Source organism: Scleropages formosus, chromosome 3 (genome assembly GCF_900964775.1).
Source record: "Scleropages formosus chromosome 3, fSclFor1.1, whole genome shotgun sequence".
Classification (NCBI taxonomy): Eukaryota; Metazoa; Chordata; class Actinopteri; order Osteoglossiformes; family Osteoglossidae; genus Scleropages; species Scleropages formosus.
The window spans coordinates 22,664,462-22,805,088 of record NC_041808.1 but is presented as its reverse complement, the minus strand read 5'-3'; the positions used below and the strand labels follow the sequence as shown (position 1 = coordinate 22,805,088).

Here is a 140,627-nt window from a genome sequence, read left to right as displayed (position 1 = left end):
GAGCTGAGTCGTAAGGCGAAGCTCTCAATTTACCGGTCGATCTACGTTCCTACCCTCACCTATGGTCATGAACTCTGGATCATGACCGAAAGAATGAGATCGCGGATACAAGCGGCAGAAATGAGTTTCCTCCGCAGAGTGGCTGGGCGCACCCTTAGGGATAGGGTGAGGAGCTCAGTCACCCGGGAGGAGCTCGGAGTAGAGCCGCTGCTCCTCCGCATCGAGAGGAGCCAGTTGAGGTGGCTCGGGCATCTGTTCCGGATGCCTCCTGGACGCCTCCCTGGGGAGGTGTTCCGGGCTTGTCCCACTGGGAGGAGGCCTCGGGGCAGACCCAGGACACGTTGGAGAGACTATGTCTCCCGGCTGGCCTGGGAACGCCTTGGGGTTCCCCCAGAGGAACTGGAGGAGGTGTGTGGGGAGAGGGAAGTCTGGAGGACTCTGCTCGGACTGCTGCCCCCGCGACCCGGCCCCGGATAAAGCGGAGGAAGATGATATTCTTATTTTCTATTGCTGCAGTAAAATTTCATATTCATATTGTGTGTACAGAAGTGTGTTATAGGTTATTTCTTACTTGGTTGAAACTTACGATCATTTGATCTGAAACTAAAGCATCCCCTTAGACAACAATTTCTGCAGCCAAATTTGGACAAGATCTTGGTTCAGGGTAATAGGAAATCACAGTTACAGAACATTGATGATCCCAGGGTATCTCCTAATCTCTCTCCAAACTAGGAAAGTGATGAATTTCACGAAATGTTTAGATAAAGATGGAATATTTTGGTACTTCTGAATGAAAGGTAGAGATGTTAACAATGGATGGATGGAATTACCATTGAGTTGAGGCTGACTCACAGTGACCACAGGCGTGGTTTTCAAGGCAAGGAACAAGTAGAAGTGGTTTGTGGATGCTTTCTTCTGTGCTTGTCATGAGGGTGCTAACACAAGGAGATCCTCCTTCAGCTGTCCTTGCAAACATAGGGAGAACACCCTGAGCTGGCCTTGAACCCAAGACTTAAATAAACAGATGAGTGAAGGCTGATTGTCCCTCATCCATATGGTGTCGTCTAGGTCACATACACAACTACACATGCCACAGCCATACTAAAAGCTTTAATAACTTGAATACCCTTAGAGTAGCATAAATTGAGTCTTGATCTCATGATTAAATGAAGATCACCTAGAATCAAACTCTTTTCTGTAATGCTGCATGGCACCTCTAACAGGCTAGTGTCTACATGTTTTGCAGAGTAACGCAGACAATGATCTTGGAAACTTTTTTCTTTATGTCATAAACATGTGAGAGTCAAATTATTAAAATTTCCAGTGTTCTGCATTTCACACCCTGTGCATGTGTGGTAGATTCTGGACCGCAATTACCCTTCACTGGACAAATGATGGAAATTAAAAGCCAACCTAGAAACATCCATCCATCCATCCATCTTCCTCCGCTTTTATCCGGGGCCGGGTCGCGGGGGCAGCAGTCCGAGCAGAGTCCTCCAGACTTCCCTCTCCCCGCACACCTCCTCCAGTTCCTCTGGGGGAACCCCAAGGCGTTCCCAGGCCAGCCGGGAGACATAGTCTCTCCAACGTGTCCTGAGTCTGCCCCGAGGCCTCCTCCCAGTGGGACAAGCCCGGAACACCTCCCCAGGGAGGCGTCCAGGAGGCATCCGGAACAGATGCCCGAGCCACCTCAACTGGCTCCTCTCGATGCGGAGGAGCAGCGGCTCTACTCCGAGCTCCTCCCGGGTGACTGAGCTCCTCACCCTATCCCTAAGGGTGCGCCCAGCCACTCTGCGGAGGAAACTCATTTCTGCCCGTTGTATCCGCGATCTCATTCTTTCGGTCATGATCCAGAGTTCATGACCATAGGTGAGGGTAGGAACGTAGATCGACCGGTAAATTGAGAGCTTCGCCTTACGACTCAGCTCCCTCTTCACCACAACAGACCGGTACAATGACCGCATTACTGCGGACGCCGCACCGATCCGTCTGTCAATCTGCCGCTCCATTTTTCCCTCACTTGTGAACAAGACCCCGAGATACTTAAACTCCTCCACTTGAGGGAGCAACTCTCCCCTAACCCAGAGGGGGCAATCCACCTTTTTCCGACTGAGAACCATGGCCTTGGATTTGGAGGTGCTGATTCTCATCCCCGCCACTTCGCACTCGGCTGCAAACCTCCCCAGTGCACGCTGCAAGTCTTGACTTGATGAAACCAACAGGACCACATCATCCGCAAAAAGCAGAGACGAGATCTCGCGGCCACCAAAACAGACACCCTCCGTTCCCTGACTGCGCCTAGAAATTCTGTCCATGAAGATAATGAACAGAATCGATGACAAAGGGCAGCCCTGGCGGAGTCCAACATGCACCGGGAACAGGTCTGACTTACTGCCGGCAATGCGAACCAAGCTCCTGCTCCGGTCATACAGAGAACGAACAGCCCGTAGCAACGAGCCCCGAACCCCATAATCCCGAAGTACCAAGTACCCCCCGTAGGATGCCACGAGGGACACGGTCGAATGCCTTCTCCAGGTCCACAAAACACATATGGACTGGTTGGGCAAACTCCCACGAACCCTCCAGCACCCTAGTGAGGGTATAGAGCTGATCCAGTGTTCCACGGCCAGGACGAAAACCGCATTGCTCCTCCTGAATCCGAGGTTCGACTATCGGTCGGATTCTCCTCTCCAGTACCCCGGCATAGACTTTCCCAGGGAGGCTAAGGAGTGTGATCCCCCTGTAGTTGGAACACAACCTCCGGTCCCCCTTCTTAAAAAGAGGGACCACCACCCCGGTCTGCCAGTCCAGAGGCACCGTTCCCGAACTCCACGCGATGCTGCAGAGGCGTGTCAGCCAAGACAGCCCCACAACATCCAGAGACTTGAGAAACTCGGGGCGGATCTCATCCACCCCCGGAGCCTTGCCACCGAGGAGTTTTTTGACTACCTCAGCAACTTCAGCCAGGGTAATGGACGAGTCCCCCTCCAAGTCCCCAGCCTCAGCTTCCTCTACGGAAGGCGTGTCGGAGGGATTGAGGAGATCCTCAAAGTACTCCTTCCACCGCCCGAGGACATCCTCAGCTGAGGTCAGCAGCACACCACTTCCACTGTAAACAGTGTTCGTGGAACACCGCTTCCCCCCTCTGAGTCGCCGGACGGTTTGCCAGAATCTCTTTGAGGCCGACCGAAAGTCTTCCTCCATGGCCTCACCGAACTTCCTCCCAAGCCCGAGTTTTTGCCGCAGCGACTGCCAGAGCCGCGCTCCGTTTGGCCAGTCGGTACCTGTCAGCTGCTTCAGGAGTCCCATGAGCCAGCCAGGCCCGATAGAACTCCTTCTTCAGCTTGACAGCATCCCTTACTTCCGGTGTCCACCACCGTGTTCGGGGATTGCCGCCGCGACAGGCACCGGAGACCTTATGGCCGCAGCTCCGAACCGCCGCCCCGACAATGGAGGCGCGGAACATAGTCCATTCAGACTCGATGTCCCCCACCTCCTACGGGACCTGGTTGAAGCTCTGTCGGAGGTGGGAGTTGAAGACCTCTCTGACAGGGGCCTCCGCCAAACGTTCCCAACAGACCCTCACTATACGTTTGGGCCTGCCAGATCTGTCCAGCTTTTTCCCCCGCCATCGAATCCAACTCACCACCAGGTGGTGATCAGTTGACAGCTCAGCCCCTCTCTTCACCCGAGTGTCCAAGACATATGGCCGAAGGTCAGAAGAAACGACTACAAAGTCGATCATCGACCTCCGACCTAGGGTGTCCTGGTGCCAAGTGCACTGAAGGACACCCTTTTGAATGAACATGGTGTTCGTTATGGATAAACCGCGACTAGCACAGAAATCCAATAACAACTCACCGCTCGGGTTCAGATCAGGGAGGCCGTTCCTCCCAATCACGCCCCTCCAGGTATCACTGTTGCTGCCCACGTGGGCGTTAAAGTCCCCCAGTAGAACGACAGAGTCCCCAGTGGGAGCGCTTTCCAGCACGCCCCCCAGGGACTCCAAAAAGGCCGGGTACTCTACACTGCCGCTAGGCGCATAAGCACAAACGACAGTGAGAGACCGTTCCCTGACCCGAAGGCATAGGGAGACGACCCTCTCATTCACCGGGGTAGACTCCAACACATGGCGGCTGAACTGGGGGGCTATTAATAAGCCCACACCTGCCCGCCGCCTCTCACCTTGGGCAACGCCAGAATAGTGGAGAGTCCACCCTTGATCGAGAAGAGTGGTTCCAGAACCCAAGCTGTGAGTGGAAGTGAGCCCGACTATATCTAGACGGTATCTTTCAACTTCCCGCACCAGCTCAGGCTCCTTCCCCGCCACTGAGGTGACATTCCAAGTCCCAAAAACCAGAGTTGGCGCCCGAGGTTTGGGTCGGCCGGGCACTCGGCCCCGACCACCGCCCAAATCACAATGCACCGGCCCCTTACGGTTTCTCCGGCAGGTGGTGAGCCCACCGAAGAAACCTAGAAACAATACTTGTAAATATTACAAAAAAAATATAGGTGTTTCCTGCCATGCGTAAAATATGCTTTATTTTATTTTTCTATTATATTTTAAGTGATATTGTCATGACTCCAGAGGGGCCGAGGTGGCGCAGCCGGTTTGGCTGGGGTCTGCTCTGTGTTGTGGCTTTGGAGTTTGAGTCATGCTTGGGGTGCCTTGTGACAGACTGGCATCCTGTCCTGGGTGTGTCCCCTCCTCCTCCAGCCTTGTGCCCTGTGTTGCCAGGTTAGGGTCTGGTTCCCCGTGACCCCGTGACAGGTCTAACGGTTGTAACCATTGTCATGACTCCATGTACACACTACTTTCTGAAGTCAGCACTCTAGAATCTCCAAGGATCGTCAGTCTTCAGAGAATGCTACCTATGCCTGAGAGCTGGAATCCTGTAATGTCCAAGTTCCAGTAATTGTGCTTCCTGTAGTCAATGTTCTGATCATCATTATTACATTATTCTCACTGTGTATTCACAAAAAAGCATCATTCACTGTTGTGAACAAACTGCACTTTGGTCCTTCACTCAGTACTTCCCCTACTCCATTGTTTAAACGTATATAACATTTTGTATCTGTAATCTGATGCCCTCAGAATGGGTGATTTCTTGGAATAAATTAATTCTGTTAAGATGTAACAGCAGAATTAATTTCTTGCATGCAAAATGAGTGCAGCACCTGCATAGCAGTGAAGACCAGTGTGGTTTAGTTTGCTCACATTTGATTCATGCATTGTGGAAACAGCACTGGTAGTGAAGCATGGGTGTTTTTCTCAAGGGGAAAACCCATTCGCTCAAGCATTTGCGTAGCTCTTCCACATTATGGTTAGGTACCCGTGGTCAGAAACATGACATCATACAGGCTGAACTTGACCATTGGTGGCCTTCCACTTTGTGTCACTAGGTGTTTTTTCCAAAGGTCTTCAGAAATTCAATTTCACTGTGGTATGAAACCTCTATAGATCTGTTTCCTTTCATTCATTCATTCATTCATTCATTCATTCATTCATTCATTCATTTTAACTAACCACTTGTCCTGATCAGGGTCACAGTTGTCCAGAGCGTACTGCAGAATCACTGGGCACGAGGTTGAAGTGGGGTACACCCTGGACTGGACATGAGTCCATTGCAGGACAGCAATACACACATGATCCAGGAAATATAGAATCACAAATTCACTTGAACTGCATTTCCTTGGAATATGTGAGGAAACAGAACACCTGTAAAAATCCCACAAAATCACAGGGAGAACATGCAAACTCTACACAGACTGAGCTGGATTCAAAGAACCCAAGGGCTGTGAGACAACAACATTACCAGCTGCTCCACCATGCCACTCTTGGTAAGTGTGTAACTAGCTAAATACAGGTGGTCCCCAATTTATGATGGATTACGTTCCCCGAAACCCATCATAAGTTGAAAATATCATAAGTTGAAAATGCATTTAATACACCTAATACACACCTCTGCTTCACAGAATGGGAGATGCGGATCGCTGCCGCTGCCCAGCATTGCAACAGAGTATTGCTCCGCGCATCACTTGCCTGGGAAAAATCAAAACTAATTTGAAGTACAGTTTCAAGCAAATGGGGGTGTGGTGGTGCAGCGGTTTTGGCTGGGGCCTGCTCTCCGGTGGGTCTGGGGTTCAAGTCCCACAGGGGATGCCTTGTGATGGCCTGGTGTCCTGTCTGGGGTGTATCCCCTCCCCCTCCAGCCTTACATCCTGTGATGCTGGGTTAGGCTCTGACTTGTTGCAACCCCATATGGGACAAGTGGTTTCAGACAATGTGTGTGTGTGCTTCTACTGAATGTCTATTGCCAGTGCATCATTGTAAAGTTGGAAAAAAAAATCACAAGTCAAACCATCATATATCAGGAACCCCTGCTATTACACATCAAGACTTGTTGTATTCAGACAGACTAGTTACCTGTTAGGGTGGTGCAGTGGGTTGGACCAGGTCCTGCTCTCCGGTGGGTCTGGGGTTCGAGTCCCGCTTGGGGTGCCTTGAGGCGGACTGGCGTCCTGTCCTGGGTGTGTCCCCTCCCCCTCTGGCCTTACGCCCTGTGTTGCCGGGTAGGCTCCGGCTCCCCGCGACCCCGTATGGGACAAGCGGTTCAGAAAATGTGTATGTGTGTGTGTAGTTACCTGTTAAAGAGGGTTGACCAATTTTAGGGAGCAATTATTTTATCACACCTATCATAGCATGTTTAGTTACTTTTCCCACCATAGAAATGGCATAGAAATTATAGCAGTGACATTTTTCCTCTCTCAGGGTCTATTCACATACTTCTCGAACTGACAAAAAGATGTGATGAAGGTTAATACCAAAAACCTGCAAAAACAGAAAACTGGAAAAGGGGCAAACATGTTTTTATATTACCGTATGTTCTTATTGCTTTTTATTGACTATTTTGAGTGTTTATTAACATTTACTGTTGTCAAAAAAATGTATGATGTGCCACTAATTTACCTTATCGATACATACAAGAGTTACTGTCTAATGAAATATTTGAAAAAATGAGAACCATGACAAACATAAAGATCATTACTGTTTTATTACAGAATATGTTTATATTAATATTGAAATAATGATTATTCACTATCTGAAAAATCTTTAAAGTTTCATTATTTACAGAACAGTTTTTACACAATAGCTTAAAACACACACCAAAACAAGTGTCATAGTGTACAGGACAACAGCTCATTAAATGAAATACATTCAGGAAGCAGTAATTAAACATTTGATTAATAAATTAAGTAGGAGACAGGGGTGTGCCACAGTGTTTATGGGTAAGTAATTAATGAGAAAGAGGTGTCTCTCATTCAAACTGAGAAGGAACAAATGTCAAGATATTAGATTATTTTGTCCATTCCATATGCTGTGGACTCTGTCAGTTCCCTGGAGAGAGATGTTTTATTGTGGTCTTTGCCGGGTTGGGTTTTGATGTTGTTGGATTCGACTTTCTTTCCAGATGACTGATGGCTCTCTGTGCCCAAGAGTCAGAAGGGTCAGCGCAGATAGTTTTTCCTCGAATGGTGACGAACCTGTTTGGAAAAAAATTTTCCATGTTATTGCAAATTTCTCCATCATGCTGGTTATTCATTTAATATTTTGAGTGGCAACTTTAGCCCTACAGGTAGAGCTTTGTTCATTTTTACACAGACGTTGCTCATACTTCACTTTAATAACTATGCATAATTTAGATGCCTAATAAAATAAATTTTATAATTAAAGTTCTTGTACAGACGACCTCAGAACTAGATGTTTTGAAGGTTAAAAATTGCAATTAAAAAAGCAATACTTACTGCACTGCCTTTACTGAACACACAGAATGCTGTTCATGATACTTCAGAAGTAGGTTCAGTTGTACTTTGGTATTTGTAGTTTTCAGACAACAGGAAGCAACTGGTGAACTGGCTGGTGCACCAGAAAAAAGAAAAATTACATATTAATAAAGGAGTCAATATTGTGAACAAAAGAATTACAGTTTAGACTATACATGTGTTTTATATTTAAGACAAAAACAAATATTTCTAGTAATACACAACCACCGTACGCTTATCATCACCTGTAGAGCTTTCTAAGAATGAGTTTACGCAGTTTCTGAGGATTTACACTTGAAAGCATTTATTTTGGTTGTGCCAATACATAAACTGCTCTTTCAGCGATGAATGCATAAATGTTGGAGGCTCACTCACCTTGGCCAGATGCAACACACAGCAACACAATGGACAGGCTCAGGAGCACCAAGCTGAGGGTCTTCATTTTGTCAGCAACCTCCTGGTGTCTGATCTGACTTTCACAATGACAGCCCTACTTTTAAATGTTCCTCTTGCTCCCAGCACAAGGGGAAATTAAGTTGCAGAGTTTCCAAGCCGCAACCCAGACAGACCACCATACCCCCTCCCCTTGTTCTTCTACCAGTCATCGTTGATGACACTTTCACTTTCTTTGGTTTGTGAAGAAAAGATGTGAAGATCTAGAAAGATCTTGAGGTTGTAAAAATAGTATCAGCATGAAAAGAGCACGTAGAGCACATGCAGCATCATCTGCATACTGCACTGAGTAGGAGTTCAGAGAGATAATTATTTATAATGTATATATTCATCAATTTTGAGCATTATACCTGTGAGCCTCAAGAAATAGAGTGGCTCACTTCTCTTACAACAGGCTTTTTGTAAAATCTGAATCAAATGTGCTAAAACTAACTCTAGCTGTAGCATCATGTTCTTACATTTAATTTTTGTAATCAGAAATTGTAACAGAAGAATGTGTGAGTTACTATAGTCCTGCTATAAGAAGATGAAGGACATAGTAAAAAATGTACAGTACATCAATGTATTTCTGATGAAAGATAATTCAGTTTATGTTCCCCCTCCTCAGAGTGCCTGATTTGTCTGAGCGTAGGTTTCAACCCAGTTCGGCCAGTGTGGACTTTGCATGTTTTTCCAATTTATGCACTGGTTTCCTCAAGCGCTCCACTTTTTACTTACTGATAAAATTCATTTATAGAAATGTATCATCCATCCATTTTCCAAAACTGCTTATACATTTCAGGGTCAACATGAAAATAGCTCTATTCACAGTCTTTATGGTAGAATAGACCCCTGACAGGACACAAGGCCATTGCAAGGCAATCACACACACTTTCACACACAGAGACACACACTAGGTAATTTAAATACACAGATTCCCATAAGTATCTTTGAACTGTATGAGCAAACTTGAACACCTGGAGGAAATCCATGCAAACTCCACAAACAGACAGTTGGGCGGTACGATGGCACAGGGAGTAGCGCTGCTCTCTCGCAGTGCCTGGGTGGTACAAGAGGACATGGGTTTGAGGACTGCTCAGCATGTGTGGAGTTTACATGTTATCCCCGTCTCTGTGTAGGTTTGCTTGGGTTCTCTGGTTTCACCAAAAGACATGCTGTTCAAGTAGATTGGTGAGTCTAGTCACTCATAGTGTGTGAGTGACAGAGAGAGTGTGTTCCATGGATGTTTGGATGAGTGACCCATTGTAAGTAGTGTATTTCATAGTGTAAGTCACCTTGTTGTAACAGAGTAGAGTCTGCACATAAGATGTAGGACCCAATTACAGCGTCATTTGTTGAACACTGGAGGGCCGAAGCAGGTCTTGTACAACTGTCGATGGGGTATCGGCAAATGTCATAGCAAGAAGGATCCTGAGACATGATCAGAAGAACGAAGCAAATGGTCGTGACTGTGGGACACGAGGAGTCGGGGTAGGGAAGCGAAGAGGAGAGAGGCAAGGAACAGGACACGTATGGTCGCAAGGAAGATTTGAGAGCGCAGGGAAGATGGTTTTCTCTTACGAGATTCCACAACCCAGGAGTGGTGGTGAGGTACCCATTATACCCCGTTATGCTGATTACTAACACGTGTTCGCATCTGGGGTACGACACTTGGTTGAATCAGATGTAGGCTGATAACACTACACAGTGTTGACTGGAAGTCGCTTTGGAGAAAAGCGTCTTCTAAGTGAAGCAACATAAACAGAGAGCTGGATTTCAGCCAGGCTGTGAATCTCAAGCTTGGGAGCTCTGAGATACCAGGGTTACCTGCTGCACTGCTGTGCCTCCCATATCTACTAATCCATAAAAATATAAAAGAACTGTTGAAAATATTATTTCATTCACCTGGAGAATCAAGAATTCTTAAAATTCAACATGTGTGCAACTTGGGTTTTTAAAGTGGCATAATACTGGTGTCCTTCCAAGAATGACTAATGGGAAAATAAGAAAGCAGTGTAATCACTGCACAGGTACTGAACATTCCAGAATAAGACCCCATGACACACTCCTCTCTTAGTAAGAACAGAGGAGAGAGGCTGTGGTCAGAAAGAGGAAACACGAGGGCTGCTCATCAATGGAATATACGCTTTCTTTCCTAGAAGCGCAGACCCCCAAGCTCTAGCCAGAAATTGCTCCTCCCCTTCCTTTCATGAGCCCCCTGCACAGCGCATAGCTTCAATTTGAGAAAAAGCTCATTTTAAAAGCACTTGTGATTGTCTTATTTTTATTTTCTTGCTTGGAAGCAAAGTACTATCATTCAACTTTGCCTGAGGCCTGACTGTCTAACATTACACAGATGCTCTGTGTAATGTTAGACAGTCAGGCCTCAGGCAAAGTTGAACAAATAAGCTGTTTGCCATCCATGGTACAAAAGTTGAAATTTATAACAATGTGTATATACTGGCGGTGTCAGAGAAATGGTACGGGGAGTACAGTTTGTAGCTCTTTGGAGAGAAGGTGAGCAATCCTGCTGCCATGATGTACTGCACCTGACTGAAAGGCAGTGTTACCATTAGGATAAAGTCATTCACATTTGCCTACAGACAGCCTGCAGGAAAGAGGACAGAGAGCAAACATGATCAGCAAACACCATAATCAAAGAGGTGCCTGGTTGTCGGTCAGAACGGGTTTGAATCCTAGCACAGGTAGAGCATAAGGCAGCTTTTATAGTAAATAAAGGAGTAAAACAGAACTGCACATAGATGGAGAATCCATGTGTGTGGATGAGGTGCAGTATTTCATTCTTCTGGAAGGAATTAAAATAAGCAGCATGTTTCAGTATTGCTGTCCCCACTTCATACAGACATGCTGGTGGTGAATGTTGGTGGTGGGGGTCTCAGAGTGTGATGTGGAAAGTTTGACAGCATTTTTAACCGTTTTTTTCTTCTCAGGCTTAGGTTGTTTGACAGATATAGCAAAATTCTGCAGGTTTTGTCTCAGACAATAGTTGCCAGCATCTTCTTTAAGTGCTGTTGTGTGCTGGGGGAAAACATCTCTGCTGGCAACACCCACAGATTCAACAACCTGGAGAAGAAAGCAGGTTCTGCCAGTCGTCCAACCGCCCTCTTACTGGAGGCAACGACAAAGGCGTTTTCTGCTTTTGTTCAAGTATGACAGCATCTTGTGAATGCTGATTTGTTTTTTTGATATTTAATTTGTTCTTTATTCCGTTATTATTTTTGTCAGTATAACTGCACTCTTGTTATGTATCATGTCTGTTGTTATGTGTCAAACTGCTATGTGTAAATTTCTCTGCAGGGATCAATAAAGCATTATCCTATCCTATACTATCCTGTCCCATCCCGTCACGTTCCGTCGAATCCCATCCAATCCCATCCCATCCCATCCTATCCTATCCTATCCTATCCTATGCTATCCTATCCTATCGACATTCTAAGTTATTTCAAGAGGAAAAGGAATATGTTTTTTTTTCCTAGACCCATATCAGATACACAATATGTTATTCAATATGTAATTAAATGTCAGACACGTCCCTTCTCTATAACTTAGCATTTACAGATGTCACATTTAGACATTTACAAAGGAAATGGAGTATCAGTGTCAGAGTCATTATCTTTATCATTTACCTTTAATCAAATGGAAAATCACACCTCTGAAATAACAAAATCTAAAACAAAATCAAAAAACAAAATTCCCCTGCATTGATTCACGGCAGATATGATTTTTCTGAGTTTTTTCAGCATTTCCAACTTCATTTCTCCTGCCTTTTAAATGTTAGCGAAAAGGAGCAATGTATGACTAGCATATATTACGGTGCTGCTCGAAAGTGTGTGAACCCTCATGTCCCTTAGCTTTACCAGAAAATCATTATTAAATGAGGAGCAATGTTTCTTATCTGACATAATAGTTGTGAAATTACCAGTTCCATGTCTTGGTTTAGAGGAAATCATGTGTGTAGTAGAAAAACAGAAGTGGAGCAGGTCCAAAAATAAGTGAACTCCAGGTTGTACTGGCTAAACAAAGTAGGTACATAGAATCAGGTGTGTAAATCGTAATCATTTATTCATTTTGTCAGCCTATTTTAAGATTTAACAACTTTATTTTAATATTTTTTACATGAGTGATGACCATCCTTGTAGGGTTCACATACATTCAAGCAGCACTTACATCTTGTCTGTATGTTTAAATCATAAACGTGTTAGCTCAGTGTGAGCAGAGCGTCACTTAGTGTTACCTTTAGGTATGGCAGCTCCTCCCTCAGCATGAGCAAACATTTTTCGGGCGTACTGTCATTTCAAGCTGCCCTTCCTGTGTGTACATGTGAAACTGCCCTGCCAGCTTAACTCTGGGGAAATCCGTTCATAAAAAGGGTGACAAGGAACTTGGGTGCTACAGCATCATGTCTCACCTCCTGCTGTACTGCTCTTGAACAAAATACTTACCTTTAATAGATACGGTAAAACTTACCCAGTGTAAGTGGCTTTGAAGGAAAGTATTACATAAATAAATAAATGGAAATGTTGTCATGATCTCAGAAGCCGGTGCCTTTTATTTTGATGTAGAGAATTTAAGGGTTAATATGTTACACATGGGGGTGCGGGGGTGTGGTGACGCAGTGGGTTGGACCGGGTCCTGCTCTCTAGTGGGTCTGGGGTTCGAGTCCCGCTTGGGGTGCCTTGCGACGGACTGGCGTCCCGTCCTGGGTGTGTCCCCTCCCCCTCCGGCCTTACGCCCTGAGTTGCTGGGTAGGCTCCGGTTCCCCGTGACCCCATATAGGACAAGCGGTTCAGAAAGTGTATGTGTGTGTGTGTGTGTGTGTGTGTGTGTGTGTGTGTGTGTGTGTGTGTGTGTGTGTGTGTGTGTGTGTTACACATCCATCACGTTCTGCTGGTGTGACAGGTTAGCTTATCTGGCTTTCAGTCTCTGGTGAGATACACTGAAAGTTGGAGTGTATTTGTCTGTGTCCAAAAGAACATTACCTTTTATTTCAGTTTCTTTAATCTTGAAGAAAGAAAGAAAAAATAAAGATAGATAGATAGATAGATAGATAGATAGATAGATAGATAGATAGATAGATAGATAGACTGCACCAATCCATCTAACAGTTCTTACTTACGCACAGAAGCGGCATTCATAAACCACTTCCATGAAGGAAATCATGCATGTGGTCAATACGTCAGCGTCGTCAGCAAAAAGTGAAAAGGGGAAGTGGGAAGAGAGTGTAACAAATAAGTTTTTAATAATTGACTTTTAACCGCATGATTTCCACGTCCTGTATCAGCTGACATTGACTGATATTTAATAAAACACATCTGAGCTGACCAAATATTGCTGATCTAATACAATGCCTCAACAGAGACCTGAGGAAGCAATATTTGGGACTTCTGAAAAACAGATGGATTGTATGGAGCGAAGAATATTTATTTGGTGGACTCTTATCTCTAAACTAAATTGCAATGCAAAGCTATTTACAAAGATTTACCCTCTTAGACAAGTGGGTAATTCTTACTGTTTCAGTTTGAGGTTAGAACCTTGGACAAAGGTGCTACAGCAGGAGATTGGATTCAGTCCTGGGTCCCGTAAGTATAAGGCGGCAGCTCCTGCCTTTAAAACACCTCTAACGGCTCTTGTTGGGGTAACATGCATTGGAGTTTGCAGATTTTGGTAGGAAGTTAAACTCAGTTAACTGTAATTATACTAAACCTATATGCCTAAACCCGGCGCAGCTATATAGACTCTACCCACCCCCGTCACACCCACGGGCTCACGCATGATGCCCACACCTGCCAGCGATCAGAGAGGATGGGTATAAAGGAACTGTGCTGGCACCCCCGCTCGCAGAACCTCATCCAGAGCAAGCGCCTCTCCAGTATGTCTACGTACAAGCGATCTTCTTCATCCCTCTCCCTCGTTCCTGCCTCCTTGATACTGACCCTCTCTATTCCTCTTCAAGCACGACCTCGTCTCGTCCTTCACAATCACGTCCGTGAATCGCCTGACCTAGGCCTGTCCCCGACAACGGTTGTTGCCTTCCACCTTTGGTTGTGTATCAAATAAACACACCCGCATTTGGGTTCATCTTCAACAAGACCTCCCCTTTGCCTCTTTCCAGATGACAACCCTTCTTCCAGTTCTTTTTTTTTTTTCCACAGGTGTCTCAATAAGCAAGAACATTACATCACATTGCAGACATTACAACACACACACATTCTCAGAACCGCCTGTCCCATACGGGGTCGCAGGGGAACCGGAGCCTACCTGGTAACACAGGGCATAGGGACAGAGGGGGAGGGGACACACCCAGGACAGGATGCCAGTCCATCACAAGGCACCCCAAGCAGGACTCGAACCCCAGACCCACTAGAGAGCAGGACTGCGGTCCAACCCACTGCGCCACCGCACCCCCGACATTACAAGAAAAATGCAAAATACACAAAACATTTGCTCAAATAGGCAGTCATAGTCTAATGCTTCTAATTACTGAATTGTCCCTTGTCCTCAGCATTGAGGAATTTTCTATTTGCTAGAAAAACTGAACACACACACACACACACACACACACACACACACACACACACTTTCAGAACCGCTTGTCCCATACGGGGTCACGGGGAACCGGAGCCTACCCGGGAACACAGGGGCGTAAGGCCAGAGGAGGAGGGAACACACCCAGGACGGGACGCCAGTCCGTCGCAAGGCACCCCAAGCGGGACTTGAACCCCAGACCCACCGGACAACAGGACTGTGGTCCAACCCACTGCGCCACCGCACCCCTGACATTACAAGAAAAATGCAAAATACACAAAACATTTGCTCAAATAGGCAGTCATAGTCTAATGCTTCTAATTACTAAATTGTCCCTTGTCCTCAGCATTGAGGAATTTTCTATTTGCTAGAAAAACTGAACAATTAACTCTATATGTTTCAGATCCATGAATGTTTGTCACTGCTCTGAGTGCTCTCTTCTAGATCCTGACCATGCGAAGCATTCCAGACAACTTCCTGTATTATACGTATTTCAGAAAAGTATGAACTCTTTCTTCTCCTACCAGGGCTTGTCTGAAAGGAGACAGGGATTTAAACTGATGACCATCAGAGAGAAATCTAGAAAATATTGAAGTATGCATTTATTACAGCAGGGGGGCGCAGTAGCGCAGCAGGCTTGGCCGGGTCCTGCTCTCTGGTGGGTCTGGGTTCAAGTCCCGCTTGAGTTGTCTTGTGACGGACTGGTGTCCCGTCCTGGGTGTGTCCCATCCCCCTCCAGCCTTACGCCCTGTGTTGCTGGGTTAGACTCTGGTTCGCTGCGATCTTGCTTGGGACAAGCGGTTTCAGCAGATGTCTGTCTGTCTGTCTCTATTACAGCATTGCAATTAAACCAGATCAAGCACCACACATGCCAGGTTCCTCATTGTGACTTATTTTTGAAATTGCTTGGGGATGTCCTCACTACCACTTCTCATTTCTTAAGTTTCCAGCACCACTTTCTTGACTTAACAAAAGGCCCTTCATTAACAGAAGTATTTTTAGACAACTCAGTCTGATATAAAGTGTGTGGTTTTCCAATTTCTTGTGATAAAATAAATATACCTCTGATACTACCTTGTCCATACAGCTTCAGAGTTGCCATTCAAATAGTGACCACCTGACTAGGCAGCAGTGGAGAATGGTCATGGAGTACATGTCTTCCTATCCCACATCCTCTCAAGCTGGTCAAAAGGGCATCAGCTGATTGTTTCACTGCATGATTCCCTCAGAAAAACACACAGCTCACAGTTATGTGAAAAGCAAGAACATTCCATTTCAGTTTTGTTATATTTCAGGGAACAAATAATCATCTGGACCTCAACACACACACACACACACACTCACACACACATCTTCGGAACCGCTTGTCCCATACGGGGTCGCGGGGAACCGTAGCCTAACCCAGCAACTCAGGGCGTAAGGCTGGAGGGGGAGGGGACACACCCAGGACGGGACGCCAGTCCGTTGCAGGGCACCCCAAGCAGGAGTTGAACCCCAGACCCACTGGAAAGTAGGACCTGGTCCAACTCACTGCGCCCCCCTTGGACCTCAACGAATTCTGTAATTAGACAAATCTGGCCACAAATTTCATTGTGTCTTTATTTGTTAAGGAAAAATTAAGCCAAAATGCAGGAACTGTGGGGGAAATTAAGTACACCCTTTTACACAAGGTTCATCCCCTTTCTATGACCCACCAAGCTTATCCACACCACCCCTCTGCTTTCAGTAGGGAGTTATTTCAGCATTTCATGGAAATTTGGGTTCCTTCCTCTTTCAACATCCTTTGTGTCGCAACTGTAAAGGGTTTGGGATCCGGCAGGAGGAAATAATCTGCTGTGACAGCAGACCAGCACATGATTGAAAAACCACCTGATCCATCACCTAAATTATTATGTGATGTCTGGAAAATGTCAACCAATGTTTAAAATATATAGCTATTACATTTGTTTTGCATAAAATGTATAGGCCTACATACATTTCAATCATTTCAATTAAATTAATCTTAATGAAGCTGTTGATTGAATTTATTTCACAGTTCAAGATAGAGAATTAAAAATGTTCAGCATAATTTTTCATTTGCATTACACACGATTTGTAAAATCATTACCTATAATGCTGAACAGATGAGAAGCTCTTAGAGTGTTCTTTGTTTTATGATCCTTTTACTGATCATTTGTAATACTTTTGAGACACGTTTGCAAACAGAATACATTATTGAACTTTGATTCATACTCCTCTGAAGTACGAGAAACACATATAGTATACTTCTAAGTATTACTCAGAAAATGTGGTTTGAATGATAACAGGTCCTCAAATCACAAAGTGAACTGAATGTGGTTCATTTCATCAGTTCCTCACTGAAGAACAGTTTAAGTTGAGTTAAAGTTGTAACTAATAAACAGTGTTCATGACATCATATCACGAACCAGGTAGAAATCCATTGATGTGGAACCGTTCGCAATTCAGTTTTCACAGCCGTGAGATCATTTATAAGATCACGGTGACAACACTTAGAGAAGCCCATGGTGCCAAAGCAGCAAAAACAGCTGTAATGAGATGTAATGAGTGAAATGACATATTTGGTAACAGAGGCAGCAAGGTGGCACAGTTAGGAGCCCTCGTTCTTTACAGCTCTTGGGATTTGGGTTTGGGGTTAGGGTTAGGGTTCAAATGTGCCTCAGTCTAAGCAGAGTTCTTGTAAAGTTTGGGTAGCTTTCCTGAAAGGGCTTCAGCATCCTCATGCAACCTAAAGATGCATTTTAGGTGTATTGCCAAACCTAAATTGCCCTTAATATGTGAATGAGTGTGCGAGCGGTCTCCACAGCCTGTGTCCTGTGTTATCCCCTGGGCTTCCTGCAATAGGCTCTGGAACACTTTATCCATGTACAGGATTAGTGATCATGGCAATGAGTTGAAAGTACTATCTTTGCAAAAATTTCGTTAAGGACACACCATTCTGACATTAATGAAACTGTGCTGTGTGCATTAGAGACAACTTCTTCTTTTTTTGGGAAATTGAAATGATCTAACATCCTGATGTTTCACTGCTCAGTTTTAAAAAGAAAACGCTGAATTGAGAAAAACTGTGATCATGAATGACTTCTTGTTCCGTTTTACACAGTATATAAAGACCTCTGGACTGTTTAATGATTTGATATTCCCTTCTGCAATCTCTCAACAACACTAACTGATCTGCGAAGATGACTCTCACTGGAAGACTGACAAGCTGCTTGCTGATGCTGGCCATCATATCCATAGCAGTCTTTGTAACAGGTACGTTTTTATAATGGTAATTTTTATTTTTCTGCTTTTTCAAATCTAAATATTTGTGAATATCTGTCAGTTATGCTGGCTCCTCATGTTATGAGTGAAGTTTCTAGTTTATTTAATTTTAATTGTATTTTCTTCACCTGGGATGGACTGATGTCCCATTCTTTGTGACACTGCCTAGTGATGTGCCCTGTGCTTCCAGAATAGGGTCTGGACCACTGCAACCCTGCTGTATTGTCTTCATCAATATATGTTCTAAAATGTGCTTGCTGTGGAGCAAACTTGACTGTGTTTGCACAAGAAGATGGTAGATGTCAATAAAATACACCAAAATAAAACAGAGTAATTCTATTCATAGTGTCTACAACTCATGTCTGGTGTTCCAGTCAGCACTGAACAGGAGTAATGACAAATAATGTGTTTTATTTTGAGTCATTTTAGACATTTCATGTTAAAACATTGGTTTTAATTATATTGTAGCTCCAAGTGAATTTCTTCTTGCTATTACTTATCAGTGTTAAGGTGCAAGTCAACGATATTGCTATCAAAATGTCTAACGAAGAATTTAAGGCTAAACCTGCAACTTCTTCAGAATCTAGAGAAATCTGAGAAATATTGTGTTTTTTACACAGAAACATTTTTTTTTTCCTTTTAGGTGCTGAAAAAGTTCACAGCTGTTGCACTCAGGTGTCTACAAAGAGAATAACTGTGCCCATACTTGGATATAAGATCCAAAAGTGGAACCCGCCATGCGTCAAAGCAGTGATGTAAGTCACCTTGCATGTAAAAAATATTGGTCGCCATCAATGGTGTTTCTGAAGGTACCTGTTAAGCACAGCAGGACTGTGTTTTCTATATCACTGTCAGGCAGATAATCCAGAGTTGTGTAGACGTCAGGCAGCTTAAAGATGTTTCAAGTTTTATTAAATTTAAGCTTTTCCACATCTTCTTGATCAGGAAAATAGCACTGTTCAGAAGGTGTAAAAAGAGAAGATGGGCAGGAAAACACCTCAATGATTTTGTTCTGTTTTAACAGTTTTGAGACAGAAGATGGACCCAAGTGCAGTCACTGGAAGGAGGACTGGGTGTTTGAGAAAGTTATGCAGTTGGAGTAAGTGGCAGACAATTCTGCGGACAAACATGGTTTAAGAAATTTGACAAAAAGGGTTTTGAATTAATGACAAACTGCTTTTCCTCTTCCCAGGAAAGCCAGAAGAAGCCAAGCCACCACATCCTCTCCCACTGGAAGAGCAATGACACCAAAACCCTCTGTGCCTCTTTAAGCAGTTTTTGAGCCAGAAAGCAATGCTTGTGCCTGTCTAAGGCCTGAGATTTCTATAATTTAGCTGTCAGTGACTTTGAGATTTTATTTATCTAGATTTATTTAAATGTAAAACTTTTCTAAATATTATCAAAATGTCTTTATTTATTAGGTAGGTACTGCTGGTAGTAAAATGGTTATGACTGCCTCCTGTGGATATAAAAGTAGCAAGTTTTAATCCCACCTACTGCTGTACTGCCCTTGAGCTGGACTCTTACTCTAAATTGCTCCAGTAGAAACTACCTAGTTGTGTAAATGGGTAAATTATTGTAAGTTATTTTGGAGAAAAGCATCGGCTATTTGAAAAATTTATTTAAATTATTGCTGGTCTGTAATATACATTGATCATCTTCCAGTATATTTATCTTACCTCAATTAGCAAAAGAAAGACTTCTGATCATATTGCTGGAATGGATACACTGCCATGAGTTAAATAAAAAGAACAAATACTGAACGTTGCATTGGCAATTTTTTTTAACTTTGAACCATGTGTAAAACCTGAAATTCTGTGTGAACAGGCCAGTGTCATCAGTGGATAAGAGACAAAAGTGGTAACACACACACTTTCAGAACCACTTGTCCCATACAGGGTTGTGGGGAACCAGAGCCAACCCAGTAACACAGGGCATAAGGCCAGCGAGGAGGGGACACATCCAGGACAGGACACCAGTCTGTCACAAGGCACCCCAAGCAGGACTTAAACCCCAGACCTACCAGAGAACAGGACTGTGGTCCAACCCACTGCACCACCGCATCCCCCCCCCACACACACACACACACACACACACACACTTTCTGAACCGCTCATCCCATACAGGGTCGCAGGGAACCAGAGCCTACCCGGCAACACAGGGCACAAGGCCAGAGGGGGAGGGGACACACCCAGGACAGGACGCCAGTCCGTCACAAGGCACCCCAAGCAGGACTCAAACCCCAGACCCACCAGAGAGCAGGACTGTGGTCCAACCCACTGCGCCACTGCGCCACCGCACCCTCCACTCAAAAGTGGTAACAGTATTTTAAATCAGACTGTGGTCACAACAAGAAATGCTTTGCACATTCACTGTGTAGTAGCACACAAAAATATTGCTTTGACACCAGCTAAAACATTTATACAATTTCCATGAATGTACACAGAGATAGAAATAACACAAAATACAGAGAAAGAAAATGATGATGAGCACATGGTTTTAAGGAACACCAAGACTTGTAAAACATGATGCAAGCTTAAAATTTAGGCTCTTCAGCTCCAGTATAGAGTTTTTGTGGGGAATATTCGGTCTCAGAAGCAAGACAGGGAAGGTAGTGTTGTGCATCAACAGCATAGGATGGACGGACGAACGAACAGAAACACACACACACACAAACACACACACCCAGACACAGGCTGAAACCACTTGTCCCAGGTGGGTTGCGGCGAGCAGGATCCTAACCCGGCAACCCAGGGCACAAGGCTGGAGGGGGAGGGGACACACCCAGGACGGAAAGCCAGTCCATCACAAGGCACCCCAAGCAGGACTCAAAACCCAGAATCACCAGAGAGCAGGACCTGGCCAGCAGCATAGGTGTGGAAATTAATACTTTTTAGACAATATTATTTAACAATAGCATAAATAATGAGAAAAGTGGCAAACCCAGCACCAAACCATATGAGAGCACAGGAGATAGTGAGGACAGCGAGAAGTTGTAGTGACCATATATGTGCTGGAGTCTCTGCTGTGTACTGGTACTTCTCCAGTCTATGCATGAGGATGATCATTGCCATGAAAGGCTGGTGGCTCTTTGCAGCATAGTTTTGGTACTGTGCAGTTTACGAAAACCAGGCTGAAGTGTTTCGTAGGATTGTTGGCAACAGTTCTCGCAAACCCTGGGTGCAGTATCCCAGTGAGCACCAGAGGGCCCCAGCTGAGATGAAAACTACATATTTCCCAAGCTGACATGAAACTACATATAAGCCTTAAAACATACAAACCAGTGTCTATGGTTCTGTTAGCATTTGTTTTGTTCACAAATTCCAGTAAACCAATTCAAACTGTAAAATATGTAAACTGTTACAGGCACATCTGTTTTAGAAACACTGTTTCTTTTTTTGCTTTTTTATTATGTGCTGATTTTCTAAGTTTACGTGATGTTTTTTCAGAGAACTTTCTTTTCCAAACCCTGGAATGACCACAGTCATCTTCCTTCAGTAGATTTCTTCGGTTTCTCTACAGAACTGCACTGTTTTCTGTTCAGGTAATTCAAATTGTACGCAATAAGGGCTGCATTTATTGAATTTATATTTATTTATTTAACTGATGCTTTTCTCCAAAACAAATTACAATATTAAGGTACTTACAATGATTTACCCATTTATACAGGTGGAGAAGTGTATAATGAGTACTTTGCTCAAGGGTACTACAGCCCAGAAACCGAACCTGCAACCTTTGGGTCTAAGGGCAACAGCACTAACCACTTCACAACCAACTGTCCCCTTGAGTATCATGACTTCTCTGTGATGAGATGTAGTTTCAGTCATGTGTACCCCTGTCAAAGCAGACTTTCTGTTCCATGTACACACACTCTGATGCGCTCATGTCCACTGACCCCACATCTGTTAAAGAGCACCAGAGAGCTCCATTTCCTGAATGCCAGCAGGCACACCTGTCTGTAGTCTGGTCCTCAAGCACCTCTGGTCAAACTGGAATGCTGGGAACAGTCAGCACAAAGTCTGAAACCATTACTTGGAAAGTATTTATCTATGTACATTGACTTAACTACCAGTTTCAGTGTGTTTTCCACATTCATAATTAGTGTTTGTCACTTCTCTTGCGCACCTACAACATCGACAGCAAATGAAGCAGGCTTCGTCTTAACCACCAATTGCAGCATTCAATGAAATGCAGATGCAAATGTTCATTGCATTTTTTTCATTTCACTGCAAAAATTTGAAGTAGTTTGTAGAGACAAAGTAAGCGGCAGCAGAAGAGCATTATGTGAAAATGATAATGGAAAAAAGGGGAGATATAAGTTTTGACAAGTAATGTAAACTTTTCAAATGAGAGGTTTAACTCATTTTGTGACAACATTCTGTAAAAAGCACAAGGTACACATTGTAAAAGTTGGGGTTTGGAACCCCTCCCAACCAAACCTGTAATTTATGTAAATAACTGATAGCCAGAAATGGCTCTTACCCTTATTACTGATGCAGCTACTGTACTCCAAAGCAGCATAAGGAGATATCTGTGTGGTCCTCGTCTGCAACAGCCTTAAAAAACCTTAGCCATCTCATAGAACTGATATTTGTTGTGGCTTGAGTTCTTTAAAGCATCTACATTGTTCTTCTTGCTTTCATTTACTATCAGATGTACTGATTTTATTCATTAAATATTAAGTAAGTGAGGTGTGTCTGGATTCAATCGCTGATCGCATGAAGGACAACATGACAAAGATGGATACATTCTAGCAGATGTCCTACTGCATCTTTTCGTTACCGCTACAGACGGGCCACCAGAGACAGAAGAGCTGAGTGTTGCTTCTTTTCTCTGATACATTCCAGTGGCTTATCGGCTACTTGAATCTTGCTTCTCTTTTTTGACAAAAAGCTGTTTAAAAAAACAGTCATTATATTCTTCCTTGCTCTCAGTTTGGCATTAATTTTAAATAGCAAAATTGGATTTAAAATGTGTACCCTTTAAATAATGAGGAAAACTTTATAGGAAACATGTAAGGGTATTGATACACAGATAGGGGCACTCGGACTCGGTAGCATACAGAGTAGGGCTGTAGCCTTGTGCTCAAAGGATCCAGGATCAAATCCTAGTTTCTACTACACCACTCTTGAGGACGATTCTTACCCCCACTTACACACACACACAATGACTACAACGGCTTGTCCCAAGAGGGGTCGCGGCAACCTGGCACCTTACCCAACAACACAGGGTGCAAGGCTGAATGGGGGAGTGGACACACCCAGGACAGGACACCAGTCTGTCGCAAGGCACCTAAGCAGCACTCGAATCCCAGACCTGCCACACAGCAGGGTCCCCTTTACCCCCAGACAAAAAAGTAAAAAAAAAATCCAACTATAGAAATTGGTGAATCATTGTAAATTTTGATCTTTCATACCTTTGTGACGAGAAAAACTTTAAATACAGTTCATTTATGATGGATTAGATAATGAAAATGGTCATTATTCTTCCCACAAGTGTTAAATTGCCCTTCAAACCTGTAAATACACTAAATCACTTATTTTAAATATGTTTCCAAAAAAGGCATTCAACCTTTAACATTCAAAAGTATTGAGATTAATAATTATGCAGATTAAACGGAGTGGAAATTTTTACAGTTCCAGTTTCACGAGAGTTTGAACATAAGAAGGTAAAATCCAGGTCATCCAATCTTGTAATCTGTAGAGGTAATCTATATGGTTAACAAAACTGAAGTGCAAGCAAGATTGTGAAAGATAAGGTATGCATATGTGTGTTATTGTAAAAACATGTAGTGTATTCTCAATACGCAACGCACAACTATTAGGAGCAACTGTGACAGACACTTCATTTTACTACTAACAGCTGAAGTAGATTTGTCTGTGTGTACAAAATGTTTGTTATAACAGTTTTCACAAACAGCTAGCACAAAACTATAAATACAAAGAGAGAGAAAACACAGAATTGTCTGGCGAGTCTGTTTTACTGAACTGCTGATGAAACCATTGTGTTCTGAGCTAGGACTGTCTTCAAATTCAACTTATTTTGCGTACTGTTCCAATAATGTCTGATTTCCTTAACAATGAATAATTCAGAAACCATTCATTGTCAACAACCGCTTGTCCCGAGCGGGGTCGCGGCAAGCCGGAGCCTTGCCTGGCAACGCAGGGGCCAAGGGGACACACCCAGGACAGGACACCAGTCCATCACAGGGCACCCCAAGCAGGACTCAAACCAAAGACTCGCCACACTGCAGGCACTGACTGAACCTGCCACACCACCACACCACAGCACACCACCACACCCCCCATTTAGAAACCAGATATGTACAAAAAGTACCATAAGTAATATGTGTGAGCAAAGGGCACAAGGCATTAAAGGAAAGGAAACAAAACCTTTAATGCTGACACAGGAGAAAGAAGCCATTCTTTAGTCAAGTGGCTGTCCGCAAAAGAGTGAAGTGAGATGATAAGCTGAATTCCCCCTTTGTGGGCAGCGTCTGGTCTTCGGTAGATCAGGCAGCATTAATTCCAATGGACCGAAGGTCTCAGTACAGTGAAGTTCTCACCAGGAAGTCACAATGCAGAAAAACTACCCTATATATAGGGTGTATATTTATGTACTCTGTATATATTTTTAGTATATCTTATAGTGTATATAGTATTTATATATTTATAGTACATATATATATACATATATACTGTAGAAGAAAAAGAAGAAGAATTTCTATATATACTCTATATACATACATATATACATATATAGTATATGTATCTATATACAGTATGTATGTTAATATCAATATAATATTTTAGGAATTATAAGAAAACCAATATCTTATCATTCTGCCTTGTACATTTTAATTAATTCAGGTTTTAAAAAGTAGGTTGTAAGAAATCCATCATCTTGCATATATAATTTATCTTGGGGATGTTTGGTCCAAATCTCACCTGCTGTTGTGGTACCCTTAAGCAAGGTACTTACCCTAAACTGCTCCAGTAATAATTACCCAGCTGTATAAATGACTAAATAGCTGATAGTAGCTTAACAGTATAAGTCGCTTCGGAGAAAAGTGTCGGCTAAATATCAATAAAATGTATCCTCAATTTTACTAGGAGCCAGGGTAGGAACCTACAAACTAGTTTAATTTATACCAAACACTGGCAAAAGGGCTGACAAAACAAGACGAATCATGGTGTCTTCCAGCATGTCTGAAGATGCTCTGAATTTTGCCTGTACATCATGCTGTCCATCAACTTGTTGGTCCAGGGTGCTGGGATACAGAGTTTCATCCTACCTACACACCCATCAAGCCATCAAGCTCATCCAACTTCTAACTTTATTCAGTGCTCCAGATCACTCTGGTAAGAAGAACTCTAAATAAAAATATTGAATTGAATCTAGATCCCTGTCCCATCTCTAAAGGCAATTAAAATACTGTCATGTTTGTTTTTTGTCCCTCCCCCCATCTTTGTACATTATGTACCTGTTTTGTATGTTCATAAGTTCTGTTATTTTGTTCACTTACTATATCCATATACTTGTGTAATAAATGAAAAAATGCAAATTCAAAATTGTGAAGAGATTTTATAAATGAATCCACACCAAAGGTACCACTTCAGGTATTTTATTTTCATGGTTAAGGCAATTAGACTTAAAAATGCAGTTGAATAACAGATGCAAGTGAACATATCATGAAACACACAATGCAAAAAAATACACTGGAAACCTCAAAATGTCATTCCAAGTTTTACGTATGTATGAATAAAATATATACTGAAATTTAAGCCAGTAAAGTTCACTGGCTTCTCATGTTACTAATGCTTAAGAATTTTCAGTTACACAGATTTTCCATTTTACTTAGAAAAGCATTCATGAAATTCTGGTTTTGAAAAGTTTCTGATAGCAGGCAACGTGGCAGTTAGAGTTTGAAGGACACAGGTTTAAATCTCACCCCTTACTGTGGTACCCCTGACGAAGTCACACACTCACTCAGTAACTATCAGTAACCACTTATCCGAATGAGAGTTGCAACGCTCCAGAGCCTGTCGCTGAAGCACAGGGCACAAGGTTAGCCTTGAGCAAGGTGCTCACTTACTCACTTTCAATAATCACGTATCCTTGTCAGGGTGATAGTGGTCCAGAGCCTATCCTGGAATCACTGAGTGCTAGACTAGGAGGGGTGATGAATTCGAACCTATAATCCAACAACTCAGCCGCTGTGCTGCCGGCTTTGAGAAAAACTGCGTACCTTAAATTACTCAGTCACTTGAACAAATGGTTGTAAGTAGCCTGATACTGCGTCAGTTTCAAAAGAAAAGTGTCAGCAAAGTAAATTAAAAAAACATTACTTTTAGAAGTGTTCTTGAGTATTTTTTAAATTAATTCATAACAGTTTTGATTTTTTTCGGAGAAAATAACCTGCAAATTAATTGGTAAGTCTGTGTTACGCAGCTTTTACTGATTGTGATTTAGTGGTAAAAGTGACTTTGGAGTTAGAAACAAATCAAATTTTGGATTCCAGCCCCAAATATTCCAAAACTTCCAATCCCAATTTTTTTTATAAAATTGAGTAGCCAAGTGTAAGTGATACAAGGAAGAGTAAAAATTAAGACAATTGCATATTAATTCCATTTAAGTTAAAAATATAGTATTTATTATGGCATTGTGTATATTTTTAACTATGAAACAAGCATAAATTTTGCAGTTAAATGTTTTATATATGCTCTACATAGGAATGCAGTGATACTGTATTTTTCACAAAGACTAAGTGCTAAGCCGAGAAGAAGCTTGGAGTTTTGTTTGCCACAATTAGTTGGTGATCATTTTCAGAGGCTGACATTGTCTTCCTTCTGAGATTTCAAGAGTCCCATTGGAAGCCATTGCATTCAGTTTGTCACTGGAAAAAGGGAGACTCATTTCAGTTTCAAGTATGTTAGTTTTGTCTTGGTTACTTTGATTTGCTTTTTCAAATCAAGGTTTCAGTGTAAAACGTTTTGACGCAAAATGCTGACTATCTGATAAAATCACTGCCCCATGATGCTGCCAGTATCAGTCAATACTGGTAATTTATTCAGGACAAAGATTGAGTGTCATTTATTCATACTTACCGTCATCCAGATTTCTGTAAGCCTGACCAGTGTAATCTACACTAGAAATAGGTGTCATTTTTTTAAATTAATCATTTAATACCTTTGCATGGAATTCTGCATAAAAGAACAGACATCATAAAATGTGTGGCTCTTGTTTCACATTTTGTACCACTTTCTCAGATGACTTCGATATGTCATTCAGCAGTACAACAGGTTTTACATGTAGAGCTCTAATTAACTACCGACGATCTGAATTTTTCTGTATAAACTAAATAAATCAATTTTGTGATATTAACGTTTTAGCATCAACTAGAGAGAATGTGGTGGAGGTCAATGTTTATCATTTCAACACATACAAAAGGCTGTAAAAAATTTACAAAATCATTCATGCTGTAGTACCAGCAGTAGTAAAGAAGGAACATTCAATGCTTGGCAAAAAATGCCACCCTGTTGGAAGAAGCAGCATACTGTACCTGGATGAAACACACGATAGGCTGGGAATACTGTACCTGAGGCATATGAGCGTCGCCTTCACCCATTCATCTTCAGGACTGGCACACAGCTTTTTGTTCTTCACTGTGAAGAATCTGTAATACACAGGAGAACAGAGGTGATGACAAGTGCAGTGCAATGTCTTGAGCAGGACTGGTGTAGTGTTGCTGTGAATTAGCTTTAGAATTTGTACTTTTATGCTTACAGAGTACTTATAAGTCTAGATGTAATCTAACAGGCTGATCTTCCTCTGTTTTAGGACAACGCTGAGTGCATTGTTCATATCATTGTGTGTGTGTGTGTGTGTGTGTGTGTGTGTGTGTGTGTGTGTGCACGTGTGTGTGTGTGTGTGTGTGTGTGTGTGCACGTGTGCATGCGTGTCAGCACAATTTTATGTTCACTTTGGACACCACAACTGATGCTGTTCCAGACATTCGGTCTCATGCTTACATGATGGCATCAATGCGGCACACCTCCAGTGAGCTCTGCTCAATGTAACCCTTGATAAGATGAAATGGCAAAGGCTTGCGTGTGTATTTCACACAGCAGGCATGGGTCAGTGGTCCATCTGTAAATGAAAAGAATATATAACTTGACAGTTGCAACTGCTTTATAATGGTCAATGCAGGCCAAAAACTTACTGTCTGACTGTTGTTCAGCAAATGTCAGAGTGGCATTGTCAAAGGTACAAAAAACATCTTGTCATTAGCACAGACTAAATCCATTGGTATCATTGTCATGCATAAGTACAGTCAACAAAAATTGAAGGCCCTACAATTGACTACTGTTATGCGAACTGGTTGACATGTTCATTGGGATGGAGGAAGAAGCAGACATTAAACGCAATTAATTTTGAACCACTTGCAGGGAGAGTAACATTCTCCACACTGGGAAATGTAATGAAGCAACATTAAATTTTACAATAATCATATGTGAATGCTAGAAAACACTGTTCACAGAATGATTGTCACTTGTAGGATCGTCATTCATTGAATTAAGATTTAATGTGCTGAATATGGGGAGGCGCGGGGGCACAGCGGGTTTGGCCTGTGCCTGCTCTCTGGCGGGTCTGGGGTTTGAGTCCTGCTTGGGGTGCCTTGCGGTGGACTGGCGTCCTATCAAGGGTGTTTCCCCCCCCCCGCAGCCTTGCACCCTGTGTTGCCAGGTTAGGCTCCGGCTCGCCGCGACCCTGCTTAGGATAAGCAGTTTCAGTCAATGTGTATGTGTGTGTGTGTGGGTGTGTGGGTGTGTGGGTGTGTGCAGGTGTGTGGTGAATATGGGGCATTCATGTCACGGAAAAAAATGTACTCAACAAAATCCTAGTACACCTCCATTTCTCATATAAGCATGTTAATTTGTTCCATGAAATCATACCATTATGTAATTTCCCCTTGTTAAATTATCATCATTTCTTAGGGAAAAAACAGAGTTTGAATCATTATTTAGTTTCCAGACAAAAAAATTAATTAAAATACCAATATAAAACATATATTTATGTGTGACAATGCGGGTCCGTGTCCATTGTGTTCATTTGTTTTTTGATTCGAAATTGAAAAACAAAATCACTCCGAATTACAATCCCTTCATTCATTTTTGTTTAAAAAATTAAAAACAAATTATGAACTAACTATAATTGAAAACCCTCTTTTGCTCAAATGCATAGTTTCTTGCCATCTTTTTTTTTTTTTAGTTATTTCGATTTCTCGTTTTCTTGAACAACCCTGATGTAAAAATAATCGAAACCGAGTATAATCCATCAGTGGTTTCATCAAACATGCTCTCTTCGCTCTGAGTTATTGATCATAAGTTAATATGGATCACTAGGTGCTTTTCAAAAGCAGCAAGAGAGTGACAGTAAGAGAGGACATGTCCACTGAGAAAATCAGCAGGATTTTTCAGGTGCGACTTCTTATCAAGCACAAGTGTTAAAAGCAGTTCTACGTTCTAGTTCTAGGTGAGGCTATTTGTTAGATTGGAAATATTGTGCACTTTAGGGCATTCATCATATTTAGTATTGTGACAATGACAAAATTATTTCTAGTTTGTCTTTAATGTTGATTTTTTTTATTAATTCCATATCAGTAGCCACTTATCTGTTGATTATTTTAAGCAAAATCGCTTACCAACAAAAGTGGGAAAGTGTTTTGTCTTTTTATCTTTTTTCTTTCTTCTTCCATATTTCATTGTGTTTTGCCAAATCTGTTGTTTTAACGTACAGTAATTCTGGTAAGTTTGGGTTTTAAACAGTTCAGTTCTTATTATGAAGAAGAACTTCACCCCTGAATGTTTTCTTCTATTGAATTAAAAACACATTGTTACTAAAAGGCTCAACCTGTTGTTTATACCATTTTGCAGAGAGCCTGAAAACAACTGCGCTGTCCATGCACTGATGTTTTCTCTAAAACTGCTGACTGAAATTACGTGATATAGGTATATTTTGTGAAAAATTTTTATTTTATGCTCTTTTTATGACGTTTTCCCTCACTGGATTGCTTCGTACCAGTGCTCAAGGAACCCTAAAAGCCGTACAGCAACTGCATTGCACTGGTACTGAACTGTTCCTTTTGAACTCATTATGGAAAAGAAATGACCACATAAAGAGCAAAGAAGACATCGTACTGAATAGTAAGCCTGTTGCATTTGACAGCATTCTTCACAAGCAAATGACATGAAGGCTGAGTGTACAGTGGTTCTGAAACAGGTAGACAGTGCTGCTGCTTAGGATCTGAAGGTTGCTGGTTTGAATCCCAGCTACTGCTGTAATGGTGTTGATCAATGTACTTACCTAGAAAAAACTCCAGCTGAAAAGAAGAAAAAACTGCCAAGCTACAGTATATATAAAGGGATAAATGAGTATAAAAAGTCTAACATTAGAAGCTGCTCTGGGCAAAAGTGGCAGCTAAATTAACAAATGTGAATATCTGAAATCTGATACAAACAGTGTCCAGGTTGCCCATTTGTACTGTTGTCTGGTACTGTGTGTGTAATTTAAACGGTATTGTATTCTAAAGTAGGGGGTGCTGTGGTGCAGTGGGTTGGACCAGGTCCTGCTCTCCAGTGGGTCTGGGGTTCAAGCCTCGCTTGGGGTGCCTTGCGATAGACTGGCGTCCTGTCCTGGGTGTGTCCCCTCCCCCTCCGGCCTTATGCCCTGAGTTGCTGGGTTAGGCTCCGGTTCCCCGCAATCCTGTTTGGGACATGCGGTTCAGAAAATGTGTGTGTGTGTGTGTGTGTGTGTGTGTGTGTGTGTGTGTGTGTGTGTGTGTGTGTGTGTGTGTGTGTGTGTGTGTGTGTGTGTATTCTAAAGTTGAAAGCAAGAAGTTCTGTCATCTCACAGGGCCTGAGCAATGCAAAAGGACGTGGGATCAGTCCCTCTCAGTGTGGAGTTTCATTGTTCACCTCGTGCTTGCATGGCTTTCCTCCGAGAGTCCAAAAACGTGTTGCAAGTGAATTGGTGACTCTAAATTGCATATCATAGTAGAGAGAGTGTGTACCACTAGTGTATAGGTGAGTGACTCATGGTAGATGGTGTACCTAGTACTTTGTACCTTTGTTGAAACAGTGTAGGCTAAACACTAGAAACTACATAGTGTTTCTGAGAAGTCCCTTTGGAGAAAAGTGTCTGCTAAATGTAATTCTGAAAAATGTATCGCTGGCTTTCATTGTGAAATATGTCCAATGATTGTAAGCTTGATGATGGACTTCACTGAGCATTTGACTTATGGATAACAGTGAGTATAAATTGATGAAATTTCTCCTAGAATGTCTAAGCTTCAGATATCAAAATAGTTTCATTCTGGAAAGTAATATCACACATCACATCCTTAGTAAAACACAAAACCCTACCTCTTCCCCTTTACTTCTTCTTGGAATTAAATACAGAAGACAGACCATAACTGATACACCTTGTCTATAGTTTAAACACTTCTGTAAAATTTATGCTGTCTGTAAAATTTGCCAGAAGAGTATAAAAACTCACATGTGGAAACTGTGCTGGAGAGCATACTCAGAATGCAGCAGAAAAGCAGAACAGCGATGGCTGAGTTTTTCTGGGTCATCATGATTGTGGAGGAATCACAACACTCTGAATGAGAAACATTTGTTGAACATACCTATATACCTTCAAGTCAGTCTGTGTGGGGAGGGTTTTTCAAAAGTCCCCTCGGTTGCAAATATCAGTAAAGATATCATCATGCTTGCAAGCTGCACAGTCGAAAAGGGGGGCAGAAACCAATAGAAGCAAGTGAAGAAAGTCCACGGCTGCCTAATGTCTTCCGGGGACATCATGAGCGTCGTGGAAACTATTATAATTTTGAGTACCATCACACTGCCTCGGGCAAAACTGAACTGAGATTATAATTGTACTGTAAATCTTTAACTGCATTGTATTTAATTGATTAGAGTAAATTGACATCTCCAGTACAGGTCAGAAGTTTATATGTAAATGTAAATGTAAGTTTATGCACAATTGCTGAAAGCTGCAATTTCAGCAGGACACTACTCTGTGTCTCCCCTGCTCCTGTGCAGCAATTTCAAAAGATACAGGATACTTGTCATTTCCTTTGCATACAAGTACTCTACGGACCAGGCTGCCCAGATGTACTCAAACTTTTGACTGGCACCATATGTCGTTTACTATCGTGACATCAGTATGGCAGTCCGTGATCACGTCTACACCTATAAAATGAAGCTAGTTATGATTTGCTGCAATTTTAAGGATATAATACATACCTACATAGAACATTATGCGTAGTTGTTACGATAAAGACAAGCCATGTTATCTGAGATTGACTTTTTACCGTATTTTCCTTTTATTGCAGATTCTCCATTGTAACTGATGGATGAATAACTTCATGAAAATCTATGACAGTCTTAGTTTTAAGTGTGACAATGCGCTGCCTGGTTTCCCAGAGTGCATATAATTACACAGTAAAATTATTACGTATATAAAATCTGTGTAAAATTGTAATTGTAACAAATAATGTGGTTTGCAAGCTTACTGTTGATAATGACAATACCTGTCTAAAAACTGAAATTACACATTCTGAGTTGCAGAATTAAATTTATACTACGGTTTTTATTCAACAAGTTTGTGCTAGTTTATGGTAAGGGAGGGACAAGTAAACTCTGTCATAATTGAAGAACAAAAAACCAAACTGTGCATAGCATGACCTATTTAGCTGTGAGAAACTTGATTCCTTTAGAGATTAGACCATCCACTGCACGTTGCAACATTTACGAACATTTTGTTGTTACACCTACCTCAAACATTGGAAGAAGGAAACAAATTATTTCCACGTTAAAAAAAAAACATTATTTTTCATTCGCTTCAAGAAGGGTAAAATTTTAGTCAAACCAGATAGTTCTTCCACTTTAAATTAATTGTTATCCTGGATGTATTCTATTCTATTCTATTCTCAGAGCTTCCAGCCAGGGTTCATACTCGTCAAAGCAAAGACTGAGAAAGCAATACATTTGAACCAAACGCAATGAAAATATCAAACTCAAGGCTGATCTAAGACATGAGCAGGAGTGGCAGCTATCTTGTATGTGGGTTCTGAGATACAGGGTTAGAAATAAACCACAAACAAATTGATAAGATTTTCTTAAAAAGAAACTTAGATTACAAGCGATGATTAAATGTTTGTCAGGTGTTGGCATCTCAATTTTCTTTCCCTTCTTCACTCTCCCAGCATGTGTCACACCATTTTGAGATTCAAATTCATTGTAAACTCAGCAGGATTACATTAATCTATATGTATAGAGATGTTTCTCTGTTTTTTAAAAGTGTTAAAGAGTTGTTACAATATACAATAGCACTCAATTTTCTTATCACGTGTGCAAAATTCCCTATAAATAATATTCCAACCCTTATTGCACAAAACAGCATATATTCTTTCAAGAGCTGTAATAGGTATAAAAGACAATTAGTTTTTTAATCCATATGCAATGGCATCACCGAAAAAAAATCAGACTGCGATGAATTATTTGTTTCACACACAAGTCATGAAATCTGAGAAAAACTGATTTCGATGACGTCTCAGAAATTAAGTGTTTTTTTGTGTGTGTTTTGGCCACTGGGCACTTCATTCACTTACTGAGAAGCACAATAAAATAATCATCATCAGTAAGAGTTCCTCACATATTTATAGGAAGCCAACACCACCTGTTGGATGAAATATTACAGAGCACACAGATCCCACCAGGTGATACCTGTAGATTGTGAGATTGAGCACAGTTTCTACAAGCATTATAATTTTTTACCATTGTAAAGCATTCAGGTGGTAAGTAACAACATTTTAGGTTAGATACCAGTCCTTCAGGGGGATGTGGTGGCGCAGTGGGTTGGACCACAGTCCTGCTCTCCGGTGGGTCTGGGGTTCGAGTCCCGCTTGGGGTGCCTTGCGACGGACTGGCGTCCCGTCCTGGGTGTGTCCCCTCCCCCTCCAGCCTTACGCCCTGGGTTACCGGCTTAGGCTCCGGTTCCCCGTGACCCCGTATGGGACAAGCGGTTCTGAAAATGTGTGTGTGTGTGTGTACCAGTCCTTCACATTGCAATCACACACACACGCACGCATGAACATGCACAAGGGGCAATTTAAAGTGCCAGATTCACCTGAAACATAAGTCTTTGGACTGTGGGAGGAAACCTACAAAAACACAAAGAGAATGTGCAAACATCACACAGACTGAGCCAGATTCCAACCCACAGAAGAGAAGCTGTTGGGCTTTATCTTCTAGAGCCCCAGTGCCCATACTGAGGGGTTGCTGGGTTAAAATTAAACCATCTTCTTTGTGTTGGTGGCTTTCTACAGAACTACTTTATGTAACACGGAAGAAAATTTGTGTAATTCTCCCTCAGCTTGATATACCAAGTTTTGGCATTTTTTTTTGAATTTCACGTTTTTGCTTGTGATTAAGTCTAGGCAATCTGTTGGTGTTTTTTGAACACAGGTGGTATTGTCGCTTTGTTGGATCAGTGGTTCACTAATAAAGAGTCTACGGAATGCTTTGTACAAGAAACTGAACTGTGTTACTGCTTTAACTTAACAATGGGTATAAACAGCAGTGGGATTTAGCATGTGTAAGGTTTTGGTCACATTTCAGCTCCTGAAGCAGATCATCAGACTGATCCCTAGCCTTATGGCCTTGTCCACATCCTAGTTAGTACCTACTCAGAAAAGAGCATATTGCCAGTGAAGGCCTTCTTATAGCAAAGAAGAAGATCCCAATGAGATCTCCCCTTGTCTTGTATGCGTGTCGCTCCTTCAGACTCATCACCAACCAACACATGAGGCTCTTAGATTTGCCAGGCAGGTAAAATCACCGGACAACTAAGCTACTCTGCTCCACAAATCAGTATGTAAGAGATGTCAGTCTTCAGTGTTAATAATGAACAGCATGGCGTTGCAGTGGGCAGTGCTGGGCTGTGTAAATGGATGTGGGTTAATTCTCACTCAGTTTATGTGGTGTTTCCATGTTCTTCCCATGTTTATGTGGGTTTCCTCCCACATCCCAAAGCCATGTGTTTCTGCTAAACTGGCAACTAAATTGCCTGTAATGTGTACATGCATAGGGGGGTGCGGTGGCGCAGTGGGTTGGGCCACAGTCCTGCTATCCGGTGGGTCTGGGGTTCGAGTCCCGCTTGGGGTGCCTTGCGACGGACTGGCGTCCCGTCCTGGGTGTGTCCCCTCCCCCTCCGGCCTTATGCCCTGTGTTGCCGGGTAGGCTCCGGTTCCCCGCGACCCCGTATGGGACAAGCGGTTCTGAAAATGTGTGTGTGTGTGTGTGTGTGTATGTGCATGTGTGGGTGTTGAATGAAACAGTGCCTTTATTTTAGCTGCAGACATTGGTTTTTTGCTTTTAAATTCACATTTATATGTAGATGCTTTTCTCTGAAGTGACATGCAGCTCAGAGTGAATAGAAGTGCATTTCAGAACAGATAAAGGGTTTTAGATGCAGACATGTACTGTAACTTTCAAAGCAGTCAGTTGGTTCAATAGCAGCAGCTGTCTGTAGAATTGATAGGAAATACAATTGTGATGGCGAAAAATGATGTGCAGGTTATTGGAGAATATCAGAGATCTGAAGAAAATTCAAAATTTTTTTAAATATTCAGTGCTTCTAATATGCATCCAGGTATATCAAATAAAGTATTCAAAACTTCATCACACATTAACAAATCTTCCTTTCTTAAAGGATAGGTATAATCATTTTGACATTGCCAGAATTTCCTGAAGTATTTTCTTCAAGTTCAGTTTCAGGTTTTGGGTGGCATTGTTTTGCATGTGAGGAATGATTAAAGAAACCACAGTCTGGCCCTTGCCCACCATCATGCCGTCATGGTGAAGCCGGCTCTGCAAAGTTCAAAATGGGTCACTGCAAGACTGGAAGAGACAACAACCAGACTGGACCTAGAATGTCATCACAATAAGGTACAATCTGGTACCATGACAGAAGGAAAATCAATATCACATCAATAGCGAGAGACTGTTGTACTTATCACACATATCCACATGGGTGCTCCATCTCCACAGTAAAAGGTCTAGGACGGATGGGCCCTCAGACCCTTATTTTTCTCACTTTGTCTGTGATTGGGAGTTTTTCGTTTTCCTCTCCACTGCTGCCCACTGACTTACTGTGATTATTTCCCGTAACCTTGTTTTACATTAAAACCTTGCTCAGTGTTCTGCATCACTCTGCTGAGAACAATGGTCTGTAAAAATACACACACACACACACATTTTCAGAACCGCTTGTCCCACATGGGGTCACGGAGCCTACCCGGTAACACAGGGCGTAAGGCCAGAGGGGGAGGGGACACACCCAGGACGGGACGCCAGTCCGTCGCAAGGCACCCCAAGCGGGACTCGAACCCCAGACCCACGGGAGAGCAGGACTGCGGTCCAACCCACTGCACCACCGCACCCCGCTCTGTAAAAATAAATCGAATAAAATTGAACCGAATCCAGCTGAATATAAGAAAATAATAAAAAAGGAAGACGAGTGTTTGAAAAAAATAGTAAGACAGATGATTCCTGAATGCATTTACGTTCAAATGGTATATTATTTCTTTATTACTGTGTCCTTTTTCCTTCAGACTTTTGTTATGGGGTTTAGGATGAAAGGCCATTGTCCTCATTTACCCCTTGGTTAGCATTGTCCTGAGGCCACTCACCTGCTCCTGTGTGTTGTGCCAATTGTGCCAGGGGAAAACAGTGAGGTTACTCAAGTTTGGGTCACCGCCACGCTACCATCCGTGCAGGAGGGGGCAGCTTGAGGCTATTCATCATGGAGGCGGGCTACACTGCAACCTTTCTCCTATTGGACGTACACCTACATTTTTTGGCACTGACTGGTACTTTGAGATTTTTTTCTGAGACTGAAAGAAGTAGAGACAGGAGTAATTTAAGTTTTTTCCAGGAGTAACGCTCTGAATCAGAAACAAAGACCAGTTGTTAATTTCGGACTCATATATATACACATGCACAGTTTCATAAGTATATATCTGCACATACAACTCTCCTGTGCTGAGGTCACAATTGTACTGAGTTATACAACATTCCCGTATCCCTCTCTGTTCTAAGTCCCTCGTCACAGGGACTTTTAATCTGCATTTGCACAAAGTCCGAGCTGATTACACCATGAAATGGCCTATTGTATCTAATGGGAGCAGGGTTATGGCGTCACCAAACCTGAAAGTACACACACACAATCTTGCACATCTGTAAGAGGCTTATTTGAACAGAGGTTTCATTGACAGTTTTGTTGTGGCTTCTCTGTGTTCTCCCAGCAATCCCTTTTTTTCTAAAATTCCTGACGGACATCAACAGAAGCTTCTGGGCCAACCCTCGCAGCGCAGCAGCCAGCTCAGCAGCCAGCTCAGGATGCCCTGCGACCTGATTCCTGCTACCAGAAATGGCAAATCTATGTCCTGATTATACATGCGTCCTCTTGCATAAATAGGCTGGCAATCCCTTGTCTAGGATACTTGGTCATGGTTCAGTGACAAGCTCCTGATGCTGCTTGTAGGTGTAGCAATGGAGGACAAAGTTATCTTTTATTACTGCAGGATCAGGACCTGACCAGGAAACATTCTTATGTCATGCCCAAATGATCTCCACTGACTCTTTTGAACCTGGAGGATCAGCAACTCTACTTTGAAGCTCTCCCAAATGGCTGAACCCAGCAATCCTGTGGAAAAACCTAATTTCAGATGCTTTTATCTGTCATCTCAGTCCACAGCCCATGACTATAGGAGAGGACAAGGAGGCCACAATGAAATCTGCTTTGCTCCTGAATGTGAGGTTCAGCTATCTTTCTTCTAGTACCTTGACACAGGCTTTGCCAGAAAAGCTGAGGAGTATGAAACTTCTGTGGCTGTAACATACCCTCCAGTCCACTTCCTAAAATTAAAAGGACCACCACCTCAGTTTGCCAATTTAGCGGTACCTTACCCACCTTCCCATGCAAAAGTGAAAAAGGCACGTGAGCCACCTAACCCCAATACTGCCTTTTCACGTTTCCAGCAGACTCGCCAATGAGATTGATACTGTTTTGCAAACCCCCTCTGATGGACCTACAATTACTACAGAGCAGGTAAAAATCAAATTTAAGAATAACAAGCCAGCTGTATAAAAAAAGTATGCATTTTTATAAGCTGTTGTTGCAGTTTTTGCTGTATAAGAACCTGATTTATCAGTAATAACAATGTGCCCAGATTTTTCTTTTCCTGTATTTGTGATGTTGCTTTCATTTGTTGACCTAATAATTGGTTCTAAACATACAGTTCAGCCTTCTGAAAATCACCATGGTAAAATAAAGAATGGTTCTAATTGCTTCCTTAATTGGGGATGCTCACATTCAACAGCCTATTTACCTGGATTCTAATGAAAGAGCTTTTCCAAACATTTAAGCCTCGAGTCAGCAGAAAGACTTTCTGTAGCTACCGATGTGAAAATAAAACATGGAATTCACCACACTTAGGACAAGAGAGTTCCAATTTATAATTTAATTATAATTGAACAAACCTTTGATTAAAGGGGGAAACCTGATATTTTGACTTCAAGCAAAATTCCATCTACTGGATTTAACAAATCAAGGATTCCGAATTTGGTCACACTTTCTACTTGAAGAACAGAACAGAATTTTGCTGAATATTTCTCCTGGAGGGGGGTGCGGTGGCACGGTGGGTTGGACCAGGTCCTGCTCTCCAGTGGGTCTGGGGTTCGAGTCCCACTTGGGGTGCCTTGCGACGGACTGGCGTCCCGTCCTGGGTGTGTCCCCTCCCCCTCCGGCTTTACGCCCTGTGTTGCCGGGTAGGCTCCGGTTCCCCGCGACCCCGTATGGGACAAGCGATTCTGAAAATGTGTGTGTGTGTGTGTGTGTGTGTGTGTATATTTCTCCTGGACTGTGGATTCAAGCATTGGTTCAAAATCAGTTCTGTCTGGGTGGAGTCTAAATGTTCGCCCCGTGTTTTCAACGGTTTCCTCCAGATGCTTCTGTTTCTGCCCACAGGTCGAAAAGTGATGAGTAGAGTCTTAAACAGATAGGTTGATCTAAAATGATCTTTAAATTTCCTGCAGTGGCATACTGGACACCAGTCAGTGTGCATCTGCCTTGCCATAGACTAGTGTCCAGTCCAGGGTGGTCCCTGCTTTTTCCAGGGTGGGTTCTGGACCACTATGACACTGAATCAGACATGTAGTGACTGATGGTAATGGATGGATAAATACACTGTATGTGAACTTAGTCCACACCTCACCTTTACTTCACATGTGCAGAACTTGACCAGAATTTGAGATCTGTCCAATGTTACCTCATGTTATGAATAGTCAAGTAAAAAATTTTAAAAGATAAGCACGTTTTCAATTTTATTTATTTATTTATATTTGCATTTTCTGCATTCATCCATTTCTATTTATTTGCAGAGCAAATGTGACTCGGGTCACATTTGTAGTGGTTCTCGTAGACGTCTAGTTTCTAGTAGACATCAGTAGAACACATCCAGACAGAATAGGAGTGTGAGCCCACCTAATTTAACTTACTTGTTTTATAGCGGGGGAGCACGGTGGCACAGCGGGTTTGGCCGGGTCCCGCTCTCTGGCAGGTCTGAGGTCGAGTCCCGCTTGGTGTGCCTTGTGACGGACTGGCGTCCTGTCCTGGGTGTGTCCCCTCCCCCTCCAGTTCTGTGCCCTGTGTTGCCGGGTTAGGCTCTGGTTCGCCACGACCCCGGTTGGGACAAGCAGCTTCAGACAGTGTGTGTGTGTGTGTGTGTGTGTGTGTGTGTGTGTGTGTGTGTGTGTGTTTTGGAATGTTTATATGCTTTGCGTGTTCTCCTCTTCATGTGGGCTTCCTTCAGATGCTCCAGGACCAGAAGTATGTCCCAAAAAGTACTTGTTTTACCACTTTTACTAAAATTAAATTAATAGTACAGGCATTCTTTACAAGACTGGGATATAATTACTGTGTGTGAAAATGTGAAAGACTGAAAAATGATAAACATACTACTAATCCTTTAATAACATGCATGTTGATCAACGCTGGTGTTTTTTCATTATTTATGTCAATAAGAAGTGTGAAGTACAGGGTCTTGGATCTTTCCCCCTCTGACAGGATGCCAGGCAGTTATAGACATGCACCTACAATCTCCACCACCTTGTGGCCATAATAAGGTACAGAATTGTATTTGTCATGAAATCCAGTGGATGGAGCCACTGTTTGCATGTTTTCCACTTCGCTAGTTTATTACTCCATGAGCTGAGTGTAGAATGAGGACTGTTACTGGGGTCTGCAAGAAAGGATGGTCAAAATCACTTTGTTAAAAAGTTCTGTTTCTAGTTGACCACATAGTTTTAATGGCACCATCTAAGGAGCTGTGTTTACAAACAGGCACGCATGAATTCCCACGATTTACAGGTGTGCATATATTGTAGTTTTGGTCCAATCAGATCCCCGTGAGCCCAGTGCCAGGGTTCGAGTTCCCAGTCACACATTGCAATGGAGAGGGGTGGGAGCTTCCCTGTTTAACAGCAACACAAATCACAACTAATCGGATTAAAGTGATTTCGGTTAAAATTGGGTTTATTGTCCAGGCTTCTGCATTGTTTCAAAGGCGACCAAGGACACAGGATCTTGTGTAGCTCAACTTTGGTTCACCAGGACGCAGCAATGCCTGTGGATCTGAACGGGTACTGGAAAATGGTGTCCAATGAGAACTTTGAAGATTATCTAAAAGCTCTGGGTGAGTAGATAACAGGTGTAAACAGGTGTACAAAACCTACTTAGACAAACACAACGTGAAAAATCTGCGTGCTCACCTAAAAATAAGCTGTTCACAAAAATAATTTTTATATCAATTTGCAAACCCTTTTCCTGGCGAATAGGATTTGTCACCATATATGTGACTGCATCATTGTCCTTTGTATTGTTTTTATATTTGTTCAGTACTCAGAGGAAACGATTACAGGAGTGACCTATACCCACAGGAATCCTGGCTTCTGTTTTTAGAAGAAAGTTTCATTAGGTTGTACTTTGTGCCGAATTCCAGTTCTAATATCATTTGCCATTTTACCTCATTTGAGTGACCCGAGTCTTACTGGATAGCAAATGCTTTTTTTTTTACGTGGGGCCTGCAGACGTCAATTTGGCCATCAGGAAAATCGCCAATTTACTGAAACCGGACAAAGACATCAGTCAGAATGGAAACCACATCACCATCAAGACGCTCAGCACGTTCAAAAACTACAACATGGACTTCGAGGTTGGAAAGGAGTTTGAAGAAGACTTGAGTGGAGTGGACGATCGCCGGTGCAGGGTAAGGCGATCTAAGTCATGACCCCTTCTCAAATGTGGCCTTGCAACGCTAAGAATCAAGCATGTGACACCCTAGTTTATGTCATTAGATTACATTAGGATTTTTCCAAGCTTTGGGTATCATAGCGATAGTAGTTTCTGTGCCATCAAAAATTAACATAAAATATGAAAATGCTTTTCATGGATGGCATTTCTGAGTTTGCCTTTGCAGATTGATCCGAACTGATATTATTTCCTTGTTTTCCAGCCAGATAGAAACAACAGCGCATTCTCTCTCTCTCACACACACACACACACACACACACACACAGGTTGAAGCCGCTTGTCCTGAGCGGGGTTGTGGCGAGCCAGAGCATAACCTGGCAACACAGGGCGTAAGGCTAGAGGGGACACACCCAGGACGGGATGCCAGTCCGTCACAAGGCACCCCAAGCAGGACTCGAACCCCAGACCCACCACAGAGCAGGACTCATCCAAGCCCGTTGTGCCACCGCGCCCCCCGACAGCACCTTCATAAAAGACAAAATATGCAGTTCATGCCTTAATTTGGCAGCTATACCACACATAGAATTTTCCTATACATTCTTGCCTGTTTTCGGAACCTTAGACCACAAGCTAGACTCAGGCAGCTCAGTATACTGTGTATTAACATGTCTCTCCTGTATGTGTGTGTCTAATGCCTGGTCTCTCCTCCCTGTCCTGTTCATGTCTGTAATGGCAGGTGTTTCCTGCTTGTGCATTGAGTTTAATAGAGGACCACATCTATCTGTGTCTATGCAGATCTCTTTGGTCTGCAGTGTGTGTGTGTGTGTGTGTGTGTGTGTGTGTGTGTGTGTGTGTGTGTGTGTGTGTAATGACTGGTTTGTCTTCCCTGCATTATAGACCACAGTCGCATGGGAAGGTGATAAGCTAGTTTGTGTGCAGAAGGGAGAGAAGGACGGCCGAGGTTGGACCCACTGGAGGGAAGGAGATTTATTACACCTGGTGAGTCTTTGCAGTACAAATCCACAAGCTCTTCTCCTTGTACTGTAAGATGTGTTTAATTTTTGACAGATATTTCTGGTTCTGTGCAGGAATTAAGAGTCTGTGGAGTGGTCTGCAAACAAGTTTTCAAGAAACAAAACTAAACTGGCCCCAGTACTTGAGAACAGCATCCTTCATTTGTGACTAGACACGTCATACAGATCCAGCCCAAGCATGTGTCAAAGCCGTCTCTTTTTACTGTAGTTCTAGCCCTACACTTCACTTATTTCCAGCGTATTCACTTACCAGAATAAACGTTCACTTCCGTCTTTCATCTAGATATTTTTCCAGAAATAATACCTTTCAGTCATTTAGGAACTTTGTTTTAATGTCAGTTTTAGACATTTATCATGCTAATTCAAGATCAAGGATATGGTTCATCAGTGAGGTTTACCAAAAATGAGCTAAACATAACCAAGGTATGCCACCAATGGTGGGTGGAAGGTAGGTCCTTGGTAAAAATCTTACAGACACTAATGTATTCTTGTCCGCATTCATAATTCATTGGCTATTCAAAGCTAAATCAACAAATGAAGAATTTAGAAACAAAAGGCAAAATTTAAGTGCTGCACTGTGTCTGTGCAGGCTGTTTCTCACTGGATTATCTGGTCTTCTTCCATCTGGTTGTTTCTGTTACTCTTATTTGCATCATTAATGTTTTCTGGCTTCATAGCTTTTACTGCAATCATGTTTTAAATTCTTATGCAGCATTTTCTGTTTCTTATAAGTATTTCCCCATTGTACTGAGCATTCTGAAACACTGAACAAAAAGCTTGGATAACTAACATGGTACAACTTCTTAATTTCCTTCCTTTCATTGTCTATTTGATATACCTAGTCTTCTTTAACAATGAAAAAATGCTCAAAAGCAGGAATGCATTAACAGTGAAAAATGATCACAGTTCCTTAGGCAATGTCTTCCTACAGCAGTTCTGACTTGAAGCACTTTACTACACATTGTCACAACAGTATTGTCATATTTAATATATAGTTATGTTGTTTATATATAATACTGTGCACAAAAATGTTTTCCATGGAGAAGTACAGAGACTGCCATTTACAAATATTAAAAATTATATTTGAAACGTAAAATTCTTTTTATTTTCATAATTGCATAAATGTTAAACTGGACTTGCATGTCTTTTCTAAAGGGTATATTCCTAGGAATCTACCCGTTTTAAAAATATGAACCTAATTAATATAACCAGGATTTTGAATGAGCAGTGTTAGTTATTTATAAAAAATGGTCAACACAGATCATTGTTTCTGTGAACATCAAGGCTGTGAAGGAAAAATTTCTTTTAAGATTGACATCAACAACACATGAAAAACACAAAGATTTGCAAGAAACACCATGAAAGTACATTCTTCCCTCAGTAAGCAGTTTTGACGGATCACATAAGCATGTGTAAGGTTTTTTTAAGAGCCCGGCACGTTCAGTTTGCTTATTATCTATACAACCAATAAGCATTAAAATAGAGGCATAAATCGATGTATTCATTCTGCGGGTTCTTTAAGTCTCATATATCATATAGCTATAATAAACTAAAAAAATGCCATGTAAGGCTTTAAACATTTTTACACTCACTCAGCCACATTAAAATTAACGCTAATTTTTAAAACGAATGGAAACCAAAATGGGACAACGCAGTGGTACCATGGTAAATGGCATTATCATGATGCTGCTGAGTTACGAGACGAATCTTTTTTATCACTCTTGTCTTAGCAACTCTGAAACGATTCTGTTAGTGGAGGATGTGTGTGTGTGTTAAGATATGTGTTAAATATATAATAATATACTTCCCGGCACGAACAAACTACAGCAAATAATACCGGCTGCTCACGTTTACAATGATTCACTGGTGAGACTGGTTGAAAAAAGAGCTTTTCACCCAGTTAACTAGTTTACTAGCTAAACTAGTAAATATTTTACGTTACGTTTACATTTATTTAACAGACGCTTTTCTCCAAAGTCACTTCCACTGGATAACTGGATACACTGTTACCGCAGTGACTTTGCTAGACACATGATGATGATTACTTAAATGGATCACTCATCCATACAGTGAAACACACTCTCTCTGTCACTCACACTATGGGAACCCGAACAGCATGTCTTTGGGCTGTGGAGGAAACCAGAGCAGACATAAGGAGAACATGCAAACTCCACACAGACTGACGTGACGACGGGGACCGAACCCACGTCCTTTCGCACCACCCAGAAGGCGTGAGACACTGACAGCAACATAGCTAGATACACAACAGAAGAGTAGCACAAACGCTTTTCTCCGAAGCAACATAACAGTGTGTTACGGTAAGAGAACAGAAACGCGGGTAATTTTCACTGACTCTATTTAATATGTGTTCTACCCACTGATGACGTTTTCGCAAACGTACAAATGAAATTTGGTCTTCCAGTCAACACAGGTACTGAGTCGTATAGAGCGACATCTAGAGGTCATTCTGTTAATTTCACATATGGTATACAGTACTGTGACGTACCGCTTCAGAAGTGGGTGGCCGCCAAGTTGCCTATTCATATAATTAATTTATTAATCAATAAGTAAATAAATTATCTTATAACTTTGAAAATATAATTTACTCTAACTACTGTGCAGATTGCAGCACGCACTTTTGTATTTTTTAAAAAGTATCAGTCAGGCCTTGCGTTGGTATACTGTGTTCCGAAGGGGTCCTTCGCCGACACTCGGCACGGAACGAGGACGGAGTGAATCGCTCAAAATGCCGACTGTCAGCGTGAGAAAAGACCTGCTGTTCCAGGCTTTGGGCAGGGAGTACAGTAAGAATGCCTTTTCCCGCACCTTAGTTTAAGGGTACTGTATTAATTTGCTGTAGAAGTTTGACAAGACTGAGGATTAGATAGTGTGTCATGTCAAAATGAATGGGCTCCGGCGGATTGCATCATTTCCCACCATGCGCTCAGAATCCTGTCAGCTGCACGGTTCTTAGCTCTGTAATTCCTCTAGCGCTGAATTTTAGCACAGTGGCTTTTTAAAGACCCCTTCATTGTGTTATTCGTCCAAGAGCGTTCTAATGTGCGGCAGGCAGTGAGTGGGACCGTGTGTATTATAAGCACACTACACGCCTGGTTCACTCCCTGTTCTCTTTTTCCTACAGCTGACGATGAGTTTGACGAGCTTTGCTTCGAGTTTGGACTGGAGCTCGATGAGATCGTAAGTCCTTGCTTTTCAGTTCTAGTACTCATTGCTTCATTTATTCATTTGGAGAGGTCCTTGAGTGAGGCGCTGTGATCTGTAGAGGCTTTTTAAAGGACGAAGGGCGCAGATGTAAGGAACGCTCACTTTTTACCTAGACGTCCGAGAAGGAGATCATCAGCCGTGAGCAGGGAGAGGTCAAGTCCGAGGGAGCATCTGACATCATCCTCTACAAGATTGACGTGCCAGCCAACCGCTACGACTTGCTGTGCCTCGAGGGCCTGGTCAGAGGGCTTCAGGTCTTCAAGGAGAGGTGATGCATCTCCTTATACCGCACTCCCTTGTGTGGCAACGATTTCTGTGTCACGGCCCTTCTGTTGCGGCACGGCACCTCCACTGTGACACATCTAGTCCTGCTGATAGGGCCTGTCCCCTGTGACGTTACCCATCCTTCGTGATGAATAGCATTTGATGCCTTGAATGAACCACTTTACACCTTAAGACGTGAATTATGTGCTTATGCTACACAAGAAAATTTTACCATACATACCAGGAAGAAGCAGCGTGCCAGAAAAATGATTTTATGTCAATAATTTTAAGATTATCTGTAAGTTTAACCTGTCGTTGTTTGTGTGTATGCCCAAACAGAGCATTGACCCCACGGTACAGGCGTGTGTGTCCTAGTGGCAACCCACACAGGCTGATCATCACAGAGGAGGTAGATGGAGAACTGCAGCAGATCTGTATTCATCCATGTGTAGCGACATATTATGCGCATAAATTCATCATTTTCCCTACTCCGCAGACGGTTGCAGTTCGACCCCATGCAGTTGCTGCTGTGCTGCGCAACATCGCCTTCACCCAAGAGAGATATGACAGCTTCATTGAGCTGCAGGAGAAGCTGCACCAAAACGTGTGTAGGTTAGTGATACGCACATACATTCTTCCACAGTTGTATTGACATACAGGCAAAACAAACCCAGATCCAGATTCATTAACTATGAATCTTACTAATACTACAGTGCCGATAGGATGAAAGAGTAGAACGAGGTGGACAGGTGCCCAATGTGAGTTAACCCTGGTATTGAATTGCAGGAAGAGAGCCCTTGTGGCTATCGGCACCCATGACCTGGACACCATCTCTGGGGTGTTTACCTACACAGCAAAGCCTCCCGGGGATATTCTGTTCAAACCCCTGAACCAGACCAAGGAGTACACTGCCATCAAGCTCATGAGCCTCTATAAGGTGAGCAGTTGTACTCTTGCGCGTAAATGAGGGACCATGGAAGACTATATAGTCTCTTCCAGTTTCATGTCTGTGTGCCTGTGAGTGGTTTATTTCTCTGTGACACCTTTGTGGCATTTACATTTTGTTTGACTGTCGTCTCTGTACATCCACATCTGTTATGGAAGATAATGTTTTCATGGACTTGTTGTGGATGGAGTCCACTGTGAGAATTAGGCTATACTATATCTGACTTTTGTTTTCTGTTATTGATAATCTGGTTTATTCTTCACCTTTCAGAGTGATAGTCACTTACGGCACTATCTTCACATCATAGAGGACAAGCCAGTGTTCCCTGTTATTTATGACAGCAATGGCATTGTTCTCTCCATGCCCCCCATCATTAACGGTACGTGAGGTTACGGTGGGCAATACAGGTTTTTGTTTCTTTTTTCTGCAAAATTGCAGGTATTTGTCAGTATAAGAACAGGTATTAAAAATGATTATTCTTTAATGAAATGACTCAATTGTTTGGCTAATTTAGCTTGTTCAGAAGCAGATTGTCTGCCTTTTAAAAAAAGCTGTATTTGCAGAAGCTGTTTAGAATTTAACAAACTATTGTATTTCCATTTTTAAATTGCCATTTTAGCAAGTGATTGATTCCTGCATTTTCTGATTATAGGGGACCATTCTAAAATTACTCTGAACACGAAGAATGTTTTCATAGAGTGCACAGGCACAGACCTCACAAAGGTATGATAAACAAATTGAGCATAGTGAATTAGTGCAAGTTCGTTTTATGTATTATGCATAGCAGCAGAATAGCGCAACACTAATGCTGATGCCTTCAGATTCAGACATAAGCTGAAATCTGGCTCATGGTGTATTGAGTTTGGGTTATGACCACGGAGAGATCATGCAAAGACGTGTTCTATACAAATGCACAAATTTATCTGTGGTGATTTAGCAGTAGGCTAAGCTAAATCACTTCCATACCCTACTTTACCATGAGAACCACGAGTAGTTGTTATGAATCAAATTCAGCCCAGTGGCACTTACCCTACCCTGTCGTGTTTTATGATTTCTTCCTTGCAGGCAAAGACAGTGTTGGACATCATTGTGACTATGTTCAGTGAATACTGCAAAGAGCCATTCACGTAAGTTGAAGCCTTGAGTCGCACCAAATAAAAACATTGCAGATCTGATTCTGAATACCAACCTGCTTGTTTGTCTCGCAGTGTGGAGGAGGTGGAGGTGGTCTATCCAGATGGAAAAACATTGATCTATCCGGTATGTGCTTAAGTTTTTCTGACAAATATTGAGCTGGTTTCTTATTTTTGTTTGCTATACCTGCAGTTTAGAACAAGTGCTTATGCTGGTTTGTATTTTCAGGAGTTGGCCTACAGGACAGAAACAATTACAGCAGATTTCATCAACAAAGCAGTTGGCATTAAGTGAGTGTAATGTACTGTAGTACATAAAGGGGTTGCCACACTATCATCTGCTGTCATCTGACTTTGCTAAAAATTATTTTCTGTCTCTTATTTACACTAATTTCCACAAAGTCACAGGTAGCTGTTTTCTGATGTCATCTACTTTTTCCTATCCGGGTGAATGTTAATGTTAACTAACGGCTGGACATGGAATCACGAGGGACATTAGATGCACAACACAAATTTTTGATAATAGGCAAGCTATAAAATTGTTAGATTTTATTCTTTCTATTTAATTTTATCTTTTGAAAATGCTTGTCTGGCTCATGGAGACGGTCACTAGGGCAGCACGTGGCTTAGCAGATTGCTTAGCTACAAGGTAGTGACAGGTTTCCTTTGAATTCCCATTACAGTACCCTTGAGTAAATTGCATACCCTAAATTTCTCCAGTAAAAATTACCCAACTGTATAAAAGTAAGCAGTGGACTATACAAACGGTTTTAATTTTTAGTCACCTTGGACAAATATGTCCAATAAATGATGGGCAGTAATTTAGACTGACTTGTTTTGGTGTGTACCACACAAAGATTCGTGCGCTTGTGGAGAATAAACTGAAGGGTGACTCATCTTTAATAATCTTTAATAAGTTTCCACTGCTTATCAGCTTGGGTTGTTTTTTCCCTTACCTGCAAAAGTATCTGCAGGGAGTTTGCACCGCAACCCAACCATCGTATTCCATTCTGTGAAGTTCTCAGCTGACTCTTAATCATTTTACTCTTGCCTTAGATTGATTCTTGTACTTAAAACAGTTGAAAGTTGCTTGTCTTTTTTTTTTTTTTCTCCTTTTAACTTAAATTATTTCACAAACAATAGAGTTGGGCTTCCATCAATGATTGTCTGTGCTTCATGTTTATATGTGACCTTGCTCAAGATAGGATGTTAAGGGCTTAATTTTTTTTTTTTTTTTTTTTTTTTTTTAAAAGGACCACACTTAGGTGGAAGCAACTGCTTTCAGTATAATGGGTATCCTTCATTTACTGAGATGTATATTTTGGTATTTGCCTGATGTAAATATAATCCTTTAATCTGTCCTTGGAGCTGCTGAAAGCTTTTATACAGAACATTCCTTACATGTACTTCAATGCTGGATGTCAAACTCATTGGGATTGTGTTTACCCTTTTGTTTCTTTTGACTTTTCTGTGGACATAGTCACATTTTCACAAGCCTAGTGTACTAATCGAGATGCGGCTTTTGCAGCGTGGCTCAAACTTCTTTGCCGTTGTTCCGCAGTGAGTCTGCAGAGAGCGTTGCCCAGATGTTGACACGCATGTGTCTCCGGTCTGAGGTGATGGGTGACCACATTCAGGTGGAGATCCCTCCGACGCGGTCCGATGTCATCCATGCCTGCGACATAATGGAGGATGCTGCTATTGCCTATGGCTTCAACAACATCATCCACACAACGCCACACACTTACACTGTATCCAACCAGGTCAGAATAAAGGTTACACTGGACCATTGAAGTTAACATCACAACTTCAATTTCTTTTGCATGTTGCATAAAATAGGAGATGTATGTTATGTATGGCAGAGAGAACTAGTAGTTCAGGAAATTGATTTCCTATTTAATAGCATCTAACCAGTAGTCACATAGATGTGATAAGTTGGAGGTTGCTGGCTTCAGTTTTTTGTTTCTTTATCAGTTTGGCTGACTGCCTCTTTGCCTCTGTCATTGTTTCCACTAAACCCTGTGACAAATGTGGTTTGTCTACCTATCCTAGCTCCCATTGAACAAGCTGACAGAGCTGCTCAGGCATGACCTTGCAGCCAGTGGATTCACGGAGGCCCTAACATTTGCTCTGGTAAAGACCATGTAAAACGTGCACAGACACTCAAAATCCTGATTGTGTGGCAACACTGTTACCGTTTCTAATTGCTGACTGACATATTTGTGTAATGAATAAATTGAGACAGGTAGCTGGTATTTAAGGTCAGGCACATTTATTTGCCCTAAGTGATCCTCTGCTATACTCCTCTACTACCCAATGCACAGGAGGAACTTGACATTACACACACATCATCTAAAACCGCTTGTCCCATATGAGGTCGCAGGGAGCCGGGGCCTAACCCAGCAACACAGGGCATAAGGCTGGAGGGGGAGGGGACACACCCAGGACAGGACACCAGTCCGTCACAAGGCACCCCAAGAGGGACTCGAACCCCAGACCCACCGGGGAGCAGGACCCAGTCCAACCCACTACGCCACCCCCCCCCCCAACTTGACATTATTTTACATATATAAAGCATAGCAACACATTAAATAGGAGTTTGCCAACTTTATATGTTCAGTCATTTTAAAGTGGACTTCAATTTTGCTTTAACTTAACAGATAAAAGTTCCACAACAAATTAACATCCCGTCCACAATGTACAATATTCTGCCTCATTGCACGGGGTGCTTTCAGTATAGAAGAACACTGAGACCCTGCATGAAAATAGAGAGAAAAAGTCTAATTTTTTTTTTTTTTTTTTAAATTTATTCACTTTACTTTTTTTTTTTTTTTTAAAAAAAACAGTACCTAACCTGTGAGTAAATGAAGGGACATCTGTTTTAAGCTTTTATTCATTTTGGTGTAGTGGTTGGACTTGGACAATTCAAGTACAGAATTCTGGTTCCAGTTGTATTCATAAGCTGAGGTAGAAGTGCATATACAAGATGCCTTATTTGTCTTTATTAAACACTTATTTGTATACACATACATGTACAACACCAATGTAACAATTATATATTTTTTTTTATTTCCCCAGTAAGTAGTGACATGACAAACCTTCTTGTTTCTCTGCAGTGCTCCCAGGAAGATATTGCTGACAAGCTGGGAAAAAATATTACTGACATTGAAGCAGTACACATTGCCAACCCCAAAACTGCTGAGTTTCAGGTAGCTTGTCTGTTTCTTCTTGGCTTATTTATATTTAAAATTTAGTTTCTTGTAAATGTTTTCTTTATTAAAATAAGCAAATTAAAATGAATCTGTTTACAAAGATGAAACACAAATGCACAAATTGTATTTTCTATGAGATGTACTGTATGTCGCTTTGGAGAAAAGCATCTGCTAAATGAATAAATGTAAATGAAACCAGTCCCCTAGCTATGAAAAGTAGTATTTGTTCACCAGCTGCAGTGTCCCCTTTCTCCTACTAGGTAGCACGAACAACTCTCCTGCCTGGCCTGCTGAAGACTGTGGGTGCAAACAAGAAAATGCCTCTCCCTCTAAAGCTGTTTGAAATTTCTGATGTTGTACTGAAGGATGAGTCAAAAGGTATGGTGTGCATATGTGATTGTTTTGGTAACTTTGTGTCCCCACGAGGATATTAAACCTAGAAAGGCACATTAAGAGTCAGGAGTCAAGTGATGCCTTAGTCAGCCACTGTGAAACAACTGATGGGAAAGCATGTGTTCATGTAGGTGTAGCTATGGTCCAATATTAAAATTCACTAATATTTTAACTAGTCTTTGTTATACTGTGCTATAAATGATTGTATCAACTCTATCTTTCAGATGTGGGTGCCAGAAACAACCGTCGCCTTTGTGCTATATTCTACAACAAGACCCCTGGGTTTGAGGTCATTCATGGTCTGCTTGACCGGATCATGCAGCTGTTAGAGGTCAAACCAGGCCAAGGGGAGGGCTATCGCATCCAGTCTGCCAGTGGTAAGAGCTGAGGAGACATGGTCAATGAGAGTGGTCATTAATGTAATCTGCATGAAGCCAAAGGCCAAACCTCAGTGTGGAGCAAGGAGTTTGTTTTCATTGAATACTGTAGACACTATGGTGTTTACAAACTGTAAGAAGCTAAACAGGTTAATTATCTATGGGCTATTGTGTATCACCATAGGTGGAGAAAATACGTCTGGGAAATTTGCATCTAAATAAGAAGCTCCTTTGCTCTTAATTCCACCCCAACAGCATTTCCAGCAGGATTGGGCACAGTGTTAACCACAGACACTGATTAATCACACTCCAGAGGACACATGTTGTGAATGACAAAGCAGTGGTTGTTATCCTTTTCAATAACAGTATGTAGGTGACTTATTGGGGACAAGTATCCCTTAGGTTGGATGAAAGAGTGCTTGCCACCCTGGTAGATGTGGCATTAACACAATTCATTTGACTTTGAGATGTGGGAGTCCTGAAAAAATAGTTCTCATCTTCCTCATGAGGGTCTGTGTCCTTTGTGGTGGTTGTAGGGGATTTGTCATGGCGTGGCATACAGCTAACAAAAAATCACAACCTGGAGGTGGCTCAAAACTACACAGACTAGTGCTTTAATGTGGTTACTGCTTTAATGGTTGCTGAAGCCAAGATGCTTTTTGTTTGGCTTGTTGCATTTTTTGCCTTTTATTTTATTGAACTCACCTGATTGAGGGAACAAGGTACTGTGTTTTTGACCCCTGCTATGTAGTACCATAACAGCACTGAGTTGAACTATATCAACAAAATTAATAATATAAGGTTGATGCCTTTGCAGAGCCTCCCTCAGTGAAATTTACTTGTACATCGAGGACCAGAACTGTTAGCAAATAGCTAAAATCTCCCAATTTAAAAGGATGTTGATTGTTCATCTCTAACTATGTTCTTGTTTCACTCATATTTCCAGATGCCACCTATTTCCCTGGTCGCTGTGCTGAAATATTTGTACGTGATAAGAGCATTGGACGGCTTGGAGTTCTACACCCAGATGTCATCAGTCGCTTTGAGATCACCATGCCCTGCTCTGCCCTGGATATTGACATCGAGCATTTCCTATGAGACTTTTATCACTCTTACCATGCAGCTCTTACTTCCCACACCCTAATTCAGTACAAGAAATCCAAGCCCAATCCTCACGTTTTCCCACCCAAGCACCAATATCTTAATACATAAATGTAAACATGTCACTGGTGCTCACTGTATTACTTTCGACAGCCACACTCTATTTCGACTCATCAGTTTGTCCCTGGAAACCAAAGTGGAGGGGTGGGAACAGCTGTGGTTGTTCCAAAAAACCCTTTACTTTTGGTCAGCTAACAGAAAAACAGAACTTTGTGCTTGCTACTCCTTAACTGCACCATTCTATCATATTAGTGATAAGGTCATAGGAATGTATCAGTTCAGCCTGTTTTCTGTTCTTCCCTGTAAAGTTGTGAATGTGCTTTGAATCAAAACCCAGTGAGGGTCAATGCCAGTACACATTACGGGGAGCCGATTTACTCATGTTACTATAGTTGGCTCTGTAATCGTAAATATGCCTTCAGATGTTTGTGGCTTAAGGTGAGAATCACTTTAAAAGTATTTCTGTATGAAATTGTAATCGATCATCTATGACAACATTTTAGGCTTCACTGACAATACAATCACTGGAAACTGTCAAAACTCACATGCTTCTGAATAGCTTCTGGTACTCTTTGTTTATACAGCTGGGTTATTGTATCAGCTCAGCCACTTAGAAGTTACATACAAATAAACTTTCAAACAGACTTCTCCTCCACCCTTTACTGTAAATTGAGGAGCCAGTTTACAAATAAAAGACTCCTAGGTCTCCTAGCCAACATCTGGGGTAGTCCTATTCTCTGAAGTTGTTCACTCTGTTGGTTTAGCTGTTCTAATATACAGTATATCTAGTTATGCAATGGTTCATTTAAGACCTTGAAATTATATAGTAGCCATCTTTGCCTTGAATACAAATGCTATAGGTAGTTTTCTGCAGCTAGCTAAATAAAAGCTGTTTGTTAGTGAACAGCTGGCAAGCTAGGTATAACAGAAAAGCAAAATCTTACTCTGTAACCTGTTTTTCAGAGTGGATGTGAATAGAGCTGCACAGAGGACTGTCTGTAATTTAGTCACCATTTCACCCAACTCACATCTTTCAGATGTGGGCAGAAACGGTAGCAGCCAGACAACCCTCAACATAACCCATGAGAGCTGTGGGGTACCAGCACTATAAGGCCATCGAGAGCTGTATCAGTTTAAAACTCTAAGCAAAAAAACCCATAGAACTCTCTTGAAAGGCAAAGTCATTACAAATGAGTGTGTGACTTGATATACCACAGCAATTGATACATTACAATGAGCTCAGCAGAGGGGGATTTTATACTTTGGGGGGATTACACTATTACCATTATTAGAATTGTTTTCTTCAATCCTGTTATGACATTCTAGACTTTGTTTTGAATGGACTTCCTCTGTGTTTAAATATAAGGCAGGAATCTTTGATTTTCGGTGAAAAACGTGTAAACCAGCTTTTGTGGCTCAGAAAGATAATTTATACCACAACGGAAGCAATATAAGTCATTCAGAGTTAGAGAATTCACTTGCGCAAAGGGGGTGTGGTGGCGTGGTGGGTCTGGGGTTCGAATCCTCCTTGGGGTGCCTTGTGATGTACTGGCGTCCTGTCCTGGGTGTGTCCCCTCCCCCTCAAGCAGTGCGCCCTGTGTTGCCGGGTTAGGCTCCGGTTTGCCGCGACCCCACTGGGGAGAAGCGGTTGTTTAGAATGAATGAATGAATGAATGAATGAATGCGCTCTGTTGTTGAACTCAGTTTCCCAGGAGCCCCTACACTTCCGTTCACGGGTTAAAGGGCAAGTCACGCAGATGACGTCCCTGAGTGCAAGTATGGCGGCGCCCGGCATGGTACATTGGGTACGGATTTGGTCCAGTTGCCTTAAAAATGTGCAGCGACAGGGGTCGGGGCGTGTTGTATGTGCGAGCAGAGTGTCGTACAGCTCTTCTTCTGACACAGGCAAGCGATAACCGACCCTCTCGTTTCACTGCAGACGAATTATACCGCGCTGTCACTTGAATGAATCGTCATTGACGCCGGCCGATGTTGTTGTACCTACGCGCGCATCTCTCATCTGGTCATCTGTTTGGCTGTGTGTATAGCTGTTTCTATCTGTGTAAAGTTCGGGACAGAAGAAGCTGTATAATTATATGGCCATTACCATTAACTTAAGTATTTAGGAAGTTGCTGGGTGTCAGTTAAGTGAGGCATGATGATTGAGCGACTGTGCTTGACATGATGACGACGTGTGCAGGGCTCATGCCTCATCATCATGTGGGAACGCCTTTTATGACAGGTGAAGGTGGCTTTCCCAAGATGCAGTTCGCTGATGAAAAGGTACAAGATATTCTCACCCAAATCACTGGACTAGACCTGCAGAAGGTGTTTCGTCCCGTGAAGGAGGAGCTGAAGCCACCGGCATACAAACTCATGACAGATGCACAGCTCCAGGAGGTATGTGCCACTGAATGGAGGAGCATTGCTGTCTGCCTTACTTTGTAGTTGAGTTCTTTATTGCAGCACAGCAGGCAGTTCTGAGCACTGCGGTTTGGGTCCATTTCATAGGCAAACAGCAGGGCGGTGGAGGAGGCCAGGAGGAGGCTTAAGATGACTCCAGTGCTCCCTGAGCGTAAGCCAATTCAAGACATTCTTGCACACGACAAGGTCCTGGCAGGTATGGAGACTGCCAAATACGTCTTCACTGACATCACGTTCGAGACACCCCACAGAGTAAGTATCGCTAACTTAAATCTGTATTTGCATTTGTAACAACTCCGTTAAACATTTTCTTTACCTCCCCTTCAAGGGCAGGCCATAGGTTACAGTGTTGGCTGTTTAGGATAGAAGCTTCATGGTTTCGCCAGTCTCTTGACTCCTCACACCCTTGTAACCCCACAGCAACGTTTCGTGGTCGTGCGAGAACCAGATGGCTGCCTTCGTAAAGCGTCATGGGAGGAACGGGATCGAATGATACAGGTGTACTTCCCCAAACATGGCAGGAAGATCACTCCTCCTCCAATCTTCCAGGAGGCGAACCTCAAGGTGAGGTTCATATATGTCAGCCTGCTAATGTTTGACAAGAGACCGCAGCAGTAATTGAGAATTGTTAAATCCACTTCTCATGTGTCATTTGACATTCCTTTCTCGCCTTTGTCCAGAATGTATACCGGCAAGACCAACACGAGGCGCTCTTGGACCTGTGCCTTGCTCAGTTTGAACCCGATTCTGCCGAGTATAAGAAGGTGAGAAGTGGCTCGTAGAGTTCCACATCCTATTTCCTGTGGTGTTCGCAGGATTTTAAACAGTACAAGCACTCAGTCCTATTTAAATGTGAGTGCCCATCCTCTCAGTGCTGAAAGTCTGACTGTTTCATTGTTCAACAGGTTCACCGGCTGACATACGAAGACATTGAAAAGCAGGGCAAGTACAATCTACTTCGATCCACACGCCACTTCGGGGGCATGGCCTGGCACCTGGTGATGAGCAGGAATGTAGATGGCCTGCTTGTGGACATGCTGCAGAGGGACCTGTGAGTTAGCTGCAGTTTTCCTAACTTTGGGAACTCAAAGGACCACATGAACTAGTGTACTGTGGCACTTAGAGGTGCTGCACTGGCTGAGCACTGCACCTTCATTTAACAGGGGAAACTGGTACATTGTGTATTTTCAGGTGTTTCACTGTGGCTTAAAATGTGCTTGTTTGGTAAGAAAATAACATCTATGCTCTAAGTATAACTTCAAGATTGCAGAGAATTTGCTCAGCATAGATGTTTTGTACAAAGCAAGCCTGTTGATGAGTATCCTTTTGTGGCAGAGTACATGATGCTGTAAGCTTGGTCAGTCTGTTCAACTTGGTCCACCCTCAAAGTGAGTCGGCTGAAGAGGCACGCAAGCTGAACGCAAAGGGCCTTGATCTTCTTAAGGTCAGATGGCAAATCCCTGGAACTTTTCAGTGACATGGGGCACAACCACCATACTAGGGGGAATACATAACGTATATCTTTTTACCTATATTTTTGTAGCACAGTTGTGATGATCTTACACCTTCATGCATGAACATGTCACGCTGCCTTTTCCCTTCCAGGTGTATGCCAAGGAAGAGTCCCAGAGGGCAGGTTACATTGAACTGGCGCTACAGGCCCATCAGCGGACATTCTAAGAAAGTGTCATTTCACCAAGTCCATCAAGTAATCTACGAAAATAGTGGTATTTCCTGATAAGCAGTGAGCTGGAATCACCAGAGGGTCATAAACTGTTTACCCATAACTTGGACCACTGCATTATCTGCTTCATATTTGTCAAAGTTAAGGAGAGATGTGAAAAATATAGACAAAGAACATAGCCCTGTGCACCCCACTGCAATGTTACGGGGTCCTTTTTTCCCACACCAGGCTCCTGTATTCGCATCATTCAGATTCCGTTGTAAATAAATACTTTTCTGGACATTTATAACTTATCTTGAGTGTTTTTTTTTTTTTTTTCTGAGCATTCAAGAATTACATAAGAGGTTATGAAAATGTATACTCTTTTTCATGCGCAAGACTGGTTTGAGTGGTTGCCGAGCCACTGTCACCTGCTGGCAAAGCAAGACCCCTCCACCACCAAGTCTTCCGCTACATGTGCTGGAGTTCTTTCCTGCAACAGGCAGTTCATGGAGTTCTAAAAGAGGGTGCTGATCCTGTTTCTCTTTGTGAGTTATTGCTTAATATGTGCATGCTCCCCAGATCTCTTCTGATCCACTCAGTAAGTCTCTCGTACTCTAAATACACTCTTGTGTCCGCCACCAGAATTCCTGCTCTTGTATTATTGGGAAGAACATCTGCATTTCCACCTCCAGCCGTTAGATGGCAGTAAAACATGTCAAATCAGTATGGGACTATCTTCATCCTACACACTAGAGGTTGTGTGTGGTGTTTGTGAGTGTTGGTCATCAATAACAACATGATGAATGTTGCACATGTTTATGGAATAAATGAGGCAATGAGCATTAAATCTGACTTCATTAGGTCAAAATCAGTAAATGCTAAACTTTACAGTGTATTTTAATACATAACCCTACCAGAGCCTTTTGTGGAACTGACCCTGCAAGTAATTCAATTCATGTCTGTTTTATTAATTTTATAGTTAATAAAGCAGGTTAAAAGTGACCAGATGCTGATGAATGCTGCTCATGTTTTTTAATGCTAATAAAAGATAATGAAAGTTCCATTAAATACTAGCATCCCATCCAGTGTACCCTGCAACTTGCCTGGTGTTTGCAGGATAGACTGAGACACAGCAACCCTGCATAAGACATAACTGATGAAAATAGAATAAAGTTCTACTGTTCTTGTACAATTTATTCTTTAGCACTCTGTCCTGAAGAGACTGGGAGCACATTTACAAACTGCATACAATTTGTAAAGCATAACATATATTTGCAAGTTGTTACATATTAAAGTACAACTAAAACAAGGACAAAAGCAAACACACACATTTTCTGAACCACTTGTCCCATATGGGGTCGGGGGGAACTGGAGCCTACCTGGCAACACAGGGCGTAAGGCCGGAGGGGGAGGGGACACGCCCAGGACGGGACGCCAGTCCCTCGCAAGGCACCCCAAGCGGGATTCGAACCCCAGACCCACTAGAGAGCAGGACCCGGTCCAACCCACTGCACCCCCTCCAAAAGCAAACAAATAATGCATATAAGGAATAGTCAGCTGTGATGTACTTTACACTATGATGATGAAATGACGTGACCACAAGATCTTCCAACCTTGTATGTCAGTGCTTTACAGAACCTAGCCTATGAATAAATTGAGTGACATCTGAAATATGAAACTTTTACTGATTCTGTTGTAGTGGTCTGTTTTGGGGGGCACGGTGGCGCAGCAGGTTTGACCGGGTCCTGCTCTCTGGTGGGTCTGTGGTTCAGGTCCCACTTGGGGTGCCTTGCGATGGACTGGCGTCCCATCCTGGGTGTGTCCCCTCCGCCTCCAGCCTTGCGGCCTGTGTTGCCGGGTTAGGCTCCGGCTCGCCACGATCCCGCTTGGGACAAGCGGTTTCAGAAAATGTGTGTGTGGTGTGTTTTGTTTTTTTTTTTTTCGACAAATTGAGTTACTGGAGAACTGCCAAAATCGTTGTAGGTAAATTGAGAATCCAGTGTACGTTACAATCTGTCATGAATTACCTCTGTGTAAACTGCGTGTAGAACTAGAAGAGTGGCTGTTTTGCACCATATACTAACTTTTTGCAGTATTTCTGCTTTATTTATTTATAGAATTCTTCTGGTGTTTGGTCATCTAGACTGGCTTTTAGTTGTTAATTAGGGTATATGGGTAAATAGGGCAAATATAGGCTAAATGGCTCTCTGGTGACAAATTAGTTGTCTTATTGCAGCACCTAATCTCCTGAAAATGTGTTGTAGTGTGGTGGTTTTATTATATTTTATCTGTACCCAAGTGAAGGATCTGAGTCTGCCTTCAGGACTTCATGTGCTGTATAAGAATAAATTGTACATCCCAGCTAGATGTAAGATCCAGTCCTGTATGGAGACAGAATAAGAGCAAACTTCATGTCGTCAGCCTGCTGGTGGCTAACTGTGCTGTTATAGAACAGCAGCACGCCGCCCACCCTAAGCGTTCCTTTCGGAGATATATACTATATTTCCAAACGTGCAATATTGGTAGACATGGATTTAATGTGCACCACTCCTCAGCATCAAAGAATGGTTTGGGAAAAGAGCAAAAGCAAAGGAAGAAAAAGAGTTATTTATGCTGGTGTTTACTATGTTTGATTTGCTTACTAATAACAATAATGTAATAATGTAATAAATGTGCATGGTCTGCTGTAGAAATGGGCACACAGTTGAAAGCTGTTATGCAAGCCACCCTGTGCAAAGTTAATAATAATTACAGTATGATAATACTTCCAGATTATGTGTGTACAAAGTCATTGCAGGAAAGATGAGAAAGATTTCTGAGAAATTTTCTGAGACCCTTGGTTAAGACATTTTAGAACAGGAAAATCAATCAAAAGTTTATTCAACACTAACTGGAACACAAACCACGGTAAACAATGCATTCACAAAGCCAAACGTACACACTGTACAATTCCCCCCGATGATTTCTGCCTCTTTTTGGGTGCAAATCTTGCTCTGTTCCAGAAACATTTCTAGCCTTACTGCTGAATAGTCAAGTGTTAATACTGTATGTGTATATTGTACCTATACCCTTGTTTAGTTTCATACTGTTAGCACATTTTACTATTTCTATGTTAAATATGAATTGTCTAAAATACCACACATCAACAGTATCCAGATATAAATGTTTGAATAAATTGTATGGTATACAATGGAACTTTCAGGCCTATTGTTCTATCTGTACTGATTCCCTAAAATGGCTTTAACACAGACATCGACAGATTTTCTTGGTAAAGATAAACTGCATAAATAATTTACTCTGCACTTGCTTAGACAGTAAATGTTTTTAACGCTTGTGCTATTTTTTCACAAAAGTTAAAAGCACAGTAATGTCAGTTAGTATTTTTACAACTACCAAACAAGGCAATGGCAAATCAGTGTAGACATTTACTAAAGGATGTCAGATCACATTGGTAATTCAGGAAATCTATGATTTAACTTTCATGCACATGGGCAGAAAGAAAACATGCAGGGTAACTAAGGATTGTTGGTGAAATACGGGACACATCATTTAATGGTTACAGGGATATGCCACTCTACTACAATGTTAAAGAAGAACTTATCCTGCTCATAGCTGCTTCAGTAAACTGCAGATTGAAAACATGCGACTGTCTTTGGATAAGACTGCACACAAGTTACTTCCTAATACATTGTGAAAGAGTTATCTAATAATACACATATTTCTTTATTCCTTTCTCTTGAACACCTGGTGGCAGACTTTGTCCTCACAAGTCAGTTCCTAAAAATTTTCATAGAAATAATGCTCTGTTATACAACCATCAACAGAATGGAGTGAAATAGCAAGTGGGGAATTCATGCCTTTTGCACTTAACTTTGTGCATGTACTTCGAAATGCATTGCAGACGGCGCTAAACCTCCTTTCAGTCATACACATTACAGAACAACAGTTTTCAATCCACATTCTGAGGAATTAGTAATATCTACGCTATATTTTAGCAATATAGGCATTTTTTGGTTATTTACCATGTGCAGCTGGTCTCCCTCAATCCAGTGTTTCCATCCTCGATTAGCCTTCTCTCCCTTCTGGGTACACACGAGCTTCTCCCCGTCCCATTTAATCAGGGTCTAAGGCCATAAGAAATATTCACAATGTTCACATTCAGCTGAAGCACAATACCATTACTTTGCCGCTTTATGTTTATGGCTTCCGTTGCACTCTTTCTGTGGTCTCGGCATCTTTTTAAAAAAGGCTAGGTCCGAGCTTTATTACACCAATGTTGAATAATCAGGAGCATGACACAAAGCACAATATCAATTCCGATACTTCAGCTCACATTCTTTTTGTCTGTAACACTGTGATTTTAAGGATTTGAGACAAAATGAAGAGAATGCAAAATAAACAGGAAGGTAAGAAATAAGAGAAGAGAAAAGAAATGAGTGAAATCATACAGAGGAAAAATGGGAAATGGAAAGCGGGAAAAGAAGAAATATTAGGGTGGTAAATTTGATAATAAGGCCCCACCTTGACCACCCTGTTGTCTAGGCCCTTGGTGTGCTCTTCAAACTCAACCCCCACGGTAAATTTCATCTCATAGTTCCTAAAGGTGCTCAAAGTTTTGATCTCAAATTTGTCCCCATCTTGGATAATAACCTTCGTTTGGGCCAGATGGACGGCAATTTTACGGGTCACAAAATCAATATCTAACAAAGGCAACACAAAGAAGGTAAGCAAATAAAAAGATACCTAATTAGCAAATCTATATTTTGAATTAGCATTGGATGAGAATCAAGTATTTGACAGCATTTTGAGCATTTTTTATTTTACATAAACTGGGCAACTGATTATATGTTTCTACTCTTCCTCCTATCTCTTTTCTAAGAATACATATAAAATGTGTTAGCTTTTCAGTACACTGGGACAAACTGAACGGTGGATGGTTGACAGATGCCACTCTGGTAATGTTTATCTTAATGTGATATCTGAGAGCTGTTCCTCCGTATTAGTAAGAAAATTAAATTTTTGAAAATCAGCCTTTTGAACCTCACATTGGCACAGCAATCTTGGCTTATTAGTACATGCAGATAAAAAGAGTACAATTAGCTGTTTTCCGCTCTTTCCCTCTACCTCTGCTTTTAAAATGAAATTGAATTTGTTCATCGAATTCAGAACTTACTGAGCGCCTTCATGACGTCCTCAAAGTTCTCATTGCTAACCATCTCCCATCGGCCACTGTAGTCTGCAGGCATGGTAGCAATAAGCTGCAGAAACACTGGAACCCATTCACCAAAAAGGAAGTGTAGACGAGCTGGGGGTTTTTATAGAAATGGGCCACCAGGAGTTGGGGACAGAGTTCATTAGATAAGACAGTTTGCTGTTCTAGGGAGGGGATAATGGACACTGCACCTCTACGACTGTAATGGCTGAGGTGAGGGTCATCGGTGTCAAACTGTAGTGGTTCACACACACGAGGACCACTAGCGCACATAATCTCTCTCGCGCACGCACAAACACAAACATGTTTCAAGTTCAAGTTTCAAGTTCATTGTCATAGATACAAGTACCATGTACATGCATCATGAAAATCTTCCTGAATGCCCCTCCACAGACTATGGGCAAGGACAATAGAAATACTGCACAAACAAAACAATGACAAACAAAACAGTGTCAATGACAGTAAATAACAATAGCAGCAGTGACAGCAATAACAATAAATAACGGTAACAGTAGCAACAATAATGTCAGTTGACAGTCAGAGAACTAAGAACGAAAGAATGAGAATGAGAATGCTTAAAGTGGCAGTGTAATTTACCAATGTGCTTGGAAGGAGCAGTCCAACTCTAGTTACTAAAGGTGGCACATTGGTTAGTTCACAAGTGGAACCCATGGACTTCTCATCACTACACACTCACACATGTATACATGGACGTGCAGTACACATATACATCTATGCACGGAATCCATGCGGAGCTGAATTTAACAGTAATTTAAACAAATACAGTATGTTTGTTTAATGTTTCTCAAGTTCCCGCTATTTACTTAGAGCAAAGGGCACATCAGTATTTATATATTAGGCAACATTCCGGTTAGAACCAAGAAGGCACAGCCACCGAATTAACATAGCTCAGTAGAAAGGTTTTCCTAGGCCTGATTTTGCACTCTCTCTGCCTTTTCTATTAATTTAACACTTGCACATTTAAAATAGAAATACTTTACTTTTTTAAATCCTCAAGTAAAAGTACTTGAGCAGAAGTAAAAAAGCATCAAGTAAAAAAAAACTGAAGTACAGTGCTGTGTAAAAGTCTTCTTTCAGAAAAATACTTGTTTTAGACAGTTACGTAATGTCTTCTGCATTAGTGTCAATGGGAAAGAGTATATTTTAAATTTCCCAGCATTCCTTTTGCAAGAAGTTACAGTATTACAGTAAGAGTTTTGTATGTTGTTAAAGAAAGTACACACACAGCCTGAAACAACTTAGCCCAAGCAGGGTCACGGCAAACCAGAACCTAACCAGGCAATACAGGACGCAAGGCTGGAGGGGGCGGGGACACACCGAGGGCGAGACACCAGTCCATCACAAGGCACCCCAAGCAGGACTCGAACCTCAAACCTGCCAGAAAGCAGGACCCAGCCAAACCCGCTGCACCAAGGGGTTGTTGATGATGGATGGTTACTAAGCTTTGTAGGAAGTTTATTAATTAAGAGCATTATTTCTGGAAGGGGGGGTGCAGAGGCGCAGTGGGTTGGACCGGGTCCTGCTCTCCGGTGGGTCTGGGGTTCGAGTCCCACTTGGGGTGCCTTGCGACGGACTGGCATCCCGTCCTGGGTGTGTCCCCTTCCCCCTCTGGCCTTACGCCCTGTGTTGCCGGGTAGGCTCCGGTTCCCCGCGACCCCGTCTGGGACAAGCGGTTCAGAAAATGTGTGTGTTTGCTTTTGTCCTTGTTTTAGTTGTACTTTAATATAAAACAACTTGCAAATATATGTTATGCTTTACAAATTGTATGTGTGTGTGTGTGTGTGTGTGTGTGTGTGTGTGTGTGTGTGTGTGTGTGTATTTCTGGAAGCATTCTCACTTTACAGCTTTTTTCTCCAAGTACCTAAAACTTTCGTACTGTATAACATTAGGATTCATCATAGAACAGGGTCCTGTATAATGAAAAGCTGCTTATGAAACTACTTATAAAAACATAACTCCCCTTTGTTTCATACTTATTATCATGTGCAATGGTATTTTTGCCTGTTACACAGTGATTTCATTGACACAGTAAGTATTTCATTATGTACAGTGACTTGTATCATATTTTGAGCCAAAGAGAAACACTTGGCAGCTCAAGCCCTTAAGTTTTTTTTAAAAAACTTCAGTTATATCAGTCTGGCTATCTTATGAGATCTAATACATCAATCTCTACATTATCCTGGAAACAATACAGTTCAGAGTGGTGACTGAACTACTGCCTTTTAATATAGGCACTGAAAGGAGACAGAAATTCCTTCTAGCGATTAATGAAAAGGTCACAGTTCTTCTTGAACAAATCCAACTATATAATCATTTCAATTCTGTTTATTTTCACAGAGTGCTCTTCTTAGCAAAGTGACAAAGGGGACTGAATAAAGTTCAAGATACAACACAAAATACAACACAAAGATACAATTCAAATAGCAGCAGTTAGAGTTAACTATCACAATAAGCCTGCTGACGGCTGAGAAAAGAAAAACAAAAAACTCCCACTGCAAACAAAGGGAGGAAGATAAACCTCCGGGGGTCCAAGTACCAGTTGCTTCCCTTCCCTTCTGAACATTTTAAAGTTGTGGCAGGGTACTTGTATGTCTATCACACAGAGATATGGAAGGTAGGTATCCAAGCACCTGGTTGCTGATCCAGTACCCCAGGGTAGGCAGCCACTGGCTTTCAGCAGCAGGTCACATGTCCAGAGGGTGGCAGTACCCGTGTGCTACTGAGGCGCTGGTGTTCTCATGGCCCCAGGACAGCTCAGGGAAAAAAAAGAGTATGCTTTTGAGAACATCAGCTGGGATCAACTATTGATCATGTATTTCATGTATTAGATTTTACTTAGTCTATCTTAAAGACAGCAATGGAGGGGACATTTTTCACTGTATTAGGCAGAGCACTCCACAGCTCTGGGGCCCACTGGCCAAACCCTCTGCCACCAACAATCTTCATGTGGCTCTCAAGGCCTGTTTAGTATCCCGTAGGGTCCTTATGCGCTCCTCCAGCTCTTGGATTTTCTCAAGAAGTTCTGAACTTACCAGGTATCTGTGGCAGGTAAAGTCATCAATTTTGTCAGTGGGATTCACAGCGAACCAGTGACAACCCTACTGTATCCATAATACAGCAATAATGTAATTCCCCAACAATAACAATGATGCACTGAAGAGGAACACTAAGTGACAGGGATAAAAGACAGTGTAAAATAGTAAAAGTGAAACAAAAAATGAAAACAGACACACCATTGTAAGATCTGTGCTGAACTGGTTTGCTGGACAGATGTTCTGAGGATGCTGATGATCTCACAGACAAAGCTGCTTCCTCAAATTAACAACCTCAGTCACTCACAACCAGTGGTTATTTGTATGAATACAAATCATAAATGAAAATCCCAAGAGAATTCAATACTAATAATTAATTTCGTTATTACCATATATAAGAAAATCATAATACTTTTAAACAGTTTGACAGCAATTATATGTGATGAACTGCTTTAACCTACACAGGTTATAATTTGTTTTTTCAAATATATATTCATACACCTAATTTAAATTAATTACATTGACTCACCAAATAACTCATCTTAAGGACAATTTAGACAAACTCATGAAATGCCTCACTCACAAAAAAGGATAAAAAGTTGCTCTTAACATATTAAAATCATTTAAAGTCACATTTTATCCAGTGTTACATTGTCACTTCAATCTCCCAAACTAAAAGCTTAGGCAATTTCTGTATTTTCTTGCCTTGGTGACTTTTCCTGAGTAGTTGGAACTGTGGCCAATATGCCCAGAGAACTCAAGGATTGGAATGAGTTTTATTTATGCTGATGCCAGTTCCCACAAGAGAGCTTCATCTCCTGAGTACTAAATGGTTGTCATGATTCCGTCCAGGAAGCGGGTCATCAGACCCAAGTGCAGCGCAGAGGCGCACAGGATGAGGGGACGATCCGAGAGTCGTGGTCAGGAAACTGGCGAAGGTCACCGAGGAGCAGGCGTCGTTACGAGGAGAATCCGAAAAACCGTGAGTCGAAGATCAGGCGATGGGTCGAGGGAGATGAAGAGGGTGAGGAGATTCAGGAGTAGGAGGGTCGAGGAACAGGAACACGGACGGGGAGGTCAGGGAAGATGTGAGCAAAACAATCCGAGAAGCGGGAGCGAAGAGTAAGGCTGAACGAGGTTCCGCATCTTCCTGCGCTCCGGGATGTCTTTTTTATGTGCCCGGACCCTGATCAGCCGCAGGTGTTCCTCGTTGCCGAGGTGGAAGGCGTGACAGTGGTGCTCAGTACATCAAAAAGCAATAGACTTCTGGAACTCTGTGGAAGCTCACCATTACCTGCAGTTTAGTTCTGTTACTTGTCTTCATAGTTCATTGCCTGGTATATATCCTTACCCAGTTCCGAGTCTCTGTAATACCCCCACATAGAGATGTGACAAAAGGCCCTAACCTTATGAAAATAAAATGCTAAATAATCCATCTTCAAAATAAACCACTTTTAAAGAGAAAAGATACACACACACTGGCTAAAACCACCTATCCCAAGCAGGGTCGCAGTGAACAGGAGCCTAGCCCGGCAACACAAGGCGCAAGGCTGGAGGGGGAGGGGAACGCCAGTCCAAGGCACCGCAAGCAGGGTTCGAACCCTGGACCCACCAGAGAGCAGGACCCAGCCAAACCTGCTGCGCCACCATCCCCCCTGCAAACAGAAAATATTAGTTTTTAAAAAGAAGAGTCCCTGTCTCTGAAATTCAAGCCCCCCCCAAAAAATTTCCACTTAACCCTTCCAAAAATCACAGTTTTATGAACACAGAAACAATGTACACTGAGTGGTCAAAATTAGGTTCTGATTTTTGTAGTCAAATGAATGTTCTGATTCATGACACAGCAGGGCGCTAAGGGCAGTGCTAGGCAGGAGCAGTGACATAGGATGTCGCCACAGAATCGGTAGACAATCAGCATTGAATAGGAGTTTGTGGAGACAACGTATGTTTATAGTTGCCGGCAGTTGATGGTAAATGCTTACGGAAAGAATCGGCCTACCGCTGGAAGTGATTATTTTTATTAATTTAAAATTAATTTTAATGTTGTTTTAAGTTAATAAAAAGAAATTAAATATGTTTTACAGAATTCTTTAATTAATTAAAATGGACTTCTGGTAGCAGTTGTGTTCATAAGTCAAAGTTGAAGAATCACTGTACTCTTGGTTCCTCTGGATCTCTGACCTTGCTTTAAATCTCAGTAATCTAGAATTTCATACTGTACCACTTCTCACCTTGTGCACCCATTGAATAGTCCTGTGGCGACATCCTATATCACTGCTCCTGCCTAGCACTGCCCTCAGCACCCTGCTGTGTCAGATTCATCCCATAAACATCTGTAATTTTCACTTTGTGATTAAACAGAAAACAGTTAAATTCTAGTTATGAATACCAGACACAAGTTGTGAACGAAAATTGGATGTAGAAGGCGCAAAGCTAAGTACTTTCGGCATGCCATTTAGATGCCATGGCTATAAAGATGTTCAATTTGGTGTGAGGTCTTATTTGCCAGCTAGAGGCTGCAGTTCTTACCTAAAAGCCCTCAGTAGCCAGTATGCCACAGATTCTAAGAGCCAGCACAAGAATGAAAAGAGTTAATTAATTATGTCACTTCAGCCAGTCTGAAATGCACAACTTGTCCAACATACTCCTGTTCACACTTTTAGCAAAAAAACTTGCTCCCAACTGTTTCCTGGAGACACTGGTTTCTCAAACGATGTACTTTTCTGTCAACATGTTGTGGACAGAGAAAACAAGAGGATTGTTGCAGTTTTGGCGAGCTTTAGGCGTTGTGTAAGATGATTTTCTTGCAGTTGGCTCCAAGAAAGAATGCGCAACAGCCCCCATCAGACCCCCATCCTTCGATGGAAAATTACTCGTCCAAAGAACAAAGTGCAGCAATTGCAGCGACGTTGAAAAATAAAACCATGGGCCACTGATTTATTTTGCACCTATTGGTGCACATTATTGCAAGATAATCAAGATTATCCACAACCCTTTTTATTCCATTATAATACAGAATTTTTTTTTTCAGTGTTGATTTTCTGTATAGAAGAAGAGTATGCATCATGTACATTGCTGCACTAACCAGACGGCGTTACTACTGGATGTGCTCACAGCGCACCCTGCTTACGTTGGCGACCAGTGGGTGATGGGTCTACGCTTCACCAAAAGCTGTTTTTCCCTTGAAGTGGCTGACTGGGCAGCAAACTCACTTCAGAAGTACCACCAACATCTCAGACAACTCTGTTATGCCCACAACCACGTGCCCAAGCTCTCTCGGCGAAACTGGTGAAGGCTATGGCTGCACTTGAAGAACCACAATCTCCAGAAGTGCTAGACTGATCAAATGCTGTTTCAGAATCACTCTTCTGTATCAGAACTGTCCCACTCACTGTTTCTACTCCCTTTGCTTTCTTTTAGCACGTACTTCACAGCTGTTTCACATAACTTCTAAACTTCTATAACTACTGCTCACAGTATCTGCATGACAGGAGACGAGCAGAAGAGAAAAAAATGTTATTACATTAAACATTCACGTCACTCAAGCCATTATAAAGGGTCCTTTGGAACCCCAAGAGACATAAAATTACTTTAAAAATGTTTCTTTACCAGAATGTTTACTAGTCACACTGTTCCTGTTGAGAGATAACTAAGCTACAAATAGGTAATTTTTTCCAAATAATTTTAATGAATGAAATTAATAAGTTTCACATAAGAACTGCTGTACATAAAAACCAATTCTTCCATTAAAACAAATGAGCAGAATTCCACACTGAGTGAAAAGACTCTAAATTCAAAAAAAAACTTCTCCATACTTCACCGTCATTTCAAAATTTTAATTTTCAAGCCAAATCTGATCCACGAGCGGTGTGAGATGAAGATGGCTGGACTCTATCACCCCTTATCAGTACTCAAGAGGGCCATGCTGCAAGACATAAACTTTGCACAATACAGATTTCTTACTATTGTAATATTTTGCAATACTTGTACAGTGTTACTATGCCTTGGAAGATGTGCAGATATTTGGCCTTGGACCCATAGGGTTTGTTCCTGATAAAAAAATTAGGAATATTTATTTCCTCTCCTCTGGTGCTTTCCTGACTTTTCACCCTTAAGTCTTTAAATGTGCATCTTCTTAGTTATTAGTCGTGGCAACTGTTGGATATCTCTTTGTTTTTAATATTCATTTATGTATTCTCTTTAAGAGCCCTGAGGTAACTTTTCTGGAAATAAAACAAAGTTCACAAAAACTGCAATTAATTCATCATGGTTGAGCTACTATTGTTGTCGACTGCTATTTTACTAGTATTGTATTGTTGTGGACATTTTGCGTATCTTGGACTATGTTGCATGGTGACCTCAAGCTGTGTTTGGAGTAAAAACCTTGTGTAGAAGAAGAGACTCAAAGGCAGGAAAAGCAGTGTTTCCAGTAATCGATCTAGAGGCTGGGCTGTCCCTCTTCTGACTGTCCTGCTCCCCCGTGGCCTGTGGCTTCACAGAAACACGGAGAGTTCCTCTAAATGCAGAGTCAGCCCAGAAACATCACACTTGAGGAAGTACTCGTCGTACAGCTCACAGACCAGCTTTTCTAGAAAGAGAAGCAAGCTTCTGGCATGTCTCATCTCTCACTGACTGCAGGACCCATTGACCAGACAACACTGGAAGCATCTTCTTGGAATTATGGTGGAAATCCCATGTGGCTTTGAGGTTTAAACATGTACAGACATGGCTTCTTCATGACACATTCATGAAATGTTAAACTGATTAAGACTCTGACAAAATATGTACAATTTTTATGTATCATAGTATCTGACAAGGCACCTGCAAGTGCTCTTCAGGGGTTTAGTGCCATAACGCCAGCACACTATACTAAAGAGGAGTCCAAATTTAAATTTGACTGAAAGGGCACTGTATAAATTTAGGGACCGTATAAATGAATTACTTACCACCAGCAGCTGATATGATATGTAAATACTATAAACTAAATCACTGTTTCTGTATCTGATTCTATCAGTTCTAATGAATGAAAGGTTACCGTTAGAAAACAGCGATATTTTAATTGTTTAATTGTTTTTTTAATTCCATATTTTATTAGTCAGTGCAAGGAGGCCATCAAAACCTGTTAAAAAGTTTAATTTGGATTCTCTCTTGTAATCTTCTAGGAATATGATCTGAACACAGCCACATCACCACGATCGTCATGGTGCTTTCAAATGAGCTAGTAGAATAAATTATTTTCAAGTACGTAATTAAATATTAAAGTAAAATTTAAGACATAAACTCGTTTTGCAAAAATATGTGGGTGATTATTGACACTAGTACTACTTAATATAATACAGTCTGTCATAATCATTTGAAAACAGGTTGAAGATACTAATTAGGGGTTATTTTTCTGTGAAGGTATGGCAGAATATAATATACTGCGATATTTGAGAACGAGGCTCGTACCGCACTATGAAACCGAGAGACCACATGGACAGTGTTCGGCGGTCGCTACGCGAGCTTGTAGTTTCCGTTCGCGCTCAAAACCTGCAGTGACGTCAACACACATGTGAAGACCCCCCCCCCCCCCGCCGCCGCCCAACTATCCCTGACAGACAGAAAAGACAAGAAAGAAGACCACCGCAGAATTGTCCCAGGCCCAGGAGTGCCCTCGATTCGTTCACTCAGATGTACACAAGTGTAAAATCGAAACCATGTCGAGCGTTAATTCCAGTTTCTACCTTACAACTCGCTGCATATTTATTTATATCTATATAGGAAATTACACAGAAGTGGGCGATATTCTTCGATAGCGCGCTTTCAGTTTATTGTTATGTTTCTGTATAAGGAAAATCCCTACCTTTCAGACAATATATAAATGTGATCAGAGATGAAGCATGAAACACAACCCCTGACACCCAGGGCCAGATCCAAAAATGCCAAGCATGAAGTTTTGTGAGTAGCTATTATTATTTTGTGCTTCGACACACTCGCACCATTGAAAAATGCACACGCTTTACTTTCAGTCTGTCGGCTGTCGGTCGAATTATAGCGGGACTGCAGAACTTATCGATTTCGCGCGCTGTGTTCCCTGCAGGTTTGCTCTCGTGCCTCTGCCTCATCCTGCTCCATCTGACCTATGGCAGCCCGCTGCGCGCGAGCGATGCGCGTCGTCCCGAGGGCTGCGGCGCTTGCGCCACGCGCTCCAGGGCACTGCTGTGGAACGTGACGCAGGCCGTGGCTCTTGTAAGTCTCTCACATTCTCAAGTGTTAACTGGCGATGATATGTGTGTTTATATAATATGTTACCGCCAGTTGCATATATTAAAGTATATATGTATTTAATATTTAAATAGTATATAAATTAAACGAAAGAAGACACACAAATGACATGTATACTGAATTATAAGTATGCATAACTGGTGATTATGCATACATATTCAGTGTATGTTGCTGTTTTGCTGCTTCTTTCGCCTTGTTTTTTATATTTATACATATATAGTGTTTTATGTTTTATTAGTTTTTCTGTAAGCGCAAGTTTTTTCTAACATAACCTATAATAAAGTTCATGCGGCGACAGATGATATTATTAGACATGCCATGGTTTTTGGCTTTTACCTTTGGTTTCAGCAGTAGAATAAAGTAAACAGACAGACAGACACACACTGACTCAGATATTCACACGCTTTGGACAATTTAGAGTGACCAATCCACATACACGCCTTTGGACTGTGGGGAAAAGTGGGGCACCTGGAGACACGGAGCCTGCGTTAAAGTGTGTACTGTTCGTACTACAGGTATAAAGAGCTAAACAAACAGAGCTAGACAGTCATACAGTATTTTAAAGTAATTGATGAAGGGAAACCGCCTTTTTGTGTTATGATAACTAAGGTTAACTGCTGATATAATTTTTTTACCATAATATCATAAACAAGTGTCATTTCTGGATCTCAGAAACACATTTTTTTACCATTGAAACAAATGGCAATAGTTAATACTAATTATGGTAATAGTTCATAGTAAACCTTAAGGTTTTTCAGGAACCCATTACTTTTATAAGACGCAGGAAGATTGTATATAATTATATATATATACTGTGGCGCGCAGCGCCGTGGGTTTGGATGGGGCGAAGAAGGACGCAGAGGCAGCGTTCATCTCTAACATTTTATTTGAACACCGGCACACAGGGAAATAACGCTCTCGGTCCGAGGACCCCGTTTCCTCCGGGACCTGCGCGTCTAGCCCGCCTTCCCAGACTGCTTAGCGCCCCCAGGCTCTCTCCTCTTTCTCCCCCCGGCAGACGCGATCACCCCCCTATTCCCCGTTCGTCACCGACCGCTAACCAATTACAATAAACACATTTCCCGCTTAAAACGGTAATGCGGGTCGTTACAATGTATGTGTGTCTGTCTACCTACATTACATATAATGCACACTCGCACTAATTCGAACTCAGTGGTTTTACCAGAATTATAGAATTATCATTTCAGAATGTTTAATTTTAGTTATGATTAACGGTGTGATATACTGCGCTGCGTTGCTGCGAGTGCGAAGCCCGCATTTTGCACTGCAAGTGATGCACTTCGGTCATTGCATTTTTCCCCAACGCAGGACAATTTGTTCAAGGGAATAAACTGCTCGGAGCAGCGCGCGCACATGAGCACGGCGGTGTCCGCGTGCCAGCCCGCCCCTTGGCAGGTGGGTGTTCGCGTGGCGCGTGTGATTGTCCGCGCGTCATTTTCGAGAACGTGCATGCTTGCGGTGTGTGTTTCATTTAGTGTGTACGCTAATTGGTTTGTGCGCACCTATTTAAACCAGTGTGACCCCGCTTTTTGTATCACCTGGCAGGCGGCGGTATGTTCTGGCGACGCCGGGAACGCAGTCTTTGACCAGGTATTTCTAACACAGCAGCAGTGCTGCAGGGTGTGCTGGTGGTGACACACGCACAGTGCTCAGTCTCAGCTTTCACTTGCCTTTCTTGGTTAATTAAACAGTATTTCAGGTGTTGGCCAGGTAGTGAGAAAGGAGTGGAATTTTACTGCACTCCTGATCAAACTCATTACGGTAGCTGCTATGGATCACTGTCTGCTTTGTCAGCACCAGGAAATTCTCTGTGCGCCTTGGGAAGCTAACAGTGCTCACATCATGTATTGCTGCAGAGGGAGTGCTTGCAGAGCATCAAAGTAGATCTTCAGCACTACAGAGCTGTGCTGCTCGCTTACTGCAGCCCCGCTCTGGACGCCACTGTGGTCCAGGCCATTGATGATCTTATGGAGGTGCGAGGAATGCCGCTACTCCCACACATACATGCAGACTTTCTACTTTCATTTATGGGGGGCGGGAGGTGGAGTGACTGATCCTAGCTGCCATCTGGCAAGTAGAATTAACATTGTTAGTCTTTTTGCATGTTAATATAATTCTCTCATGGTTCAAAGGGTGTGACAATGTCTTCTAGTTTTAATGTATAGTCAACTCCAAGCTCCCATATTTCAGATCTGTAATTCTGTCAGTCACTCATAAACATAATAAAATGTATTTATGCTTTTCTCATAAACAGCATTGTTTCTCATCACCTTTGCCTAGAGACACCTCGGCATTAAAGGTAACATATTCTTTCTAGTTCACATTTTAAAAAAATTCACATTTTCATTTCTGATTTGTAAGATTGCATCATAATGCAACCATGAAGCCTCAAACATCCATAAATGTAAAATAGTAGCTTCAGTTTAAAAGGGAAAGTGTTCTTTTGTCATCCTTTCCTCAGGACTCATCCGTCAAAGACCACACCTTTGACGAGAGGCTGCAGATGTGCAAAGTGCTGAAGGGGTTCCGCATTCGAGCCATCACCATCACCAGAGTCTTAAGTTACATTACTGCTGAACAGCACAAGGACTAAACTATCGCAGTCCTCGTCTTCATCTCAGTACAGTCATAAGCTACTTCTCTGTAAAAGGTCAAAAGTAGGCCTTCATCATCAAAAAAAAGATTAACTGCTAAAACTGTGTAAAGCCTACCTATGACCAGAATCTATCTAATTAGGTACAGTTTACTAGTTTTACACCTAATTTACATTAAACAGCACCTGAAGAGATCCCCAAAGTTACTCAATACTATCACAAATGACAGGATATAAACTACATTAATTACAGTAACAGCATATCACCTCGCTACACATTTTTTTATTCAGCCAATCCTCACATAACAAAATTAATTTAGTCCAGGAAATCACCCTGTCAGGCAAATTCGCGTTGTAAGTGCATAAAATAACATTTGTTTTTTATGGAAAAAGATGAAAAAAAATCTCCTAAAATTAGTTAAAATACCAGAATATGTCTCTTTTAATAAGAATATTTCAGTGCATGACAATGATAATATCAGCATATTTTATAATATTTGCAACAAAATTTTTTTAGAGCTTGTCTTTTAAATCTAGATTTTATTTTAGCAGTTTTTGTTACGTGAGGTCTGATGTATTTATGTTATTTATTCCTTGAATTAAATATTTATAAATGTTTAATAAATATTTAAATATTTATTAAAGTTTGTGTGTCTAGAAACCGATAATTTGTAAAGTTAATTTATAAAGAAGATAAAAATAGCCTTACAATGTTTTTATTTAATTGGTTGTTTTTATTTTTGTGGGGTATTTTTCTGCACAAGATGCAAGAATAATAAAAAAAAGCTTAAAATTTTGTGTTATTTGTGTTTCACTTTATTCACATTCATGATCCATTTTTTTCATTTTACTGTGCTATCATTCCTCAGAAGCCTCTCCTTGCTGCTGTTCCTTTCCTGTGAAGTTACTTCAAAGAAATAACTTGTCAAAGGAACGGGCTGCTTAATTCTTTAAAGTTTTTCAAATTAAATATTTGAAACTTCCACAGCTGTCATCCTAATGTGTTAATCTATATACATGATTGATTTTCTCCTAGCTAAGCAATTAAGAGCTTAATAGAACTAATGGATTCAGTGATTCAAAGATCTTTTCCTGTTCTAACAAACTATCTTTTATGATAGCAAATCTGGTGCAGTGAAATTCATCGCTATGTACTTTCTGCAGCACTTTTCAGTGCGTATTCATACGTGCAAGTGTGTGTTAGCCTATGTTTATAAGATGGAATTTAAATATGCACAAACCATGCAAATTTGTTAGTAATTACACAAGACTTTTTCTAAAGTTACCTTTAATATTTACTCTCTGGCAGGCAGGCAACAAATTATTGGCACTAGTAAGAAAGCATTCAGTTCCATTCAGATGTAATGTCAGATGCCACACTAAAAAGTAGAAAGATATGCAAGATAAATGAGTGTGGTCAGCTGCTAAGAACTTAGTGATAGCCCCAGGACTATCTGTGATTAATAATGTCCAAGTTAAATACACAGGTGAATGAGTCAATGGGGTTGAAGTTTTGTGTATGTTGGGGGGGTATACTCTGAATCGGTATTGGGTTGGAAGAACTCAGAATGCGGAGGCCCAAAAGACTCAGCTTTGCTTTCTCATAACCCATTTGACACAAGATGAGTTACTTCTAAAAAGCCAGACGACTACGTTCATCAAACAGAATCAGAACCAGATATCAACAAATAAATATAATTTGGAAGTATATTTTCATTGGGTTTGGATGGGTCCTCCTCTCCGGTAAGTCTGGGGTTCAAGTCCCGCTTGGGGTCCCTTGTGAGGGACTGGCGTCCCGTCCTGGGTGTGTCCCCTCCCCCTCCAGCCTTGCGCCCTGTGTTGCCAGGTTAGGCTCCTGCTCACCGCGACCCCACTTGGGACAAGCGGCTTTGGTCAATGTGTATGTGTGTGTCTTCAGTCTTAGTTGAAGGTTTTGTCTACCAGTCAGTATTTATGTAGCCAGTACGTTAAAGTGCCTAGAGAGCAGCCATAGAAACCCAAAGCTTATTTAACCCCAAGCTGCCAAGTTGTTTATCTCAGCTAACAGTTATGTGCTGAAAACACCCTACTGCTATATACAACATGTGATGCTATGAGGCAGAGCCATAAGCAAAGCACACTGTGTTTTAGTGGAATTTTCCCTTAAGGTGCAGGGAAGGTTTGGAAAAAGCCCCCTTAAAATGAAGCCCTAAGAAGCCACAAGAGTACAGAGGTACAATTAAAGTACTCCTCTTATAACTGTACATTTTTCTCTAGCATCGTCTATCTGAAATGTGACCTTGGCCATACGAATTGAATGAATGATACCATAAATAGTTTTCCCTCTTGCTAAAAGTGCAGCCTGCAATGCCCGAAGTTTAATTCTGAAAGACATGGACTTCTAACAATAAGCTTCCTAGTTCAGGACACACAACCTCCTGCTGCTGAATTACCCTTGAACAAGGTACTTACCCTGATCTGCTCCAAGTGAAAATACCCCGCTGTATAAATGGGTTAAACACTGTAGATTTTTTATGGTAAAAGTGTCAGCTCAGCAACAATTTACAATAATCCTTATCATCTTCATCATTATCATCCTTTAGGCAATGCAAGGTCTAAGCTATTCAAATGTATTCAATGGAAGTGCAGTATATTTATGAAATGGAAGAATTTTCTAGTTTAACCATGTCTCATTGCAGTTATATACCTGCACACTTAGTCCTTCGAAAAAATAATGCAGTTTTACTTTGTATCGGATCCTTCTGCCTTTAATTTTTCACACGGTTGTAGAGCTGCATTTTTTGTGAATGTGAAAGAATCGCTTGCCACGTTCCTCAAACAAAATTACGAATATTACGTAACAGGAAAATACAGCACAGTTGAAAAACACAGATAAATCAGCCTGGGACGGTATATACAGAATCGCATCAGTCCAAGTCTGAGAACTTTAATAACACTATGTGTGTTACAGATGCCTTGACAGAGGGCATCTGAGTTTCAGTGATATTCTGGGTCAACCTCACCACACCCTCTGTTGGTTTGGGGCGCTCGGCTGAGCAGGTGTATCGGGATGTGATCGAGGCGGTCAGGATGAACTTTACTGTGCACCTGTAAAAGTTGGTGGGTAGAGATGGAGACATTCGGATTTTTCTGAGATGTCTGAAGAAGTAAAGGTTTTGGTAAGCTTTCTCGACGGTAGCCGACGTGTGTGGAAATTTAAAACTGCTGACCTTTTTCTTGGCATCTCCTCCAGTGTAGATGGGTGTGTGCTCTACCCACCTTCCTCCTAAAATCTAGGACCAGCTCCTTGGTCTTGCAGATGGTGGTGTCATTAACAAATTTAATGATGGAGGTGGAGCTGTGTCTGTCTGCATAGCTGCAGGTGAAGGAGTAGAGAAGGGGGCTCAGCACGCTGCCCTGTGCGGTGTTAGTGTTAAGGATCAGCGTAGAGGAGGTGGTGCTGCCAACACTCACATGCTGAGATCTACCAGTTAAGAAGTCCAGTACTCAGTTGCAGAGGGTGGTACTTGTTGTGTTTACGGGTGCAATAACTACACTCGAACACAAATAAAGATAAGACGCGATGGATAATGTTTTCTTTTTCCTTTACTGAACCACATGCAGCAACAACTCTTCTACCCTTTTCTGTACATATTGCCGGCCAACCAAACTCTAACCCATGGTGCTATTAAGAGTGGCCTATTAACTCTTAGCCCGGAGTTTTCACTATAATTAATACACAACAGTACTGAGTCCCATGTCTTGGAACCTGTGATCACATTTGTCAACAGTGTTAAATGCAGAGCTATAGTCTATAAACAGTGCTCTAAAACACCGCCGGTTGTTTGGGTGCGCCACGATGGTGTGAAGTGCCGAGGGACACGGCATTGCCTGTGGACCGGTTGTGGCAGTATGCAAATTGAAGCTGGTCCCAACTATCTTGGATACTCCATTTAATGTGTCGCAGCACCAGCATCTCAAAGCATTTCATCACTGCAGGAGCGAGTACCACTGCCCTGTAGTCACTGAGTCAGTGCACCTTTGTCTTCTTTTGCACAGGGACAGTTGTTTTTTCCAAGCACGTGGGAACTTTGGATTCCTTCAGTGAGGTGTCAAAGGAGTCTGCCAGAACTTCCGCTGACTGATCACAGCACCTATTTAAAAGGCACCTGGAGATTCAATGTGGACTGCAAGCTCTGTGGATGCTGAAAAAGGTTTTCTGACCCTGATGTGATTTGAACACACAACCCTATGACTGGGAGTCAGACACACTACCACCGCACCACAAGATCACATAGAAAAGGGGCTCAGACCCCAGCAGCAAGCCCTGTGGTTGGTTGGTTGAGACACATGCACAGGCAATGGAGGGGGTGTTTAGGTCCGCACAGGTCCATAATGTGTCAGCGGAGTCACTGAATCTCCAAAATGGTGATGGGCCTCATATCGACTCCAAGATCAGCACAGATATAAGCCTCCAGCTCCCCCTACCTTCCAGCTGAAGTAAAACTCAAATATGTAAACTCACACTGGCTCCTAACAATGTGGTCCAAACTGCTGTGGAGTCACCACTGAGGCAATTCACTTGTCGTACATCGAAACTCTGTGGGACTGTCGAAATGTACTACAAAAGCCACATTCCACATTTTCACCAGCACCAGTCTAATGCCCTCATAGCCACATCCAGACAAGTCAAAATTACCATAGGTGGTTCAATATAAGGGTAGCTGGTAGTGTAGTGTAGTGATTGGTACTGACACTTCTAAACCTGAAGGTTGCAGGTTTGAGCCCCACTTCTGCTGAGAAGCAGCATCTTTCAAACTACCTATGAGGGAGGAGAGAAATTAAAATGTACTGGTTGCCACTAGGAGATAGACAGAAAAAGAGCAGAGGTGTAGGCCTCTAAGGTACCTTGCTGTTATTTGGCCACAGACACATAAAACTATACAGGAATGGCATAAAAATCCCAATGTCCTGGAGTAGGGATAGTAGAGTCCAGAAATGTAGTGTGATGGTTAGTGTGGTTGGCTTTAGCTATCAAGATGAGTGGTTCAAATCCTGCTTCCATCACTAGAGCTCTTGAGCAAGATGCTTACCCTGGATAGAGCTAGTAAAATTATGCAGATAGATAAATACTTATAAGTCATCAGATAAATAAATGTGTATTAGTGGCGGAATGCGGAAACTACAGCTCACTCATAGCTCCGACCAAAAACAGGAGTAAGCACTTGATACAAAGTGCTTCTACTGAATATTGACATGAAAGGGTGATATCCCATTTTCTAATTACTTCACAACTGACTGGTAGAAATGTGCTTTTTTCTACTCACTTTTTTATACTCAAATGGATCTGATACTATCCCAGGTTTTTCCACTTGCACCTAAATACCTGACAGACTTTTGCCTTCATCCCTGAAACCCACAATCTCCATGCAAATCCATAACATACTGCAGCCCATAGCATTACTGATTACTACAATTATTACCGCTTGTAATGCTCGCTGCCAAGTTATTTGCATAGTTTTCAGTCCCCAGATCACGCAAAATCATTTGTAATGACAGCTGGTAGCATAGTGACTAGAGGTGTTGCATTTGAACCCAAAGGTTGTAAGTTTGCTCCCCACCTCTGGCTATATGAATGGGTAAATAACTATAGGTACACTAACAATGTAAGTCACTTTGGAGAAAAGTGTCAGGTAATGATATTGCCCTTCAAGATAATTCTGTATGTTGTATTGGATTAAATCTTAAAGTGACAGGTAACAATTTCCTTTGCAACTTATTTTAGCACTTTCTAATTTACCATCAGTAACCTCTTGTCCAAGTAGATGTCATGGTGCTGTGGGGGAGCACTGCCTCAAAGAGGTGCTCTACTCAACACCCAACATGCGGCTGGCAAGGCCGAGGTCTGGGGCCTATCCTGTAAACGCAGGGCACAAGGCAGGTCATCCTGGATGGGACCACAGCCCATTGCAAGGTAACCACACATTGACACACAGTACAAGAGAACTCAGTCAATAATTAACCTGAAGGACTATGTGTGTTTTTGAACCCAAGCAGAACAGGCACTGACACAGCAGCAGTACCCAATACACTAGTGTGCTGCTCTGCCTTTCTAGGACTTTCTTCAAAACTTTGTTCCAATGCTGATTTGACATGGCTTAGATTGCCACTCCTCTCAGCCACTTTTAAATAGTTTCATTACCGTTTTCTTTCTTGACTTCCCTCCTTTTTCTACCAGCACATTTGTCCTTTTTTCACTGTATAATTCCAGAACTGTTCCAAGTTCACCTTATCACCGTGAACGCTCCGTGAAGCTACCATGGTCCCGAAATACAGCACTGCTGGCCTGCTTCCATTAAAAATGAATTACTTTCCTGAAAAAATGTACCAATGACTACCTGCTTGGATTTTGCAACCTCCAAAAATGATACATTGCAGGTCAAGATCTATGTGGCACAGCACGTAATGTTGCCACCTCATAGCGCCTGGGCTGTTTGGGCACAGATTTGAACCCAGCTCAGTCTATGTGGAGTTTATTTGTTCTCCCTGTGTCTGTATAGGATTTCCTACAGGTGCTCTGGTTTCCTCCCACACTCTGAAGACATGCAGGTAGACCAGCAATGCTACATTGCCTGTGGTGTGTGAATTTGGGGCTCCCCTGTTGTAGACCGGTGTCCCATCCAAGGTGTACTTGCAGCCCTGTGCTAAGTGATTCTAGGAGAGGCCCTGCCCTTCTGTGACCCAGAGCAGGAAAAGCAGTTAGTGAAAGTGAGTGAGATCAAGATGCTTTTTTCACCCAACCGCAACAGACAACATACTGAATCGAAGTTATTGGCAACAGGAAGTGAAACCTTCCTGCACCAGGGCTAAATGTGAATAGTCTTTATTGCCTTTGTGTGGAAAAAACACACCACTTCTCACAAATCCCACTGCCTTAGAGAGCTACTCTGCCGAACACCCAACATGCAACTGACAAGGCTGAGCTTTTAAATGGCTTCCTTGTCAATAAAAAAACTCGACTTTCTGTGCTTGAAAGAAACACGACATTCGAGTTGCATGACATCTTCAATGAATTCTGGAATACTGAAAATATCTGCAAGTTATTAGAAAGTACTGAATGATCATACCTCTAATCCATTGTAACCTCTTGACCTTGAGTCATCGCTCTGTGTACATAGAAATAGTTGCTTTTTCTCAGTGTACTATATGTATGTTGTTTTGACCCTGTGCGGAGCATTAAAACAAACAAAAAGGAAAGAAACATGGCATAGAACTCATGATCACCTCTTTTTTAACTAGATCATTCTTGATGGCTGTGCTTCTTCAGTCTCCGTCTTCTGTTTGTAGCAGTGTTTGTTGTCTACACCTTTGTAAGTCCAGTTACCATTCTTTATTGTTCCTCATTTGAATATCTCTCACTAATTGTACTAGCCTCCCAGTCAATAATGATTATATTTTATACATTTCTCAAACACAAAGACACCTTCTCGAATGAGTTTGCTGAGTTAGTCTCCATGCTCTACTTCAGATTTGAAAAATTCCTAATTTTGGGTGATTTTAATATCCACATAGACCCTCAGTGGTCCACTTTAGCCAGAGATTTCTTAGCTATGCTGGAATGCTGTGTAAAAGTAATAAATACAAGCCAGGCAATAAGCACCACCAGTAAACAGACAACACATTTAACACAGAAACATTTCATATAGCATTGAAATATTTATAGAACAAGACAGACATCTTTCAAGATCACCCTGGGCAAGAAATGGAAAGTTTTGAGAAGGGAGGAGAGAGACTGGCCTATAATTCTGCACTGAGTTTAGGCCTTTAATACTGGTGAGATGTGGAGAGTTTAAAGGCAGTTGGGAAGCAATCACAGGAGACTAGAATGAATAATGAGAGATGATAGGAATGAGTTGTGGGGAAAGGGCTTCTAAGTGAGGAGAACTGATAAGATGAAGAAAGCAGGTGACTTTTCTCTGTAAACGCAGGTCAGTGATTTCACTTTTACAGCAGGACTTTGCAGGGAGTCCTGGCATAGATGGGTAGGCGGACATTGAGAACATGTGGGTGATTAAAATGATTTTTTCTCTACAGAACGAGGCAAAACGGTCATCAGTGGGGGAGGAGGAGGAATGAAGAAAAAGTGATGAAATGTTTGTGGAGAATTTATTGGCTGTAGAGTGTAGTTTATTATGGAAGAAATTAGTTTTCACTCAGGAAACAGTGGTGACAGGATGCAAGGAGTGATTTATGAGCTGTTAATGTACACTATGACAGCGATGGTATTGAACAAATGAGCTGTGTTCAACAGACATTTACGTATCTAAGCCATCGATCTCTTGTGAAGTGCAGTTTTGTTTACTCCACATTGCATTGGACTAAAGTGGCTATGAAAGGCATATATGTAAGGCCTGGGGGACTTGAGTTCAGTCATTTCTTTTCAGCAGTACAAACGGAACAGCTATAACTCCTGCAATCATAGCATTTCATTCATAGAATTTATGATGGGCTTTTATCTTCTAAACAACCTGTTTATAGTTGACTGCTTACCAGTGAAACAGACTACAATACTCACTACTCAAGTGAATACACACTTATCTGGAATATGTCCCTGACACTGAATAAGCTTGAATAGAAATTTCATAAGAAGCTCTGAATATGTTGGAACTTGCGTCATGGCACACACATATGAAAAGAGGACCCTGCTCCTGCAACAAAAACTTCACACAGTCACTTTTAAATCAACTGTTTTATTAGATATTTTGATTTCTGTTGTATAAAACCACCAAAATGTCCAGTATTTTTTAAAGCGTGCCTTACATGAACTATGTTCCAGGAATATATTCTTAAATCATTCAATGCTTTGAACCAAAAACAGTACAACAAAATGCAGGTGACTAATTTTTTGGAAAAACTACCACTGTTAAAATCTCAAAATTTAGCAGTGCACTGATAAAAATCATCTGTTTTCTTTAAAAGTCACTGACTCGTTGGTATGAATGGACGGACTGTAAAAGCATCGCTTGGTAACCGGACAGACGAGGGGGGCTGGATATTCTAACAAAAGTAAAACATAAGTAAACAACTGACTTAACTTCTACTTAAAGGCATCTAAATACAAAATCATCCAGAGAAAAATAGAGACAAATATCAAAGGTTTGCTTCATTAAACATCACAATTGCCAAGTTTAAAACAGACGAGAGGCACACAGACTTGGAAAATGGTCCTCTGGTGATGCAAACTGAAATGTTCGAGAAGCACTGGACTCTGAAGATGCATCAGAGCCAAGACAAAAAACAAAATGAGAAATTAAATCTGCATCAAAAAAGACATCCCACAAGCCCAGCTGTAGTTTCAGATAGCTTATGAAACCACAATATATAAGGCAATATCACTCACTGAAAAGATTTTCTCTTAACTGAGATTCCTTTCCTTTTCTTCTTTGGGGGTGGGATATAATTTTTTTTTAACGGCGCTTGTCTTTACGGTCTCTCTCGTTTCGGGAGGCTCTTCGGCCTGATCGACTACTGTCTGGAGCAGATGGCTTCCTGTCAGACTTCCTCTCAGAGCTCTTCTTTCTGGACCCCCTGGCATCCTGGCTACCACCTTTGTCAGCTCCGCTCTTCTTGCGATCCCGCTCCCTCTCTGAGGGGTGCCTCTTGTGCTTTCCGTGGCCTTCCCGGCCATGACTGCGGCTTCGACTGCTGGAGCTGGAGCTGCTGGAGCTGCCAGAGCTCCCGCTAGATGAGCTGCTTTCACTAGATGAACCGCTGGAGGATGAGCCACTGGAGCCAGATGAACTGCTGCTGCTGCTGCTACTGCTGCTGCTTTTGCTCCTCTTCTTGCCCCTCTCCTTGGGTCTGGAGCCAGGTCTTACCTCATCTTCATCCCCACGCTCCTTGAACAACATTTCCTGTACTACCTCTGGCTGCGGCTGGGCTGTAGACTCAGGTTGGAGTTGCTCTGTGAGATCATGGACTTGAGGCTCCACATTGAGGTCAGCAGCAGGCTCTACCAATTCTGCACTTTCCACTGAACCTACTGCTGATGGCTCCAATGTCTCCTGTGCATTATGTTGTTTCTCAGTAGACTGGGCCACCATGCTACTATCCTGACTTTCCAACTCAAAGGTCTCAGGTTGCTCCAATTTGTCTTCCTTTCCATCCTCTACTGCACTCTCACGACGTACCGCCATCTCTACTGTAAGTCGACTGTCCTCCTGAAGCCCCTTCGTAGCCTTTACCTGCTCATCTCTTGGCTGACACTCAGTATCCATACGGTCTGCACTATCCTGATGCAGGTCCTCTGCTTCCTTAACTTCCAGTGACCCTACAGGCTCTTCCATCTCCATTTCTTCTGCCTCATCTGCTTTAGCACCCACTTCCTGTATCTGAGGCTCATGATGATCTTCTCCATCACTCTGTACCATGCTCACGTCTCCAGTTTTTTCTGTTGCTGTTTCGGCAGATGCCCCTGTCTCCATCTCTCCTTCCTCCTCCACCCTAACCGGATTACCTTGCTCACGCTCTTTCTTAAACTCTTCGTTCTTCATCTCCCCTTGATTTCTGTCCCTCATAAGCTGGCGCCGGGGTCGTACAGCCATCCTGTTTAAATGCTCAGCAAACTCTTCTTGTCTCTCTTTAAACATAGCTGCAAGCATGGGAACAAGAACATTTCTGAACATATAATCCTTAGACATTACTGTATTCAAATAAAAATATAACTACCACTAGTTATAGGTATACCAATTACATGGCTACATTCTTCATACATCACATACAACTCATTACTGAGATAATGCAATTAACTGACTCCTTGAAATCACATTTACATTGCGACAGGAGTTGAATTACCATTACTTCTCAAAAATAACCAAGAAAAAAATAGTTCCTGCACAAAAAATGCCCCTAAAATAAATGAAAATACCAAAATAATCATCAACAAGTCCCACAAATTCTTTACCACTCTTCCTCCCATCCTCTCCCGTCCTGGACAACTTATTCATTTTTATTCACTTCATCAATTAAGGGCTTGGGTGTAACAGTTGACTCAGATTTGTACTTCTCTCAATATCTGAAAGTCATAACCCAGCCCTTAAACCTTTGAACCCCTTGGGGTCCCACAGAGAAGAAGTCCAAATTCCAAAGATTCTTGGTTTTGATTCCATAGTGGTGGAATATGCATCTTGAGAAGAGTTTCAAAACATCTCTTTCAGATGAACTTCTCCCCGATCCATCTGCTGCATAAACTTTCACTACATTATTTGTTTAAAAAATTTGTTTCCATCAACTCTGTATGCAGCTACTTGTGTAATGTATGCTACAAAAAGCAGTAGTATTGGACTAATGGACCGCACTTTTAAAGAATTTGTAGACACAATGCATTCATTTTTAGCCATTTTAAAAATAACTATTTTCAATTCAATACATATAGCTATATCCAAGACTTTTACAGATGCTATTGTGCAAATAAACCGAGGTCAAAGCTTTATTTGACATTTTCACAGACCTTGGCCTATGAAGAATTCAAGGAACATCTGTGTTAAGCTTTTACCAATTTTCAAAGTGAACAAATTTATGAGGAAATGGGAGTTAGACACCTGGTCCAATTATATTTGGAAACCAAGGACCCAGAATAGTTGCTTCTGTTCTGGAAAAAGTACCTTGCAAACACTTGAAAGAATATCTGTCTCCAAGCACCTACAGGACTGGCGTCCAACCACGACCATACAAAAGCTACTTGTACACTAATGGTCACTGACAGAGAGGTTTGTACAGCAGATTTTGCCAAAAATGACCAGATTCACACCTCAGACGGGTAAAAACTTTTTGGATTTCAGACACCAAGTGTGTAACTCTGTTCCAGAGATCTCTTCCCTCTGATACAAGTAGTGATACTAATGATGGTATAAATAAAATGACTACCTAATAAGCTTAAAAAACAGCTGAACAAGTTTGAAAAATATACTGTTTAAAGGATTCTAAGTTTAAACAAAAGCTGCATTCTAGGAACATCTATTTCAAATTTCAAGTATTTTAAACAATGTTTTTTCCATTCAAAATAATGGTAAATACTATAGTTGCATTCCAAATATGTAACTTTGACTCTACTTACCCTTATTGAAGTGATTGATGGTACCTGCTATACACCAAATACCTTCAACACATCAACTATCAGATTGCTGTGTGGATACCAGGATTTTGCAGAAGTTAACAGTATACCTGCTTTAGCTCTACTTTTAATTTTCTCTGAACTATCACAACTCACATGCAATATGCTGTAACTCAAATTGAGCACTTTCTTGATCCATGTTATGCTCACCACTCTCATACTCCCCATCACCTTCATCTTCGTCTCTACAGAAAGATTTTCTTACACACAGCGAATGACACCCACCACTTTCACTCTTCATAGAATGCTTGTTAGGCATGTACACCCACAAATTGCACACAAAAATGTCTATGGAGTGGAATTGCACTGTCGTAAGTGTACAAACAACCACAGCGCATGGGAGACACCACCATCACAGTGTACCAGCACACCAGCATCCCCAATGCACCGATGCCACACTCACGCTATTAGTTTTTGGTGGCCAGTGGTCTAACAATGGGATTCAAGGTATTTTGACACACATCACATAATTAAAACAAAATATATGGAGGAGGATATATGATGTTATTAAAAAAAATTGCACAGTTTAAACTTGCGAACAAGACAAACCCAACATATATGATACAGCCCCTGACCCAAACTGAGAACATTTTCTTCTGCTTACCATTCATCTTTTTCTGTGACTCCTCAAACAGCTTGTTGGTGGCAGAGCACATCTTTCCAGGAATGTAGAAAATATGGGGCTTCGTTTTTGTGCGGATGAATTTTATGATTTTAGCATTGTGGTCGTTCCATTCCTCTTGCTGCAAATTGAAAAAAAGTTGGTTTACTTTTAAAGTTAATCATGTTATTGACGATACATAAAGAGGGCTACAACTACACAATAATTACCAGCTGAGCAAGCTCCACTTTGTGTTCCAGAAGTTTAAGCTCTGACTGCTTTGTACGCCTTTCCTCAAAGAGCTCTCGTCTCTCATTCTCAGCTTTTTTCCGCTCTTGCTCTGCTTGTACCTCCAGCTTTTTCTCTATTTCTAAACGCCTTTTTTCCTATAAGAAAAAAATCATTTCAAAATGTTGTAAAAAAAAAAGAAAAAAAGTTAAAAAACCCATCTTTTCAAAATGGTTAGAAATTCTGATGAATGTTGCCGTGTACAAATTTCCAAACAATGAGAAAGCGTGGCACTCACCTTCTCTGTAGCTACTGTAGATTCCTGTTTGAATTTCTGAAGGGTTCCCATCAACAGGCCGAACATGCGTCGATTTCTGTCACAATAAAAGTAATGTGGAAACTTTAACAGGCAAATAAAACATTTTTTCCTATCAATGGCTAGTAACACTGCAGGATTTCTTACAGGTTTGCAGTCAACCTCCCTATACTTTACCACTTAGTACCATGATTGTTTCAGAGCTGAGCCACAACAGAAACGCAGAATATATACTGCAGCAATATATAAACAAACAAGTAAATATCACATGTATATACTGAAACCCGCTTTCTGTTATGGCATGCACTTTGTTTACTACATGGCATACACTGCTTTGGAGAAAAGCATCTGCCAAATGCATAAAAGTAAATGTAAAATAAAGCACAAAGGTAAACGTTACGATATGTGTGAGACTACATGTAGTGCATTACAATTCATTACAAGACAGGTCTGATGTTAAATTTCGTAGTGGGAGTACACTAGTCACCTGAGACAACCACATATTTATTGTTACAGCTGCTGCCTTTGGACTCGGAGGTAACGGGTTCAAAACTCATCTCCTGCAATAGTACCCTTACACAAGTTAACCTGAACTGCTCCTGTGAAGAGTGGGGGCATGGTGGTGCAGCGGGTTTGGCCGGGGCCTACTCTTTGGTGGGTCTGGGGTTTGAGCCCTGCTTGGGGTGCCTTGCGACGGACTAGCGTCCCGTCCTAGGTGTGTTCCCTCCCCTCTCAGCCTTGCACCCTGTGTTGTCGGGTTAGGCTCCGGCTCACCGAGACCCCACTCGGGACAAGCAGTTGTAGACAGTGTGCGTGCGAGTGCGTGTTCCTGTAACAATTACCCAGCTGTATAAATGGGTAAATAATCGGAGGTAGCTTAACATAGTAAGTCACTTTGGAGAAAAGCATAAGCTAAATTAATAAATTTGAAGGGAGCATCTGTGCAGGACTGTAGCAATACAATGCATCTTGCTTGTGGAATATGCAAAAATGATCAACCTACATGTCAATGTATTGACTTCATGTTTATCACTATTCATTAAAATAAAAAACTTATGAGCAATACCAAAAGCACCATATAATTTCTTGTAGAATGCTAACAGTGAAAAACAAATGCATTGTGCATTTTTTGTGCCTCACAAATATGCCAATGTCCAGTATCAACACCACTATAGACATTCTCAAACATACTGTAAATTCCAATTAATGTGACTGAAAAATAGCACAGACAGCCATTTGTCAAGATTAGAATTTGGAACTACTGAATTGCGTGCATTTCTAAAATGATACAAGTATATATTTAAACATATTACCCTGGATATCAATGTAATTAAGAGGAGGAGGATTAAAATATTCTTAAATGAAAAGCAGCCAGCTCACTGATACATTCAAAACATAGCAGGGACTGCGTTTATTTAATTTAGCTATAATAACACACGTACCGTTATTATAATATCCCTAATATTCCACATTTATTTACTAAATCTACCTCACACTAGGATGCCTATGCCTGCACAGGATATTGCCAGAGACATCTTAGCTGTGCTTTTAAGTGAGTACTTCTCAGAATGTCACAGGATACAACTTTATTGGAGTGACACACACACACACAACTATTCAAAACACCAACATAAAGCTATACATTCCCCTCTCAGTCTACACTATAATCAATTTTGATAAATACTGCATGTAGCCAACTCAAGAATAAAAACAAAAGTCAATGCTAGATCTGTGGGGTATTTTGAATTTATCCTCATGGACACATTTCTGGAACAAATGAGCTTTGAATACTGGGGTATGGGTATACATTACAAAGACCTGATGTATTCTAGAGTTTATATCAAGCCATTACCCAAAATTAACTTGGCACACTACATACCTTTCTCAGTTTACAGACTGTTACATTAAAAATCAACACAGCTTCACCATTCAGAGTTTTACCTGTTGAACATAAAGCCTTGATTGCTGTGAGTTCTTCATCAAGAAGGAATCAAGCAAAATAGCAATAACAAAACACTGACTGATTTTTCAGTCCAAACTTCATAAAACATTGACATAATTTAAAAACAAATCCATTCCCTAAAGACATATTACCTTTGCTTCCCCTTCTCATCCATGGTCTGATCCTGAATAAGATCTCGACGTGTTCGCTCTTTGGAGGTGGCAACAACAGAGGACTGTACCGCAGGCTGCAGGAGGGGCCAAGAATTAACCTTGCACCACACAAAACACTCCTTACTGTACCAGCCTGACAAATTATTATGTTATGATTATACTCTTACAAAAACTACAAGTTCAAGCAGAGGAGTACCCTACCTTCTGGTCATCATCGTCATCATCAGCATCACTGTCATGACGAACATCACGTGCTCTCTGATCTCCAGCCAACCTAAGAGACAATGGGATGGGGCAGCAGAGTGTACTCAAATGCATATTTGACACAGCTAAATTAAATAAGGGCAGCATCGTGGGTGCAGTGACTAGTGCAGGTGGCACAGCTCCTGTACAGTGACTTCAGATCAGGTGTTCAAATCCAGTTCTGCCAGTGTGCAGTTTGCATGTTTTCCCCAAGCTTGTGTGTGATTTTTTTTTTTTTTCCCCCTCTTTTCAGCCAGCTGCTCTGGTTTCCTCCCATAGTCCAAACATGTGTTCCTTACTGTGAGTGGGTTAAATTTCTCTGCTGTATGCATAGGCTCTCACCTCAGGAGGGCTCCTTCAATATCCCTCTGTTTAGCCGGAGGTCCCCCACTGGGATCTGAAAAACCACGCCTTAGAAACATACAAGCCTATTAGTTAGTATATAAAACTTAGAGATCAGGACAACACAAGCTTTTTTCAGTTACTGTCAGGATAAGATGCAAAGAAATCTTACCGCAACAAATTAATTCCTCTTCCTCGACCACCAGGTGGTCCTGGGATGGGCAGCCGCCGTGCTTGGCCAGGTCTGAGAGACAAAGACATGATTCCAGGAGAACAGGAGTTCAGAAATATTTCTAGAATCTACAAAGACCCCCAAGCTTTAAAAAAAAAAAAAAAAAACATTCGGACATTCTGGAGGCAGCAGAGCGGTTAAGGGGCACTCCGACACAGCCCCATCTCTACTCGCAATACGACAGCGCAGCGGTAAACAGGTAATAATGACTATTTTCCACTACAGGGAATTCTTTAAATTTAAGATCAGATTTACAATTCTGAGAAGTGGGAAAGAAATTTTGCGCAGCTATTTAAAAAATATTTTGATAAACCATTTTCTGTCTGGTACCTAGATGTATCTAGTAGATGCATCAGAATCAAAAGGACAAGTATTTAAGTGATCAGTTTCGGCATGAAGGGACATAAACACTATGCCATGTAGCAACAGTGTAGACTTTTCCCTGAAGCGAGATTAAAAAAGAAGAAGGAAACACAACCCTGTGAGTTGTTCCTCAACTTTAGGGACCTCATGAATTTGTTCACATTTTTTTTTACATGTACAGAGAGATTCCAAAGCAGCAAGGGCTCAGCACTTGAAGTTGAAAAGAAACTGATTAACAGTTCAAAAACGCCTGGGTTACAGATGACTGAGATGTTACACGTGACATGTTAATTTTTAGTAAAATAGTACAATACTGTCCATTTATTTAGTCATTCACAATGTTACGCACTGCACTAATGCTACGTAAGTAAAAAAGTTAATCAGTGTCAGGAGTGGAAGACCAAATTAAAAATAACCTGAAAATCAAATTAACTTGAGCGTGACGTGTTAGCTAGCCTAGTAGTAGGAGGATACAATACAATCGCACGCAGCCTTTCGTTGCGGAATCATTTGCACGCTTCATTCTTAAACATGGCACATACCTAAGCTCATTGGGGTCTCTTCCCGTTAATTTGCGAATGTTTTCATCGACATTTTTTAAGCTTTCTTTTGCTTTCTCGAGCTGATCCTGCAAAATTCTCACAGCCACCGCCATTTTAGGTCCCTCCTCCGAACGCGATCCTCGCCGCCACCGCAAAGCACCTCTGGGTAATAAACACGCCGCCAACGCTTCTTCTTCTTTGGTGGAACCGAGGCTCGTTACAGAGTGTCTTTCATTTCGCGGCGCGGCGCGGCGCGGCGCCACCTAGTGTTCAAGCGGATACACAACGCAGGTCTCCAAACGGGTTCAAGCGGTATCACAAAATACTGGCTGTCTTGGAATAATTATCACCATTCTTGAAATACAAAAGAACATTTTTATTTAATAAGATACATTTTAAATCGAAAAATATTAAACGCATTCCTGCATCGGTAATTTTATGAAGTTTGCGCTGCATGAAGCTTAATTTAAAATCACTGAAAACAAATGAAGGTCATCTCCGCACAAACCAAACCTGACTGTTCGCTGATTCCCTGGATAAATGTGCAATAAATCATTGTCCAACGTGCCTCATCTTATTATTAATTACCAACATCCTTGGACACCGCATGAGCTGTAAACACCGTGGAAGTGAGTTGAATTAATTCGGTTACACACACCTGTTCTATTGCGCTTCGCTGATGTATTTTAACCTGGCACATAAAAAAACAGGCTGCGTTCCCTTCGCAACAAACAGACATTTCAAATAACAGACAAGAGAAGGCAATGATGGAAAAATGAAAAAAAAAAAATTGGAAAATGTTCTCTTCTTTGAAAATTTGTAACTGGACTGTTTGCACCCATCAGTCCTTCTTCATTCCTTCAGAAACCCGTGTGCACAGTCCTTGTAAAACATTTTCCGAGCACAAGCAGCTAAAGCAGTTCGCCACCAGTGATTCCTGTAGCAGGATAAATACCACACTTCATCCCTGTATAGATGGACTGGACTAAGCTGTTGCTAAATATGAAAGCAGGTAGGGTAGCGTGGAGAGCATAAGAGCCATCGTCCATAATGGACGGTGTTCCTTTTATTCTTTTTTTATTCCATTGCTTTGTTTTATTTGAAACCTTTGCCGTCGTGCTTTTCAGGATTTGCACTGTATAAGCAATGGTGTAAACTTCCACTGACTTTATTATATATATGCGCTCTACTATTTTATTTTCCAGGACTGTATATTCGGTATTTCTGCGTTGTATCTGTGGGAGTTGCAGAAATTACTTGTAGGTTCACTTTGTTTGTTCAGTTAGGCAACGCTGTCTATAATGATAATAATAATAATAATGTTAGTATGTAAACTGTAGTATTAGCCAAAGTCACAGATGTGTGTCAAGTGGTGTAACAGCGACCCCAAGAGGCTGTTTGTATTACTGCTTTGGGCAAATAGTTTTATTGTGTGATCGTCCAGCAGGAGGCGATAGAATCAGTCGAAAGGGGAACTTAATTTGTTGTAACCGAAGCATCTTTATACACGTTGTTGTGTTCTATACACACATTGTAATGTTATAGACAATAGGAAGAGACTGTCGAGTGTTAAGTGTAACGCGTTAAGGCTTTAAAGAAGGTGTAAATGAGACGAGATGAGTGTATAAAAATGGTGGCAAACCCAAAAGACGCCCAAAAAATGCAAACAGGTGCAGTGCGCGTGTGAGGGTTCTATTATTGCTGTTCGGAGAAGAGGATGAGCCTGAGGCCATGATGATGCAGATGATGCAGGGCGAGCGCAAAAGACTGGGTCCCGCTGTGTTGCTCAGGCTGCACGGCAGCGTCTATTCACAGGCGCGATCCCACTACTGAGCGGCACGGGGGCTTTGACCTGCTCCGTTTCCGACCTGGGCCGGTTCACCCCTCCTTAGGCGACCTGGTGGTCCCGGGCTCCCCCAGGAGCACCATATCGATACCGAGCTTAGTGCGGACACCCGATCGGCATAGTCCGCTGCAGCACAGAACTCCTGAGCTCAAGCGATCCGCCAGCCTCAGCCTCCCGGTAGCTTGGATTACAGGCGCGCGCCACCGCGCCCGGCGAAGAGCGCCGGCCCCTTTCGAGCACTTGTCCTGTGCGCCGCTCTGACGTCACGCGCTAGTCGCGCGCGCACGCGCACAGCGCCCCTAGTGGCAGCCCCGCCGCAACTGCAGCGAAGCGCGTGGAGGAAACTAGCTCGCTCGCTCTCTCTCTCTCTCTCTCTCTCTCTCTCTCTCTCTCTCTCTCTCTCTCTCTCTCTCTCTCTCCCCACTTCGCTAACTCTGCCCACTGCCACATACTTTTACTTTTACGTGCTGTAACGATCTGGCTAATCAGTTAGCCTAGATCCTCACGAATATTCCAAAAAAAAAGGTGTATAAACCCAGACGGACACGGAAGAATGGAGGCTCTTCGTTTAATATCTTGTAGGCAACTAGTATGGGTGACTTATACTTTACACAGATGTCTTCACGATAAAATAAACAACATTAAACTCCAAAACGTGCGGGGCACAAATGTGTACACGCCGGACAAGTATAACAGCCGGCGCGGTCGCGGGAGAGAGAGGGGACCGGGGGGGCGACAACCCCCTCGGTCTCCACAATAATACGTCATCATTACAGTGCTCATCTATGTATTCCTGCGCATTTTAACTGCATTCATCCGCCAACAGTCTCTCCCACTTACTTATTCCATCCCTAGTTATTTTCTCTTATTCTCCTGGACTGTCAATGCATCTTTACACTTCTATGTGTGTATGCCTGTATGTGTGTATATGTATTTGTGTTTTTTTTTTTTTTCTGCACTGTGAACCATTGGGAGCCGCAGCCAAATTCCCTGTATATATGTGCACACACTTGGACAAATAAATTGGATTCTGATTCTAGTAATAAGTGAAAATTTCAGTTAGACACTAATTTACAATGGCATTAGGCGTGAGGAACGTGGACTGAGGAAGCAGAGCAGGACTTACAAGCCTGCTTCGAGTGCACCGATTGGAGTGTCTTTGAGGCTGCTGCTAGCGATCTGGATGAGCTCACAGACTCTGTAACATCATATATCAGCTTCTGCGAGGATATGTGCATCCCTACCCGGACTCGTTTAACATACAACAATGACAAACCGTGGTTCACTGCAAAACTTAGACAGCTTCGTCAGGCCAAAGAAGACGCCTACAAGAACGGGGATGGAGTCTTGTATAAACAAGCCAAAAACACACTGGCAAAAGAGATCAGAGTGGCTAAGAGAAACTACTCTGCAAAGCTGAAGTAACAGTTTTCAGCCAACAATCCTGCATCAGTGTGGAAAGGCCTGAAAGACATCAGAAATTACAAGACACCATCCCCCAGCACCATGTCAACTCAACAACTAGCCGACGATTTGAATGAGTTTTATTGCAGGTTTGAAAAACCGTCTCACACCCCACACCAATTCTGATCCTCTCTCCACGCATCGATTAACACCTCCAGTAACCCCCACCTTCCCCCCTCCTGCACCTTTGATCTGTGAAGAGGAGGTGTGTCGGGTCTTCCGCAAACAGAAGACAAGGAAAGCACCAGGCCCAGACGGTGTCTCACCGGCCTACCTAAAAACCTGTGCTGACCAGCAGGCCCCTGTCTTCACAAAGATCTTCAACAGATCACTGGAGATGTGCGAAGTTCCTTCCTGCTTCAAACGCTCCACCATCATCCCCATCCCAAAGAAACCCAAAATCACAGGACTTAATGACTACAGACCTGTCGCCTTAACGTCTGTGGTCATGAAGTCACTTGAAAAACTGGTGTTGGACTACCTGAAGGACATCACTGGACCCTTGCTGGACCCCCTGCAGTTTGCTTACCGAGCAAACAGGTCTGTGGATGATGCAGTCAACATGGGACTGCATTACATCCTGCAACATCTGGACAAACCAGGGACTTATGCGAGAATCCTGTTCGTGGACTTCAGCTCAGCCCTCAACACCATCATCCCACACCTCCTCCTGTCCAAATTAACCCAAATCTGTGCCCACTTCCATTTGTCGGTGGATCACCAACTTCCTGACAGACAGGCAGCAGATAGTGAGGCTGGGAAAATTCTCATCCAATACTCGCACGATCAGTACTGGCACCCCCCAGGGATGTGTGCTCTCCCCACTGCTCTTCTCCCTGTACACCAATGACTGCACCGCTAAAGACCCCTCTGTCAAACTCCTGAAGTTTGCAGACGACACCACACTCATCGGCCTCATCCGGGATGGTGACGAGTCTGCTTACAGACAGGAGGTCCAAGAGCTGGCTGTCTGGTGCAGTCATAACAACCTGGAGCTGAACACGCTCAAAACGGTGGCGATGATTGTGGACTTTAGGAGGAACACCTCAGCATTATCCCCACTCACCATCATGAACAGCACTGTGGCAACAGTGGAGTCATTCAGGTTCCTGGGCACCACCATCTCACAGGACCTGAAGTGGGAGCTCCACATAGACTCCATTGTGAAGAAGGCCCAGCAGAGGTTGTACTTCCTTCGCCAGCTGAGGAAGTTCAACATGCCACAGGAGCTACTGATGCAGTTCTACTCCGCAGTCATCGAGTCCATCCTCTGCACCTCTATAACTGTCTGGTTCGGCTCAGCTACGAAGTCAGACATCAGAAGACTACAGCAGATAGTTCGGACTGCTAGAAGAATCATCGGCACATCCCCCCCAGCTCTCCAAGAACTGCACTCGTCCAGAGTCAGTAAAAGGGCTGGCAAAATCATTCTAGACCCCTCACATCCAGGCCACTTCCTCTTCGAACCTTTGCCATCTGGCCAGCGCTACAGAGCACCAGGACAGCCAGGCACAAGAAAAGTTTCTTTCCTCATGCCATCTACCTCATGAACAGCTAAATCCCCCCCCTAGGGAGTAAACCAGTGCAATACACAATGCTATTTATAACATCATATCTCTTACTCTCACTCCCTTGCATTTGTATCTAGTGACTATTTTTGTATATTGGGTACTTTATATTTTTATATATTTTTTATCCCTTATTCACATACTCTATCTTCTCCTCTGTCTTGTCACTGTCATTCTGTTTGTGCTGTGGAAGTTCCTGTCACCAAGACAAATTCCTTGTATGTGTAAACATACTTGGCAATAAAGCTTGTTCTGATTCTGATTCTGATACAGGTAAATGTGACAATGCACAAAACTGATTCTGACAGCATCATTCAAGCAGGGCATGATCATGTGTATCTGTGTGGTCTGTGTCACAAAAAGTGCGCTCAGTCTCCAAATCAGATCCTCACACTGGGAGCCTGGATCCCACTAATATGCAGTAAGGGGCAAAACAAAAGATGGGACATCACACCCGAGCTGAGTCAGACTAACACTTTAGTTTGTACGACATGGACACATTTCAGCCAGTTTCCTCCATCAGCATCCGTCTTCAGCAGGAACAGGGGCTCCAGTGCACATCTCCCCTTTTCCCCACCAAATTACATAAAGCTACTAATAACACATTTCATAAAAAACATTACGCCTTGTCAAGTTATGTCACATTTTAATGGTGTCAACGTACAGCAGTTTACAAAAAATGTCAGAAAATTTGACATTTAAAAAGAAACTAAATTATAAAGTCCATGTACACAATCATGAATAAATGTGAAAAGTCAAAACTGGACCATGTAACAACTTTCAGGTTTTCTTCTGCGCAGTTCTGGCCCATTTAACTGTTGATTAGGAAAAAAAGGCAAAACAAGTCATACAACTGCTCTGAATCTGCGAAAACAGCAATTTTTACATTTTTAAAACAATTTCAAATTCACATCAGTTGCAACTGACAGTGTGGTCTATCGTACACCTTTTTGTGGTGGTCCTTGTAGTCGAGCTCATAAGTACATGCTACCTTATTTGTTTGATCAATCAATAGGACTATTCAAATCATGTCCTCTTTGAGAGCTCCAAAGATCTAAAATCAAATGAAATCATTCATTTGGTGCTACTGAAAAATTGTTAGTTCTGTGGTTCTTTTACAGGAGGTGCAACAACTGATTTCACTGAAAAGTATTCACCCCCGAATTACTCGAATATTCACCTGCTAAACACGCTTAGCTAAGACAAGTCAATGTTTTAATAGATCCATCCTATTTCATCTTCCCTGAAGTTGAAGCTAAATTAGTACTGAAGCTTAGTTATATTAGTTCTTAAATTTTTCATATTTAAATGCTATCAACTGCTGGCCTAAAAACAACCACCACCGTGTCACTAAAGACTGAAAAGTAGACAAATTTCCTGATCTGTCCACTATAAAATTTAATCCTCAAATTCAGGTACTCAAGAATAGGAATTACCACTGATTAGACCTACTAGTCTAATACACACATTCAAAGTAAAGCAATGCATTCAACTGGTTCACTGCAAAAGTAATGATCTCGTACAACAGCAAGCTATGAAAGTACTTTGAAAATAAGTCGAAGAATTAATTGTGTTGGCATAAATACCTGCTTGTGGCTTTTGTCCACTTGAGAGCATGTCTAGGAGGCACAGAGAGAACTGGGTGGTAGAAGGGACAACCAGCCCGCTTGCACTGAGTTGCAAATCGACAGGCCTGGGGATGACAAAATCAGATATAAATGCAAATTATTCAATTTTGGTTTCATTTGTAATTAGTTTTAAAACTTTTAAATTTCATGTCACAATAGTGCTCCCAAGTAATGCCAAACCACAGCATTTGAAGCTATGATCACACTGGAGTTCAAACAAAATACAACGTGGACCAAACTCAGCAAGAGGAGAAGTATGGAAAGCCCTCAAGGACAGTGACAGAATTCATCCACTGCTTACTTTGGGGTGATAAAATGGGCAATCCACCTTCTTACAGTCTGGGAAGAAGCGGCAGGTGCTACTGGATGACTGCAGAGCTGCGGGGGGGGGATAATCACAGGGTTACAAATCAGGCTGATGCTGTCTAATCCATTTATACTAAACAAGGTGAGGGAACAAAACAGTGAAGTACTTGGTCTGGATGGGGGTGGCGCCCCCCTTCGGCTGACGTGGGTGAAGGGGCAGTCTGCCTTTGTGCACTTGGCATCGTACTTGCAGTTCGGGTGGATGAACAAGCATTTGTCTCCAAACTTGCAATTGGGGAAGGTCCTACGAGGACATGATAGGTGCAAAATAGCAGTTACAAAATTCTTATTGCAATGCATGCAGTGTTATGATTCAGACTTTTATAGAGACAAGAGCTGAACATGAATTCAAACCCATAGCCCTGGAACCTTGATGTGCTGTCGAGCTGTCCAAGTACAACTGAGGTGGACTGAAAAGCTGTACTCGCGGTGGTGCTTCAAAGACTAATAGTAAAAGGGCTAACATGTACAACTTTTGACACAGCTGCCTCGGTGATGCCTCACTTGCACTGTGCTGTGGGGTGGTGGTACATGCACTCGTCTCCAATTTTGCACACAGGCCAGAATTTGCAGCGCTCCAGGACCTTCTGCCGCTTTACTGGGATGGCTGCCTGCTCCGCATGCTCCTCCTCGTCTATGAGACAGACAGCGATTAATCAGAGGTACAGGCATTTTCATGACCCTTGTAATATTGGTAGGACAACAAACTTACCTGACTGCACCCTAGTTACTGTATTTTATTAATTAGTAACTGATTTAATGACCAGAACAAATCACCAGATAGCCTAGCTCCTGCACATATTAACTACATGCACTGTGATATTTGCATGAACTGCATGAGTACCTTTTCCTTATACCATTTGAAGTTACAACTTGATCGAGACTTTTCTTTTATTCTTTTAATTTTTAATGATGCATTCACTACCACACTATACAAAAACTTTAATTTCATTCATCATTTAGCAATTACTGTATTTTGACAAGCTCAACAGAACAAAGTTACAAGCCTTAAGAAAACTGCCTTGTTAGGTTTGTTGTGATACGCAACAAATAAGTTTGTTCTTGTTTATATGACTTGGTGAAATTCAACATAATGACTTCATTATAATTTTTCCTATTCTAATACTATAATTGAAGTTTTTTGAGAATGTACACTGTAAGCAACTTTCTAGAACTCATTATGCTTGCAAATCAGGGGAAGCGTGACATTTTTTGCCATACTATTTTTACCCTTGCAGGGAGAAAAAAAAAAAAAAGATGCATATATGATAAAAAGCACATACTAAAGAATGCGATGCTGCGATTCCAAATACACTAATAGCTTGCAAACACAGCAGTGGTCCAGAAAAGCGAGTCTTAGAATTTACTGAATGTACAATGTTAGTACTTAACAGATATTACGGCAGTAAACAATTATTTCATTATTCTACACTGAATTTATCCAGATATCTTAAACAGTAAATCTTACAGTTTAATATGCTAGGCCTCAAGAGATCTACTGACATTTACCTCACTCAGGTAAATTAGCCGCTTCTGGAAATAAAAGTGTTACTACGAAGTTTAAAATTCCCGTATATCTAATTGCAGGCATTCTGGGCACCCAAAGGTCATATTGCATGTTTCACTACATCTCAAAGCAAAAGCACCATCTACAGGGTACAAAATCAAACATGACATATTTCTGCTTAAACCACAAGCACTGAAAAAAAATAATGCAGGTATTTACCATCTGAGTACATGAGTTCTCTCTGTAGACTCTGAGGCATGGTGGTTTTGGGCCATCTGTCTTGGGGACTTGCAGGGACAGTGGTCTTGTCCCCACTATCCATGTCACTTTCAGCAATGTCAGCCAAGGGGCTGGGTACCCCGTCTAGGGTGACAATGAATTTTGGGCTGTTGCAGGCCACAGCATCAGCATTGTCCCTGGTAGATTGACATAGATCGATAGGAAAAGAAATGTAAAAAAACAAGAACACGTAGATGGATAAAACAAGGTTAAACAGATCCATTTCAAACAAGTACCTAGACATATTTACCTGGTTTGCACTGTACGAACTGCTTGGAGCGGGACATCCTCCATCACTTCGCCCAATCGATTTCGGATGGAGCCCACCTCTTCTGCCTCTGCCCGGCGGATAATAAAGGAGCGTGTGTCACTGGGCTTCATCCCTCCCAGGTCAGACTCCACGAAAGCTAAAGAAAATGACCAGGATATTAAAAATAACTTTTATACCTGATGTACTCAAAGCTTCACACTGAGTCAGATGGCCTGTTTAATTCAAGTTTCTGTCAAGTTCTAGAGGCTATTTGTTTCAGTTAAGGAGAGAATGGGCTGAACCCATCTAACACCCTTTCTGAGCACTTAACCTGCAGGACTTGTCCCCTTCAGGAGTGAACTCAGCATTACATTCTAGTGTAAAGAATGAGGTTTTTATTAAAAAAAATAAAAGGACCATAAAAATGAAGAAACGAGAGCAGGGCTTTTTCGCTGAGCTAAATGAGCTCACACAAATTTGGTCATATTTATAAGGGACCCAACCGGTTAAAGCCGTTACATATACAACATGATGAACGTATGTTAAGACTGTCAGATCCAGTAACACATTATAACCCCCAACAATGCAACGAAAACAGTGGAACGATATTAAATACGGTGACGTAAATGAGTAGTCACTAACCAGTTAATGTTGGGGTTAGAGACTGAAGCACTGCTGGTAATCACAACTGTCAACTAACTACACAATTTTTGGACATGCCCTGTCGTATGAGGTGCCATGACTTTTACCATTTTAATTTAGATGCAAAAATGACAATACGGTTATTTTAGTAGAAATTTGCTGAAATAACTATTTCTAACCATTTAATATAAGTATTTTATTAAAACTTTTAAAAACTATTGTATTAAAAACAAGCATCAGAAATGTAAAATTAATTTTTGAGGAGCACAGCATAAGAGGTCAGGGTCTGGTGAGCACACAGTATTTAATGGACTGACGATGGACAGGAGTTGCCCCACTGCTGAGCTAAGACTGGTGTTGATGCCATTGCAGATGGAACCTCCTTTTTGTCATCGATTATATTTGTTTGCACTCTTTTAAAACTGTATGTTTTAATAATTCCACCCCATATTGTCTTACCTGGTCACAACCCAAAACTGGCACTTACCATGCCACAGTAACTTTAAAGTCATAGCCAATAAGTTCTTACATTTGTTTATGATGCAAAATGTACAGGAAAATTATTTTCTGCTAAAGTGTAATAGAACATAGAGGTTTCTCCTACACAACTAAGAGTGCAGCTGGTAGCATAGTGGTTAGAGCTGCTGCCTTAAGTTAAAAGGTTGCCTGTTTGAATCCCACCTCCTCTTGTAGTACCCTTGAACAAGGTACTTACCCTAAAAACTGATACATTGAAAATTCCTAAGCTGTACATATGGGGAATAACCATGGGTAGCTTAACATTAAGTCAGGTTGCATTCGAGAAGAGAATAAGCTAAATGCAAACAAGTTCTTCTTTAAAAATAATGAATATTTATATTTACTCACTCACTGTATGCTCGTAAGCAATGCACACACAAGAGCTGTACTACCTGCGCAGAGGCCAATATTACTGGTAACATTAATGACACCTAGACATTAATGAATACGTGCTTCTGACAATGATCTCTAAACTGGGGATTAGTGAACATGGTCCAAAAAAAAAAAAAGGCACAGTTGTCAAAGTGTGCCATCTTTCATCACATATGATGTTCAGCAGGCAATGACTGTATTCCCTTTGGGCTGTGGTTGATGCAGGAACTCTTTTTGATGCAACGGAAACCCTGTGTGAGAACACTGCTGTCACTATTTCATACCTTCTGGTCCCCTCACACTCTCTTCTGGTAGGTCCAACTGGAGTCGAGAAGAAAGCAATCCTGTCTGAACTGGGGGGGGCATATGGAATATGGATCATATTAGCAAAGAAGCACAATATGTTATAAAATAATTTTCAAATTTGTCATTTGTAATTTAAGTCAGTTTGGCAACAAAACCCAGCATTAACGAGCAAAGAGACCATAACAACCACAGGTTTTTATTTCTTTTTTTTTTTTTTTTTAAATAATTTCAAAACTCTTTACTGATTTGATCTGGTCAGTCGTAATCACAGTTACAAGTTTATAAATAATCACTGCTGAAAAACTGCTGAAAGTGGCTTACTCCACATGATAATTTATTTTACTCGGTGAATTTAATTGTGTGAGGGACAAAAGACAGGACAAATTTTTTGAATGCAATCACAACAGAACATAGTAAATGTTAAAGAAAATGGTGAAGTAACTACCAGCTACAACAGTGTCCATCAAATTATCCAGGCAGGCAGGAGACTAACCTGGCTGTCTGGCTGGCTGAGACTCAACCGGGCTTTGAATCTGACTTCGACGGGTGATGTGATCATGGATATCCGGGACAAGCTGTACAGCTGCGCTCATGTCCTCACCAGCAGAGCGTGTGCGAGGGGCCACGGGAACCATTTGCCTTTGGGGTGCTGAGACAGAACATGCAGACGGGAAAGATAACAATACGGAGGATGTCTCTAAAAAACTGGGGTGATATCAACTGTCATTGTCAGTTTAATAATAAATTATTCCAGCTGCTCACATGATGCATCAGTACCTGTTGCGTAGTTTGTTGTTCTAGAAATGGATTCCTGGGCCTCAGAAATGGCTTTCAATATCAGATTTTTATTTGCCTGCTTTGCAGGTGGCAAAGAAGGCCTGTAACAAGAAAGAGACAGGACTTTCAGGTGAAACTAAACTGGCCTTAGTGTGTTCTTGCACAATGTGTTAAATTTCCCTGTAGTGTCTACTGGTAGTTAACTACAGAAAGCTTAACGCAGTGCATCCAGCACTGTCTGTCACTGTGAGAAAAAGGTGAATGAGTTGTTCATTCTCATTAATATACATCATTAGCTAACAGTCATTTCTGCTACTATGCAAATTTTTATAATGGAAATTGGTCCATGAACTACTGGTCAATAGGGGAACAATGTCAGTATAAGGTAAAACTTACATTGGCTTATACACACTGTTGTCCCCAACATGTCTATGTTTTGCATTAACCTGAATTTGAAGTAACACAGTTAAAGGCAGCAGCCCAAGAAGGAATAGAAATGAGGATCAGTTCTCTCACATCACTTCAACTCACTCCCCAAGAAACATGTACTTCAGAAAAGAGTAGGGAAAGGCCTAAGGCAAAGGGACAATTTAAGCACCCAGGTACCTGCGCTCTGGTTTGGATGGTAAGGACACCCTACTCGTAAGACCTCCGCTCCTTGCCCTGTAGCCTTCGTCATCTTCCTCATCATCCTCCTCCTCAAGTTCGTCACTTTCCTGCCCTTCACCTATGCCCCTATTCACCCGGACAATGGAGCTGGCTACTGGAGCCTTGCGCTTACGGGATGCTTCGTCCTGAAGGCACAGGGGATACACAAAAAAAAAAACTTAAACCTGAAATGTTACTTAACTACACCTACAAAATAGTCAACAAGACCCAAAAAAAAAAAAAAACACATAAGAGATGGTCTTCACTATGTTGTTTCGTGTATGTTACTAGGCTTGTTCTCATATATTAATTAGAAAATTGGTTTAATATATAAGGTGTTTTATGGGGAAAAAAAATTCTATGAGTACTTACCTTTTAATGTAAACTACAATAAGTGTTTTTGAAAGCCATGCGACGATTCGTTTGTTGCCTCATGCTATTGCATTTTATGTACTATGCTATATGGAACATAAGAATCCTAAAGATTTTACCCAAATAAACTAAATTTTACTTATTAGATCAATTGAAAGCAGCAGGTTATACAGTGGTTAAAGTTGTCACTTCTGAACTCTTTAGGTTGCAGGTTTCAATCCCACCTCTTGCTGTATTACCCCCTTAATCAGCATACTTACTCTGAATTAATACAGAAAAAAATTACCTTGTTACCTAAATTAAATGGGAAGATGTACCCAACTGTACAGTGAAGTAATTCTCGACAAAAGGTGAGAAATTAATAAAAGTTAACTAAAATAAGCATGTTAAGTCTCTTGTTTCCTGTAATTCTATGGCAGCGCTGGTACTGTCTGTCTGTCTTTGTTGTGTCGAACTCTGTCATAAAATAAATATCTCCGAGGGCAAAATAAGGCTTGAAATTAATATTGAGGAACCAGAAAAAAAAAAAAAAAAAAAAAAAAAAGCACTGGCACACCTGCTGTAGAGGTCCATGATGAAGAGGATTCTTGACTCAATCTCTATTTAACAAGGATGATCCACAAACAGACAACAATGACAATCAAGGTCCTTACCCTCAGTTCTCCAACTCAAAACTTTGTCCACACTAATGACTTATTTCTCATGGGAAAACAGGCCCAATTTGTGTCATTTCAATAGAAGATGCCCTTTTTCAGTCCATATATAACAGCGATCCTCTGCATCGCAGTTTGAAAAACATAATTCCAAAGGTATCTTAAGCTACTTGTCATCATAAGACAGGAACATTCATGTTACATGTTGACTAACTGTCCTTTAGGTAGATGACAACAGTATTGTACAATACATTACAATTATACTCTTATGGTACAAGTACACTTGTGTGGTACAGCATACATACCTCTCTAGCAACACGATCCACACTAGTCCTGGAGCCCCTGCTGTCTGGTAGAACGTGGGCATAGCTATGTTGCAGTCTGCTGTAGGGCTGCTCCTGGCTACGCAGGCCCTCTGGGGACTTGTAACCATAAAGGCTCTCCTGGGCACGGCCAGGGGTGCGTGATTGACCTACGTTCAACTGACCCTTGAGCGGAGTCTTATACAACTCAGCGGATGGACACGCAGAGCCATAGGTGACCACTGTCCCAGGCCTGCTGCTGCCTCGTGCCCCCCCTTCTGCCAGCTCTTCTGCTATGAGGTCATCATCTGGCTCTGGCTTGATGTCTATAACAGCTTCCGAAGACAGGAACTCAACCAGTGGCTTGACGGCTGAGGTGAGCCTGGGGTTGACACTGTCAAAGGACTCTCTCCTGCAAGAGGAAAAAACTCAAAACACAAGTTCTTGGCAAACCACTAGGACACCTAGATGAGTTTGCGCAGAGTGTAGACTGCTTTAATGGCAGCTGTCAAAGAACAGTTTCCATTCTGAGTTTGGCAAGACGCCACTTCAAATCAAGTAAGGCTGTGGCAGTCCGGAGCCAGTCACTGGATGCACTGTAACATTTCTGACTGAGAAACACAAAATGTATACCTTCCAGAGGAAATATGATGTTCATAGACAGAACTGGTGGACACTCTGGCTTCCGTTTTGTCAGAGTGCGAGCTGGATACTCCCAGGTTCCGTAAGTCCTCCCTCTTCTCATCTGCTGATGGGACACGGATCCTCCCAGCCCCAGAGGAAGGGTCTGCACTGAGATGCTGAGGTCTGAGTGAAGCAGGCTCTGGAAACATACAACCACCAAAAGATCAGTTATAGCAGGACTGCACAGTAAAGTGTTGTGCACAGATTAATAACTAAAGCTAAGTTTAATAAAAAAAAAAAAAAATGTATAATTCATTGGCAAGGTTTTTTCTTTATTATTTACACTTAAGATTTAACCTTTTGAGGAAGCTATTACAAGCAATAAAATCATATAATGTATAAGAAGCATTATATTGCAGTCCAGAAAAAAAAAAAAAAAAAAAGGGGGCAGCAGACTGGTCAAGTCAACTGAAATGGAAAAATTACTCATCAGGAAGTTGCCAGCGAGCACAACATTATATAATGTTTAACAAAGGATTAATATTTGTTCTTATGATACATAAAGGGATACGAGAACATGAGCATCACTTCTCTTTCCTTGGCCATGAATGGTTTTTTTTAATGTGTTAAAATCTTCCTTTGTCTGTCCATCCCTCAGTACCCAGGAACAAAACTCCAAATTACTTCACAGAATCTACCTCACTCCAGCGCATCTTCAAAGGATATTCCTGAAACATCTCGCCTGCGTTATAAAAGTAAGGCTACTCTTTTACTGCTGACACGTTGACGCATTCATTTTGGTAATCTGACAGGACTCAAGCATGCTGGAACAGTGCTCATTAAGTTATTTAAAAGACATCTGTTTATTACTCTTATCTGCTTGGCAAGGAACTGTATGGCTGAATCAAGCGTGTAACTGTTGTCTACTGGAGAAGTTAACAACTGAGCTACCCGTGAATTTGAATTAATTCTTGACTTTTTTTTTTTTATGCTTTGGCCTGTACTTGGTGACCACCCCTGCCTCCAACACTGCAACTGTTTGGTCTTGAGTTGTGCTACTTATCTGTCTGTATCTGCAATGCTGAGCACACCGTTTCCGCGTACGTTCCCGTGACCCGCTTCCGTTCTTCATCAACAAAAATAGTCTGTTACGTTATACTGCAGTAAAAAGAAACATACCAACTGCCACTGATCTTAGTTTCTCCAGGACTCCATGTAACCTGCAACAGAACAGTTCACGTAAGATTTTTTTTTTAAATCTTATTCACTACATACACATTTTGAACATTAAAAAGCACATAAAGTACAGCATGGGTGAGTAACAGATGTTGGACTTACTAACCAAACAGTGAATTTGATGGTGTTGTTGCCCAGGAAAAGGGACAGGTCATCTGCCATCTGCTGAGCATTCTTCTTGTTAGCCACCATCACCATGATGTAGTCAGGCAGCTCTTCATCTTGGTCGCACAAACAACGAGATCTCAGTTATTTACCTGGAATAAGTTAACCTGTAAATCCAGACATAGGACGAGTAGACATTTCTCACTTACCAACATAGGCACCCAGCTCCTGCAGTTTCCCTTTAATAGCAGCCTGAAACGGGTCAATAATTCATATCGTTATACCTGAAGCCTTGGCTCGAGACATATGTTATATGATAACAGCTGCTTCACTCACGAATCAAATCCTATCATATTTTATATATAATATATATATCCTGTATGTTTTTTCGCTTTCTCACTAAGTGTATCAACGTACGACTCACTGGTGACTGACTGGGAAGCGCATGTTTTCAAGTTTGGTTTACTTCACTGAGCCGCTTCTCTCTTTGTTTCGAATGAATACCTACTACGTTGTTTTTAGCAGGATAATAAACTACGAGTGCATTGGCAATGGTCCATGGACTACAGCAACTAAAGCAGTGGCAGCGCCGCCAGTAGCACATTAGCCCTTAGCATAGACAAAGCCGAGAACCAGTCTCAGCATTTGGCGGCACTTCCAGACTCGGCCTCCAACACACCCTGAAGAGCACCAAGTCACCGCTACGGTCCCCGTACCGTAAAGCTAACGAACAGATGCTAATCCGAGAGAGCGAAAAACACTAGTAATTATCACATTCCTTGTAGCTGTAGTCGCTAAATTGACCTGCGGCTCAATTTCAAGAACGACACAATACCCGTATCTTCTTGCTTATTTCAGTCCCGATCTCCATGCTCGCCCAGTTATTTTTCAATGCAAAGTAGTACAAGAAAGAATTGAACAACAGAAGCGACAACTGCACTTCGGTCTCGCTGTCGCAGTATTATGACGTCACGGGAGACGCCGCGTTTCTAAACGCATCGGTTAAAGTTGTGGGGGGGGGGCGCACAGCGCCACCTACCTGCAACAGCGATACTTTTCCACCTGTACGGATATCGAATCGTCTAGAAAACGTAGACGAACTCAGGGTGACCCGCCTATAAATTCTTGCAATTCTCTATATGATTCTGTACAGTGAAGACCTTTAGAGATGTCAGCGAGGATATTTGTTTTGGTATGATTGGAATAATCTTATTTATTCATCAAACAAATAAAGCAGCGTGTCCTTATGAGCTCGACTACAAGGACCACCACAAAAAGGTGTACGATAGACCACACTTACTGTCAGTTGCAGCTGATGTTAAATTGAAATTGTTTTAAAAATGTAAAAATTGCTGTTTTCACAGATTCAGAGCAGTTGTATAACTTTTTTTGCCTTTTTTTTCTAACCAACAGTTAAATGGGCCAGAACTGCGCAGAAGATGTCACGGTTGCGCGTAGCGCGGACGGACTCAAGTGCAGAGTTCTCGGATCGACGTGGACGGAAGCCGAATTAAAATCCATAATCAGAGTCGAGGGGCAGGCGAGGGTCAGGCGATCAGCAAACGGAGTACAAAGGGCTAGGCTCAGAACGTGGTCAGGAAAAAACAGGCAAAGGATCGAAGTCGGGATGGGTTTCTTGGTAACACGGTTCGCAAGGAAACAAGGAGGCTAAACAAGGTTCCGCGTCTGGGCTTCCTCGGCTTCCCTCTTTATTGTCGTTCCCATCAGGGAACAGCAGGTGTCGCAGATGTGCCAGATGTGGAGAACGTGACAGTACCCCCCCCCCCTCCACGGGTGGTTCCGGACGCCCTGGGCCAGGAAGGAGGACGCCCCCGGGGGCGCGGAGCCGGGCACTCGGGATGGTCCCTGTGGAAAGCAGCCACCAGGTCGGGGTCCAGGATGTCCGAAGCAGCTACCCAGGAATGCTCCTCCGGACCGTACCCCTCCCAATCCACCAGATATTGCAGTCGACCTCTCCGTCGGCGGGAGTTTAGCAGGGCTCGGACCGTATAGACATCGTCCCCTGTGAGGGGTAGTGTTGACGGTGGTGTGGTTTCTACTGGTGGCTGATGCAAGGGCACCCCAACCGGTTTCAGGAGGGAAAACTGAAACGTTGGGTGCACTCGGAGGTCAGGAGGTAACTGAAGGCGGTAGGTAACCGGCGTGACACGACGCACTACCTTGAAGGGGCCGATGTAGCGGGACCCGAGTTTCTTGGAGGGGATCTTCAGGTGAAGGTCTCGGGTGGAGAGCCAAACTCTTTGCCCGGGCACGAACGAAAGGGTGCGCCGATGTCGGTCAGCCTGACGTTTGTGGCGTTCCGCACTGCGGAGCAGGTGGACCCGGACCGTCCTCCAGACGCGGGTGTTCTCATTGTGCCATGTCTCCACAGCCTGAACAGGACTTGGAGAGGTCTCGCTAGGGAACAGGACAGGTTGGTAGCCTAACACACACTGAAACGGCGACATACCTGTGGATGTATGAGGCGCGGAGTTGTGGGCATACTCTGCCCAGGCCAGGTAGCGAGCCCAGTGGTGGGGTTTTTGGGAGCAGTAGGCTCGGAGAAACCTTGCAACATCCTGTTGTAAGCGTTCTACGTGACCGTTGGCTTGCGGGTGGTATCCCGATGTAAGGCTGACCATCACCCCAAGCTGGCTCCAAAAGGCCTTCCATACCCGAGAGGTGAACTGGGGACCTCGATCGGATACAATGTCTTCAGGGAGTCCGTAGAATTTAAATGCTTGTTCGAACAGGATCTCCGATACCTCGAGAGCGGTAGGCAGCTTTGGAAGGGGCACCAGTCTGCAAGCCTTGGAGAAACGATCTATGATGGAGAGGATCACAGTCTTACCCTCTGAGACTGGTAGGTCCACTAGGAAATCCAGCGCCACACGGGTCCAGGGTCGGGTCGGCGTAGGCAAGGGTTGTAGGAGACCCGTTGCCTTTTCGGGCACGGTCCTGGTCTGAGCGCAGGTGGCACAGGCCTGGACGAAGTCCCTGATGGCATCGGACAGTGAAGGCCACCAGAAACGTCCTTGGACCAGTGATAAGGTACGGCGGATCCCAGGATGTCCGGCCTCCGGAGCCTCATGGGCCCATTTCAGTACTGCTGCGCGGAAGGAACTGGGGACATACACACGGTCGGTTGGCCTCCTGGGCGGTTCTGGCTCGCTGTCCTGGGCTTCTTGGATGTCCTGGAGGAGTTGCCAGTGGACCGGACCCACCACGCATCCCTGGGGTAGGATCTCCTCTGGGCTGGGGAGCAGTGGTCCTGGGTCATGAACCCGCGATAAAGCATCAGCCTTCCCATTCTTGGAACCTGGCCGATAAGAAACAGTAAAGCGGAAACGGGTGAAGAACAGGGCCCATCGGGCCTGGCGGGAGTTCAACCGTTTTGCGGTCTCTAGGTACTCTAGATTTCGGTGGTCCGTGAGCACCACAAAGGGATGGACCGCACCCTCCAGCCAGTGACGCCACTCCTCAAGCGCGAGCTTGATAGCAAGGAGTTCCCGGTTCCCAATGTCGTAATTCCGTTCGGCAGGGGTCATCTTCCTGGAGAAGAAGGCACAGGGGTACAACTTGGGAGGGTCCCCTTGCCGCTGTGACAGGACTGCACCCACCCCTACCGAGGAGGCGTCGACCTCCACCACAAACGGCAAGGAAGGGTCCGGCTGTTTTAGCACTGGGGCGGAGGTGAACCGTGTTTTTAACTCCTGCAAAGCCTTCTCTGCCTCCGCCCCCCAAGGGAGTCTTCGGTCCTTGCTTGCAGTTAACGCGGTAAGGGGTGCGGCTACTGTGCTAAAATTACATATGAACCGACGATAGAAATTGGCGAACCCAAGGAAGTGCTGGAGCGCCCTTACTGTGGTAGGTCGAGGCTAGGAGGTCACTGCACCCACCTTCCTGGGGTCCATGGAAACTCCCTCCTGGCTCAGGATGTAGCCCAGGAAGGAGATTTGGTGTTGGTGGAATTCACACTTCTCTGCCTTCACATACAATCGATGTTGTAGGAGCCGCCTGAGGACTGCCCGGACCTGTTGGATATGCTGCTCTCGGGTCTTCGAGTCGATCAGTATATCGTCCAGGTAGACGATGACGCAGTGATGAAGGAAATCGCCCAACACACACACACACACACACACACACACACACACACACACACACACACACACACACACACACACACATTTTCAGAACCGCTTGTCCCTTACAGGGTCACGGGGAACCGGAGCCTACCCGGCAACACAGGGCGTAAGGCCGGAGGGGGAAGGGGACGCACCCAGGACGGGACGCCAGTCCGTCACAAGGCACCCCAAGCAGGACTTGAACCCCAGACCCACCGGAGAGTAGGACTGCGGTCCAACCCACTGCGCCACCGCACCCCCTTATCGCCCAACACATGGTTTAGAAAGGCCTGGAAAACTGAGGGGGCATTAGCTAGGCCAAAAGGCATGACCCTGTACTCATAGTGACCTAGTGAAATGGAGAAGGCCGTCTTCCATTCATCCCCCTCACGGATCCGGATGAGGTTATACGCACTGCGGAGGTCTAATTTCGAGAACCAGGTCGATCCATGGATCCCCTCCAGAGCCGAGGTAATCAACGGTAAGGGGTGCGGGTACTTGACAGTTATGGCGTTCAACCCTCGGTAATCTATGCACGGCCTCAGTCCCCCGTCCTTCTTACCGATAAAGAAGAACCCCGCCGCTGCTGGTGACGTTGACGGCCGGATCAGACCAGCTTCGAGGGCCTCCCTGATGTACTCCTGCATGGCCCGTTGTTCCGGTAATGACAGGGGATACACCCGACCCCGAGATGGTGTGGTACCTGGCAAGAGGTCGATAGCACAGTCCCAGGACTGGTGAGGAGGCAGTTCGGCGGCACGGACCTTGCTGAAGACCTCTCGTAGATCCTCATAGTCCGGGGGTATGACCGGTGGGGGAAGGCCCTCTACCCCTTCCACCGACGTGGCCCGGCAAGGAAGCGTGAGGCAGGATGCGTGACAGGATCCTCCCCAAGAAACCAGCTCCTTGGTACTCCACCTAAAGACGGGGTCATGACGTGCCAACAGGGGTAACCTAAAATGACAGGGGTGTCTGTGGCTCGGATCAGAAAGAAGGTGAGTTTCTCGTGGTGACACGCGATTGTTTCGAGCACGAGAGATGCCGTCCGGGAATCAACCACCCCATCACCCAAGGGTTGACCATCCAGGGCTTTCACACTCAGGGTGACTTCACATGTTTTAATAGGGACATGGTGCGCTTGGGCAAAGCCTACATCCATGAAACAGCCCGCGGCTCCGGAATCTATGAGGGCGCTCGTCTGCACCCGGCTTGCCCCCCAGGAAAGACTCACCAGCAGACGTAGCTGTCCCCGGTGCTCCCCTGGACTCGCCTTCGTTTCTGTGGAGGTCCCCTGAGGTGGTCGCTCGGGGCACGCGGCACGGAGATGCTCCGGGGACCCACAATAGAGACAGTCTCCCCACCTGGCGCTGTCTCCTTTTTCCTTTCCTGAGCCGGTCCTCCGCTGGGCTGGTCCCCAGGGGTTGTCGACTCCTGCCAAGATTGTCGATGGCGGTGGCTGTCTCCACAAACCGGTCGAAGTCCCCCTCCTCACCCCTGTACGTGAGCTCGTCCTGGATCCGGGGATTCAGCCCTTTGAAGAAGCAGGTGAGGAGGGCAGGGGAGTTCCAGCCACTCTTGGCCGCGAGGGGTCTGAACTCAAGAGCGTACTCAGCCACGCTTCTACTTCCCTGGGTGAGACGCATGAGATCATTACCCGCCCTGCGTGCGGGTGGTCAAAAACCGCTTCGAACTTCTCGCGGAAAATGTCATAGGTAGTTCTTGGGCGAGTGCGCCACCCAGCGGTGGCCCACGCCCGGGCTGGACCGGTTAACAACGACAAGACAAAAGCGGTCTTAGCTGCGTCCGTCTGATACATGTGCGGAGAACACTCAGAAACCAACTCGCACTGCATCAGAAAGTCCTGACATTGATCGGGCGAACCGTCATACCTCTCTGGGGTCGCGATCCTTGTGACCGTCCCCGAAGCCTCGGGGGGTGTGGGCGGGACAGGCTCTGCAGGAGTCACGGGTGCACTCTGGAAGGCAGGCTTGAGAAAACCTCCGGTTTGGAGGACCTGGATTAATCCGTCAACCTTTTCTTGTATGCGCTGCAACGACTGGGATTGCGTTCCCAAAAACTCGCCTTGCTTGGTGAGCGCTGTACACAGTTGCACATACTCTGCTGAGTCCTGGTAGCCGGCAGAACCTTCTGTCACGGTTGCGCGTAGCGCGGACGGACTCAAGTGCAGAGTTCTCGGATCGACGTGCACGGAAGCCGAATCAAAATCCATAATCAGAGTCAAGGGGCAGGCGAGGGGCAGGCGGTCAGCAAACGGAGTACAAAGGGCCAGGCTCAGAACGTGGTCAGGAAAAAACAGGCCAAGGGTCGAAGTCGGGATGGGTTTCTTGGTAACACGGTTCGCAAGGAAACAAGGAGGCTAAACAAGGTTCCGCGTCTGGGCTTCCTCGGCTTCCCTCTTTATTGTCATTCCCATCAGGGAACGGCAGGTGTCGCAGATGTGCCAGATGCGGAGAACGTGACAGAAGAACACCTGAAAGTTGTTACATGGTCCAGTTTTGACTTTTCGCATTCATGATTGTGTACATGTACTGTATAATTTAGTTTCTTTTTAAATGTCAAATTTTCTGACATTTTTTTGTAAACTGCTGTACATTGACACCATTAAAATGTGACATAACTTGACAAGGCATAATGTTTTTTATGAAATGTGTTATTAGTAGCTTTATGTAATTTGGAGGGGAAAAGGGGAGATGTGCACTGGAGCCCCTGTTCCTGCTGAAGACGGATGCTGATGGAGGAAACTGGCTGAAATGTGTCCATGTCGTACAAACTAAAGTGTTAGTCTGACTCAGATCGGGTGTGATGTCCCGTCTTTTGTTTCCCCCTTACTGCATATTAGTGGGATCCAGGCTCCCAGTGTGAGGATCTGATTTGGAGACTGAGCGCACTTTTTGTGACACAGACCACACAGATACATGCAGTCATGCCCTGCTTGAATGATGCTGTCAGAATCAGTTTTGTGTGTTGCCACATTTACCTGTATGCCATTGTAGATTAGTTTCTAACTTAAATTGTCACCGATTAGTAGAATCAGAATCCGATTTATTGGTCCAAGTGTGTGCACATATACAGGGAATTTGGTTGCAGCTCCCAATGGTTCACAGTGCAGACAAAAAAAGACATACATATAGACATACATACATACACACAAGTGTAAAAATGCATTGACAGTCCAGGAGAATAAGAGAAAATAACTAGGGATGGAATAAGTAAGTGGGAGAGACTGTTGGCAGATGAGTGCAGTTAAAATGCGCAGGAATACATAAATGAGCACGTAAAAGTACAAGTATGCGGCAGTGGACAGATTTAGCGAAGTGGGGAGAGAGAGAGAGAGAGAGAGAGAGAGAGAGAGAGAGAGAGAGAGAGAGAGAGAGAGAGAGAGTTTCCTCCTCGCGCTTCGCTGCAGTTACGGCGGGGCTGCCACTAGGGGCGCTGTGCGCGAGCGCGCGACTAGCGCGTGACGTCAGAGCGGCGCACAGGACAAGTGCTCGAAAGGGGCCGGCGCTCTTCGCCGGGCGCGGTGGCGCGCGCCTGTAATCCAAGCTACCGGGAGGCTGAGGCTGGCGGATCGCTTGAGCTCAGGAGTTCTGTGCTGCAGCGGACTATGCCGATCGGGTGTCCGCACTAAGCTCGGTATCGATATGGTGCTCCTGGGGGAGCCCGGGACCACCAGGTCGCCTAAGGAGGGGTGAACCGGCCCAGGTCGGAAACGGAGCAGGTCAAAGCCCCCGTGCCGCTCAGTAGTGGGATCGCGCCTGTGAATAGACGCTGCCGTGCAGCCTGAGCAACACAGCGGGACCCAGTCTTTTGCGCTCGCCCTGCATCATCTGCATCATCATCATCATGGCCTCAGGCTCATCCTCTTCTCCGAACAGCAATAATAGAACCCTCACACGCGCACTGCACCTATTTGCATTTTTTGGGCGTCTTTTGGGTTTGCCACCATTTTTATACACTCATCTCGTCTCATTTACATCTTCTTTAAAGCCTTAACGCTTTACACTTAACACTCGACAGTCTTTTCCTATTGTCTATAACACTACAATGTGCGTATATAACATAAGAACGTGTATAAAGATGCTTCGGTTACAACAAATTAAGTTCCCCTTTCGACTGATTCTATCGCCTCCTGCTGGACGATCACACAATAAAACTATTTGCCCAAAGCAGTAATACAAACAGCCTCTTGGGGTCGCTGTTACGCCACTTGACACACATCTGTGACTTTGGCTATACTACATCTTACATACTAACATCGTTGCCTAACTGAACAAACAAACTCAACCTACAAGCAATGACATACATGAGTCATAGTGTACCTAATGGGGAGAAGTGACACCAGTGTTTTATGCAATTTTCTTTTTTTGTGGAAGATGATTAAATGTACAACGATAGGTGTGAAAAAGTAACTACCCTCAAGGGCCTGATTTGTGACAACCCTAACCCAATTCCAAACTCTTACCAGCAAAAATGAAGGTAGCAAAATAAAGATTCAGAGGTAGATCTTGCTTCTCTCAAAGGACATTCCTAGAGAATGCCAGGGAAAAGTCACTACCACCCATCAGTCTGGATAGGATTACACAGCCAGTTATAAGGCTCTGAACCTCAGATGAACCATGGCTAGAACCACACCCAAACATAGAAAGTTTGGATCAGTGATGACTCTATCTATGAGTGGCTGTCCTGCCAAAATCTCTCCATGATCAGTGTAAAATCATTATGTCAGAGCAACATCCAGCACACTGCAGGCTTCTCTTCCCTCAGCACAGGCCGGTGTTCGTGAGTCCATGATAAGAAAGACACTATGCTAACATGGACACATGGGAGAGTGGCAAAGTGGAAATCACTGCTCACTAAAAAGAACATGAAAATTCATCTGCAGTTCACCAAAAAGCACCTCGATGCTTCTCAAGACTCCTGGAGAACTTATGAGCCAAAGGTAGAACTTTCTGCTGAAAATACTCATTCACAGTACTGTACAAGTAACAAGCTTTCACATGGGATTAAGGGCAGTAGTTGGGAGGAGTGAAAAATGTACCATTTATATACTGTATCGTTAGGGTTAGGACATGCCATGCTTTAGGTCTACATTAGAAAAATAACTCCTCAGTTATTTAAAAGTCTTTCCTGAAGTCAGAGTACAGTGCTTCCATTTGGTTTTTATATTAAGGATGTAAAAGTAATTGTCATGCAAAAGCACAAATGATAAGCCTGTTGCTAAACTGTAATAAAAACCTAGTCTCTTCAAATCTGGAACATAAGTAGTTCTTGATACTCCAGTACAAGTTGTGAAAATACTGCGCCTGACCAAACCAGAGAAACCTGCTACTCAAGATCATAAAGAAAAAGGCACTATATGTTTAGCAATGCAATTTACATTTATATCTGTGTCCTGAACAAAATCTGCTCTATCACAACCAGTATAAGCTCAATAACAGGCCTTGCTCCCTTGATTTATTCACAAGTAAAGATTTGTTAGAACAGACCCGATAAAGCTATAATTAATATGTTAAACACTAAGACTATTTTCTGTTTCCATCTGTGCATGTAATACAACGTGAGAGTTGCTCTGCACTGGAAACACAGGGAGTGAGAAAAGATGCAATGTGAACTGGACAACAATTTGTTTAATTTTTTTTTATTAACATACAGCAATATTAAAGTTCGCCTACTTTGAAATGACAAATACATCATGTCCTGAATCTTCGGTGGAGGTCATGTTGTGCTTTACAGTACACCCCATGAAAAGTGGGTTTTTCAACACATTTCCATGCACGGATATTTTCAGTTCAACATTAGTGCCAGATGAAGGTCATCTAATGTAACAAAAAATTAATTTTTTTTTTTTGCAATTAACAAAAAAGTAAAATGCACCCCTCACTTCCATATCTGGCATTGACCCCTTTGGCAGAAATCATTTCTTGTAGGCATTTCTTAGGATCTGTTGTCTCCTACAATGACTTGTAGAAATTTTTACCCACTCTTGCTTACAGAACGCTGTCTGTCTGATGTTTCAAAGCTTTCTCACCTACTGGCTGCTTCAAGTACCCTCACAGAATTTCAGTAGGGTAAGATCTTGGCTTTGACTTGGTTATTCCATAACCCTCCACTTCTTTCTAAGCTATTCTTCTGTGAATTTGCTTGAGTGTTCTGGGTCATTGTCTTGCACAAAGGTCCACGTAAGGTTCAGCTTCAGCTTTTTTGACATCTGGCCTCACATTCTCCTTAAGTACTCTCTCGTACAATGTAGAATTCATGGTTGACTACCAAAAGCAGCCTCAAAACATAGCTACCCCCACCATGCTTTACAGTTGGTATGAGGTTCTTTTGGTCAAAGGCAGTTTTTGTATTTATCCAGCCAAACAGGTCTACCTCATGCTCCCTCTCATTCATTCAGAACACTGTTCCAATAGTCCTGATCTTCACTTGGGTGTTGGGTATATTAAGTTTTGAGACTTCGCATGTCAGGTGAAGGTGTGTGGTCTCCTTCAGATGGTTGACATACAATTTGACACTGACAGAGGTAAGATTTCTTTGGAAAACTTTTGATGTTATTTTGGAGTTCATGGAGTTCTTGGTACACCATCTTTCAGTCAGCTCTTGGACTGAACTTGGTGAGACAACCTGCTCTGGGTAGACTGCCAGTGGTTTGACATTTTATCTGTTAACAGATGGTCTTTCAGACTGACTACAAATTGCTTGGAAATTACTAAAAACCCTTTTAAGACTCATAGGCATCTTTCTTCTCAGGGCTGCAGAGTGTTGTTTTGATCTTGGTATGATATAGCCACAAACCCCAGTTACTAAGACCAAACCATACTAGAGGATTTTGTTCTAATTCTTTTGCATTTATGTCATTACATTCAGGGACACGGTGGCATAGTGGGCTTGGCCAGGTCCTGCTCTCTGGTGGGTCTGGGGTGGGCTGCGGCAGACTGGCGTTCCATCCTGGGTGCGTCCCTTCCCGTTGCAGCCTGTGTTGCCAGGTTAGGCTCCAGCTCTCCGCGACCCCACTTGGGACAAGTGGTTTCAGACAGCGTGCGTGTGTCATTACATTCAAGATACACAGGACAAGATGCTACACCCCATGCATAAAGTTAAATTTAACTTTAAAAAGTACAAATCAATGCAAAATTTGATTTTTTTTTTAAAATTAGGTCAACTATTAGTAGTATTCAAATATCCTTAGTATTCAAATATCCTTTAGTCAAAAAATATAAAGACGACAAAGCTTTTTGTGTGGTTTACTAACTTTTTCACACCACTGTACACACACAAGACAGAGCTGTGCAGAGGATGACAATGAATGAGGCCAACTGCAGTGTAATGGAGGATCACATGGGAAGAATGTATTAAAAAACAAGTTTCACCTTACATGCCAGTTGTCTGGCTAATGGTAAACTTTCACAAAACACAGAAGTGATTAATACAGCATAATAAACATTTTCATTTTTTTAAAAAAGATAAAGCAAATTTGGTTGGTAGTTTTTGTAAGTTTGTAATGCACAATTTGTACTTTCTATGAGATGTGCGTCACTGGAGAAAAGCATCTGCTAAATGAATAAATATAAAGTATAATATAGATGTAAAAATACCTTGGGTGGAATCACACAGCTCTGTACAGCTCTGAGATGCTGTACACCACCCCTCTTCCTCTACCCCCAAAGCAACATTTCACTTTCTATTCTATCTAAGGGGTTTCTAATACCTCACAGCCTCCACCACCTCTCTGCTACTACTCATTTTTAAAAAATTGAAACAGATCTTAAAATAGAAAAAGTTGACCTTTAAACCAGAAATAACCACCTGTTATGGAGATTGCCATAAGGTAAGAATGACCATAAATGAATATCATTAAGAAAAAAAAAAAAACTGTGATCAGATATAACGCTGTTTACAAAACTCTTAAATACTGCAAACAAGAGATTTGATTAAGATAAATCCAAATGTGGTTATTCCACTGCACTACTACTGAGTTTTGAAATAGTTAGAAGAAAAAAATGAATATAAAAAATGTGTGTCCATCTTTCAAAATGTCTTTTATTACAAACTGTAACGGTCGCTTTCACATTTGTTGTGTTGTTGGGACAATTTTACTTTCATCTATTATGAAACAAGATTTGAAGGAAAAAATAAAACTTAGTCTTGAAGACTATTTTGAAGCACACTTTCTTCAATTACACCGAAAACTCCAAAACCATATATTCCCAAGAGTTAACTAACAGTATTTACAATATAAATGAGAAAATGTTTGGGACACCATTACCATTTGAAGCACTGACCCCTTATTCAATGAGCTTCTTTGCCTTGAAGAAGCGGCGCAAGTAGAACACCTGCCAGGTGGCAAGACCAATGAGGCAGCACATGGAGAAGATGCTGAAGTACAGGACACGTGTGTTTGTAGATTCTGGGTAAAAGGCACAAAAAAAAAAAAAAAAAAACAGCTCAAGAAGGCAGTGAGGATACCAGCAACATAGTCATTCTCTTCTACTTTATGGCACAAAATGGAAAAAAAACTGGCAGATTCAAAACTAACAAATACTGAAAAATGTGACATTACATTTCTTTTTCAAACTATGTTCAGTACTTTACTGTGGTCTTATTACAAATACTATAGGAAACAGTTATTACAGTAATTTTAATTTTTAAAACTTCAGTTTCAGATTTCCAACTCAAGGTTTGTCAATTCCCATGCAAGACCACAAAAATTTTTACCATTTTGAGGAAATTTAATTGGATATACTGAAAGTGCTCTATCTCCTAGACATAGTTTTAAATACTGACAAATGTATTCCCAGTTAAGTGCTTTGTGTTTTTTTATTCGATCAATACAATTGAGGTAAAGTGTCTAATATAATTATTCAAATTGAAAACTACCAATAAAAAAACAGGTGTATATCATCAAGTACCTACCCAGGTAACAGCATGCACTGCTTAAATGCTAAAATCATACCATTGGTATCTCTCATCTCTTCCTCGCGCTTCTTCATATAAGCAAAGTCGTTGACAATGGACTCAGAAAGGTCCTCCAGCCGACGAAGCTCCACCTCCAGGGGCTTCAGCTTTTCAACCTTGGCAATCTGTTTGGAAAGGGATAGTTGTTACTGAAAGTTCAAGACAGTAGAAACCTACCCACTTCTTCAACAGCTAATTTTACTGTTGAAAAAACTGGTTTTAAAAAAAATCTAAGAAAAAATTGATTTTAAAAAGTTAAGATTGTATGTTTCAGTCTTCAGAGGTGGGTAGCAACAAGTTACTTTTATTCTTGTGTGTTCTCCAGAGAAATTGTGCTTTTCCTATTAATTTTGATCAGTTATTTTTCATTTTACTTCAGTAGATTTGTAAAGAAAAACAGTAATTTTACTTTGTTATATTTGTCACCCTCATTTTGTTACTATTGTTCAGATTTTATCTTTAGTTTTAAGGAGGAAAAAAACTAAATCAAGTCAGTATTATAGTGAGCCATAATGTTTGTCTGAAGATTTTATCAGCTGTCAGTCTCAGTCACATTTCTGGTGAATCATTAAGAAAATACCTTCACTCTAAGCTGACTTCTTGTTGAAGTCCTTGAAAAAACCACTAGTAATAAGACCAATCAGGGTTTAGTATTGTCAAATCACTGCCAAATAATTTGTCCAAATGATTGGTACTCTCTCCTTCCATTCACGTAATACACTTTTTGTATTCTTCTCAGAGATGCACCTTGCTTTGGATGAAAGTGTCTGCTAAATTAATAAATGCCATTTTGGTTCTGAAATACCAGACCTCAGAATATAAACAATGAAAAAACAAAATTCAACCAAACAACTCTTGAAAAAAAGCTCCTGAAGTCAGTATTTACTGCTTGACCAGATTCTGCGCTGACATGGCTATGTTGCGTAAAGGGTCAATTTATTAAACAAGAGAAGCAGAGTTCAAATCCCCTTGGTCCTGCTCATGTCTCAATGTACACTGGGGTATTTATTGGGCGAGGTGTAGGGAATCATTGGTAAAACCCCACAAGACAACAGACAGGTACATGAGAAGCCACATCACAAGTGGGGATGGGGTTGGGGGGGGCGGGGGGGCTGGTTGATGTTTGTACTTTGAAATCTCTTAAGTGTCTGCAAGCAAACAGGTAGTGTTAAAATTATATGCACAGACATAGTGAGATGTAAGGCTTCTGTATGCATTACCCAAGCACTATAAAATTCCAGCCTGCCAGAAACACAACCACCACACCCTTTTAAAGTGTCATAAGTGCAGTCTCAGATTATCTTGCCATTTTTTCCCCTCCTGGACCATGATTACATACATATCAATGCCAACGCAATTTAGCACCACTTCTCAGTTCCAGTGGAAGAACTTAGACTGACTTTGGTTTTGCTGGGGTTCCACATTGTGGAAGCACGTAATAGAAGCATGTTCAGCTGCTTTCAGACAGTGGAAAAGGTGCCAAACCTACACTCAGTACACGTGCAGCCATTTTTACTACAATTTTCTCAAGGTTGCAATGACACTTACCTCTTCATAGTTCTTTGCCTCAACACCATGCTTCATGTCCAAGTTTACTATCTGATCCGGAACTCGACCAGTGCCTGAGTTATGGAAAGTGATGCTTTTGGTGATAAAGCCAAAAACATGACATTTTAAACCCATTTCACAAAAACAATAACCCCAACATGCTCTCAGTCCAAACTGCTGTCAAAATGAAGTTTGATAGACATTACACTTACCTTTTGGAAATCTACTCTCAAAGCACACTTCAAACATGTCATAGTCCTCCGTGGTGAAAGCAAACTTCCCTTTCGTTGCATCTTCTTTAGAATATAGAATGTGACCAGAAGAGTCAGTAATCTTGAAAGGAAAAAAAAAAAAATTAAAGAATTATAATAAACAAGAGGATGATCTTAAGATCATATTCAGATGTGCGTACAGGTGTTCCTTGACTTACCACAGATTTGTTCTGACTACCCTTGTGAGCTGACTTTGTTGCAAGTTGAAAAGCCCCTTATATTTTATGGTAAGAACCATAAGCATAAATAAATAGTTCACAAGCTTGAACGCTACAGTGTATAGAAGCCCTTTATATTTTTCACACATTATTCATGCTAAAATAATAGAGTGCAATACTACAATAAAACTTTTATGCTGCGCTGTGATTTTCACTTTTTTCTAAATTATTCCTTTTCACTTTCTTTTCAGCTTGCCAGCCATTTTAAGTGAAAAGTAACTTGAAGGGAATGACAAATTAAAAGTTTTGTAAACAAATGCAGTCACTGCTTCATACCCTAATTATCACAATGTTATCCAGCATGTGGAGCAGTCATTATGAGACATTAAGACCAAAGCTTGGGACTAACATAAAATAATCAGGAACATCATCATAAATCTCACATGCTGTAACTGGAGGACTAACTGTATTAATGCTACCATGAAAAGTACCATAAAATGGACCATAACATTACTTTTATGCAGCTACTTGTGTGATGCACACTGGTTCATATAGTGGAAAGTAAACTATCTGTACTTAGAATCAAACATCTGCATCTAAGTCATTCTTTCTGCTGATGTAATGCACACATTGTTTTTCTCCTAGATGTACCTTGCTTTGGAGAAAAGCATCTGCCACATGAATAAATGTAAAGCCTTAGCATCTGTACAATATATAGATTATATGCATATGACTGGTTTCAGATGGAAGACCATATTTTTTAATTGCACAGAACTGAAAAAGCAACACACAGTGCATTGTACCAATTAAGAAAATTAATACTTGGATTTAGACTAAGTTTTAAACAAGCATTTATATGGGTGGCTAATTAGCTTCTGAACCATGATTTACATTTCATTCATTAATTCAGACACTTTCACATAAAACAACTAAGAGTGTGAAGTTATTGACACAACTTTATCCATTTATACAGTGGAATTATTTTACTTCATCAATACAACGTAAGTTGGTCGCAGGCGAGACAGCAGGCGGCATCTGCTCTTAACCACTACGCCCCCTGCTGGAGGACACTATTTATACACTAGATAGCAAGTTCAAACGAGCGGAGCAAAAAAGAACATTTCTTATGCTTTTCCTTGTCTAGGAGCACTTACATGATTTACATGATTTAGTACAGCTTTTCCTCCAAACGACTTGCAATAGTGTTATGAGCCCACACACCTTATTCACCAAGGTGACTTACTGTCTTACACTGTTAGATACACTACTACACTCGGCTGAACCTTCCTTCACTCAATCATATTATGTGTGTGTTGCGTGTGTCAATTTCGCAACTCACACACACTCCGAGTCCGTGGGTTTTTAAAACAGCTCATCTTTGAACACCTTTCTTTCTCATTTAGACTTTCGAGCATAAACCGGCAGCACTACGACGAACAAAAAAAGCCAACGGAGAATTTGAAGTGGCTCGTAAGGCACGAGGACAAATTTCCTGCCCGCCTCTTTCTCACACAGACCCGCGCGCGCCGCGGGCCGCGCGACCCACCTTCAGGTTCGTCTTCGTGTTCGGCTGCTCGCTCACTTCGTACTCTCCGGTGACGAGCACGTCCTTGTGGATCTCCTCCCGCAAACACTTCCTGGAGTTCACCGGTAAGTAGAAAGAAATCGAAGAGACACACTGAAACACAGCAAGCAGAAGGAGCAAAGCGCAAAGCCGAGCCATAATCGCCTGCAAGTTACACATCACACTCCGCCACCGTAACCCTTGACAGCGCCGCTCGCCACACGCTAAATGATAAGTCGAGCGCCCCCACTGTCGAGGAGGTGAAAGGAACTTTAAAGGACATCATTATTTAGGATGGCCCCTGCTCGCAATAATCAAGCTCTCAAGAGATACTTGGAAGACGAGGTTCTGAAGAACGTCCTTAAATGTGGATTTCCCGTAATGCTATATGGATGGAAAAGTCGGACTTTGTAGACTGCTTTGAACTGTGGTGCTGGAGGAGACTTTTAAGGACACCAATGACGCATAACACGAGACCAGAGTTCCTATTAAAAACATAAATTATAGTTTACTACCTGACTTAATGCCACCAGTCTTTTCATTCTGTATCTTAAAGGTTTTCCTTCTGTCGTACTCGTAGTATCTCATTGTGGACTGTAAAGTTAGACAAAGCAGTGTAGTAATAATAATAAAAAAGACTCAAAACAATTGCGACTTCGACTGACAAACAGTGACCCCAAGAGGCTGTTTGTATTACTGCTTTGGGCAAATAGTTTTATTGTGTGATCGTCCAGCAGGAGGCGATAGAATCAGTCGAAAGGGGAACTTAATTTGTTGTAACCGAAGCATCTTTATACACGTTCTTATGTTATATACGCACATTGTAGTGTTATAGACAATAGGAAAAGACTGTCGAGTGTTAAGTGTAAAGCGTTAAGGCTTTAAAGAAGATGTAAATGAGACGAGATGAGTGTATAAAAATGGTGGCAAACCCAAAAGACGCCCAAAAAATGCAAATAGGTGCAGTGCGCGTGTGAGGGTTCTATTATTGCTGTTCGGAGAAGAGGATGAGCCTGAGGCCATGATGATGATGATGCAGATGATGCAGGGCGAGCGCAAAAGACTGGGTCCCGCTGTGTTGCTCAGGCTGCACGGCAGCGTCTATTCACAGGCGCGATCCCACTACTGAGCGGCACGGGGGCTTTGACCTGCTCCGTTTCCGACCTGGGCCGGTTCACCCCTCCTTAGGCGACCTGGTGGTCCCGGGCTCCCCCAGGAGCACCATATCGATACCGAGCTTAGTGCGGACACCCGATCGGCATAGTCCGCTGCAGCACAGAACTCCTGAGCTCAAGCGATCCGCCAGCCTCAGCCTCCCGGTAGCTTGGATTACAGGCGCGCGCCACCGCGCCCGGCGAAGAGCGCCGGCCCCTTTCGAGCACTTGTCCTGTGCGCCGCTCTGACGTCACGCGCTAGTCGCGCGCGCACGCGCACAGCGCCCCTAGTGGCAGCCCCGCCGCAACTGCAGCGAAGCGCGTGGAGGAAACTAGCTCGCTCGCTCTCTCTCTCTCTCTCTCTCTCTCTCTCTCTCTCTCTCTCTCTCTCTCTCTCTCTCTCCACTTCGCTAAATCTGTCCACTGCCGCATACTTGTACTTTTACATGCTCTACACGTACCAATGAACTCTGTGTGTCAAACATCTCACACTTGAGCCATTTCACCGAAAACCCGTCCGCAACTGTTGCTTTTGCCATCTTGCTCCTCAACGATTTTGTAATTGAAATAAACTGACCCAGTCATTCTCATTCACTCTCTGTACAACAGATGCTGGGCTTTTGTGTAATATTTTAATTTAATCTATAGGCTATAGTAATAATTCTGTCAAATATTAACTTTTTTTTTGGTCAATTGCAAGACTAAGAAAGGTAACAGAGCAATAGTAAACATAAATCAGATTAGCGTTCTATCAGCTGTTGCACCACAGGCTGTGTTTGAGAAGACACACACTCGACTGTGGCAGCACTGTTCGTCACATGTTTAGTCTGATTTCAGGGTGTTTCCTCACTTATGCCATGGTACATGGTAGCAAACGTGCAGACGAGCACAGCTTTCATTCACTTCCTGCTATGTTACAGTAAGCAGGTGAAGTACCAACTGGTTCAAGAGAAATACACAGCTGAAAAGATGTTTACATGTCCTCAAGTTCACCTGAATACTTCATCAGCAGTGTAACCCATTGATTTCCCTTATTTTATTTTCTATTGTCTGTATAATAGTGGTGCTGACTATGTGTTCCAAAGGGATTGAGGGACCAAATTATCAAAGTCAAAAGTCAATATTATTGTCATTTCCACAGTATGTTTGGGACATACATAGGAACAATATAATGTTTCCCCTGGACCCCGAAGTGAACACAGAGGACAACATACAGTATAGTGTTACTACTACAATAATTTACAATGATGAGCTACATTAACTAAAAACACTTCAGAATAAAATGCAGTGGTATGTTCACTTCAATAAATAGAATATATTTATTCTATATATCCTACATATATATAGATTAAATAGAAATAAATATGAAAAGAAACTTTTCTTCAAAGCAACTTCCACTTTCAGGTTTGTAAATTAACCTAAAGCATTTACAATAATTTTCTCCTTTAAAGAGCTGGATAATTTTTACTGGAGCAATTCAGGGTAAGTACCTTGATCAAGGGTACTATAACAAGAGCTGAGAATGAAACCTGGGTCCTTCAGTTCCAAGGTGTCACACACCTGCTGCCACATTAATTAATGCAAGAGTTGCCAAAAGTTTAATCAGAAGCTTTATTACTGGCAAAATATAAACTCATCTCATTATATTATTATTTTGGTGAAAAAATACATATTCGAGGTCTGAAATTTTACATTTATTTCACAAACATTGCACTTTGATTTTGTAACATGAATTAAAGGGTTACTTCACAGGGTCATGAATGACATGAATTACATCTTTGCCAATGTGAGAACTGATCACTGATTTCTTCTGAAAGGTGTGTGTCAAGTGTAAGGCAACAAAGGAAACGATTCACCATTATGCAATATACATACATTATAATCTATTCATTCATTCTCAATAACATCTTAGCCAACCAAGCTGATAGTGATCCAGAACCCAGCCCAGGAAGTAAATTTCATTGGGCAGGATACAGCTTGCATGAGTTTGCAGTGAGCTGTAGATGTATCATTAAATCATTGCATCATTCACTGTACACTGTAAAAATGCACATACAAGATGGCAAAGGGAAGTACAACATGACAAATTAGATTAATATCTTGAGTCAGTTATATAGAAAGTATGACATTTCTGCACACTTGTGCTACCACTAAAAATAATTTAAATTGTGAAAACCTTGTACTTAACTCAGGCAGAACAGAGGTACAGCAGGTAGACAGACAGAACCTGATCTGTCTGTTTGCACATGGGTGCAAATCTGGATCACTTTCTGGAATCTGAATGTTCTCCTTACGTTTACATAGGTTTCTTACCACATTCCAAAGATCTGCTTTGGGTAAACTGGCAACTCCGAATTACTGATTGCGTGTGTTACATTGCTCTGGTGTATACAGTTGTGCTCGTGTGTCATTTCTTCCATTTGAAAACTATATCTTACTGTAGCTTGAGGTAGGACCATGTCTTCCAAAATCCTTTTATAACCCTTTCCAGTTACAGCTCTTCATACAAGGTCTTATGAAATCTCTTTTAATCAGGCCATAAAGCACTTGAGTAAAATTACATTGTGAAGAAGTTAACCACTATGGTTTTTTTAATATAGCAGGGCAAGCCAAACCCACATCTAAACTGATTGGAACATCTGACACATTGATGGAATACCTGACTCCAATTACCTTCTTTCTAAGACATCAGTATCCCAGAGGTTTGTATACTTTTTTGGTGAATGGTCTTAATTATTCAAACAACTTGTTCAGTAATGATATACCAGTGTAAAATATTGCCTGTGTCGTTCGCTAAATAATATTTATTAGTGTGACTTAGATGAAGATCAGGTTGCATTTTAGGATGCATTCATGCAGAAATCCAGATACTTCCAAACTTTTTCTCACAACTGTAAATGAGGAAATGATTGTAGGGGCTTCAGTATATGTAGCATTGTGAGTCACGTAAGACAAAGGTGTCCACTGAATACTAAACACTGCACATTGCTGATAACTTACATGTGCTGTACAGTGGCATTTTGAAAATTGAAAGACTGGTCCTTTTGGACATGTCTTGACTTTTACCAAGTTCAACAAACAACTGTTGTCCGAACAGACATTGCTCAACATCGTGATACAGAGTAGCTGAGTGTTAAAGGTAGAAATGTGCAGCAATTATTCAGAAAACACAGCTTTGTTCTGAAGGTATGCACACATGTTCTGAACCCCTTGTCCCATACAGGGTTGTGGGGTGCTGGAGCCTAACCCAGCAGCTCAGGGCATGGGGCTGGAGACACACACCCAGGGCAGGATGCCAGTCTGTTGCAAGGCACCCCAGGTGGGACTTGAACCCCAGACCCACTGGAGAGCAGGACCTGGTCCAACCCACTGCGCCACCACATCCCCCCCTCCAAAGATATGCATCACCCTCAGTTTGTTCATGTGTTTTGCACTTTGCCATGCTATTTTTTATTTTTATTTTAAAATGAGCACAACCAGAAGGATTCAGTTTATAACAATGCTTTTGCATTTACTTTGTGGAAATTTTCTCATCATCCTCTTTTGACTGACTTCTATGTGGAGTTTTATATTCAAGTGTATTAAATTGCTCCTCCTCTTCCAAGTACAGGTATACATGCAGTTTATAGGGTTATATAATAATCCGAGTGATGTCCCGTGCAGGGTTGTAACCCCCTCGGCCAAGTGCCCAGTGCTTCCCCGATAGGCTCCAGTTCACTGCTATCCTGCTCAGGACAAGAAATTGGGCATATGGAGACAGTACTACTGAATTTCACACACACTATGTACGTCAGACCTTATATTTCTCCTTTTCTCAATTTGTGAATGGCCTGTCACTGTGTGTGTGTGTGTCTAAATCCTACCTCCCTGGTCAGCAATACTAGGCTATTTTACAATATTTGTCTTTATGAAAAGCTATAGATAACAGCTTATATAATCGTTAAGCTATCTTCAAAAAGCAGTGCGCTTAAAAGCTAGCCAGCCTTCTGTTTGCCTAAGACAATTCTGAACCACACATTCGGTGGACATTTTCCATTCGCAAAACCAGCTGCTTGCTTAAGCAACTTCCGGAAATTTCCAGCGTGCGGCGGAGCAAATCCGTATTTGGTCACGGAAATAAACGTCATTACGCTTGCGTAGTGGGGTAATACGAAGGCGGGGTAGGTACTGACGTCAGCAGCGTAGCACTTGACGCTAACCTTTGCGCTGGAGTGGGCAAACAGTCGTAATCCTGGTTTCGAGGATGCGGAAGTGAAACGGTAACTAGTGAGTTCCTTGTTAGGTTTGGTGCATTTGGGTTATTAAATAATGCCCACCACACCCCTTTTGGAAGTCAGTATATATTGTGTCTACGGATACCAATGACTTTCATACTTTTATTAGGCATGTGCACAATGAGTTATTGCTTTTCACAAACACTCCTATACGCTCTTACATAGAAAAATAGACAATAAATATTAAATACAATTCATGTACAGTACAGCTATTCACATTCATTGAAAATATTTTAGTTTTTTTTTTACTGGAACAGAACAACTAGTATTCAGCAGAAATTAATATAATAGCATGACATTACATGCAAAACTTGAACATGTTTGATTGGACAAACACTTTTTCCTCAGCTTTTTGAGAGGCAGCCATGACTGCTTTAAGTAAAACTGTTCAGGGTTAACATGGAGAAGCTCCAAGATTGTCCACAAGCTTCAGACCATTACCCCCCAGGCACCTGCTCAAGGCCTCACAAGGAGACCAAGGTGGGTGGATTGCGGGAGTCTGACGACTGGTCACTGTTGCCACTCTCTCTCTGGTGGGCTCCCCGGCAGGTGGCGAGAGGTTCTGCCTCAGGATATGTAAAGGTAGATGCGTAAGTGGTGCAGGCAGGGGTGCACGTCACTACAGGGGTGCACAGAGGCTCCAAGTCCCCCATGGCAGGAGTGTAAAGGGGTTCCCAGTCTTGGGTATAGAAAGAGCTTGACAAGTCAATATCAGGGACAGCTTGCGATGTTTCTACTGCTGTACTTCTCAGTGACTCCAGGAGGTCCAAGGATTCCTCTAAGGAGGCATCCAATTCCGACATTGCCGCTGTGGAGGAATTGCCCAAGGCAGGAGTGGCAGCAAAAGGGGCTTGTTTGGAGAAGGCTGTGGCAGGTTCTAAGCATGATGTAACCAAAGTGGTGTTGTCATGTTCAGTACTCAGCTCATTGGAGTCAGTGTCCATTTCTGATGCAACTTTGCAGACAGGCTTATGGGCCAACAGAATAAATTCCAGTTTCTCTTTTTCCTTCAACAGATCGGCAATTTCTGTTTGCAAAGCAGATTTCTCATCTTCCAGAGTGTCAGTTTCCTATGATGGTAGAGGAAACAACAGAAGTTAAGTTTTGTACACACACACACAAAAAAAAAAAAAAAAAAATTTGACTTTTTTTTATCTGGAAAAATACTTACAGCTTGCAGCACTTCTGTTAATTCTCGCCGTCTGTTACGGCATTTTGCTGCTGCCATCTTGTTTCTCTCCCTGCGAATCCTTTTCTTTTCTTCCTCCTCAGGGGAAAGCTGTGAAACAGACAATTAAGTCAGTTAGATGTGACAGTCTTTCAAGTGATTCCAATTCACCAGGTAATGGAGCATTTGCCTTCTGACATAATTTATCAGATTAATTACCTGCTCCATTCTCCCTCTCCTGGAGGTAGTGTGACTTCTAGAAGCCACCGTCTTGATCATCCCCTGTGGGTTGTGGACTGGGTTCGGTCCCTTGGTTCTGTATGGAGCGAGTCTGTTGTAGGAGGCGGCCCCAGGTGATGGCAGGCTGGTAGGCTGGAGCATCCACTGCAAGTGTGGGCTTGTGGAAACCTCAGTGACTGTCGGGGTGAACGTGTCCCCTACATTTGTGAAGCCCTGAAGAGAGGGAAAAAGCCAGCATAAATAACATGCAAAGCTGTATTCAAGCTTGTATTGTAAATAAAGACTTAATGCTGTTACACTGAAATACAGTATGACACTAAGATCTCCATGTGCTCTGCAACTTTGCAGTGAAATGGTGTTCTGCACATACCGCAAATTGGTTCATCACCACTTTACCATCCGAATTCGGGTAAAGAGTAAAACTGTCAAGCGAGAACTAAATTATTCGGTAGCTTCAAGTATTCGTTCTTTGCCAACCTAGAAGTTTACTAGCCTAAAAAAAAAAACCTGTAAGTGTACCGTTTTTAAGCGTTAATTTCTCGTACCTGAGACTGAGAGCCAGGAGAGTTCAAGCTGCAGTAGGAGCCGAGCGCCGACGGGTACTGGCGGAAGCTTTCCCCGCCTGGAGAACCAGCGCTGGAGCGGGAGGAGGAATCGTAGTCCAGACAAGTGGCGAACATTGTCCTAGGCTAATGGTGGTCCAGAAGGAAGGAGCGCTGTCCAGGAAAGCGCGAGCGGTGATTTCGCTGTTGCGCGTTTCCCCTCTTCAGTAGAAAAACTACGTTCCGATCCCAGAGCTACGCGCTTCAGTCTGACTGAAAGCTGTGGCAGTGGAGCTTTTATACATTTCCTCTGCCTATGGGAAAAAAATAAAAAGAATGTTATGACAACCGATTTGGGTTCGCAAACAAACTGTGGGGAGGGACTTTCGTGAGTCGATGTATATAATATATATATATCACAATAAAGTAACAAAACATTTGCATACACACATTTACTGACGCTCATTTAGAATAGTAATTTAATACTCTATATCTTATTAGGACATATTTTTAGCACAAAGTGTAAACAAAAACAATATCTACCCAGTCTGAACATTTGGAATATTCCGTGAAGGGAATCCCATACGTAATTATCCATATATGGGTGCATCCTGTGAACGGGGCGGGTCACTGCTGGGAATCCTGCCGAGCGCCTCGAGACTCGGAAGAGCGCATCCAATTGGTGGAAAGACACAACGTCACCTTCAGGAGGCAGATTGGCGAGAAACTTTGTGCCTTCACAGAGCTTGAGGTTTTTGACAGCAGTCTGCAGACAGTGAAACGATTACATAAACATGACGACAGGACAAAGTACATATAGTTATTGTAGTAGTTATAATTATAAATATGAATACGTAATCTGGATGTTAATGCCAATTGCTCCAAGAACACCTGCAAGTAGTAACAATAATTCAATATAAGACAAGCAATTTTTATAGTAGTTAGGATGTGTTTTTTATATGGTTAGTTGATTCATGTACAGCAGACATTATTTATATGCAGTTTGTGTGACTTTAGCTCTATTGTATTATTGATCAGGAATAGTGGTCTTCAAAGCGCTATCCTAAATGAGCTCTGTATTCTTAATCCACAGACCAGAGAATACTTTTTAAAATGCAGTGCAGTCCTGTACCGGGTTTTATCAGTGGACCATTATTGTAACGTTATACGTAAGAGACACTGTGACATTTTAATTTTTTCAAATGCAGTGTCTCGTTCTCTCGTACACATTTATATGTATGTCAAATGTTCTAAAAATGCATGCTTTACAGCCACTTGATTTCAGAGTTTAAGGTATTGAAGACAGCTCAGGTGCTGTCAGACTGTGTTAATTACATCATCTCATATCATCTGAAACCGCTTGTCCCATACGGGGTCGCGGGGAGCCGGAGCCTACCCGGCAACACAGGGCGAAGGGCCAGGGGGGGAGGGGACACACCCAGGAGGGGACGCCAGTCCATCGCAGGGCACCCCAAGCGGGACTCGAACCCCAGACCCACCAGAAAGCAGGACCCGGTCCAACCCACTGCACCACCATGCACCCCCCGTGTTAATTAAACGTTGTTAATTAAAAGCTGCTTCTCTATAGCTTTTCTATAGATTCATGCTTCTACTCCGCTATAACACTTCTTTAAAGATATTGTTACATAGTTATAATTCCCTTTTTTCCACTAAATATTGGTCGTCGTTATGGTAACGCAAGCCCCGCCCTCATGTTCATGACGTTAGAGACGCTGGAGATGATGTTGCGTTTCAGAGCGTTTAACACGAGCTGCCAATGTCCGCCGTTATAAACTCGAGTTTTGGTGTATTCTGTTTATGTCATATATAAAGGTTATTATTTAAAGTTAATCATGTGCAAGAAGAACAAGCTTGCACTGTACTCTGACCATGAAGAGTTTGGAGATTATTTCAGTGATTCTCTCAGTAAGTTTGCTAGAAAACTACTGTTTATAAAGTAAATTAGAAGAGAAACAACAGTTTTCTGAATATTTGCATACACGGGAAAGGAGACCGTCTTGGTTTCGGCCTCAAAATAGTCAGTATCATGTGATAAAAATAATGTTTATTTACATTTGGGAGAAAGTGTTTGGAAGACTAGGAGCTGTGACTTGATAATGATACTCTCGATGCTGTATTGCAAATTGTATTAATCTACCGGTTCCCCGTGACCCCGTATGGGACAAGCGGTTCTGAAAATGTGTGTGTGTGTGTGTGTAGTATTGTCTTCTTTAGCATAATTATTTAAAATTAACATGAAATTGACTCAATGTCTCAATGTTACATTTTTTGCTTGATAGCCATTTTATTAGCAGGTTCATTCAAAAGAAATATACGATCCAATATTTTGTCAGTACCTAATCTTGGTTTGCTATAACATATAATAGCAGCAGGTTTATCGGTCTTGGCATAAGACTCTTCATTTTAATGGGTGAAGCTATTTTAACCATAGGTAAAAGAATGAAGGGGGGCGTGGTGGCGCAGTGGGTTGGACCGGGTCCTGCTCTCCAGTGGGTCTGGGGTTCGAGTCCCGCTCGGGGTGCCTTGCGACGGACTGGCATCCCGTCCTGGGTGTGTCCCCTCCCCCTCCGGCCTTACGCCCTGTGTTGCCGGGTAGGCTCCGGTTCCCCGCGACCCCGTGAGGGACAAGCGGTTCTGAAAATGTGTGTGTGTGTGTGTGTGTGTGTGTGTGTGTGTAAGTAAAAGAATGAATCAATGATTCTACACGTCACGACAGCGAATTCGGTATTGACAGTGGATTTCTACCTCAAACAAGGCAGGGCGACTTGAAGCCTGGCGTTAAGGTATGGGAACAGGATATACCTTATATGGTCATTTGGGCTTCCCATGTGATAGGCTGGAGACGTGTGACAGGCATGTAAATTACCTCTGTCGCTGCTAATTGAGAGAAGTGCAATCATGATGCACGTGAAAACACAATGAAGAAGGCAGTAACGTGATGAAAATCGGAGGTCACAGAAACACAAAGTCACGAGCGCAACATATCAGTTACTATGCCTCTTTACCTTATTCCTGTTGCGGAAACGTGGTGATCCAGTGAAGATATAGCACAATGTAAGAACTGTAAAACAGAACACGTTTATAATAGGGATATCATCGAACAGCATCTCGTAAAAACACACAATAGACATCCCGAAGAATGAAGTCTAAACATTATCACTAATATCATTCTTTGAAGTGTATAGGAATTGTATTAAACGTAAACTCGAGCTAAATAATTTTCTCAAGGTCACTGCTTACAGCTGTATTGGTAGCCCATTCACAATTTTTCAGCGACTGCAAATTCCAAATAAACCATGTGTTCAGACATATAATACACACTTCGCGTTGCAGCGTTCGGTTTATTTCAGTTTAATTGAAACGTAAAAAGCCAAATTTCAAATTCCTGGCGACATAATAATGTGCTGCAATACAATGATTTGTTGCTCAGCCACTCGCCGAAGCCTCTCCCCTCCCCATGAATGGTACAGCCTTCGGTCACAGTTTCATTCATAAAATTCTGGCACAGTATAAAAGGGGCCGCTAGGAAAGTAACACAGCAGTTCCCGGGTTTGTAAACCTGGTGAGAGGACTTTGCGAGGAGAAGTAAGGGCAATCGGTTCCCTCGAATAGAGACCTAAGGTTATTTTTGTATGCGTGCACGCTGCTGGATGCAGCTTACTGGAGAAATCATGTTTCCTAACTTCAGCTCCGACTTAGATTCCTCATCATCCCACTGCAATACAGCATCTTCGGCCGGGGATACCCTGCCGTTTCTCCAACAGCCTCCAGCTGATGCTGTCCCCGGCGAATGTGCGCTTCCAAAAGAGGACAAGCAGGTATGAATGTATCAGTGTTATTTTTATCATTACTACAGCGTTGCTGTTACATTTCACATTACTGCAGTGTTACAGATGCCAGTCGGAATGTGTCTTAGGTGATGGCAACAGTAGCTGTCCTCTCCCGGGAATATAAATACAAGCTGTGACAGATGTGTGAGCGGACTTGCGATAAGGACTTGACATTATTATAACCCCATCATTTCATATGAGCCAAGGCACATGCACAAGAGAAGGGTTTTCATGACGACTGTGTACAAACGTACGTCCGATAGGTAGGATGTAGTCACGTTTATATTTGCATTTGCAATATTGTTTCTCAAAACAAGTTTTTGGACATTTCTTGCACCTTTTTTTCAGCCTTGATGTTACATTGGGAAACACAGCAGGTGGTCAGACAGAAATGAGTGTTAGTTTAAGGCCGATGTACGTCTACAGTTTATTTCTATAGACATCATCGTAAGACGTGTTTCTTTGATATAAAAATGTGTGCACCCTTCGCAGCATTTCAGCATCAGGACACGCCAGCAACAGTTACAAAGCCCGCTATTGAATATGATGCAGCCAGAAGTTGCGAAAAAAGTATTCATATTAGCCACACGTCTTCAAAGACGAATAAGTGTAGCTTTGTGAAATTGCATGAGATGCTTCGTTGACGCAAACGAAGTAGAAAATGGTAACAAAAAAAATAAAAATAAAATTGGAGCTTATATAAGTCAGACGTCTTTGTTTTCCTTCAATTCCATCCCATTCCATTCTTTCGAAGGAGCTGTGTAGTGAAATGGATGTCACTCGGACTCTGACAACAATCGCAATAACCCCGGAGATGCAGTGGATGGTTGAGCCTACGACGCTCGCTCCTCTCTCGGCTTCCCGCGGTCGAGCCGGACGCCACCGGGCACTTTGCTCCGTCAAGGCGACTCCCGAAGGCGGCGTCAGCAAGGGACAAACCACTAGCAGGAGGGGGAAGAACGAGCAGGTATTAAAAGAGCTCCTTTCCCGGGGGAAAAAAAAAAAAAAAAAAAAAAAATCCTCGATGCGGTTTAGTGCTGAACAGGAAATGAAAATAGCTTCACGTGGCGGTTTTCGAAGGTGTGGAACATGAATAGCAGGTGCAGCATTTGATTTGTGCGCGTGGCCCCGGTGCCTGTGCTGCCCGTTTGCCTGCCGCTCACACGCATCTGTATTCAAGTCATGGAGAGTCAGCAACAATAGTCTATATTTAGATCCACTGCAGCCAGTCTTCTCTGAGAACGAATTAGCCACAGAAGTCAAGATGGAATGGTGTGATGCTTCGAGGTAATGACTGACGCCTTTCTCCTCAACGTGAAAATAGCTGTCCCCAGAAGATGAAGAGAAAAAGAGGATCCGGAGGGAGAGGAACAAAATAGCTGCGGCAAAGTGCCGCAATCGGCGGAGGGAACTGACAGACACTCTGCAAGCTGTAAGTAAATCACAGTTTCCGTCTCAAATTAGATACTACAGGAGTGATGCTGATGTGCACAGGTTTAAGATCAAGACTCATCTGTCTTCCACTGGGTTTTTTAAGGAGACCGATAAGCTGGAAAACGAGAAGTCGGGGCTGCAGACTGAAATAGCCAGCCTTCTTAGAGAGAAGGAGCAGTTGGAGCTCATACTGGCTGCACATAAGCCGGCATGTAAAATCGTGGATGACCCGGAGGAAATTTTTCAAGAGCCCGTCAGATCCCCCCATTCATCGCCGGAAACTCCAAAGCTCCAAGAGAGCGGTGTGTCCGAGGCTCCTTCGCCGCAGGATCCGGACAGCCCTGGCTTCCCGACCACAGCCATCTCCGGGAACTCAAACATCCTGCTGTGCTCCAGTGCCGAAGAAAACATGGGTGACTTTGAGCCCACCTTGGGCTTGAAGGAGGAGCCTCTGGACAACATACTGTCTGGCATGGACAAAACCTCCACGGACACTGCACATTCGGTCCCAGACATTGACCTGAGCGGTTCCCTTGGGGTGCCCGACTGGGAGACCCTCTACAAATCTGTGTCCGGTGACCTGGAGCCCTTGAGCACCCCCATCGTGACCACCACTCCCAGCTGCAGCTCGTACCTGTCATCGTTTTCATTCACCTATCCAGAATTTGATCCGTTAGCTGACGGTGAGGAAACTCATACAGGTGGAGCGAGCAGGGTAGATTTAGCTTTAGATGTACTGAATTCTCCCACACTTTTGGCCTTGTAGTTCTGATGCCATTAGAAAAAATTAGTTGGACTATGTGTTAAGTCTTGATCCAGTCTGCAGGATCTTGCAAATTACAGGATCTCATGCAATGCAGTTTTGTGTCTGCTATGTGTTATGATCCACACCTTTGAGCAGCAGGTTTGTGTCCATTTTCCACTTGACTAAATCACCATTAACTTCTTCCAGAAACATTGCTATAGCTAAGAGCATGAGTATTGTCATAAGATACACGCTACCCATAATCTGTTACAAAAAGCATGCAGACAGGTGCCATAATATTGAAAACAGTATCTTTTGTTTTGTAGTGCTAGGTCTTTTAATGTATACCGTATGGTGACGAGAAAGCACTCCTTTGTTTGTACATAGCAAATTTATCTTAATACAAAAAACTGAATATAATTTAGCAAAATATTGACATTTTCTGTCTTGGCATACCTCAGTTGCATTGTTCAACGTGTGATATATTATGTTAAAGGTTTTGAAGTTTTCCATGAAAACATGTAATGTGCTACATAATTTATTTATATGTATTTTCACATAGTTTATTTTTTATACCTTTTCAAATTTTGACTTGTCAAATGCAAAAAATAACATTGATAATCATTGAATGGTTAATACATTAAACATCTCAACTGATGCTTCAGTAGTCATTTTTACTCTAGGTTATTCGCCAGCATGTAATTTATACGTCTCATACGACATGATAAAGTTCTAGAACCACAACTGCCAATATTTATTAGATATATTAAAATACATTTAAAGTTATGCATGAAGCATCCATGGAAATGCTTGATGTATAATTTAGCGAACAGTTATTTTTGTCTTCATTTTAAACAATTGCTGGGAAGTGCAGCGCGCAGACGTTGTCTCCGCATTCATTGTTGCATGGGTTTGTGCAGATCGGCCTGCCGACGTTCCGCAATCCTTAACATTTCTCTCAAGATGACTTGTCGTTAAAAAGATTTTGCACCTTCCAGTAACATGTCACACCACTACAGCCTTGTACTGTACTTAACAGCACACAGCACACATGATGAACCGCACGGCCCGCGCTCGTCACACACAACTTAGTAAGGGTATTTTTCCGCATCTGCGCAACACGTACACGTCAAATGGAAACCACACACTCTCTCGCGCGCTCTCTCTCTATTATACATACACGCGCAGACACACACACACACACACACACACACACACACACACACATACAGTATTATGAGAATAAGAATGTGCATTATCGATACACTCTTAACGGAACGAAGGAATATCCTCCATGTTGCATTTCTGCTCTTCGAAAGTAGGCAGGACGGCTGAGGAGCATGACGTCAGAGCCTTTCTGTATTCCGTGGCTCAAGTTGCAGCTACTTCCATGTCCATATTTGGAGGGGCTGCAGGGCTGCGCGGCGGCGACGGCGGCGGCTGCAGCTGCAGCGGCTCGAAACCTGATACGTCGACTTCTCTGGTTGGTTCTGGGAGGGTCGATCCGGCTCTGAGTGGTTATACCATACACGACATTTGTTTTGTTGCCATGGAGAAACTATTACGTCGCCTTTCTCGCTGCGTTTTGAGTTTTCCCGGAAGAAGTAAGTAAGGAACCATTTTTTTCAAAATATATTGGAAACAGGCTGTTATGCTTAGGTTCTGAACCGTTTTTTGGACCATCGTCTCGTAGAAAAATGAGCATAAATCTGGAGAAAAAATAGACTTTTTAAAGTGTAGAACAGTAATATTATATATTTAAAAATTCGACAGCATTATTTTCAAAGCAAGATCACGATCGGATCGGGCATGGCATGGTCGAGAATATATAAGGAGCCCTGGCCTGGAAATCCACTTTAATTCTCCAATCATGTGAATTTGCAGCCACTTGGAGAATTCATTGAATGGCATCATGCTCGAGAAAATGACAAAAGGTCTTTCCTGACAGTTTTTCTCTGGTTTATTAATACATGCACACAGCCAAACTGCATAGAACACCCAGCAGCATATTCAGCATTTCAGCATATTCAATTAAAACTTTCTTCTTGGTCGCTTAGTGAATACCTTAAAATACAGCCCCCTAAGAAACTATCCAGAAAAATCCATGGGTCTTTGTTGTTATATAAATGATGTAAATGGGAAAAAATTGCAGTAGGTGAGAAAAGTATAAATATTTGAGAAACCAGACTACTCAGAAACAATATCAGCTGGCATAAATACATACATGGAATGTATAATATTTTGTACAGTTTTTACCCCATGAGAATGTGCAATGTGGATGTACAATAATCTGTGTTGAATATTTTTTTGGAAAAAATTGCTTAAATACAACTACTACACCCTGAAATATGCTCTTCAGAATCTGAGTTTGAGTTAATACCCGTACATTGAATTATGAGGGATTTCTTAAGAGTGAGCTGTACAAGACACACACACACACACTTTCTGAACCACTTGTCCCATACGGGGTCGCGGGGAACCAGAGCCTAACCCAGCAACTCAGGGCGTAAGGGGACGCACCCAGGATGGGGCTCCAGTCCGTCGCAAGGCACCCCAAGTGGGGCCCGAACCCCAGACCCACCGGAGAGCAGGACCCGGTCCAACCCGCTGCACCACCTCGCCCCCTTAGCTGTACAAGACATTTTCATTTATTCATTTCCCTTCAAAGTGATTTCCAATGATTAACAGGTAGCTGACACCTTCATCCAACACACAAACACACAAGTGGAAATGTACAGTCGTCATTCACCATGAAATACATGTTTGGACTGTTGGGAGGAAACCCACGCTTTGCTAAGGGTACTGTGTATCATAACAATGGAAGAGCTGATGATTGCAGGAAGACAGCCGTACAGCTCTAAGACTAAAAAGCCATACAGTATTAGAGAGTAATTACTGAACGGAAACTGCCCTGTTGTGCTATATGAGTAATGTTAACTACAGCAGTAATTGTGCACCTTTGAATGCATTATTTCACTGACAATTTCCCAAGGACCCTGGCCATAGTTAGTACACAGTGCAGATTTCAGGATGACATAAACACATAGTAAAATAAATAACGAATACAAATACATGCTGTGAACAAAATGTACACCTTTTAGTGTGCCGTTGAGGAGTTCTACAGCACAACTGCAACTGCACCATTTCCAGCTCCAGATCAATTTACCACCAACCAGTGTGGTGCACCAGAGACTCTTGTCAATGCGCTGCAGCATGACACAAGTAGCTCCTGGAATCCGCGTTCTGTGGTCTCGTAGTGTCCGACAGCGTGGCTCAGAGAGTGTGTGCAGCCCCTTACCACAAGAAGGCCCGTTTCTCGGCAGGGAGTCCCAGAGTCTTCAGAGACTCTGGATGACGAGAACAACTTACACAGGGTCTGCATTTTTGTACCCATTTATCTGTATTGGTGATGTATATTGTTTTGCTTTATAGGAATGACAGTGGGAGTAACCCATATGTGTTTAACACACAAACTGATTCCTGTAAAAAGAAAACAAAAAAATAATTTACAAACATTCCACCTGTAGTTTCCAATCTAT

At 42.5% G+C, this 140,627-nt stretch overlaps 11 protein-coding genes across 11 annotated transcripts; 4 read left to right on the top strand and 7 right to left on the bottom strand.

Moving 5' to 3' along the window:
* Positions 1-7,276: 7,276 nt before the first annotated feature.
* On the bottom strand, positions 7,277-8,266 carry LOC108936701 (monocyte chemotactic protein 1B-like). Its single transcript, XM_018756217.2, has 3 exons — positions 8,200-8,266; positions 7,807-7,918; positions 7,277-7,545 (listed from the first exon to the last, which is right to left on the bottom strand). Exons 1-3 carry the CDS (start codon positions 8,264-8,266, stop codon positions 7,392-7,394), a joined length of 333 nt encoding a protein of 110 aa, XP_018611733.1. The 3' UTR covers positions 7,277-7,391.
* Positions 8,267-25,856: 17,590 nt separating this feature from the next.
* Positions 25,857-31,736, bottom strand: ccl20l (C-C motif chemokine ligand 20-like). The gene is made up of 4 exons (XM_018756216.1): positions 31,642-31,736; positions 28,116-28,233; positions 27,683-27,760; positions 25,857-26,980 (listed from the first exon to the last, which is right to left on the bottom strand). The coding sequence occupies exons 1-4, from the start codon at positions 31,721-31,723 to the stop codon at positions 26,893-26,895; spliced, it is 366 nt and encodes a 121-aa protein (XP_018611732.1). The 5' UTR covers positions 31,724-31,736; the 3' UTR covers positions 25,857-26,892.
* A 9,097-nt stretch (positions 31,737-40,833) lies between these two features.
* Positions 40,834-42,605, top strand: rbp1.2 (retinol binding protein 1, cellular, tandem duplicate 2). The gene is made up of 4 exons (XM_018756168.1): positions 40,834-40,906; positions 41,301-41,479; positions 42,361-42,462; positions 42,552-42,605. The coding sequence occupies exons 1-4, from the start codon at positions 40,834-40,836 to the stop codon at positions 42,603-42,605; spliced, it is 408 nt and encodes a 135-aa protein (XP_018611684.1).
* A 2,576-nt stretch (positions 42,606-45,181) lies between these two features.
* Positions 45,182-53,919, top strand: farsb (phenylalanyl-tRNA synthetase subunit beta). The gene is made up of 17 exons (XM_018756189.2): positions 45,182-45,301; positions 45,640-45,695; positions 45,836-45,990; positions 46,326-46,395; positions 46,483-46,598; positions 46,773-46,923; positions 47,203-47,311; positions 47,585-47,655; positions 47,998-48,059; positions 48,141-48,192; positions 48,295-48,356; positions 49,627-49,828; positions 50,118-50,198; positions 51,182-51,274; positions 51,538-51,655; positions 51,895-52,047; positions 52,994-53,919. The coding sequence occupies exons 1-17, from the start codon at positions 45,244-45,246 to the stop codon at positions 53,143-53,145; spliced, it is 1,761 nt and encodes a 586-aa protein (XP_018611705.2). The 5' UTR covers positions 45,182-45,243; the 3' UTR covers positions 53,146-53,919.
* Positions 53,920-54,979: 1,060 nt separating this feature from the next.
* Positions 54,980-57,588, top strand: mrps22 (mitochondrial ribosomal protein S22). Its single transcript, XM_018756148.2, has 8 exons — positions 54,980-55,113; positions 55,451-55,608; positions 55,720-55,884; positions 56,053-56,196; positions 56,313-56,396; positions 56,538-56,683; positions 56,968-57,076; positions 57,238-57,588. Exons 1-8 carry the CDS (start codon positions 54,987-54,989, stop codon positions 57,310-57,312), a joined length of 1,008 nt encoding a protein of 335 aa, XP_018611664.1. The 5' UTR covers positions 54,980-54,986; the 3' UTR covers positions 57,313-57,588.
* A 2,556-nt stretch (positions 57,589-60,144) lies between these two features.
* On the bottom strand, positions 60,145-62,597 carry LOC108936643 (retinol-binding protein 2-like). The gene is made up of 4 exons (XM_018756150.2): positions 62,472-62,597; positions 61,820-61,998; positions 61,321-61,422; positions 60,145-61,075 (listed from the first exon to the last, which is right to left on the bottom strand). The coding sequence occupies exons 1-4, from the start codon at positions 62,542-62,544 to the stop codon at positions 61,022-61,024; spliced, it is 408 nt and encodes a 135-aa protein (XP_018611666.1). The 5' UTR covers positions 62,545-62,597; the 3' UTR covers positions 60,145-61,021.
* Positions 62,598-83,467: 20,870 nt separating this feature from the next.
* LOC108936641 (pinin-like) lies at positions 83,468-91,721 on the bottom strand. The gene is made up of 9 exons (XM_018756147.2): positions 91,575-91,721; positions 90,610-90,681; positions 90,438-90,506; positions 90,054-90,126; positions 89,832-89,926; positions 87,720-87,795; positions 87,424-87,579; positions 87,197-87,335; positions 83,468-85,071 (listed from the first exon to the last, which is right to left on the bottom strand). Exons 1-9 carry the CDS (start codon positions 91,685-91,687, stop codon positions 83,888-83,890), a joined length of 1,977 nt encoding a protein of 658 aa, XP_018611663.2. The 5' UTR covers positions 91,688-91,721; the 3' UTR covers positions 83,468-83,887.
* A 5,377-nt stretch (positions 91,722-97,098) lies between these two features.
* On the bottom strand, positions 97,099-107,991 carry zc3h14 (zinc finger CCCH-type containing 14). Its single transcript, XM_018756273.2, has 17 exons — positions 107,874-107,991; positions 107,248-107,290; positions 107,040-107,154; positions 106,877-106,917; positions 105,707-105,896; positions 105,077-105,485; positions 103,705-103,892; positions 103,099-103,199; positions 102,815-102,970; positions 102,300-102,368; positions 100,483-100,639; positions 100,173-100,369; positions 98,951-99,080; positions 98,554-98,690; positions 98,382-98,458; positions 98,039-98,145; positions 97,099-97,267 (listed from the first exon to the last, which is right to left on the bottom strand). Exons 1-17 carry the CDS (start codon positions 107,907-107,909, stop codon positions 97,264-97,266), a joined length of 2,157 nt encoding a protein of 718 aa, XP_018611789.1. The 5' UTR covers positions 107,910-107,991; the 3' UTR covers positions 97,099-97,263.
* Positions 107,992-118,196: 10,205 nt separating this feature from the next.
* Positions 118,197-123,890, bottom strand: LOC108936680 (transmembrane emp24 domain-containing protein 10-like). Its single transcript, XM_018756191.2, has 5 exons — positions 123,663-123,890; positions 121,899-122,019; positions 121,687-121,760; positions 120,137-120,263; positions 118,197-119,590 (listed from the first exon to the last, which is right to left on the bottom strand). The coding sequence occupies exons 1-5, from the start codon at positions 123,858-123,860 to the stop codon at positions 119,469-119,471; spliced, it is 642 nt and encodes a 213-aa protein (XP_018611707.1). The 5' UTR covers positions 123,861-123,890; the 3' UTR covers positions 118,197-119,468.
* A 5,682-nt stretch (positions 123,891-129,572) lies between these two features.
* LOC108936678 (proto-oncogene c-Fos-like) lies at positions 129,573-131,347 on the bottom strand. The gene is made up of 4 exons (XM_018756188.2): positions 131,062-131,347; positions 130,496-130,729; positions 130,280-130,387; positions 129,573-130,178 (listed from the first exon to the last, which is right to left on the bottom strand). Exons 1-4 carry the CDS (start codon positions 131,194-131,196, stop codon positions 129,573-129,575), a joined length of 1,083 nt encoding a protein of 360 aa, XP_018611704.2. The 5' UTR covers positions 131,197-131,347.
* Positions 131,348-134,632: 3,285 nt separating this feature from the next.
* LOC108936694 (proto-oncogene c-Fos-like) lies at positions 134,633-137,375 on the top strand. Its single transcript, XM_018756209.2, has 4 exons — positions 134,633-134,897; positions 135,664-135,876; positions 136,234-136,341; positions 136,447-137,375. Exons 1-4 carry the CDS (start codon positions 134,712-134,714, stop codon positions 137,107-137,109), a joined length of 1,170 nt encoding a protein of 389 aa, XP_018611725.2. The 5' UTR covers positions 134,633-134,711; the 3' UTR covers positions 137,110-137,375.
* The last annotated feature ends 3,252 nt before the right edge of the window (positions 137,376-140,627 follow it).

What these genes read in the sequence shown, in the direction of transcription:
- LOC108936701 (XM_018756217.2), bottom strand. Translation starts at nt 8,266, where the DNA reads ATGAAGACCCTCAGCTTGGTGCTCCTGAGCCTGTCCATTGTGTTGCTG. An exon ending in GTGTGTTGCATCTGGCCAAG is followed by an intron (nt 7,919 to 8,199) that starts GTGAGTGAGCCT and finishes CTGGTGCACCAG; the next exon opens with CCAGTTCACCAGTTGCTTCC. An exon ending in TGTTCAGTAAAGGCAGTGCA is followed by an intron (nt 7,546 to 7,806) that starts GTAAGTATTGCT and finishes TTTTCCAAACAG; the next exon opens with GTTCGTCACCATTCGAGGAA.
- ccl20l (XM_018756216.1), bottom strand. Translation starts at nt 31,723, where the DNA reads ATGATGACCCAGAAAAACTCAGCCATCGCTGTTCTGCTTTTCTGCTGC. An exon ending in CTCCAGCACAGTTTCCACAT is followed by an intron (nt 28,234 to 31,641) that starts GTGAGTTTTTAT and finishes TTTCATTTACAG; the next exon opens with ATGGACCACTGACCCATGCC. An exon ending in GCGACGCTCATATGCCTCAG is followed by an intron (nt 26,981 to 27,682) that starts GTACAGTATTCC and finishes CCCTTTTTCCAG; the next exon opens with TGACAAACTGAATGCAATGG.
- rbp1.2 (XM_018756168.1), top strand. Translation starts at nt 40,834, where the DNA reads ATGCCTGTGGATCTGAACGGGTACTGGAAAATGGTGTCCAATGAGAAC. An exon ending in TGGACGATCGCCGGTGCAGG is followed by an intron (nt 41,480 to 42,360) that starts GTAAGGCGATCT and finishes CCTGCATTATAG; the next exon opens with ACCACAGTCGCATGGGAAGG. An exon ending in AAGGAGATTTATTACACCTG is followed by an intron (nt 42,463 to 42,551) that starts GTGAGTCTTTGC and finishes GGTTCTGTGCAG; the next exon opens with GAATTAAGAGTCTGTGGAGT.
- farsb (XM_018756189.2), top strand. Translation starts at nt 45,244, where the DNA reads ATGCCGACTGTCAGCGTGAGAAAAGACCTGCTGTTCCAGGCTTTGGGC. An exon ending in AACAAAGCAGTTGGCATTAA is followed by an intron (nt 48,357 to 49,626) that starts GTGAGTGTAATG and finishes GTTGTTCCGCAG; the next exon opens with TGAGTCTGCAGAGAGCGTTG. An exon ending in ACTGAAGGATGAGTCAAAAG is followed by an intron (nt 51,656 to 51,894) that starts GTATGGTGTGCA and finishes TCTATCTTTCAG; the next exon opens with ATGTGGGTGCCAGAAACAAC.
- mrps22 (XM_018756148.2), top strand. Translation starts at nt 54,987, where the DNA reads ATGGCGGCGCCCGGCATGGTACATTGGGTACGGATTTGGTCCAGTTGC. An exon ending in CAGATGCACAGCTCCAGGAG is followed by an intron (nt 55,609 to 55,719) that starts GTATGTGCCACT and finishes TCCATTTCATAG; the next exon opens with GCAAACAGCAGGGCGGTGGA. An exon ending in TCCAGGAGGCGAACCTCAAG is followed by an intron (nt 56,197 to 56,312) that starts GTGAGGTTCATA and finishes GCCTTTGTCCAG; the next exon opens with AATGTATACCGGCAAGACCA.
- LOC108936643 (XM_018756150.2), bottom strand. Translation starts at nt 62,544, where the DNA reads ATGCCTGCAGACTACAGTGGCCGATGGGAGATGGTTAGCAATGAGAAC. An exon ending in TAGACAACAGGGTGGTCAAG is followed by an intron (nt 61,423 to 61,819) that starts GTGGGGCCTTAT and finishes TTATGGCCTTAG; the next exon opens with ACCCTGATTAAATGGGACGG. An exon ending in AGGGAGACCAGCTGCACATG is followed by an intron (nt 61,076 to 61,320) that starts GTAAATAACCAA and finishes GAAAATTTTTAG; the next exon opens with GAACTGACTTGTGAGGACAA.
- LOC108936641 (XM_018756147.2), bottom strand. Translation starts at nt 91,687, where the DNA reads ATGGCGGTGGCTGTGAGAATTTTGCAGGATCAGCTCGAGAAAGCAAAA. An exon ending in AGAGGAATTAATTTGTTGCG is followed by an intron (nt 90,507 to 90,609) that starts GTAAGATTTCTT and finishes TATGTTTCTAAG; the next exon opens with GCGTGGTTTTTCAGATCCCA. An exon ending in GATGAGAAGGGGAAGCAAAG is followed by an intron (nt 87,796 to 89,831) that starts GTAATATGTCTT and finishes TTATTGTGACAG; the next exon opens with AAATCGACGCATGTTCGGCC.
- zc3h14 (XM_018756273.2), bottom strand. Translation starts at nt 107,909, where the DNA reads ATGGAGATCGGGACTGAAATAAGCAAGAAGATACGG. An exon ending in CCATCCAAACCAGAGCGCAG is followed by an intron (nt 103,200 to 103,704) that starts GTACCTGGGTGC and finishes TTCTTGTTACAG; the next exon opens with GCCTTCTTTGCCACCTGCAA. An exon ending in GAGTGTGAGGGGACCAGAAG is followed by an intron (nt 100,640 to 102,299) that starts GTATGAAATAGT and finishes CATTTTCTTTAG; the next exon opens with CTTTCGTGGAGTCTGACCTG.
- LOC108936680 (XM_018756191.2), bottom strand. Translation starts at nt 123,860, where the DNA reads ATGTGTAACTTGCAGGCGATTATGGCTCGGCTTTGCGCTTTGCTCCTT. An exon ending in ACACGAAGACGAACCTGAAG is followed by an intron (nt 122,020 to 123,662) that starts GTGGGTCGCGCG and finishes TTTCCTTTCAAG; the next exon opens with ATTACTGACTCTTCTGGTCA. An exon ending in AGGCAAAGAACTATGAAGAG is followed by an intron (nt 120,264 to 121,686) that starts GTAAGTGTCATT and finishes CTTTCCAAACAG; the next exon opens with ATTGCCAAGGTTGAAAAGCT.
- LOC108936678 (XM_018756188.2), bottom strand. Translation starts at nt 131,196, where the DNA reads ATGTTCGCCACTTGTCTGGACTACGATTCCTCCTCCCGCTCCAGCGCT. An exon ending in CTCCTGGCTCTCAGTCTCAG is followed by an intron (nt 130,730 to 131,061) that starts GTACGAGAAATT and finishes CCCTCTCTTCAG; the next exon opens with GGCTTCACAAATGTAGGGGA. An exon ending in GGAGAGGGAGAATGGAGCAG is followed by an intron (nt 130,388 to 130,495) that starts GTAATTAATCTG and finishes TCTGTTTCACAG; the next exon opens with CTTTCCCCTGAGGAGGAAGA.
- LOC108936694 (XM_018756209.2), top strand. Translation starts at nt 134,712, where the DNA reads ATGCGTGCACGCTGCTGGATGCAGCTTACTGGAGAAATCATGTTTCCT. An exon ending in GGAGGGGGAAGAACGAGCAG is followed by an intron (nt 135,877 to 136,233) that starts GTATTAAAAGAG and finishes ACGTGAAAATAG; the next exon opens with CTGTCCCCAGAAGATGAAGA. An exon ending in TGACAGACACTCTGCAAGCT is followed by an intron (nt 136,342 to 136,446) that starts GTAAGTAAATCA and finishes GGGTTTTTTAAG; the next exon opens with GAGACCGATAAGCTGGAAAA.